At 35.3% G+C, this 107,853-nt stretch overlaps 2 protein-coding genes across 9 annotated transcripts; one reads left to right on the forward strand and one right to left on the reverse strand.

Annotated features, from left to right (window-relative positions):
- Positions 1-1,138: 1,138 nt before the first annotated feature.
- Positions 1,139-87,785, reverse strand: LOC143343081 (rho guanine nucleotide exchange factor 17). 8 transcript variants are annotated; one of them, XM_076767616.1, is made up of 25 exons: positions 86,099-87,785; positions 69,384-69,564; positions 61,757-62,371; positions 60,348-60,584; positions 59,204-59,705; positions 51,231-51,650; positions 48,028-48,331; positions 43,718-44,018; positions 26,801-26,878; positions 20,881-20,958; positions 19,545-19,649; positions 18,959-19,075; positions 18,400-18,686; positions 16,831-16,968; positions 16,437-16,531; positions 15,635-15,857; positions 14,115-14,206; positions 13,778-14,045; positions 12,610-12,717; positions 11,738-11,977; positions 11,581-11,648; positions 10,977-11,303; positions 8,755-8,925; positions 7,793-8,076; positions 1,139-6,058 (listed from the first exon to the last, which is right to left on the reverse strand). In XM_076767616.1, exons 2-24 carry the CDS (start codon positions 69,543-69,545, stop codon positions 7,814-7,816), a joined length of 5,199 nt encoding a protein of 1,732 aa, XP_076623731.1. In that variant the 5' UTR covers positions 69,546-69,564; positions 86,099-87,785; the 3' UTR covers positions 1,139-6,058; positions 7,793-7,813. The 8 variants fall into 8 exon arrangements, with proteins under 8 accessions (XP_076623731.1, XP_076623733.1, XP_076623735.1 ...); XM_076767618.1 differs by lacking the exon at positions 86,099-87,785 and adding an exon at positions 81,993-82,311 and having other exon boundaries at positions 16,437-16,528; XM_076767620.1 differs by lacking the exon at positions 86,099-87,785 and adding an exon at positions 81,993-82,310 and having other exon boundaries at positions 11,738-11,974; positions 12,610-12,675.
- A 5,064-nt stretch (positions 87,786-92,849) lies between these two features.
- Positions 92,850-95,062, forward strand: Pasi1 (septate junction component pasiflora 1). Its single transcript, XM_076766326.1, has 5 exons — positions 92,850-93,046; positions 93,124-93,223; positions 93,293-93,480; positions 93,559-93,609; positions 94,511-95,062. The coding sequence occupies exons 1-5, from the start codon at positions 92,960-92,962 to the stop codon at positions 94,592-94,594; spliced, it is 510 nt and encodes a 169-aa protein (XP_076622441.1). The 5' UTR covers positions 92,850-92,959; the 3' UTR covers positions 94,595-95,062.
- The last annotated feature ends 12,791 nt before the right edge of the window (positions 95,063-107,853 follow it).

Genomic DNA, 107,853 nt, shown 5'->3' on the forward strand with positions numbered 1-107,853 from the left:
GTAACTTTACCACAGCTGCCGGTGTAATTCATAGTCATAAATATTTTACGACCGTTCATTGTATTTGTGTAAAGTACCAATAAATTTTAGATATTTCTTTTTCAAAACAAAACCTGCACTGTTAATGTTTCACAGGGCATGTCATTCATGTTTATTTATTTATTGTCGAAGAATCATCAGAAGACGAATCCAGCATACATAAGAATTACCTTTTTTATGAAGCAATTAACGCCTACAATAATCAATAGGAATTACTAAAACTTCATTGGGCGTATAACGTCAACGTTAACTTCAAAGTAAACATAGAAGACAGGGTTAATTTAATAGTTGATATAATCATCGAATAGAATAAAAGGAGTCCTTTAAAACGAGTGTTCATTCAAGTCGATAGTGTAATTAGTTTCGAAGATATAACGATTTTAGTTTCAAGTCGATCGCGTGGTTAGTTTCGGAGATATAGGGGTTCGAAACGTTTGTTTACTTTTCATTGTTTACGTCATGAGGCTATTGATCGCACGTGCTCGTAGTAAATAGTAGGGGTAGGTCAGCACGATGCACGTGCAAGAGAGAGGTCTGACGCGTTAGACAGAGAAAGAGATAGTGAAATTTAAAAAATTACACGTTTCTTAACACTCCGTATAGTTTTGTAATGAACTTTTAGATTTTACCAAATATATCACAGCAGTGCCTTATCATTTTGTACACCAGTATAGATCGATGTTTCCACTGTAAGTATTATAAATTTTACTAATATCTGTAAGTAAACACGTTATCTACAAAATATCGTTTTTCAATTTGGCATGTACAATTACTCAAAAATATCTATGAAAATATTTTTCTACAGAACTCTAGAAATTTTTCAATCTTTCATTTGTAGACTTCTGTCATGCCTTGGTCAGATGCTTCATCGTACACTAGCAATAGTGCTCAATAAATAACGAGAAAAATTCAAATATCTTTCTATTCTAACGAAAATTAGTCTAATATTACCAATGGTTTTTTAACAAAAAGAAATCATAAAGATCACTTACTTTTAGACTTGTTATACTCGAGTCCCCTCTTAAGGATTTGAAGTTAATTCATCGTCGACACGAGAGTACAGGATAACGAAATAACGAGACCAACTGAAAGGAAGGAATACATATAATACAAATATATTTTTACGTTGTTACGTAACTTGCCTCTAGACACTTATAACATTAATAATAACTTACGGACGCGATCGTTGCTGAATACATGACACCTTTTATTGCACACTAGAAATACCACAGATGCATTCGTACAGTATCAATCGCGATACAGGTGACGTACTTTCACATACCTTATGTACCTACAATAAATAATAGTATTTTTTTTTTTTTGTTTATCCACGTTCATTTCCCGGCCGTTCGTCGACGAAAAATTGCGGGCCTCAGGCGGAGGGTTTCAAGTTCCTATTCGCTAGGTAAACACAGAGACAACCGAAGTGAAAATTTCGCTCAATTAACCGGATCACTTTCTCGCCGCGCTGCCCATCGGACAATTATGCGTTTTCCGGCGCGAAACGCATAATCGCGCGCTCACATCGTAGAGATGGAAAGACTGCCCCTGGATGGAATTGAAATTTAACGATTGGAATTTTTTTTGTAACGATTTCATATCGAACAATCAATTATTATTACCACGAAGTATCATTATGATGAAAAATTTGAATAGATAAATTTCTTTTGGATCATACGCGTCACTCGGGGGCAATCTTTGTTGCTCCATGCAATACGTCTCACACAATTCGATCTCTTCTTCGCACACGCACCGTACAACATATTAACGATATGATTACACGTGTTACGAGTAAACTGACATTTATTTGTGAAAGACAAATGTCGAAGGCAGAGTACGTCGTCGCATACAACTGTTTGTTCGCGAGTATTCTTGTTTCTCCTGTCAGGCAAACGTGAAGTCAACTGCGCGCGCCAAGTTATGCGATTCGTACGATAGCAGAAATCAAACCGATGAACGAAATATAAGTCCCGTGCATGACTGAAAATTTCGCTGATTTTGGACGTTGAATATAACAGTAGAACTCCCATCATTCGATCTAATAGAACATTCTTGATCTTCTCAATTAATCAAATGTGAACTAAAAGATGACAGTTAATAGACTCAGATTTCAAAATTATATCTAGAAACAAATTGTTTAAAGATTGTATTATAGATTTAAAATTATAATTGATAATAGTGATAAAATTAAATTAAGTGATAAAGTGATGATTCTCAAGCAATGCTATAAGTTACATCAAATTGTAAATTTATGTAATAGATATGCAATATATGAGTTTATATTGTATCATTTCAATGCCACTATTATTCTTTTTACATTTTTACAATAATTAATTTTCACCGTCATGTAAAAATATTTCAATAAGGAGATATTCGATCATAGTCTCTTTGGATAATATTCGAATAGTTGAATAATTGCTGAATAATGATTCGTATAATGGAAGTTCTACTGTGTTAAACGTGAAAAGAGTTTCTCTGTAACTGTTCCAGGAGCGAATTAGTCGATCGTTTTTCACTATGAGCCAATCGAATACAAAAACTCAGTGTTGATATTTCGATGACGTGTAGTGACAATTACGAAAGCACGTGATTATATAAAATTAATACATTATGTTTCACGAAACTATCTTTCTATTGCACGGATTTTATTTCTCATTTTAAAATAGACGTTTCTTGGCTATTTATAAATTTATGATTTAATTAATATACCAACCGAACAATAAGTGAATGCAGAGCTATTAAATGCCCTCAGAAGAAAACATAATTAATGCACACATGTCATAAAATTTGTTCAGCGAACGATACAGGATTTATTTAATTGGGTACCTAACTGGGTACATTATGCAATTCAATATTAACAATTCTATCTTGAAGCATGCGGGACATAGCCAGTTCTCTTAATAAAACGATTCGACCATTAATACAATTTGGTTGAACTCTCTGTTCTACCATTGTTCCTGTGTCCTGTAATTAAACAGTGGGTTTGTATAAATTTTCTTCCCCTCTCGTATCGAACAATACTAATTCTCATTTTAAAATACCAAACGCCAGCAAGCGCTTCACAAAAATCGCAAAGTAACAAGCTACTATGGTATTCTAATTGAGAAGAGATTATAGCAGGTAGCCATTTTCTTTTGATTTTTCTTCAGATGCCACGTACAATATTTAGAAAAATATTCAATGTTAAACATTTAGTGTGTTATTTGTGCTCGAATCAAAAATTAATGAGGACAACTAGTGAGGTACCTGCTGTCACTGTTAGGCACCTCCATTTCTCTGTCTCTCTTCTTTCAGCAAATACTATATACTGTAAAGCACTCAATAAGTACTCAGAGTGTCAAAAGTCTCAAATAGAGTTGGGCCAATTTAATTTAAAATGATGGATAGATGATGCAGTAAACAGTAACTTTATTTGTAAACACTCAAATAACAATATTACCTTAAATAATTTATATAGGCGTCCATGATATTGAAAGGTTGTGAGAACATAAAAAAAGACAAATTTAAATAAGAAAATAGGAAATTGTTTGGCCTGGAGAAACCGAAAAATTTGTCCTCTTTAACATGGCATAAACATAAAATTCAGGATATAACACTATATTTTACTTCAAATAAGTTTGTGAGTCCAAGGGTGACTAAAATCGATTATTATTTATTCATATCGAGTACTCAAGGCCGTCTTCCGGGCTGAACTTTTAAGATTGAATATCCTTCTAAATATTAACAATGATAGAAACATTCAAAAATGCGTCACTCTATTTTAACAATTATTTTAAACCAATGAACCACTGCTGTAACCTCTTACTGTAAGATTTTGGCACTTGCTTCGCGAAGGATCATACATCGAAAAGAAGACAAATAAGTAATATCAACATAGATTTCTGAAAAGAAATCTTTGAAGTTGCACAATGTCCTCGATCCTAAGTGGAACGAAACATCGCGATAAAAATCCAAGTTACGATATACTATGATTTTACTCTTTTACTGGGAAACTCAATGGGTGCGAACGGGGTGCATCAGTCGACATCATCGGTATGACGATACTTGGTCTCGTACAGGATTACTTGAACAATCGATATTAATTAATTATTGTCAAATACGCTGTATGTTAATTATATGGTCGATATCTCCGCAAGTAGAAGTTTGTAAAAAAGTAGAATCGCTTAAGGTTTAAGCGAATAAAACGCGCGAAAGGTATAAAGAGCTTAAGACTTATACAAAAGTACCCTGAACAGGGAAAACTATACAAATTGGCCTCTCGAATTTTGTACCATCAATGCAGCCCGAAACAATATAACGATTTCTTCGAGGTAATTATAGCAGTGAAGCTTTAAAGAATTATCCTCGTTCGAATAACAATTTTTCACGACCTTCAACTTACTCTTTCGTCGATTATCTCTTACTTTATAATAACAGTTTTCTCGCAAAAAACGACAGATTGAACAACATCATGAAATACACCGTCACTGGTTCTTCCATACAACAAGTTAAATTCGTGCAATCGTTCTCCCCCCTTTCTTTTTCAAGGAGGGAAATGGGTAAATAAACTACAATTCTCCATTAGCAACTGTAACAACGTCAATAGACAAATTTCAATCGCAAGAGGACGATGTCCGCGTCTCATAATTTATGATACATGCTTGCAATACAAATTTCAATGAATGTCCCATTCCTTTTAACACGAACATGTTCAGTTCTATGTCCCTTAATAAAACGAATAACGAAGTACGTCAGTTCTTGCGCAACGTTGATCGATGGACAATGGTAAATTCGTTTTTTGGCACACTAACTGGATTAAGTCTTTTTTAGCATCTACGTTAACTTAGGCCAGTATCAGTTGTATAATAAGCTCGATTCAACGCTCTTCCAGGTATCGTACTTCATTACGCCTCTCAGATTAACGCCGCTCGAATTTTTTCGGAACAACGCGCGTATTCCTTCTCCCATCTTCTTCATCATCAACTCTTGAAGCACCATCGACTTCGAGAAGACTCGTCTCGTACTATTGCAAACGCGTAGGCGCGCTTCGTCTTTCACTTGATACAATCATGATTCTTAAAATGAACATCGCTCCAGGATTGGCATGTTCATCTTTCCTTCAGCTCGAATCGTTTTTTAAGTATCGTATTTCACGCTCAACTGGCTTCGAAAAAGGATCCTTTCAGTTGGGAGGGATAGAAATGTTCAACTTACGAATCACGTTTAGGGTTCGATTTACGAAACAGCTCGTATCGTTTTTTAAATATCGTCTTTCACGCTGAACTGGTTTTCAAAGGGGAATCCCTTCAGTTGGGAGGAATAGAAATGTTCAACTAACGAATCACGTGTCCATTTTAAGAATCATTGCTGCTTAAATTCTATATAACTCCGGTACCCTTCGCGACAGAATACGGTTGGATGCACAGTACGGACGAGTTCGTTCGAATCGAGTGCACATCGATAATAAATCAAGATCGCGCGAACATCTCAAACGACGCGCGATCCAACGTTGAAAAACCATCGTCGATCCAGTGGAAAAATACAAATCTGCGCGGAAACGATTTACTGAAACCAAGCGCTTCCGAACGACGAACGAGAGTCGTGCGATTGATAAAATTTCGTAATATGATAATATTTAATAGCGTGATCGTTCGTGATTTCGTCCGATTTCAGTAAGTCGTTTCCGCGGTTCCATCTAAAAACGATCCAACGAGTATCGAACGAATCACTCCAACTCGAGGTCTGATCTCGATCAGCGTCAACGAGTAATCGATGAGAACTATTCTTACTCGAATTTCCAGACGCTACGTAAACCGCGTTTCTTGGCACCTTGAAAATAACGAACCTCCCTTATTCTGCTCTTGATCCACTCGGCCAAAACGAGCCAGAGAACCTTCCCGCGTTCCCTGAAAAATCGTTGGGCGAATACGTCCTGAACAGCCACGATCGGACGATGGCGGACCCGACCACGTGTGGCTTGCGCACGTAACAACGATTCCCACGGCGTGTCATGCCGACGTTCGTGAACTGCGACCCTTACCTGAGGAGCAGCAACATGCGAATAATCACGCGTGACGCGTTTCACACGTAGCGCCGTACGGTTAAACAAAAAAGAAAGAAACAAACATGCAGCGTCTGTATAAATAAAATTGTAACTTCATCCGCGATCGTCAAATTTTTAAGCGAATTACCTTTTAGAATTCTTGTATGATTGTTCGAGTGTTTGTTAGTTTGGTTATTTGTTTGATTAGTAATTTGTACAATTTATTTAGTTGTTGCTTTCCAAATTTTCACTCGTTCCTCACTAAATTTTGACCCGGATAAAGTCTGTTCCACCACACTTCACTGAACTAGTCACTTTAATTTTTACGTTTGACTTTGGAGCAGGTATATGTATGCAGAAAAAGGCAAGGTGATGCGACGGCTCACGAGTTTGGCCCAAAGCAAGCGCCGTGGGTAGCCTGGAGAATAAACTAATCCCATTTTCGAGGAGTGGGGGAAAGCAGTATGACGTGAGTTCAAGTAGACGAGTGTTCATCTCGTTTCGTTACTTCTCCCACTAATTTGTACTGAAGTAATGGGGCCCTGCATCATACTACCTCTCTCACTCCTTGAAAATGGGATTTAATTTATATTTCTAACTTCACTGACAAGACACGTCGAGTAGGGACCAACTGCTGGAGTAGAGGAGTAGTGGAGATGCAACATCTTGAAGGTCCTTTTATAGCACAATGGGCCAGACTTGAAATTTAGCGGTTCAAATTAATTAAAAAAATACGAATCGAAAACGTATAAAGTCCATTAATACCTACGAGCCGAGCAATCGTTTTCCATATATTCATTTTATATTGTGCATGTAATAAGACAAAAAGAAGATTCTGTTCTATCACCGATTCTATACATTTTTCGTTATCCATAACATTTGAGTACTTTTCACTTTTCAGCGCATTCAGTCATTGGACATTACATAAAAGATATTCGGCCACCTCTAGGGGAAATTTGAATGGGAGATTCTAGAGACCAAAACAAGATGAAAATGAAGAATACCAATTCGTTGATTGAGGCTTCGTTAAAAAGTTATTAACGTTTAAAGTTCCATACTGACCGGAAAGTTTTTCGGCGAAAAAAAAATTTCGAATCGTTCTGGAAAAATTATTTTCAGTTGTGGGGGTCAATTCCAATCATTTTTTGTGAATAGACATACCTCCGAAATTCTACGCACTTTCGAGAAAAAAATTCGTATAGGTGGAAAAATTTCATTAATAATTTTTGACATTAATTTTGTTAATAACTTTTAAAGGAAACCTCGATCAACAGATTGATATTCTTGATTTTCGTCTTATTTTGGTCTCTAGGATCTCTCGCTAAAATTTTTAACTATTAACTTCACCAAGCAATGGTTTGCATCGCTTACTTGAATCTTCAAAAACTTCGTTAATTGCTTTTTATTTCCAAAAAATTTTAATATCACACCAATTACTAACTTTGAGAATATTCTCTGAACTGTATATATATTTTATACACTAATAATAGTTTTCCAATTTTAAAGCAGAAAGTTAAACTGCATAAATTGAACAAACAAATGTGTTAGTTTAATGCGAGTAAGTCTGTACATAATTGCAGGTGTTCCTTCGCCCTGTTCCAGGTAAGAACAGCGAAGAATGTGTTCTCATGCTTATATGTAATTTGTGCTCGTTTGACTCGATCTGTATGTTAATGCTTGCACGAGCTAATAAAGTAATTGTGAGAATAAAACTTTTTCAAGTGAACTCACCGAGGGTCGTACTAGATCACATCACACTTTCCACAGTAGCAGATGATTGGTCGAATCCTCACGACCAGCCTGCAGCTCGGCGGATGCCTGAGGTCCTCTGAAATCCTCGTAGCCGTCTCCGCCCGATATCACGAGAAGCTTCCCGCGATTGATGTTATTCTGTTGGTTTTTGCTGGATTTCAGAGAATATCTGTTCACCTTCGGACGTGGATCCGGTTTCGGAGGCGTCAACGTTTCCACGCATGTCAGAAAACGTACGTGCCCCGTATGTCCATGGGGAATACCTAAAAAAGATAGTAATAACGATACCAATATATTGTAAAACTATTGCTTCGAATCAAGATATCTAAAGACCAACAGTATCAAATTAAAGAAATAACATATTACAATGTATACAATATTAAAAAATACATTTACACTTTTTCAATGGATTTCGTTGACACGTTTAAAACAAAAAGGTTTCTCGTTCTATTTATACACAGCCGTATTTCCTGTATTTGCAAGCTGCTTAAATGGAAAGTGAAACAAAATTAACTCCGCGTTAATTCTATCTACCGAGTCACGAGCATCAGAATTACATTTTACCAGAATAAGATTCCGAGGATATCCTTAGAAACTCTGGTTTTCGCGGAACGCAGCTAGCCAGGCATCGTAATTAAATTGTACTCGAAGCACGAAAGCTTGTTCGCTCGGGTTCAACGTCAAAGGCGCTATTTCCCGTGATTTATTAGTCCTGGGCTCACAAACATTTTATAAATATCCCCGCGCGGGCACGTTATCGCGCCGGGTATACGCGGATGGATCCAAAAATTTCGCAAATGATTGATCGAGCCTGTATCTCGACAGTCGAAGCGGACGGTTTTTCGAGAAGCACGAGTCCCGGTCGGCGGCCAGCTTCTAATTATATCGGAAGCAATAACGATGCTTGCTTATAGCCGATCGAATCTGACGTCAATACGTACCAGTCACGATCGGCGGTTGAGACATCCTCTGAGTGGATGGCTTTATATGGGGAATTGGCACGGTCAATAGTACACCGGCACTTGTACCGATCCAAAGCAACTCGTTGCAAGCCAAAAGTGCGGTGACCCTGAGACAAGCGGCCTTGTGCTGTCGTATTATGTCATCGCAACCTGCAGCAAGTTTAAAGCTTCCGTTAAAATAAATACCATAGACGGGGGGTAACGTCAACCCTGGCAAGTGTGACTTTTGATATTAAATAATTTTTGTTTGAAAAATTCTGTTATTTTTACGGTTTAAAGGATAATAAAGGTACTATTTTTTACTGGAACACCTTATATAGATACGTTTTAATTTTTTTATTAGAACACCACAACAGTTTTTGAGTTCGAAACAACTCCCATTCTTTGTAACATTTGTCCAAGCCATTCTTCTCTTTTTTATTTTTCATAGGTAAAAGCTCGTCAATACTAAACTTATAATCTCGTTAATAATATACTGGGAAACTGTATCCACACCAAGAAAGTAAGTAAAAGTAGAGTTGGATAAATTTTTCATATTAGAAGATTACCGAAAAGTATTTAAAGGTTTTAAAATTTCGTTTAGAATCTCTAACATGCAATGTTATTTTAGCATCATTTAACTTCACGACTTTTCTTATGGTATGTGTACAATTCATTTTTCAATATTCACTTTTATTCTTATTGCTTGTTTTTTGACAAAAATATGTAGTCTGTCTTGCCTACCTCGATCAGTCATCTAGTCGGTTGAACGATTTCTATTTTTTTTATAAAAAACCGGACAAAATTTGGTACTAAATTCTGGTTAGCTTCCGATGTAAATAGAAAATATATGTGTAACAAAGACGAAAGGAGAAAATCTTCAGTTTCCACTGTCTTAAAACAGTCTAACAACGCGTATTAAAAATAGTTAAACTTTAGACGCGTGCAGTTCCGAAATTATTAGTGTTTTATTAATTAATGAGGCATTGTTAGTAGCGGCAAGGCCTCCCCTTTAAAATGGCTTTTGGTTTTTGTCGATCCGACTTTTCGTTTTGGAGATATCGTAATTTATGTAAAAGGTAATTTTTTTTAATTCGACTGTCTCACTGTCCGACTCGCGTATAATAGCCTATTCACGCGCATTAAAAATAGTAAAAGTTTAGACGCGTGCAGTTCCGAAACTATTAGTGTTTTATTAATTATTGAGCCACTGTTAGCGGCGGTAAACCTTCCTCTTTAAAATGGTTCTTGGTTTTTGTCGATCCGACTTTTCGTTTTCGAGATATCGTAATTTATGTAAAAGGGTATTTTTCTTAATTTGACTATCTCTGTCTCCGTCTGACGCGTCGCGCCGGACCTCTCTTTTTCGTACGTGACTCCTGACTCGTGACTGTCGTGACCTAGTTTCGGGGCGTAGTATTTCCAAGAATTTACTACGCACTGTTTACTATTGTTGCGCGCGCGACTTCATTGATCTCAATGAACGTGACAAACGCTTTGGACCCTTATATCTCCGGAATTAGCCACCGCATCGACTTGAAACTAAAATCACTATATCTCCGGAACTAATAAAGCTATCGACTCGCACAAACGCTTATTTTAAAGGGCATTTCATCCTCTATCTAATGACTATACCAGCTACTATAATTTTTGTTATCTTCTATATTTATTTCGACATTTACTTTGACGCTATATACGCAATGAAGTTTCAGCAATTCCTATTGATTATACGACTGATGTGCGATAAAACTGGATTATAAATTATTTATTTAATTGAAAATGAATTTAGATTTGTATTCAGGATGTTTCAGGATGTAGTCAGCATTTTTTCATAAATAATTGCGTTCTCCGAAATTAACTACGGTACCGACTTGAAACAAAATTCGTTTCCAAGAGGATCTTATCTTCTATCCGACGATAATTAAAAAATTTCGACGTAGTTTGTCAATTTTTTGTATGAAGTTAAAGTACTATTCATACACACTTAGAGTAAAATTATTGCTTTAAGAAAAAATATGTGACATAAAAGAGAAAGATATCTTACGAATAAATTTTAAAACACAACTTTTTATATGAATAATGTAAAAATTAAAAGTACGTTGCCTCGTAAAAGAGTAAAAGAAATACTGATCATTTGACCAGTCTTGGTAGGAATGGGTATATATGAAGTGTTGGTATAATGAATTCGTGTAGTATTTGTTCGCGTTCATATAGAGACTTACTGGTGAGCATTTTGGTTACAGCTGGCGCTATATTGATGTCCGTCAAGCACTCGTAACTTCCGGAATGGAATAGTCGCAGTACGGCGCTGTTGTGCAAGGAAATCCAAACTCCGAGTCCCCCGGAACTCGCCATACAGGAAATCGACAAAGACGTGTCATTGCTTACGGTGAACGTATGCTCGATATCCAACGTATGAGTATTCAGGGCTTTCACAGTATTGTGACAACCGCACCAAAGTTTCCCGGAGACTGGAAGCATTTTCGTGATCGGGGACGCCACTGTACCTACCGATACCGTTGTTGGATCGAGAGTGTTCCAACCACCCACTGGAAAATAAAAATTCTCTTTAAGAGAAATCATTCCCCGAATGAAAATTACACAGGGTGGTCAGAAAATTCAATATCAGTTCCTATATTAATAACGAAAGTACACGTCGATGACAAGACAAATACTTTTATATATTTCTATATAACAAAAATGTACGAATTGATAAGTACTTATGGGATGATCTGATATTTCAATATTCCAGGGCAAGAATCTATACGCATATCTATTCGAATCTATACAAATTTAATATGTTTAATCAACGTGCAAAAAACTTACAGTGATCTCGACTGTAAACAGTGATGTCTCCGTTAGCGAGCGACACGAACACCTTGTTATCCAAGTATCTGAAACGTCAAAGGAGCAAACATACGTTTAAAAGTAAACGAAATAAAGGTTCGACGAGCAGAGGATCTTGAGTCGACAACAATCTTACATGATGCAATACACGCTGCTGTTGTGCTGTATCTTCACTTTGTTCTTTTTCGTCCTGATATTATCGTTGCAGTTGTAGACGTGGACACATCCATCTTCGGTCCCGAGCCACATGGTCGGTTGATTGATGTCTTCCTCCGTTGTAGAATTATCGATACTCGGAACATCGCCGCTCAATGTTTGGCTACCCGTATCTGCACATGGAATGTCGTCCGAGTCCGAGTCATCGGAGCTCGAGCTACTGCAAAACAGTTTTCTCAGATTAACGATGAAACGCGTCGAAGGATGATTCGATTAGCGTATTTCGTAGGGAAAAATGAAATAAAAAGGTTTTAGAAATATCCCGCGCAACACATAGATTACAACTATAATGTATTTATACAGGGTGATTCGCCTAACTCAGTTTTACATCGAAGAATCAGTACAACTTATAAGTCTGAATTTAGAAATTAAATAGATAAGCGTTGCGTTCGATTTTCAACCTCAGATTATTAATTTATATTAAAAAAGAAAGTTTAAAACTTCAGAATTGAAATATCTTGATATATGCTCGATATCACGAACCATTTATCTATAAAATTTGCTTTATAATTGCTAACGAGGAACGTTAAGTTAGATGATTCACCCTGTGTAACAAGGAATCAACCCATGATTGTTATTGAATTTAAATGATTGAAAAAAAATGTAAGAATTCACATTATTGTCAGTACAGAATAATTGGTAGGTTAAGGTAGCAAATACAGAGGAATAATGATTTTTAGAAGATTGTAATTACTGCTTAAGATAACAAGTTGACTCCTTGTTGCGTAACACTGCCTAAACAACAACGCGATTCTATTCATTCCGATTCAAACTGTCAGTTAACAACATTACCTATCTAACTGTATGTTCCCGCCACTGGCATCGACATCCTGGACCGAGATGCTTATGCCGCTCTTACTGTTCGCGAATGAAATGTTGTTAGTCACGCACGAATTTGATCTAAAATATAATACAAGTAAAGTAAAGCCTCTTTCTACTCGCCTACAAAGCATTAGAAAAGAGAAATTATACTTTGAAGATAGATCTGCTTCCTTTCAACTTTAACAATTATCTTTTCTTGCAAGATCATTCATTCCCTTTCCCTTCTCGAGAATCATAAAAAAATCAAACGTCTCTCAAAATTGCAATTCTTACTGTTCGAGGCTCGTGATTGTGGGCTGTGTCCTTTTAGAAAAATCTTGAATTAACTTTAAACAACAGTACCGAGCGTTCTTAGATCATTGAAATAAGTTAATTTGCTAATACTATTATATTCACTTTTAGGGTAATAGTTATTACTATTGAGATTTCAACTGCCTACAAGACTCTTAGTATGTTAATAATGTATAATAAGATACCACCATATAATGTTTATATTATAAAAGAATTATAATACAAGAATTTCCACAATTTTTAAAATAAAAGGAGGATAATGTAGCACGTTTTTAACAAAACTTTATAATCCAGATAATTCTATTCTTACAACTTATAAAAGTAAATGGAACAACAGAGTACTTATTCTATGTTCAAGGAATGAATTCGTGAAAATTGAAAATAGCGTTACACGTATATCTGAAACATGAAATTTGATGTGGACATTGCACTAAATATCGAGAAAATTTAGTATAAAATCTAAATCTTATAGATAGCTACTTCAAATTTTTGTCAATATATGATATCAAGATAGATGATATCAAGACAATAATTCTTATTTCAACTAGGAGAAGAACTTGCCACTAAATACGAGAATTGTGAAAAAAAGGGAAAGGAAGCATACAGGAGGCATTAATAAATCCAAGTAAATTTTCACAGAACTACTAAAATTGATTTAATAGCTTGAGAGTAAAATTAATATGGATTTATGCTATTATCTTGTCGTGGACTAAAGATTACTGTTGGAATATTTTTCTAAAAGGACACCGATCGCACAGCGACTCGAGTAGTAAAAACTGCAAGAACCCAGGCCGTAAAAGCTTCAAGGATAGCGCCTCCGCTATTTTGAAAGAGAAAAGAACCGTACCTGAGCGTGCACGCCGGAATTCCTGCGACGCACAGAATCCTAGCGTTGCAAACGCCGTTGCAGGAGGTGACTTGCGGTGGTTCAGGGGTCAGGCTCAGCACACAGACCTGGCCAACGTAGCCGTCGCTGTTGCAAACCCAAACGTCCCTGGAACCCTGTCCGTTCGCCAATGTGGGGGCGGCGCAGGTGAACTGCAAGCCAGCCCGAGTCTTTCGAATCGGCAGAGGACCCACAAACTCTGGGCAGGGCCTCCTATCAGCGGATAACGCTGTAAGTTGAGACATCGAGAAAGGTCAGACAGACGGTTGCACGTATCGCGGGGCTGAGCGTTACTCACCTAACTTTTGCTTGGCTTCGTTGAAACTCTCCTCCCAGCTAGCCCTTTTGTCTGGCTTCGTGAACATGACAGAGATATTCTCGATCCCAGCCCTGGAAATAAACAACGGTCGTGTCACAAAGCGGTAAGTCACGTTGTTAGTTTACCCAACCGGGGGAGGAAACGCGCACGGTCCTCGGATGTCCGTGATCTCACGCACGTGGCTTGGGAACGTGACAGAGACAATGTACAAAAACGTTATTGTGAGCTGCGTCGGCTTTTTGAACGATTAACAGAATGGAACGTCGGTGTTCGATATTCCGACGTACGGTGTTCTACGTTTTCCTTTACAAATGAAATTCTCTCGGGACGTTTGCTGATTGGTAAACGACACGCGAACCGCGATACGTCCCCGAACATTATTGGAAGACCGAGGGAAATGAAACTGAAACGCGAATATCGTTGACGAACTCGAATCGTGGAGGGCTTTAGGATTCCTGATTAATAGAAGAGCTTTCGAAGTCGATGTGCTAGCGTAACTACCTTATAGAATTAATTTAATTGTTTATTCGTGCGTTAGGGTGATTCGAAAATGTATATTTTATTTTACATGTTCCTATTAAATGATATAAATACTAATATATTGTATACTTTGTCATGTGACATATACATACAGTTACTCCCCACTTGTATTTCTCTATAAATGAAAAGAAAACTTTTGTGTCTTGTGAATTCTTCCCATTTATTCTTACTAAACGTTGTTTATTATAACTGTGTTACTTTTATTTAGTAAGTAGTTTTGTTGCTGTTTTTTTTTAATATTAACGTACAATGGAATTAATTAAATAATTAAAGTATAATACAATAATGCTAACAATATTTTCTATTATTTAGTAACTTTTTACGAATATAAAACCACCATTTAATAATAATTTTAACTTCAGTCTTTCCAAGTGGCCACTCATCCTTGTACTTTTCAAGGAAGAAAATACTAAGAGAACTGGTATTTTCAATGTACCGTGACTGTTAACAAATTTTGTTTTTAATTTATCCAAACAAAAACCTTCAAATATCCCAATATATGGAAAACTGGGCTTATACCAGTTTCAAAAATAATGGCTTAATTCATAAGAAACAAATTTTCTTTCATTTATAGTGTATGAATACAAGTGGGAGTAACTGTATAGTATATCCGGTAAGATTTAGAAATCTTGAGTAGTCTAACCTGTCAAATTCTGCGAACAAATTAATATCAACAGAAAAATGTCAACATTCGAGTGTTCAAAATTTGGAAAAATTGATTGGCATTCTCTGCAGTATGAATTGTAACTTATCAGAACTGATTGTTTGACATACTAAGTTCACTGTTGATGAAACTGACCAGGTTAATTTTGTGCAACAAAGTTTACTCTAGGATTAGAAGCTAGAGACCTATTGACTTTATCAGACAGAAAAAAAAATGATAAAGAACCGACAATTGTCCAGAAATTTGTCGCACGCGTCTACTAGAAGATTTAATAATTCTGCAACACGCAACTCACTGAGTATTAAGCGTTAATTCCAGACAGGCCAATTGCGAGTGTGCCGCGTTTCTCTCGGCTAATTGACGTTGTGCTTGCCCCAGCATGTCTTTGATAAGTTCCTCTAACTGTTGCTTCGCGCCGTGCAACGTTGATGCGAGTTCCTGAAGTTGTGTCAACGTTGCACAGTCTTCTCGAAGGTGGTCTACCTCGCGAGCCATTCGCCTTAAGTTTTCATCTTTGGCTGTCGGGAAAAGCAAGCTTTTTACTCCGAACCCCACTGTGCATTAGGCTAATAAAATAACTGTCTCAGTAATCGGACGGTTAAGGAAAAATAAAACATTGCGCCCCTTAGAAATTATTCAAAAGAATCGTTTTCATCATTGATCTTCGTACATTTATTTTTGCAATACTCAAAATCTATATGAGATTTGTTAAGATAGTATCGTCTCGATTAAAGAAATTATTTTAGGTAGATTGAAGGAGGACATTTTTTAATGATTACAAAGTACATAAAGTAAACTGAATTTTATAAAAAATATTTGACTATTAAATGTAGCTTTTAGAAAAAATAGCTTTATCAAGAAATTACGAAGTGATTAATAATATTACAATTTTATGATAAATATGTTTGGTGTGGCGTTATTAAGCGTAGACTTTATTTTTAAATGCTGACAATTTTAAGAACTTGTTCGAAAAATGAATATTTCCTAAAAGATTGTTAGTTTTGTGAAAAAAATATATCTAAAATTTTATTGACTTTAAAAAAGACATTTCCAGATAAATAGTTTCTACATACGTTATGTTATTTTTATCTAAATACCTTTCATAACTTCTAGGTCGTCCAGTGGTATTCTCATTAACATTTTGTACTTATTTGCTTCCAGTAGGCCGACCAAACTGTTCGGGCAGGAACTTCTATAGAAAAGGACATATGCATAAAAGTTTTGTTACGCAACAATTACAGTTATTCTTTGCACAAAACTTTTATTCGTAATCTGAAAAATGTTAGTTTATGTTTTGATGAAGATCTTTAAACTAGAAATATGTTTAGCACGAACCTAATTATGGGGCAGGATATCAGTCGATTAATACCAAGTTGTTACAAACTCTTAATTATCCAGACAATTAATTTTATTTAGAATTTCGAATAGAACCGTGTTTGAGCAGAGTATAAAAAGATTTAAATATGTTTTAAAGATACGCAGCAAACTCACGTCGACGGTTTTCTAATGGTTCCGCTTCTCCTCTTGATACTGGTGATAACAAGCAGATCGGAGAACAAAAATAGAGCACGCTCCTTTCTTGTTCCTTGATTCGAGGCTATGGTGACCAGATCGTGGCGGACGAAAGCTCTGCAGCAAAAATAGATGCGTCAATTCAGACGAATCTTTTTGTTTTCCTAGCAGTTTCTGCTACGACACGCATCGGTATTGGGAATCGATACAGTGTGCACGCTTAAAGGTTGAATAGTTCATGAAATGGAAAAGCGAGTGCAACGCTTTACACGGACGCAAAGATATCTGATAACCAATCTGTTGTGAGCATAATTTCTTCTGAACGCTCACCCATCTCGCTAGAATGAGCTTTGTGTGCAAGTAAACGGTTGAAAAGTTCGCAAATTAAGTTTGACAAACAGAAGGACATTTCTCAATCATAACATTTACAATAGAAATCTCTCTTGCATCAAACCGTTCTCAGAAATCTCTTCAAAGAATCTAAATGACATATACCAATTCCATTTTGATTGCTATTGAATTACATTCAAAAGTCATGAGAAATATTTAAAAAAAAATTAAAGGTAACATTCGATAATCAGATTGAATATTAAATATAATTAATAATTTCTTAGGGTTAGAATTCAATAAAGTTTATATAGATCATCGTACTGAATTTTTCAAATTTAACGCTATTTTAAAGATATATTTAATACATTATTATATATTAAGTTCACTGATTTTGGATCACGTATCAAATTTGAGTAATTGCATGGTCTGTAAGTAAATTTATATGATAATGCAATTTTGTGTGCTTTATAACTTAATGATGCATAAAATGTGATTGATACCTATATAAATATAATTACAGACTCTAGAGTTATTAAAACTTGGTTATACAACGCAAAATCATACAATATTAATACCTGTATGGAAATAATGATTCCCGAAGAAAATTTTTTGTTTTATTTTATTTCTTCCTTAACTTTACAATAATTATTAAAAAAAAAACTTTTTCTTAAAAAATGATCCTCAGACATACTATAATTCTTCGTCGACAAAAGATAAAGTCATTTTTAAGATTCAATGATATATCTGTCTATAAACATCTACTAACATCAAAATTTACCTCTACTTTACGATAAAATAGCACACCAACCCCAGAGTGACGTTCATTTTGCGAATCATTACTATATATATATATTTTTTTAATCCATTTTAGTTATAATATGGACGATAAAGAAAGAGTTTAAAATAATCTGTTGGTGTTAAAATTCGCCTCCGCTGTGCGAGAAATGAACATATCAACCCCGAAGCGATGTTCATTTTACGAATCATTACTATATCTCGATTGTTATAAGACTTATGACAATACAACCGATATTTATCGCCATAATACCAGTATTTCACAACCGATATAAGTCCCTGAAGCGAAGAAACAATGGCGTAGGTCCGTATCTCTAACTGATACCAGCGACATATGAAAATCCCAGATTCCGGTACGAGATACGAATCCCCCCGTAGAGGGGTTAATCGATACGTCATAGAATTGTTCCCATCGCTACCCACCTGTCGTTCGTCACGATACCAGCGAGTCCTTCAACGAGAGCCTGAACCTCCCTCAACGTAGTTTGCTGCTGCTCCCACTCCAGGGACTCCCTTTCCGTACAATTGATCTTTACAACCAATTCGTGCACTTCCTTCTGGGCGGCTTGCAGCAGCTCGTAGTCCGGATGCGACGCGTCCGTGTGCTTCAACAGTCTCTGGATCAGCAGCTCGTAACGCGGTATCTTCTGCACCGGTTTAATCAGTAACTGATCCAGTCCGAGTTTTCCTTTGTGTTCCCGTTCCATGGTCTGTCGCGTGCAAGGAAAATGATCGAAGAATGTAAACTTACCGGAGAGAGAAAGAGCAATTTAAAGAAGTAAAACGGAATACGCGCCGCGAGAATCACGGACCGCCTGGAAGGGTCCGCGACGAATAGTCTACGAACTGCTATCGAGGAAATTGTGAAGCCCCCGGAAGCGAAAAATTTGTTCGAGAGATTCGCGGAGCGGACGCTTAAAGACACGGACGACAAAAGCGTCAGTTGAAACAAGGAAAATGAAAGAGAATCTTCGCTGAGTACCTCGAGGAATCGCGCGAAAGCCGGTTTCGCTTGACAAGTCGTTTTTATCGCCTTTCTCGCGGACTTCCAATTATCAAGGAAAAGTGTGTACGTCTCCAGGACGACCGGCTTCGTGAACTGTCGAGAAAACAGAAAGATACGTTAGATTCTTTGGCACGTAATGTCTTCGTTATAGTTTCGTGCAAACGATATCGTTACTACAATTAAATAGTTTTGTCGACGTAGTTGGATATCGCTTGCTTCCTATCAATTTTTATTCGCGTTCTTTCTGAAGCGAATTTTGTAAATATTTTCACGGTTATTCCTGAGATTCCTGATACTTGGAATGTTTATTTGATCATTCGATGAAATGATAACAATTTTACAAATTGATATTTACTTTGCACTATAATACAAGAAAAATAAAATTTTCGTATAATAGAACGTATAATAGAGGTTCTACTGTAATTGTGCCTAAAAATAATATTACTTAATATCTTCACAATAACTGTCAGCAAAAAAAAATTGTTCATTTGCTTCACGATAATTATATGAAGAGTTACCAAATTTTAATCGCTAAATACCCAGTTACAAGTGAAAAACGTACCACATCGAGGAAGACATCGCCTATCGTCTGCTTAAGTTCCCAAGTATCCAGTCTTTTGCGCAGTTCCTCCAGAAATACTTCATGATGATTGAGAATAGAGGGAATCTGAAACACGCGAATGTTCACTTTTGACAATGTTACCGTCTCCTCCGATAAAGACGCCATTGTACGTGAAACAATAGATGAGACGACCCGCCATTAACTGTTGAACGCGTTTTAGTTTCCAATTTCTTATTCGAGGTCTGCATTTTGTGCCACGAAGGAAATCGAACGAGTAATGGCAACGAATAATTTCTTATTGTAAAAATATAATATTGGCCGTTTAAAAATATCTGAAATTTTGTAACTATTACAATATTTGAAGATAGGAAAGCAATATTCGAATTACTTAAAAGAGATAAGTTTTGTAATTTCCACTTCCAAATTTTTTTTTTTATATTTTGAAATTTATATCTTAAATATTGGCTCAAGTTGTATTAATAAAGTGTATTATTCAAATTCACAGTTCTCTTTGTTTTCATACTGTGACTAATAAAATTGACGATTAAAGGTAAAGAAGTGTCTAAAGCCGGGTCGATAAATTAATTGGAAAAATGTGGGAAACCGAATATCAAATATGTAAATCGAGTCGAAGGAATTCGGTTAAAGGGATTTCCATTTCGTTTAGCTTTCTTATCGTTTTGTGTTCCCATTCGTACGGATTCCAGGGCATCTGGATTGCACGGAATGTACAGCAAGTAGAGAACTTCGAATATAGTCAGACAAGGGAATATGTAGGTACTACGTGCGACAATCCTCTGTTTTCATACAAAATTTAGTGTGCATTCTCAAATTCCACGATTCTTTACGCATTAAATATGAATGTAATATTCGTATACAAAAATCTACTTGACATCAATGTAGTCTTTACGAGCAAAACAAAGAATAACTCTAATGTTAATGAAAAATAATAAACAGATATGAACAGTGAGAAGTGTAGGTACAATATTTCAGGTTTTTATTAAATTAGTATAAATTCCAATTGCGTGGACAGTGTAAGCAAATTTATACGGAAGAACAGTATTAATAAAATACAAACTAATTGCTGTGTATGGCATTAATATATTAATGCTTTTAAAGTTATTTTTAAATACACTTTTACACTTCGTACACGTGTGTGTGATAATATTTATTTTGTGCAAGGTGAATAATAATAAAATTTAACAGACTATTCTTATGAACCAATGAAAGAACACAAGTTTTACTAGTCCAATTTTCAGTTTCTAGAAGAAGATATATATTTTATATTTAGTGTTTTGTATTTTAGTTCTAAATTGCGAAATAATAAACACTTTACCTGATAAAAGATCTCATCCACTGTCGCTGCATCCACCAAACCAGCATTTTCGGAACTCTTCAATGGTTGTAAGTATTTCTGAAATGTTAAGTTTTGTATTATTTTCCCTTACACCTATATCTTACACTAAAGATTTTTTAATAGTTTTAGAAGCTTTTGAAGTGTCTTCAATTTTACGTTTCTTTTGGAATAGATTATAGTGAATATTAAGTACATATTATTTGACGGTACCATACATTTTTAACGATTTTTCAAAATTTTTAAGAATTTTCTAATGCTTCTTCCAAATCAAATTTACTTTTATAAGTTACATTATAATAAATAATAATAATAAATTATGTAAGTTTAATACAAAACACACAAAGAATTACAGAAGTATGTAATTAATACAGAAGTGCCAACGATTCTCACTGAAATCTTTAACTTTTACAATACTAATTCCTTAATTCATGACGTATAACGCGAACTATAGAAAGAGGAAAATCGAAATGTAACACTGAATTTAAAAAATATCCGACATCTGAATATCAGTAGAGACTGAAGGACCAATAAATATAGACCTCGATGACATAGCACTTCCGAAAAGAACCCACAGAAATATTTGATGAAAGATGTTTCCGAAAAATGGACTCAAGAGTTATTGTACAATCGAAACGTGACTATACTTTCATAAAAACACTAAATTAACTTTAATCTAGAAAAAAAGTTGAACTTCTTTAATAATTTACCTGGAAAGAACAAAATTACTCGAAGTATAATTAAACAGAAGAGTTAATGTAATTAATATTTTCAACACGTTATGCTTTTAAACGTACGACGACGATTAATTTAATGTTTCAAATTACCATATTAATACCCATCGATTTCAAAAATGAAAAATTTAAATATCATTATACAGAATTTAAAATGCAAGTGGATAATTATACGTGACAGTTTATTTGCTTGATTTGCATAACAATTATATTGAATTTTAAGAACGAACTCCAGCGACCATATTAACACCATTAATAATAAATCATTAACACTGATCTTCGCTTCACAGAAACCACATTTTTCGTCTCGGTTTCTCTATCCCCACTGCCAGTGAAATATTCAGGTTAAACGACGGTTTTGTTTCTTTTTCCCGTGATTCATAAATAAGTGCATAGGCCTGTTAATGTGGTCGCAACGCGATTCCTCGAATTCCTCCTCGAGGAAACGAGAAGGCCGATCGTGGAAATACTTTGGGACAGAAAAGAGTGTCGCGACCCGGTATAGAAATAGGCACAAACGTCACCGTGTATAAGTTATTACTTAATGCCGCATGATTTAACGCGAAATAAATTTTTATTCGACGAATCACGCAGCTCGATTGTCAAAGCAGAAGAGGGAATTTCGAGAATACACGCGCAGCGTCCAACAGACGCGTCAGCCATTGTTTTTAAGCGATCAACTCGATAATAAATTTCTCGTTTCTTCGTAAACCGGACTTACGACAAAATTACGATTTCAAAATATTTTGGAAAATTTTACTTAAGCCCTTTATATCAAGCATCGAAGAATCTACGCTTCTACGTTTACCAAGTTAACATCGTTAAGATGTTAGAATCGTTGGGTTATTTTGAGCGAAGGAACTCTCGCTAATATTTAAAATAAATTAATACTTTAAAAAATGTTCCAAGAAAGAAAAAAGCTTTCTACCAAACATCAAAGAATTATTAGCTGCGTTAAAATGTATCGAATCGTGAAAGGTCATTGGCTGGGAAATTGATGGGAAACTTTGAAGAAACCTCGCCACGTACAATAATAATATTCCCATGAATTCTTAATTTTTTAGCGTGTTTATTAAGAGAAGAAAACTGTTGGGAATATTTGTAAATGGTAATTTCTTATCAACAGCCAAATAAAAATGTTAACGACGCATTTTGTTAGATTCGATGCACGTCCAGGAGAATTTATTAGGCATGCAAAGCGAAATGTCGAGTAACGTTTTTCCGAAAATGCCGAGCGTCGTGGCTGGGAATTATTACACGTAGGTTCGCGTAAATAGCGCGGCCATAACTTTTGTACAGGAATCCGAATAAACATCGCGATTAAAATTCCAGCGCGAAAAATCTCCGGATAAACATTTGAAATTTCCATTTTAAAAAAACCGAAGTGTCCGACCTAGACGGGGAAAAATACTCGATTCGCGGGCTACAAAATATTTTCCCATTCGTGACTCGCCGTTCGAGATGTTTGCCTCTCACGGATGGGATTGGAACGACTTCGTGGAACGGGATCGAGACGTTTTATTAACAGGATGTCGCTGTCGTTGGCTTCTGGGGATGAATTAACCCTTCGGGGATGGCGTGACGTTGCGATATTTCGAGGAACGTGCTTCTTCTATTTCGAATAATATAAAAACATCGACGCCGATATAATTCTTTCCGTTCAACCTCCTCGACTCTGAATTTTTTCATTCGAGGCTTTGTTTTCAAAGAAAATAACTTTGAAAATTTATTGAAAAATATTGAATTTTGGGCAAAAGTAAGTAAATAGTACTGTTTGTAATGAAGAGTCAAATAACTATTATAGCATCTGGGCAATTAAAAATGCAAACTTTTACATTGGAAGAAGATCGTAGGAACTTATTGAAAAGGATTGGATTAAGTATGTACCAATATGAGCGACATTTCGAGCAATTTCTTAGGCGATAATGACATGAAAATGAACGTCTTGTATTTTGTGTACGTTGAATACTGAATAAGATTGATCACATTTCTTTATATATGTAATGTACATATAAAGAAATCTGACAAGTTTGGGGAAAATTTTTGAAGTCATTTTTGTTGAAAACAGAACCTCAAATGAAGAAATTTTATTCTACTGTTTCGATTTATTTTTTCATGTAGAAACATCATATTGTATATAACACCACTGTATATACGAGAATTTTAATAATCACAGCAATATTTATTGACAATAATTTTTGTTCAGATTTTTTAAACGTTCAGCTAAATGTAAACTCAAATTTTTTAGATTATGATTGAAAATGGTGGGTGCTCAGAGAAAAGTGTTCCATCTTGAAAGGGTCAACACCGCGATCATCGAGATTCACAAGAAACCGGAAGAGTGGGTTTATTTGTGCTTCTTTGATAAATCCTTTTCTATTATTCTTCTAGGTTGGACCGACATGACAAATCGGCAAGTCCGTCGCCAAATATTCCTTTGGCTTCAATAACAATCACCATAACGCGAGGGTGGCACGATGTTTATTAAATATGACAATCAAACGCGGGGCCTGTCACGCTAGAATCCGAATTCTCGATCATTCGGTGCAAAAATTCTTGCTATTGAAACCACATCTACGAATCTCTTTTAAAGATTAGGAACTTTGAAGTTTAGTTTGAAAAAAACCCTTTCATTATCCTTAAATTTTAAGCAATTATGCATTTGTTCTCTATTATGACACATAGATTTTCTCTTTGAATTTACGTACCAAAAATGTAAAAATAATACTAATTTAACATATGGTAATCTTGCATAGCAGTTTTTCTCAATATCATTTTTTCGAAAGAAAAAATATTATATTTACAGAGATATGCGTTCAAATGTTTTTAAAAATTTTGGTACAGATTAGATTTTTATCTAGCCAAATCAATTCATTGGAGGACAACAGAAAAATTAGGAAAATAATAATAATAGAGCAGTCAAGTCGCGATGGTCTTAAAAACAGTAAAATTCTCGAATTAGTCAGATTTCAGTATTTCCAATCCAAAAATTGTATTACAGCCCAGTTGTTTATCGTTAATCAAATAATCGAAATTGAGAAAAATCACTAAAATACATATTTATCAAAAATACGCCATATAGTATAGAATTATCAATTTTGATTAATGAAATTAATCGTAACTTATTACATTATACTATTGCAACGTTGTAAGTATTTGTTTAAAATTCTATTATCATTGAATTTTACTAAATAGAATTCGAAAGACCATCTTCGCTGCGACTGCAACTCCATTAAAAACGCAGACACCTTCGCGAAAACCATTTACGAGGGCTATTTCTCGAGATCGTGCTCGTAAAAGCTCGTACGCGCCGCGACCGGTATATCGATACGCGTAAATAAATCTGGAAATCACGCCTGTCACGGATCGCAGCCATTAAATCCAGAACACGCGCCATTCGCGCAGGATTGCTGCCGAAGGTTGTGTTCCATTTACGCGTCAATTTTCAACAGTGTTTATGAGAAATCGTCCTTCCGCGATCGTATCGAATCATAGAGGCGGCGCGGTAATTACAAAGGACTAATTACAGGCATTATTTATCGATCGGAAAGCCTTCGATGTGAATACGACGACGAAACCCGAGACACGCACGGGATGAGCTTCTTGAAATGTCAAGCGACTACGGAAGCTGCGTTTTGCTCCGATAGTGCACTTTTCTGTTTTTCGAACCTTCGGAATTTCGAAGATTTGAAATACATACATAAAAATACTGTGTGATTCATAAATATATGTCCATATTTCAAAGGGTAAATTTGTTGAGGCGCAAATGCATTATAAGCATCGTCGTAAAAAAATAATTTAACATGGCACGAACAAAGAAAAACTCAAAAATTTAGGAAAGCTTGGTTTCTCAGCGTCCACTCGTTTTATTTTTATTTGGAGAAAAAAGTATCTACTACGCATAAAGACTTCGATACGAATAATCATTATCGAAATTATAATCTCTTTCTGTTATAAAATACAATTTTTTGTATCGTTAGTACAAGTGCATTTTCTTACAACTCGTACAAATTTAATTAGGCATCTATATTCTTCAGTTTTCGAGTTATAAATGATTAAAGAAAATGTTTGTATACCTTATCAGATGTTTACAAACAATATCACCGATTGTAAGATGCTCTAATATTCCAAATTCTTAATCAATAGCTTAATCACGAGAGTTTAATACAGTTCTAAAATCAGCAAAATGGTCATGTACAGTTTTAGTAAAAATTATCATAGTAGACAAGTTTTTAATATGACAATGGTAAAAATAGAAGCAGAAAAATATACTGTTCGGATAATAAAACATTTGGACAGTAGAACGTATCGAAATTATTTAATTGATTTTTGAAAAAATTTCAAAAAGTTTCTCAGGATACGCTCGCAACACAGACAGTATGTTTAATGAAAACAACAACCCCGAGATGCGAGGCTGCATAACTTAGGAAGGGGAACTTACTGTTCACGAAGTAGATCACTCGAGTGGAATCCTTGTTCGAACGAAGTAAATAAACGAGCAACGAGGTTGTTTACGAGAAACAAGGTCGTAGCTTCGATATTCGAGGAACTTTCGAAAAGCGCATTTCAATCGAGCTACCCGCTGACATTTCCCCGCAAGGAAAAATAACAGAGACTGAGACGCATCGAAATACTATTCTATAACCAATTTAAATAGGACACTTGTAATCGGAAAATACAAATTACTGAAAATTATCCTATTCATATTTGAGGTTACGTTTTATAGTAATATTTTTAACCTACTCGTAACTTCTTACGCTCGTACGTATTCTGAATATTCGCACAAACGCAATAATACCGTCCAATATTAACAATACTATTTGATTTATTCAGAAAATAAACTCACACTAGGAAGATTTCAGCAATTTTGTCATTTTTACTCTTCGATGTTCGAATTTTTGTTATCTTGTTTTGATACCATCATTCATACTAAATTCTTATGGAAGGATATTTCACTAACCTTTTAAAAAATAAACAAACTCTAATGTTCGTTTCTTTTTCTTCTTACATAAAATTAAAACAAGTTTTGAATAAATGTTCGTACTATTCTCAAAAACATTCGTCGTCTAAATTGGCCACTGATTCGAACAGAGACTCGAAATAAAATCGAAGGTCGAATTTTATTACTCTACACAGTGAAATTTATTTGTGTATTAAAATGTACTCACATTGACTAGTATTTGCAGTGCCTCCACGTACGATCGCTCCGTGTCATAAAGTTCCACAACAACGTGTGTTCTGGTGTCCTGGAACAGATGAATAACATTCACACGTGAAATTAGCATTCCACGGACAATTTATCAACGTTTCTGTACATACAACGACAACGAAAGCCGAAATTACGTCGAACAAAATATGTCCTGAAATAACAAATACGCCATCACACATACAGAGTTACTCAACAAAATACGCGAGATTCATTTTTTTGTTTTAAAGTCAAATAAAAGGAGAGAGATTATTAAATGATCATGCAAAGATGGTTATTCAATGTGTAAAAGCTATCTGGAAAGCAAGTATAAAATAGAACCAAAACTGGGCTTGAAAAGAAGAAAAGAAATAATTTCTGTTCCTTCTATTTACAAAAATAAACAATAAATCGTTTCCTTATTAATTCGTTTCAAAAACTAACGAAGAAATATGAGTTAATATCATTTCCCTCAACATTTTACATTCACGTGAATGTAACGACGAAATATTGATAATTACATGTTAACAAAAAAGTAATTCTTACTGTTTGGTATACTTTCTCTATGTACATTTTGTTTTATTTTCTCAATATAAATAAATAAAATGAACAAGAATTATGACTTTCAAAATTAAATTTTAAAAGAAGCACACTTATATTTCAAGAAATATCTGTGAAATAAGAAGGAGAGTTATAAAAATTCCAACAAATTAACATTAGTCTGGTATGAATTTTTGGTAAATATTCCTGCCAAATTCTGAACAAATAACTATTCAAAAATCGATGACATTATTGTGTGCCCACCGTGTTGTTTCGTAATAAAGATTCCACGTGCCCAAGTAATGCGTGAGCACGTGCAGTTAGTCACGTGTTAACCAATATTGTCATAATGCGAACTACGAGAGAAACTCGTCCTGTTACGACATGGTGCGTCTAGACTCGAGTTGAATGTCAATTAAAGCCACGTTCCCACTTATTTTTTCATCCACAAACGACACATATAATGTCCAACGATGGCCTCCAAATACATTTCCTCAAAATTTGGGAAACATTATAATAAGTGACGAAGATTGTTTGAGCTATCAAACAAATGAAGTCAAAAGGAAATAGGGAAACAGAAGAGAAATAGATAGAATGTAGAGCAATCTCCTGGTCCCTTTAACGGAGTCATTACTGTCGAATCTTCGTCTCGCTAGTTCGAGTATCCAGGAATCGATTGCCAGTCATAACGTGCTCCAGAATCAGATTTCAAGCGAAGAAGTACCGCAAAAATGTTTCAAATATAACTGATAAATATAGCTGAAAGCTGGAAAGACGTGAACAGGTATCGAATCATATTTATCTAAGCACAATCGACGTATCAATCAATAAAATTCATAATTACTTCAAGAGATCAACTATTCAGTTTCGTAAAAGTGAAATGGCCCAATTCCCAAACATTAACTAAACAGTCCTTTTAATCACTGATTATTTTTCTGTTACTGAATTTATGTAGATTCATTGTCAAGATTTCGTACTGCATAATGATTAATATCATTCCAATCACGAGAAGGCATTTTCTGAGTGAAAAAGCGAATGTTTTTCGCATTGAAGCAATACTGATCAGACGCCATTTCTATATTATAACTTCGAGCAGTAGAAACGTGGCTTTAGGTGACTCGATTTTGTGCTCGGCTCAAGTCTAGATCCACTCAATTTATAGTAGAATACGTTGTACAATTTTGATTCGTTTATACAATTGTTCACACTGAAGGAAACAATAAAAGGTACCATTATACAATTTTGATTGGTTCGATTGTTTGCAAGGTAATTGTAATGTGTTGGATTTGTTGTACAATATATCGCGTGAAGTAACGTAAACCAAACGATTATCGTCCCAATTCAACGTAAGACCCATTGTGTGATAAATCGTTACGTCAATAGCCCTTATAAGATATAATACAATAATCAATAATGACAGGGTTATTGTATTAAATACGCTAAAACGCCTATTCGAACTATTATTCGACGAATTTTAACGAAACACCAAAATACTTTATCGTAAACTATTTCAACACATTTTTAAAAATTACCTTGTTACATATCTTTCTTTAACATGGTAAAATGTTTATCAACGCCACACATTTCGAAACTTCTGTTTCGAACCTATATAATTCTTTCATCAACTATTAATATAATTTCACTAAAGTGACAATTTTTTGTCTTAAAATTTCGAGGAAATACAACTTAAATTGTTTTATAAAATATGAAAAAGGGTACCCAGGTACTGACATAAGAGTTAAATTACAAAACAGACGATGATTTAGCGTACAAAGTGTACACAGAAAACGACAAAAGTAAATTCCAATTAAATGAAAAATTCATAAAGCAATCATAATATAGTACTATCGGTTTATTTAATTTTCCAAACACAATATCCCAAATAATTTGACCGTTGAATCTCTGCAAACGCAACCGGAAGTAACGCGTTGCGGGGGCGGGTTTGTCGAGGCGCGGTCGATTTTCAAACCGAATTTCCTCGAAATAGAATCACGCGTGAAAAAATTTCGTAATCTGATTTGAATTTGTTCTTCCGTGTTGACGACACCGCGAGTTCTGCTAATTTTCGTGAAATAATAAAATGCAATTTCGTAAAGGCGGAAAGCGTGGTGGGTGGAACGACATACATGGTTTCCGAATCGTGTGTTAACATGGAGGGGGCGTAGAACGTTTGACCGTTGAGTTCTGCTTTCGCGTAGGACAACTAATAAAACGGATACGTGCGAAAAGAAAAAAAGTGTGGCGGTCAGTAACAATAAACACCGTCTTCGATGCGTGTATCAATGCGTGTACGGTACATAAGCATGTAAAGGAGATCTACCCACGCGGTCAGTGCTGACACGCTCGTTATTTTCGCTGTCCACCGACGGCTGGCTGATGAGTTTGCGATCAGCGTTCATCGTCATCCTCTTCCACCACCTTTGCCGATCCTTCGCGACTGTGTACAGTTTTCACTCGCATATCAATCCGGCTCTCCACACCGGAGTCCTACGTCGATCGTTCCGCGATTTTCAGCAACACTGCACGAACGTTCACCAACGATCATAAATTTGTTTCGTTATGGCCATGCTCCTGACACGACAATCTCGAAAACCGATTAGAACAACGATCTTCCCTTTCGAAAAGCATCGAGCTGCTTCCGCGGGAGTCTTACGCGAGGTTAATTTCAAACTAGAGGAAGCGCACCGTATTTGGAATACCAAAGTATTATCTGATTTGTACCGCAGCAAGTAATACGAGATAATTATCTGGTGACCAATGACAGCGACGAACCGTAATTGTAATATTTCTTATTCAATTTGTCGAGGAGTATAAAACGTCTGTAAGTTTTTCATTAAAGCATTTAATCCTATTTGCACACTAATTCTACAGTTTCGTGCCACTTTTACGATCAGCTCGATAATACACGTTGCAACATGAAATTTTTTGTTTTAATCTTGCTGGTTTGGAACAAGAAAATCTACTGAAAAAGGTGCTGCATTTTATGTGTGTAGTGAAATGTTTCACATGGAATTATTTCATATAAATTTAAAAATTATAATTGATATTTTATTACAATGGCAGATATATACTACGAACACTTTCGAACGTTTGATTCTCTTGTTAATATCTTTCATCTTAACATCTTAAAGAAATTGGTATTCCAAATATGCTGCACTTCAACTACATTAAACTTTTTTAGTAGCAAATATAAGTATAAAAATTAGGCCCTTATTTGTTGATTTTGGAAATTTGATGGACGAGACAGATTTTATGTTTTAATTTAATATATTGAATGATTAAGAGGTGAATGTATAAAGTTTTGACAATTATGCAGTACGTATTTACAGTACAAGCATTTGTTGAAATTAATGTGTCATCGATCCACCGTGAGATCATTCTCGAAATATATTTACCTACGATACCCGTGTCACTAAAAATATCCTGAATCATGTAAAAGTTCTATTGCTTTACAAAAGCGAAAGAGTTCAAATATCGGAAAAACTAACGATGTGAGAAAAAGAGATTTCCTTCGATCAGCAGTTCCCCTTATCAACTACAAGCATCATTAATTTTACAACATCACTTTTATGGGTTAACATTTTCTTAACACCGCGAGAAAAAAAAAATTATTAATAACAAAAATTAAATATTGAAAGGGAACATAGTTTTCCTTGACTATATTATAAAAGAGACTGTTAAAGTTAGCAAATTAACGTAATTTCTGAATAATTAGAGAAAATTGTTACGTCAGAATAAAGTACTGTAATATTTGTACTAAAATCTGTAATTTGTCTTATTGATTAATTTTATAAAATATCTATAGTATTGATGGTGTTTGTATTTTATAATGCGATAATATAAACGAGATGGTGTTTTATGGTTCACAATATAGTTGCATCATATTAAAGAAGAACGAGCTTTCTGTAATGCAACACCAGTGCATTAGCTCACGAAAATAATACTCGGTTTGCCATTGAACATATTCTCGTATCGCATATCATTTCGATATTCGTATGATTTTTATTTTCATACTTAGGTTGCGTAATTATATCGAGTAAATAACGAATAGTATATATCAAGTGTTCGGAAAAAATCACGTTAGCGTAAAAAGTGTTCCAGCATTAATTTTGTAAACATGTATAATTAATTTAGAAAACTGTAAATATTTATTTTGAAGAATATCGTTGAAAATAATTTACGTGAAACTGTACCAGACGCAACTTCGCGAACGAATGTTAATTATTCGACTCCCGTTCGTCAATTGGCAAAGATTGGAAAAGTAACGAAGACAGATAAATGGATTCCTCGAGCCGAAAGACGTTCAAAAGTTTGCTACGTCGTTTCTCCAAAGAAACAAACAAAATTCCCCGTTCGAAACAAATCGTATCACGTGATAAATTGAAGAAATGATAGTCGAAAATATCAGTTCTAGATATAGTCATAACGTGTCTTAGAGTCATAAAAAGATTAATAAATTGGAGCAAAAGAAATGCATTAGTGCAGTTCCTAACTTATGGTACGCAAAATCCAAGATTAATTTTTAGGGATCCGCGAATTTGTATAAGGAATTATTAAACACTCATTTTTTTGTATATACTATATTCAAAAATATTAATTTTACCCTTTCATTGCTTTGAAACTATCTATTAGATAAAAATTTTTATTTAGTGGAGTATTTTTGGAGAAATTTCCATAAGTTTCACCAAGTGCCAAATGGTGTCTATAGAAAAGAAAACTTAAGAATTACTGTATTAGTGAACAGGTGAAATATTATTAAATAATACAAAAATAAGGCTAGAAGGTTTTGGTCGAGTAGAATAAACAAAAAATTAGTATTTATTCTCTGAACTTTCATTCATAGATTCTTAAACCAAAAAATCTGATCGATTGATCATTAAAAAAAAATACCAAAAATCGAATGAAAATTATACTGACTATGTAATAGTATAATAGATGATCGATAAGTCGTCATTTCGTTCATTGTGAAATACGTAATTCTGGAATTAAATTTTTCTATTCTTATTTGACGTGTAATGAATCGTTTACCTTTTATTCGTAAGAAATTTCAATCTGGATAAGAATTTTACGCGTTTCCAAAGCATAGGAAATTCTAAGAAAATTGCTCAGCGTCGATTCAATAATTCACGTCGCACGGTGGATACTCGAATCCAGAGATTCTGATCGAGAAATCGCGAACAAAAGCAGCTTCGCGTCCACTCGAGCTTTTCGCTCTTCCAAGCGATTCAGCAGTGCCACTTTAAAAGCTTGAGCCGTACGTCCGGCAAGTTTTGGCGTTTCCACGCAGAGCTTTCACACTTCGAGCTGGATGATCATACGTCGAACACGTCGTACAAGTACCGTTCCACGGCAGGTTATATTTAGCGAAGTGACTCAGGGCCCCCCTTGTGAGCTTACAAGCTCCCCTTTCTATCTTTTTCACCCCACCGCTTTTCCTTCTTTCGTCATGGAGCTCGCCGTTCTGTTCGATTACCGAATTGATTACGTTCGGTCGAACCTTAAGACCTGATTTTCGCCGTTTTCCAGGTCGACCGAACACGCTTCGAGTGTGTTCTAAAACGTTTTTGCTCGTTACAATTAATTTTTGAATAACAAGGACAAACATAACAATTTTGACTACTTTTTTTTTAACACCGTTACACTTCTGCATTCCTTTTCTCGCGTTTCAGTCTCAGAATAAATAATTCACTGAAATACGAACATTTTCAGAAAGTCACTAATGGTAAAGCAACGTCAAGTTCTATTTTAATGTTATTTTTTTACATTCCAATACTTTCCACCTATATTCAAATTAAGAGCAATCTATCCGCTAGACCGTTTAATCTAGACCGTTACGTGAAAACGCTGTTACTTAAAAATACAAGAAAATATTTAATATTAAGAATATTATATTCGAGTCAAATTTTAATACATTACCATGAATACAAATACACATAAAAAAAATTTTGAATGTTTCTTTGTATAGTGCCTTTGCAGCCAAAGGGGGAAAAATAGATTTGAAATAAATATTTATATTTTATCAAGAAGAACATTAATCAGTCCTCGTAACAATTTGTACAGATTTTCTTCAGGCAGTCAGGGTGATGTATCATGATTTTATTTCCGAATGGAACATTTTTTAAAGTGTTTAATTATTTTTTAATCTCCTTATGCAATCGTTCTAACTGTACAGAGTGGTGTACGACTAGCGGTAGTATTAAAAAAGATACGATTTCTTGTAAAAAAGTAAGTCGTAAATTCTAAACGAGTTGAAAAACATTTCTCTGTGATTCATTATTTCAATTCATGTCCATAAAAATTGATGATTACACAGATAAAAGTAGTGCAACAGGATGTTACGGTTTGCTCATCCAAGAATCTAATAATTTACCATTTTATATTATGGTTTGTATAAATTATGAATTAACGAATTAATTGATACTAATATATTTTCAATGTTTAATTCAACAAATAATTCTATGAACTTTATCATTTTCTCGCACTATACTTGTTAAATAATTTTCGTTGGAGATACTATTTTTCATTAAATGGAAACTGACGATTTAACGAAGTTGTAGGTTGGATAGAAAGCAAGCTATGCCACTGTCAGTATTTCCAAACACAGGGAAACAAAATCAGTTACGGAGAGATGGGGAGGTTAATTAAAAGAGTCTATTATATGAATGACCTATGAACTTTAAAGTCTTGCATGAAAATATTTCACTCCCAGTTTCCGACTTATTTCTTCAATTGTACCACGAATCGCGCCTCGTCACTATAGTATATACAATTGACGTATACATACAAAAAGAAACACTTTTTAACATTTCTTTTTATAAATACAAATATAACGAAATGCTACGATTAATTTACGTATCGCAATTAATAAGTCTCGTAATGTAAAAACAATTTTCTCTGATGTATAATATTTATAAAAAAGAAATAAACTATTAAAAAGTATCTGACAAGACAAGTTAAAATTAACGTCTAAAGAGTAACGTTTGAATCAAGATGTATGTAGTACAAATAATTTGCATTAATTATTAATTTTCAGAAATTATAATTTTTCTATACGAATACTATAAAGACTATTTGCACATATTGAATGAAAACAGTACAGTGTTTTGTGAAATTAATTGGAAATTGAATTTCTCAGTATTGTCAATATTTTGAAAACCCATTGTAGAAGTAAACAAAGCTGGAAAACTAGGAATTTGGTCTAGCAACAAGTAATCCACCAGAGATTTAGAATCAAACAGCGTTTTTGCAAGAAATAAAATCGCGCTGAAAACAGATTGATCGATATCAAAGTGACGTTGCGAAGAAATTATCCGTGGTGATGATTATAACTCACGGGAAAACGCATTTTCCCGATGATTAAAATTGGAGAGTCGCAGTATCAGATATTCGTGCAACTAAATCTCATCAAGGGCTGCTACAATTGGATCAATTTATTAACAAAAGAAACTCGATAATAACCTTTCGTTGCGTGGCAAGTGTGATCTATCTAGACACAAGAATGTTATTATGAACAGATATACGCCTTACATTTCATTTACTTCAATTTACCCTTGTCTCCAGCCTTAAGTTTGTTTTACTGATTTAATCAACTTTTATTTTCCAGTCCCTGCCGTCCATAAGTAAGAATTAAAGAAATACAGGGGAATCGAGAACGAAGAAAAACTTCAGAAATAAACAATACACACCTAAAGTGATTTTTGGTTTTTGCACAGATCTGACTCCCATGTGACGTTACAGTGTGACAGATCAAATAGAAAAAAACTTGGAAATAAGGAGATTTCCTAAACGACAGGGAAGCAAAAGTGCACCCATTGACCTTTCGTTATTGCCACACATCCTATTACCGTCGACACACAGAGCAGAATCACTGACCTTACTTGTAACCACTAACATCGTTTCGTGGTTTTCAGAAAAGCACAATCACTTTATAAGAAAGAACTGTTGTAAATTAATATACACAACCATAATGGTCAGGGATGGATAGATTTTTATTCGAATAGATGACGTACAAAACCAACGTACAACAATTTATTCGTGTCGTTTATTCAAACAAACAGTTGAATTTTTATTCATTTGTTGCGAAATATTCCATTCAATAAATTAAACTTTAATTTTCATTCGTTATTCGAAATTTCTATCCAGATCAGAATTTTACATATTCCTGTTTATCGCTCAGAAGGATTTGTAGTCAAGAATACATTTTAAAATGAATAATTAGATTTATATTCTTTTATCAAGTATGCAATACAACAATCAAATACTTTTAAGCTGAAGCGTATACTGGAAATTTAACAGAAATTTATGAAAAGTTCCTTATTCTTTTAACAATAGAAAATACTTTTGGGAATTAATTATATATTTTCTACTTTATCCTGAATGCAGAACACTCATCAGGATGTATAATTAAACAAAGATATAGAACAGAGTACTAAACAGATCAAAAGGAAAGAAAATAATATATCAAATCACAAATCAATTGGTTCTTTCTTAGACAGAAAGCAAAAATGAAAGTAGCAAATTACACGTACTTCTTGAAACAGTGTAATTTTGTCTTATGAAGTTCTTTTATATAACAATAAATAAGGCAGATATTTAAAACATTTTACTCTTTTAATATCAAACTTATGCAAGTTTGAATATAAAATTATGATTTGATATGTTATTGTCTTTCTTTTCGGTTTGTGCATTGCTATTTTCATTATATCTTTTTTAGCTGTATATCCTGACAAGGCTAAACATTAGACGATCGTAAAACAAACGTAAAAAACGTAAATAGAGTAGTACTCCATTTATTAAAACGAAATGTTACTCGTAGCTCGATTAACTAAATTCCTACTAAAAGAATGTGCGATCGAATCCACTTATCTGAATCTGGATTCCGGTTGTTCGAACGAAAAACCAATAAGTAGTGGAGAAAATTTGCAAACTCTTATTATGTGAACTGTTTATCCCTCCCCTTACAATGAACACCTATCCTAAATTTTTCGGAGCCGAATGCTAATCAACAGCAACCATAATCATGAATAACTTGTGTATATTAGAAAGTATAAATGAAAAATGAACAATGAAATTTGAAAAGGGCAAAGCGAGTTTTGCATCACGTTGTATTACGATCATAACTCCTTAAGTAGCTTCTCGTGACAGTTAGTTACTTATTGATACTATCCGCTCGATGGATCCTGGCAACAAAGGTTTATGACAATATGCATTTTAGCATTTCAAAGGAGCCAAGCGGTAATCCTACCTAACCAGCGGTGAAGCCATGGATCGACCTCTGACATTTGCATTGTATCGTTATTACCCATCTAGTACTTATATTATTTCAACCGTACCCCAATTAGAAGGATTAAATACGATTTGTTCACCGACAGAATTTCCTTGCTGTTCATAAATTCCGCGTGACTTTCAATTTTCACCGAACGATAATAGAATAATTCATATCGTTGTGTTTACCGAATAGAATTTAGCGTGCACGATTAATATTATATGGACGCGAATCGCGGTCGAATGATCGAGTGCGTTAATAGTCGTTAGCATAAATCCAAACGTTTTAAATAACGTCAAAACACGTTGGACAGTGGACCGATGTCGCGGATATTAGTCGCCGGGGCGTGCTACTTGTTGCCCCGCGGGCTTATTTTCTCTGTTTCTTAGATTATGACTAGCACAAGTAGTACACGATGATCCGAATAGAATCGAGAATAAATAGAAGGTGGCCGAGCTTGCGTGATGCACTAGCGAATATGCCGTTACTCTGGTCGCGTAATATTAGTTCTAGCTACGACTAACAGTACTATCAGGCATTACAAATTTTCTCAGCAACAACTTTACGATCAGCAGCTGCTTCACGACGTAATAACGCGTACTCGACGCGTAACGTTCGATCTAATCGCACGACGCGGTACTATTGTACTTTTAATCGTGTCATCGAACGCGTTGGACGTCGAACCGTCTCCACGAAGAGTCACCGAAACGTTAACCGTTCGTTCGACTCTATTATCCCCCACTTATCGCGAGCAATAAATTCGTTGTTTTTAATCACTCTGTGATCAGGCTAATCTACCATCCTCCAGGTACCTTTCTGAAAAGACTCAGTCGTGAAGACCCGACGGGTACCGGGAGACCTGTCTTCGAGGGTACCAGAAACTCTCGAACGAAGGATCGTTGCAGTACGCGTCTACTTCCGTTTACGTTCGAGCGGTACTCAATCGTGGGACGCGGAGCGTTTCCGTTTCCTTTCGTTAAGACTCACACGTGACGCGGGAGGAATCCGTCAAGAATCAGGAGCAAGCTCGAGGGTGTCGGAAGCTTTGGCGGAACGACAGCTAGACACGGCGTTACGCCTGAAACTGGCGACCCGTCGCACAACCGCGGCCAAGCTGATCGATGCCCAAGAGAATAGCTGCTGCTGCAGTGGAAGCGAGGCAGATGTTTCGCTTCCAGAACGCCGGCGCACGCTCTCACGTGGATTGCACGCGCGCACGAGTATCCTGACCATCCTGTTCAAGGAGTTTTGCCGCCACGACCTTGTCCCAGGAAGGCAAGCTCCCACCGACCTTGCACTCTGCACCACGCTGCTAAAGAACCCCAATCGCCTGTAACAATCGCGTTCCGCAAACGCGAAAGCTCTATCGACGAGTTCGAGGCATCCGGCGTTCTCCTACACGGAAAAGCGGATACGATTTCTACCAGGGATACTCGAAACCATCATTTTTATGTTCTTCCATTTCTAGTAATCTACCACCATAACGGTGTCTTTTTATTTATTATGTACTGATTACAATATATGATTCTTAAGGGGACCAGGCAGTCAGAAAATCGATTTTTTTTCTAAAGTAATACTATTTAGAAATGAAACGCCCAAGTTTCATGACGTTATGGTGAAAAATAAGGATTTGGGAGATGGAAGTGTCGGAAGAGTTAGTCAATCGGCGGACATAACAAAGGCCCAAAATAATTTGGACAGTTATAAACATAAACCAGCACTTGGTTCAAACATCAAAACATTGCTCTTCGAATGTGCTCCTGAAACAGCTACTTCCAATTGGAATAAAATATCTTTTGAAAATCTACAACTATATACAGGGTGTTCGGCCACCCTTGGGAAAAATTTGAATGGGAGATTCTAGAGGCTAAAATAAGACGAAAATCAAGAATGCCAATTTGTTGATGGAGGCTTCGTTAAAAAGTTAGTAACGTTTAAAGTTCCGCCCGTACTGAATTTTTTTCTCGAAAATGCGCAGGATTTCAGGGGTATGTCTATTCACCAAAAACGATTATAATTGACACCTGCAACCGAAAATAATTTTTTCAGAATGATTTGAAACATTCTGAAATTTCAGGGGAATCGGAATGTCAAGATCAGACATCGCATTTTCGGTAAGGAATTTTTTTCTCGAAAATGCGTAGGATTTCAAAGGTACGTGTATTCACAAAAAATGTTTGTAATTAAACCCTGCAACTAAAAATAATTTTTCCAGAATGATTTGAATTTTTTTTATTTTGCCGAAAAATTTCTCTACTTACCCTCATCGATTTTTCTTTAAAATTTGTCTCTGATTTTTAATAACTTTTTAACAAAGCCTCAATCGAGAAATTGATATTCTTGATTTTCGTCTTATTTGACCTCTAGAATCTCCCATTAAAATTTTTCCCAGGAGTGATTATTCAATAATTCGTATTATCCTCTTCAGGGTTACAACATCAGATTATAACGAACCAAAGCATACACAAAATAGAAAACATATCATAATATATGCGCAAGTCTTTGCAAAAACTGTGTTCGACGACACCGGAAATTCTCACCTGTGCCAAACAGAATTAGCACGCTGCTGTCTAGTATTTTCAAAGCATGTCTACCGAAAATATCCCATTCCTCCGAGCACGGTATTTCCTGTGTCCCATTAATAAGTACCTTCGATGTTGAGACACCACTGACATAGTACGTAATGCAAAAGCGCCAAGTAATTCCTTAAATGGATATTGTGTATTATAAATAGAATTTAAATGCTCTGTAACTCTGAATTGTAACTATTAAACGTTATAAACGATAGAATAAACGTTACAATTTTCGTTGCCAGTAATACAAACATTCTAATATTGGGAAATAGATATAGAGAGTAATAAATATTTCTCTTTAAAGAATTACTTTAAAGGAATTTGCAAAAATACATGTTTCATAGAATCTTTTAAAAGTATAAAATAAAATTTTCTTGAAACATTCATACAGTTTCATACAAATTGTAATGCACTGTTTTATAAAATTTCATGTAACCCAAAAATAGCAACACAAAGGTGAGATTTTATTTTACTTTATTTTCATATATCATTTAAATTTCATACGTCGCAAGGCCTGATTACTTTTCGTTCCTAAGGTTTCATCAAAGGGCACACAAGCAGAAATTTCATTTTACCAAGATGAACAAAATAACGTAAAAAAATTTTGCGCTTTTTCGCGCGACAGTAGGAATTACGTGTGTCCGTAAATTATTTTATATTTTTTTAACGTCTCGTGGCCCATATTTATTTCGACGACGCTTGTTTAGTCTGCGTTGTTACGGCATCTCAACCCCGCAATTTTCGAGCATTCTATTCACGTTTATCGAACACTTTCGATGCAGCTCGCTTTTCATGCATTTCTTTCGCGTGCGCCGTATGAATCGACAAGTTGTTACGAATACCTGCATATAATTAATTATTCTCCGTTAAACGTAATGAACGCCTCTTATTTTTTTTTTTCACAAAATGCTCTTGCGTATAGTACTGTGAAAAATTATAAAATGATATTTATATGTTTCGTAACATTCGAACAAAAGTTGAGGACACTGTTCGTGCGGTTTCATACTGCCATTCAAAAAAGGAAAATGTGGAAAAACATAATATTTTCTGAAATTGTATTTCCGGCTGTAAAAACATATAAAACCAATATTAATTTTAATTGCTTTTCATTTTGTATTAAATGATGTTTCCTTTATGTTTTAAGTTCTGAAATGTTTTTTATTACAGATTTACTACCTACTTTCACTTGTACTATCATACGCTATATATGTAAACAACTACAACTGCAATTTTTATTTATGTTACTTGTGCCAACATGTTTGATTAAAATTGCCTTGGAAGAATTAGTAGTAACAAAAAGATATTTACATATAAAAAGTTGTAATGGTTGCTTGTCAAAAAATGATAAAACGGGACTTAAAAATACGCGTTTTAGAGCAGATTACTCCCCTTAAGTCGATTGTATACAGAACGAAAACTATTTTCCTTTGCCTCGGGGCAATGACGAAGCAAAAATTCGGCTGTGCGAAATTTCGGAGAAAAAAAGTAGATCTCCGATGACTGGGCAACGTCACGAATGATGAAGTGGGAGGACCGCTATAAATTTCCGTGGAACGTACGTGGGAAAACGACGTCACGTTCGCGACCGACGTCACAGCATCCTGAACGTTGTAAAGCTTCGCGACTCATTCATGAAATTCTAGAAATCCACGCAATACCAAGCGAAACCAATGACATCAGAAGATAGATAAAGAGCCGCCTAAAAATATCCCCGTTTATCCGAAGGCCTGCTATTTTCATCCCCGTTGGTTTATATGTTTTCTTAGCGATCTTTCGGCTAGAAATTCTATCCGTCCGCGCGTAATAATGCCGCCTCGTATTTTCACTTGCTCGCGAACAAACGTTATTTTCACGTCGGAATGTCAACCTCTTTTCTTCTTTCCCTGCGAGCATAACGTCTAAAAATTCCGACTCGCCCAGCGCGAGCATTATCGCCCTGAAATATTTTATCCGCGCGTACGTTCGAAATATCCGATACGGGGCCTTTTATCGAAATTTACGCGATATCGTGGCAAACACGTCGCGTCATATTTCCGACGCAACGAGAATCGATATACGCTTTGCATCGACGAACCGTTTAAGGGCTACTCTAGCCTAGTACTCTTCAAAAATCGTCTGCATTTTATAGGCCTCAGAGATACGTTCCTGAAAGATTCGATTAAAATTCCGTACAAATAACAGAGCGCGTTTTATCGCGATAGGGACAAGCACAGTAACGGGGTGTAATTGATTGTACAAAGTGAATGGAAAATTGTAGTACGATCAGCTAGGAAATTCTATGTTAAAAATAATGAGGAAAAAATTTGGTATTCAATTTTTTCATCTGAGGTTTTATTTTTGAGAAAATAGAATAATTTCAAGGGTCTTTTGTTGTATCGTTGTATTACAGCCATAGTTGTTTACATATATGTATATGGCTTTATAGGAAATTTTAATCTTCAGAAAACTACGTAATATATAAGAAATATTTCCAGTAAGATACGAATTATTATATTTAGGGGTTGAGACAACCCTCTGTAAAGCTCCCATGTCATTAATTCTATTAATAAGAACATGAATTTGCATAAAGATCCGCAGTCTAATGACGGTATAGATTGAAGTAGGTAATTTACATTTCTGAACGTAAAAAACCAAATAGGGCTTGCTTGGGAATCTGAAATAAGACTAAATAACTGAATCGATAGTGTTCTTAGCCAGCAATTGCAAGCAACGAAAAATAAAGGATAATTAAACATCTCTGATCGAACTTTGAATAGATGACAGAGCTTTTTTCGTGGTCTCGATGGATGGGAAGTGGCTGACAAGCTGGTATTAGCATCGTGAAAACGTTTAAAAGGTAAATGGCCATGGACACGACGGAAACATCGATTAATGAAAGAACATCGACCGTGGCTCGTTCCCTCGAGACCCTAAAACTGACGTTTGAAGCAGGGTCGTGCTCGTTACTCGCGCGACATGCACACGTTACACGGTTGGTGTCGATGTATCGAGCAAGGTCGGATTGCGTAAAAATGCCTGTGCTAGACGGGCGGATTCTGTTCGCATCGGTAGAGGCCGATCGGTCCCCAGGTATACCTAAGGCCAGGAATATTCTCGTAGACGCCCCCGCCGTGCCAGAATCAAGGGGACACTATGCTAACCTCGAGTGCACTGGCCAAAGCACGAACTCATCCCAGAAATATGGCCGAACATTATTATTAGATTACATTTTCGTCTCTAGACTGGAGTCGTGCGTTTCGAATGACTCGTAGGACGGTTTCTTTCCTCGTTTCTCCGATTCCCAGTTCGGAAACCGTAAACAAGAATCGTCAGAAGCCATCGGAGGGTTGAAACGTCCCGGAGCCGTGATTAACACTAGAGCAACCAAAACAGTCAAAATGACCCATTCGTAATTCCTAATAAAACTTTACTCGACTGAACTTTTGAAAATTTACCGTAATTTTCTATAAGAAAATGAATAAACATCTATTTCCATTGCAGTATATTCGCGTATCTGTCGTTTTAATTTCTTTGGTACAAATAAGTACACTATAATTGTTGGTAGTTCTAGTGTTAATTCGTGAGAAAGTTAGTCAAACCTGATTTGAACTTTGTGCATATTTAATTTTAAATGAATTTTCTTATTGCATCAATTACAATTGCAAGGAATTGTACTTTTCTAGATATTAAGTTAGTTTGTCGCTTTTCAATCACTTCGAGAATGCGTAATGTGTTCAGTTTTCGAGTTACTTTGTGTATTGAAAGTAATCACTGAAATTCTGAATAAATGTTTAGAATTAGAAGATCGATGGATACCATGAATTGTTGTTTATTACGAACGGAAGAACTCGGCCGTGAAGAGGTAAAGAATATTAAGAAATATTAATAACTCGAGAAATTGATGTGTTTCCTCGAATGTGACAGTGTGTTTATGATTTCTGAGAATTTCACCAATATTTCGTCATCCTCAATATCACATGGCTGACACTGGTCTATTTTAAAATTCTTAGTGGGGTGATTTTGCTGCGTAATATAATATTTAACTTAATTTTAAAAATAATTTTATAACAACTGTATGTTTCAAAACACTAACTAAAGCAGAATTCCATTTCTAATTAATATAAGACTCAATAGTGGTCTTTATTGTTGCATATTTGGTAACCTTTAATTTAATGGATGCTACATAACAAATTTAGAGTTCCGTCTAAAGATACATGTTTATTACATTACAATCTTCAAACTTTTTCGTAAATTTTTATTCGAATGTTTTGACCAACCCAATATCGTAGCAGTAAAATTTTTGCAAACTTAAAATTCGTATTGAAAATAAAGATTAATTCTCTCTTTGACACGTGTTTTTAAAAAATTATTCGTGTCAGAAATATATTCGTATTCGCTATAAATTTTCTACGGTTTCGAAAGATTAAATCCACCAACCCCTTATTTTTCTTCCGCCTTTCTCTTCCTCGATATTCCTTTCGTCTTGTATCCCACTCTCCGTCGTTCTCTTACGAACTAATATAATATTAAATTTAGTACTCACGTTCCGATGCACCGGTGCACGCGCCACCCTCTCTGAAGATCCTCGAAGTAGTTCCGCGAGGAGTTCGGGACTTGGTCCCGGAAGACCTTCGAGTTTGCTTGGGCTGGAAGTGGTTCTATGGTGGCAGGGTGTGGGCGGTTCGGAACTGCTGTTATTTGAACTTGTGTTGTACGAGAGATTCGCGGAAACTTTTCTGCGCGGACGAAGACCTTCCTCGAGAGCGATGTCGGTGGTTCGCGGCTTCGCCATTTCAGCCTCGAGCATTTGCCCGTAAGGGCCGCGCAGAGGTCTTTTACTGTATCTGTACAGACGAGAATAAAATCGGTTAACCGTTAAAGTTTCCTTCCAACAATAGAATTTGCTACGCGTATTGTACTATAAAAACAAGTCAAGATAGAATTTTGTAATTTTTGTACGCTTGTGTGAAAATTTAAAACATTATGTGGTGTGCAAAGTCTCGTTTTCTTAAAGTGTAAATAAAAAAATTCTCCATATGGAAGATCCATATAAGGACTTTCGTTGCAACCAATAGCAATTGAAATTGCCGTACAAAACTCCACCTTCGAGGTTTCAGTTTTTTAAAATTTAGGCATTGGATGGAAAAAAGATACATACACCAAAATGTCATTTCGAGAAAATTAATTTCAAAGTTTTAAAATGGCCATGATATCCCAAAATCTACTTGACCAATTGGCTTAAAATTTTAAATGCACCATGAACCATGAGGAGAACCATGAGGTGACAGAATAAATCATTGTATAAATCAAATTTGTAAAAAACAAATTCAACCACATAGGGTACATTAACCTTCGAATAATTTTGAAAAACAAAAATAACTTTTATATTAAAGATAAGCAACTGTATATGTACTGGTGTATATATTTTTTATTGCATTATTTATTGTGGTTCGAACGATAACCACATTTATAGCGAATCAAATGAAATAGTGTTCGTTTATTTCAAATTACTAGGGAGACTGCAATTATTTTGCAACTCATTCAATTTCCTATGAAATGCTTTATGAAATTGTTGTATGGTATCTATTTAAACATGTGTGAATATGTATGCAAAACAAAAGCTTCATAGGTTTATTAGTTTTCTCTTAACTAATTCCCAAATATCACATTGAAAACATGCGGTTATAGTAAAATACCCCCTTAAAGGGTGAATTGTTGGGCTGTGTTTAGAACATTAGTCGATGTTGATCTGGTTGTGTGTATTTGTCTACAATATTTACGTGTTATTACATTTAATAACTTACTCCTGCGGTAAGTGCACGGTTCTATTTCTAAATAAGAAAGACAAATAAACTTAGTACGTGAATGTCTAAACTAAATGGAACGCTTTGCGCTACCGTCTATCGGTTGCAGAAAAGCTAGCATGATGGCGTATTCGCCACCCGGAGTACAGCTGTGCATAGTGACGTTGCTTTTCTCTCTCATTCCCTGAACTTGAACCGTAAACCAGGTGCATATCAGTTATTTCAGTCCGCGTATAACCACGCATTGTGAAATTTCTTGTTCAAACACTGTGAGACGCTAACCGTGCGTAACGGCGCGTAAAAACTAGCATGTGAAATGTTTAATACCATGAACATCAGTGCAAAAATTCCAATAGAGTTTTTCATATTTTTTTTAACAACGCTAAAGCATGCTTCTCGTCAATTTCAGTTAAATATTGAAAATATTCAAAAAATTAACACATGAAATGTTTACTACGGTGAATATCAGCACAGAAATTCCAATAGGGAGGTTTTTATATTTTTTTTAACAACGCTAAAGCGTGCTTTTTATCAGCTTATATTCAATATTGTAAACATCTAAAAAATTAAATAAAAATTGAAATGCAAAGAAAAGGAAATTTTTCCTTCTTCTTTGTCCAAATTTATGAAAAGCATTAAAGTTTTAGTCTTTCTACATGGAACTCCTCTTCAATAATGATATATAAATTAATGGAGCAATTAAAATTCATGCAAGATAGCTAAATACTTGTTAATGTACAAATAATTCAGATTTAATTCCGTGAATAATTATTAAAAGTTTGTTATAAACATACAGGGTGTTCGGCCACCCCTGAGAAAAATTTTAATGGCGGATTTTAGAGGCCAAAATAAGACGAAAATCAAGAATACCAATTTGTTGATGAAGGCTTTGGTAAACAGTTATTAACGTTTAAAGTTCCGACCGTATTGAATTTTTTTCTCGAAAATGCGCAAGATTTCGAGGGTATGTCTATTCACCAAATATGATTATAATTAACCCCCTCAACCGAAAATAATTTTTCCAAAACGATTTGAAATGTTTTTTTTCCGTCGAAAAATTTCACACCTTCTTGAATTTTTTTCTAGAAAGTAGGTAGGATTTTGAGGTATGTCTATTCACCAAAAATGGTTGTAATTGACCCCCGCAACCGAAAATAATTTTTTCAGAATTAATTAAAAATTTTTTTTTTCGTCGAAAAATTTAGGCACCTACCCCCTGTCGATTTTTCTTAAAAATTCCTTTTTCATTTTTAGTAATTTTGTTTAGCGCCCTACAGAAAAATTGTCTAATACTTTTTTGTAGGTACCCATGAGCTCTACTTCAGAAAAAAGTTTCATTGAAATATATTCACAATTGTAGGAGTTATAACTGTTTGAAAATTGGACCATTTTTATGGGGTTTTTCTCATTTTGCGGGGTCAAGGACCAACTTTCCGAATATTTTTGCGATTTGTACATATTCTCCATCAAAATACGCGTAGTTTGCTTTTTTAAACATTAAAATCGTCCAATCCGTTCAGAAGTTATGACGTTTTAAAGATTCGCATGAAAATTCGGGCAGACATTTCTAGCCAGAAATTATATTTTCGATAAGGAATTTTTTTCTCGAAACTGAGTAGGATTTCGGGGATATGTGTTATGACAAAAAATGCTTGTAATTGATCCCTGTAATTAAATATAATTTTTTTAGAATGATTAAAAAATTTTTTTTGTCGTCGAAAAATTTCACATCTTCTCTAATTTTTTTCTAGAAAGTGGGTAGGATTTCGGGGATATGTCTATTCACCAAAAATGATTATAATTGACCCCCGCAACCTAAAATAATTTTTCTAGAACGATTTGAAATTTTTGAATTTAATTGTTAATAAGTTTTTAACGAAGCCTCCATCAACAAATTGGTATTCTTGATATTCGTCTTATTTTGGCCTCTAGAATCCTCTATTAATATTTTCCCCAGGGGTGGCCGAACACCCTGTATGTATGTACATGTTTTCCTGTTCTCAAATATACGAATATTACTTGGTAAAACTGTTATCTCAAACAACCTTGCTCACAGATATTCTTGTTTGAAGTAACAATATTACCAAATAACTTTAGTTCACACATTTAAAAATTGGAAAACGTACGTATCGAGGGTGTTCACGTAGTTACTGTATGCATATATTTTAATCATTTTTGTACTTCAATAATTTTCAGTCACAAACTGACCAGCTACAATTGGTTCAACTGTTTATTTACGATTAATATTTTTAAATATGAAAATTTCAACCTCAAAAAAGAGAATACGTGGCAGTAGGTCGTCTACAACTTATCCAACTATCCATCTGTTAGAAAATCGTTCGTTCGAGAACTGTCTAGCCATTCTGCTGAAATATGACTGTGCATAGTCATGCACAAATCATACTGCGACGTACAACATCTAATGGTACTTCTTCCAATAACTCACGCCATTGATTACCCAAGAAATTGACATAAGATTGACTAGTTAATTTCTCATTAAGGATAACGACGAGTTAAGTGACACGCACACGATCAATAATATTGTAAATACTGACAAGCATTAACCATATTATCGATTATGCGCGGTCAGTTTTCAAGGAAGGACCGACGTTCAGATGGAAGATTGAAGAATTTCTAGATATTTTAAAACCCGTCCTTCGATACTGGTAAGCAGTGAAAATATTGACAATAATGATAGACTATGCATGATGGTAAAGGCAACCATGGTTGAACAACGTTTGCAAATAATTTATGCAAAGTAAGATAAAGATATTAGTGCACTCGAAATGTTAATAGCTTTCATTTGTTGTTATTATTATTAACATTGTACGATTACTTTTGCCCAGATGTAAGATGATTCTGCTAGACACATATGTTTTCTATGTTTCGACTTTTGGACTATAGAACTGTGTTTTTGTATATAAACAAAACATCGTAAAATTGATACAAGCAATTGTTTCGGTTGTTTTGATTATTTCGATCGTTTTCATAGGGAATTGCGTTCCTATACTTTCGTTCACCATTGTATTAGTGTTGGTTCTCGTGTTACCTTCTAGGCGTGTGGCCTTCGCAGTCGGAGAGGTCGCTGGGCGTCGCAGGTGGTTCGTCTCTTTCCTCGCTGCTCTGTGCTGACAACTTGTTCCTGTCCGTCTCTAAGGGTTCTGGCCATTGGGTTATGTACACGCCCTTTCTCCTTTTGCTGGTGTCCCCTCGATACCTTCTCGTTTTACCCGATGGCGAGGACGCCTCCGAAGGTGCCTCGCTAGTTGCTTCGCTGCCCTCGCTCGCCTGGCTCAGCCGTGGTTCTTCCGGCGGGGGTGTTATTATCACCTCGTGCGGCTCTATCCTATTTTCTGTGACAGACGGTAAACCACATTTTACAATTTTAACGCGATAGTATGTTAAATAACCCTCCACCTCTCAACGTGTACCGAATGTTATGTACAATAATGATTCTTAAAATGAACGTCGCTCCGGTGTTGGCAAGTCCATTTCTCGTACAACAGACGCGAATTTCCATACTAAGAGATTATTCTAATTAAAAAAGACAAAAAATATTACAGTAATGATTCTTAAAATGAACATTGCTTAGTATGTTCATTTCTCTTACAGCGGAGACGAATTTCGACACCAACAGGTTACTCTAAATTTTTTCTTTCTCATCCACATTGTAAATAAAATTAAGAAATAAATAGAAAGATTTGTATACGTTCTTTGCAGTTTTAAAATTAAGTGGGAATTAAGGTTGTTGCATTCGTCTTCGGGCAGAATGGGTAGATGGAAGAAGTAAGTATTAATATTATTATTACGGGTTTCGTGTCTAAACTAAATCATTTTTTGATGAAATATAATTCCCAGAAAAATGTAGCAAATTTAGATAAAATTGTATGAACCGTTTTAAGGGGATTAAATTTAAGAAATATAAAACGTAAAATAAAAGATAAACGATTAAGGTTAACTTTACATAAGCACTTAGAAAGAAAACTGTAATTATCAAATGAAAAATTTACTTCAATAATTGCCTTTTTAATGTGTTGAATCATGTTTTCAGAGAATCGTTGAATAAAAATAGGAACATCGCGATGTCGTCGGTGCTGCGTTCTCCTTCGCGCAAAAAACCACTTCGTGGTTTACGAGATAAGTGTAATGTCTTGTATAATGACTTGATAAACAGTTGCAGTTCAGTAATAACAGACGAAGTGTTATTATTAAGTTGCATTCCACGATTTTTCTAGTGAAATTGAAGTCATACGTTTGTTTAGAAATTTTAGACGGATTTGATGCGCAACCGCCTAATGGCGTCGCCAATCGTTAATGATTCGCGGCGCTTTGACGCCATATGGAATCTCCGATCGTTAAAGTCTTAATATAAAGATTAAGTAAGAAATCTAATATAGTTCTTCCGACCGTTTCAAAACGTATACCATTCCGTCAAAGGTTAAAGAAATATTTCATGAGTTATTACACCTATTTATAAATACGATAATAAGTTTAGTACGAACTATAATGTCTCTTCAAACTTAAATACCGGAAAAATAATGACGAACGTTAAGATCCTGTATAACACTCTTAACACCGATCGAGAAATAACGGAAACGAAAACAAGTCGAGTTAACAGTTGCTGTCGTAGGTCAACAGATCACCGTGGGCTAACATTTATTGTAATTAGCGGTCTCTAGCCACGAGCGAACGCGCATGAAGTCATCAATGGAGGCGGCTATAACTCTACGACGTTGAAACTTCTATTTCGTTCTCTGGCACCCACCGTTCTGAAAATAGAACCGCACGAAATATAGCGGAAACTTGGGTGCACCTTTGTGCCTCGTACTCCTGTCGATGCACCGAAAATAGTCCTTTTATCCCTTCCCCTCGGCCGCGGACAGGTGAAATTATTTGGCCGCTGATCCGGTTCGATTCGATGCTAATACATCAACGACTCCGAGCCACTTTCAACGAGCGATTCCTAATCCCTGCCAGTCGATGCTTCGATAAACGTGTCAACGAATATCCGATAATTAAGAGCACAGGTCGTTGAATCTTTCGTGCAGAGCGAAACGACCTATTACGAACCACGATCAGGCACGGAGAACGAACGTCAGGTGCATCGAGTCGGGAAGGGAGAACACGGAAGGTGCGATTCTGGCACGGATAAAGTCATTAAATTAAAATTACAAGCCGCGAGGATGTCGGAGTTCGTAATAATATGTTGCCAATTTCTAGTGACGAAATCAGCCAAATAACAAACTGTTGCTACATACGAAACCAATGTACAAACTCGGTCGTGTCCCGTGTGTTGACGATTTCGTATCTTTGAAAGCCTTCCTCGATTTCGTTCTTGATCTTGTATATGACGAAATTGTTTTTGTAGAAAAAAAATGTTGACCGGTCGAGAACTTTCTTTTGGTATTTAATTTGGAAGACTTGCTTTCGTTACCAAATTGTGTAGAGTGTCATACGAGATTGAATCTGGTCATAGCATTAAAACGATAGGAAGTAGAATGATATTTGATTAGGGAAATTTAAATGAATTTTATGGATTTTTAAATTAAAATGTATTCTTTTTATATTTGACGTTGCTTTACAAGCACTAATGTATCCGGATTTGATATAGAAATTTAAATCTTTGTCATTTTCAATATTCAAAAATGGTACTATGAAATGTAGGTTAATTAGGGGTTCGATATATGGTGATATATTTTAAAAAATTTTTCTCACGTTCATTATAATTGATTGGACTTTGAATAGATTAAATACTTGCCAAACACTGACACTAATAAGTGTGCTGCATGTTATGCGATAAAAGACGAAGGATCGCGAAAATCCATGTACCTAACATATTTTTATAATTTCCACAATCTAAAATTTTGAAATGGAAACATTTTTTAAGTGATATAATTGATATATCTTTGTATGTATGTTTTTTATTTATTTATAAAGTTACTTTAAATATTATAATATAGAAATAATGATTCAAATTGTGAACAAACATTCATAATTAAATTTTCCCAGATATTAATTATTTATATTGAATTTTGAATTACTCTAAACTTCGACGATCAGTGTGTTCGTACAAATGGATGTTTAAGTTATTCACTATGAAATAATGTTATTTATGAAAAAATTGTTTTCTTTATAAATAAATGTACAGTTCCTAATTTTTGGGATACTTTTTGTAATTGAACTAGACTTCGAGTAATTTGTAGAAATCTTTTTTTATCGAGATCAATGCTACTTGAGAGAAGAGAAACGAACCTTTCTGTACGGTTTCTTCGATTGCCGCGTTCTCGACGAGAGGATAGACAGGTTCGGATGCAAGGATCTCAATCGGAAGTGCGTCAGGCTGCACCAAGTCCACTCTTGGTTCGTTGATCTCAGGAACCGGTGGTTCTGGGCTCGTGAGGGCACTGGACGTTGCCAGACTGTCGGAACCATCGCTTCTCGGTCGAATCTCTTCGAGGTTTCCGGTCTGAGGAACGCCCAGGCCTTCCGCGGAACCGACGGCGCTGTCGACGCTGGGCGTCGATGTTCGTGGACTTTGACGACTGGGGCTATTCTGCGGCGTCGAAACGACCGGACTGACATCCCCTCGCCTTCGTGGCAACGTACTGGCACGGACATCTTTGCTCTCGGTACGATTCGACGTGGCTATCGGTTGAGCCTTCTGACGATTGGCTGCAAACAGAAACAGGATGTCACGTATTATTCATTTCTTCCAAATTTTTATTCGACAATTTTCTTCGGTTTTGACACAAACAAGCCCTAACTATCGATCACATTTTAACAAAGTGTCCAAAATACGAAGAACTATCAAATAACAACTAAATTACGAATTACGTGCAAAAAAACATTGCAATTTTTAAAAGAAATAAAAACCGTGAACTTTATATAATACTCCAATCTAATGATTCAATATAAATCTTGTATAGGTATTTCACTATACACTATGGAGTACAAATGAACTATGCAAACGTAGTCGCTGATACCCCAAAAGGTGGCATGCGACATAAAATAAAATAAATAAGAGAAAGAGAAACAAACGTTCGTGAAATTAAATTTAAAATTAAATTATATTTTTAGAGTAGATAGTTTAGTCTTTAATGTACAGTGGGATCTCGATTAAGTGGCTTAGAGGGGCAAACCAGATAGTCGAAGCTCGAAGAAAAATAACTGAAAACATAGTTTAATATTAAATTTAATCTTCTTAATTTTGCACTTTTAACCATTAATAAATTTTGTTTTCAGTGTCTGGTTTTATTGCTCTAAATAATAAAGAGAACGATTTTAATTTGAAACACCCTCTTTATGGCCAATTTTTACCTTTTCTGTACTTTCATCCTCGGACTCAATTGTCAAAAAGTATATGTATAAGCGTTTACTATTTCAAACATTTCAAAACGTTTGTTTTCTGTTAAACTGTTTAAAAGGTTTTTTAATGAACAAAAATCTGTTACTGAAATCGAATATGAAGGATTAAATAAAATCATTTTTACAAAGACTTAATTGCTTCCATTGAAACGAAGTTGCGTGCTCCTTGGTAAAAGAAAGAAAAAAGACCGAGGAGATCGAAAATAAACTTCCATGGAATCCATCCGTTTTCTGACATTCTTCCTAACGCCAAATCATCAATTTTTAATCAAACTGTCTATTATGGAATGCCTCGAAACGCAAAAAGAAAATACACATTCGTAGATCGTGTGTTCCCCGTATTTTTAATAGTACCTCGAGTGTTCTTGTACCGGTAGCTACAAGGCCACCGGGAGTGAGACTACGCGAGAAAGAGAGAGGAAATTCTAATTACCTCCACGAGTGTTAGGTAAGTTTGGCAGCCCTCACGACATGAGGAGGTGGACCATTCCAATAATAACAAGCGGAGTGTACGAGTGGGAACGGGAACGAAAATCTCGGTGACGCTCCAAATCGACAGCACGTCGTCTTGGCCGAATTCCGACAAAGACAGAAACCGATCAAGAAGCGAAATTTATCCCTTTCCTTTTCCTTTCATTACACTCGTAAAATTTTTATTACGCTTTAACACGCATGTAGGCAATCACCAGTGGGCCAGACGCGGACCACGACATTTACAAACAATTTATGCAACGTATAGTGTTCCACGAAAAGACAATTTTATATCATTCGTTATATAATCGTGCCGTAAAATAATTGATGTAATTATCCTAATTCGTATATATTAATTATTTTTATCTCCGTGGAACTCAACTCTGTTATAATACTATAAAACTTTTTTCGCGTATACACCGGTACGGTTGTAAAGCGCTATTGCACTTTTTTTTTAAATGGAACTTACCGATCTTTTAAAGAAATCAATTCTCTTCAATCTGCACATTAAACTAGGGATTTGTTAATTTTCAAAATTTCCTTTTACTTGCGCGTTCTTAAAATGTTAAAGAATCGAGAACAATTAATCTTTCGAAATAAAAATTAAAAACTTTTTTGTTACTTTACGATTCTTTAAAATTGGTATGATTTTATAGTTTCTACAAATTTGTATAGCCTTTTCTCCATTAATTAATTAATCACATTGTACTTAATATGTAATTAAGTATATTTAATTATTTAAATAGTAGTTACAGCCTATTTATAGTGTCGATAAAAATATTTAATTAAATATTAATTATAGTCTGAATTAAGTAATTACTATAAATAATCCTTAAATATATTGCATGTAAATATTAATGAATCTTATAAAGAATTTCAATCGTTGCTTTATATTTTCACTGAAGAATATATTAATAGGTAGGAAGTGTGAATATTTAATTTTTGTCCGATTTTCAGAATCGATTTTTCTTTCAATTCGTGAACCACAGAAAGACACACAAGTTAAATAACAATAATTATGACAGATACCATATATCAAAGCGAACGATTATAAATGAATTTCACGTTACACGAGCCCCGGTGTAATTATCACGGTCATAATTGAACGTCGAATTAACCGCTACGTAAGTACTTCCTTCGCGGTAAAACACACATTCGTTAATTTAGCTGGCTGACTACTGGAAAGGGAACCGCTTCTCATAGGCGTAAATGTAAAAATTACAGACTGCGTAAGTGTGCAATTACAAGCACGGAAAAAGCGTTGTACAGTGATGAACGCGGAGTACTCGTAATCAAGCCACTCTCTGCGACGTCGAGAAAAAAGTTGATCAGTCTAGGCAGAGAACGGATAGCGTCGGCAGAGAAAAGCAAAGAAAATAAACTATGCAATTATCAGTGGTAGAATCTCAGAAATTTATGTATCAGATAATAATTTTTAAAATAACTCCGAATAATAATTCAAGATTAACTCTAAATTATGCTGTTTTTAAAATTTTCTTCTACGGACTTTAATTGGGCTCTTTACTATATAGACTATAAATTCGACTTTCACTTTTAAGATGCGAGAACCGACACGCGAGAAAACGAAGCCTGTTTTTTCAAGACAAATATCACCGGAGGTAAGAAAGAAAGAATTATAGAAATCGTTCAAAAAATTACGACGATACTCCGATAGCGTCGTAAAATCTTATTACGGTTCGGAACAAAAATCACGGCATTTCTATGGTACGCGATACGCATTTTTCATCGTCGTCCACCAGAATCGCAACCAATTTCTCACGACCAGCATTATTACCGTCAACCTCGTGATCGTAATCACTGTCATCGCGAACGAATTTTTTTTCATTCACGACGCGACGATAGTCGGATAAAGGAAAATCTATTATCTCGTCGGCTTTCGCTCGATCTCTTTTTACCCGACGGTCGGCGTTCACCCGCGGTTAATAGTCCAGGATCGTAGCAGCTGTATTTCAGAAGATACCTAGTTACCCGTCCTCGTAAACCGTCTTCCGCGCATAAAAGGTGTCCCGCGAGAGATTTGTTGGCGCGTTAGCGCGAAGCGTTTCCGGCTTGTGCCACGCACGCGATTCGTCGCGTTTCACGCCTCCGGCCTTGTTACACATTGAGAAATCAGCGATCTCATTTTTCGATTTTCTTCCTTTTCCGCGAGTTTGGCCGGCAAGCAAACGGCGAGCTTAAAAAAAATAACACAACGCGAGGCGACTCGTAGAAACTGCCAATGGTATTTCCGTCAACCTTTTGGTGGAATTAACATCATTTTGTTTTCGCAAGATTTAGCGCGCTCCTAAATAAAGCTAGAATACAGGTAGACAAAATATCACGGGCAAAAATAACGCGCGACAAAATATCGCGAACACAGATACAATGAGCGTAGAAAGTGCTCGTACGTTGATCAATTTCAAATATAATCTGGTGAAGCTGTTACTTATTTAATATTTTGATAATTATTTGGAAAATGGGCCATCTCGCCTGTAGTTTCCAAGATTTATTTACGAAAAATTTTGGTAATCGAAGAGAAAGCCCCGGTGACCTTGACCTTGACATATGTTATCAAGGACACACTTTTGAGCAATGTAGGCTAAATTATGAGTCAACATGTTGATGGCAGTTGGTGGAGGATCGCTTGGAGAATTTCTCTTGGTACCCATAATGACGATTTATAGAGGTCATTGTCATTTTCACCATAAAAAAATTTCAAAATAAGAATTTTCACGAGAATTCATACCCCAATATCTCTATTTAAGAATTCTGTAAAATAAAATTATACGACTCAAAGAAAGAAGATTCAGAGGAGGGTAAGTAAATTACATTAAACTGTCTAACATCTTCCCTCGTCAATTTCCATAGAATTTGAAAAAGAGCTGTTGGTTTCAATTCCCAGAATCATTTTATCCATGCTTGTTGAGCAGATTATTAAAAATCCAATCATCTAATCATCAATATAGTGTTTGTTTAGTTGTGGCATAGAAAAAATCATTATTTAGATTCTCATAAAGATTTATTTCGTAAAATTATTATCCTATAAAGATTGTAATGAAGTTTGTAATGAATTGACAATATTATAGGACTTCGAACTGGATTCTTTATATCAGTGGCTCCTAATTATTTTAATTAATGTAAAGGAAGTCTGTAACCAAATTATATACTTAAAAAATAGTAAATAAATACTTCCTACACTTTTTAAAATGGTCCACTTGAATATCTTCACGGTTGTAATAACACAAACAATATTTTGTATGGAATTTGTATGATATCATCTTTTTTTCATTTTTCTAGATCATCAATGCTTATTTTGCATATAAGTGTATATTTTTTCCACTGCATACGATAGCTAATATTCAACGAGGTATAATTCCATAACCCCAAAGTAATCTTGGATTTTCAAAATTAAAATTAAACGTGAAATTTCTTTCTTTCAAGACTAAAACTTAAAATTGTAAGTAAATTTATTCCAGAAGACCTGACTACTATTCATATTATTATTCGAATAAATAAAGTAATAATAATTTGTTACGGATAAATATTTATTAGAAACGATTCTAACAACACCCAACTCCGATACAGAGTTCGAAACTGTCCAACAGTTTTCGCAAAAAGAAATCTTACGTACCACTCGATCATTAGGTTTTCAAGCTAGACCCTCAATAATTACCCAAGTACACAATAAGCTTATTCAGGCCAGGGACACAAATGCATTACCTTTAAGGTCGCAGCAAACAGAGTCTGGTGTCTCTCTTATTTCAAGTCCTTTATTATGAAACCGAATCTGCCACGGTATGTAGTTCAGGGTTAGAGCTATACACCTAGACGAAAGTCAATGTTACGTTGCTACTGAGGTGGAACGAAAAATCCGGATCCCTTAGAGCAATCGTTATTATCCTGCTCGCGTAAACTGGACATTTCTCCCCCCCCCCCTTTCCTCCTTCAAGACAGGGTGAGTCTTAACCACGAAGCGTGCGGATGAAGAAATTTCGCGATGGCCTCCGCGGACGCAAGATAAAGTGCGACAACGAGCTTAGCGTTGATCGACGGTAAGTTTCGCGCGGAAAAGCGAGCACAATTCGGTACCCTCGAAAATTATTGGACTGGAATCCGCGAATAAAATACGGGCCCGGCTTGTCAACGAATTTAGGACGCCATGGCTGTTTAACGCGCGAGAAACTTAGAAAGCAGTCGCGGCGTCCGCGGTGGTAAAGCGAGAAAGAGACGTGGAAAAGAAAGAAAGGAGAGAAAAAAAAAACTTTCCACTCAAGTTTCTCAATAACAAGAGTTTCGCGAGATACTGCCGCTTTCACGGATTTAGATTGTCCCTATCTTAGTTATACAAACCGACACCTACATGAATGTAATAATAGACATAATGGGTAGTGTTTATTTGGCGAACCGCCATGCCGCCGGAGTCTGCATTCCCGCGCGACCCGACCGCTGGCCAATATTTACAAATACACCCGGCCGTATACAAATCATATAATTAATCGACAATGCTTTTCCGTCCAAATTTCCGCGTTCGAACGATTTTTCTTCCCGTGTCGCGAAACGAATTACGACTGCGTTCTCGCCGCCATTACGTAACGTCGATTCAGGGATGAATTAACCGACAAGCGAAACAAGCACGTGCTGAATCCAAACGATGCAGCTGAAGACTCACAAAATTAGTAAAATATTATTTTTTTACTGAAAGTTTAATACTATATTCTTAATATTGAAGGTTAATATACATTGCTTAGACAATTTCCTAAGGTCCAAATTATTCGCATACTTATTCGGTATGTTTAGCTTTTTATAATGCTTTTCTACAAATTTTAGTCGGTTGAAAATTCTTAACGTTTGTATCTAAAATGAAAATATATTGAAATACGTGAATCGTTCAATGAATAAAGAGACAAACACTACAGGTAATATTAAAATGAGAATTATTATTTGGCATCCTTGGCATGAACGACAGCATGTCGATCGATTATCAATTATTTCGTGTCTATGATCTCTTTTATAAGTTTTTTTTTTCATTTACTTGTCATACTTGTTCTAATGTCCGCAAGTCGATTATATAATTTGTTTTCATTATTCACCAACTCTTCTGAATTAGTTCTCCGTATTCGTTGTTTTAAATAAACATTCTTTTTGTGTCTTTAAAAATGACTTGAAAAATTATGATCGAACAAAAGTGAAAATTCATTATATCTAGCAAAGCAATAACACTTGCTGAAGAAGTAAAATAGAACCTTCTACGGGGAATGACTAGCAGAACCAGTTTCCAGCAGGTGAAGACCCGAAAAGATAAACACGGAAACAAAGTACAATGAATGCTTTGGAGTAACTGTTCTTAGGGACGCGCTCCTTGCTCTCGCTGCTACGCCTATTTAAAAGACTCCTACTGTTTCGTTTGCGACTATTCATAGCGACGAATATATGTAAATATCGAGTACTATAATCGTAAACAAAATTAGCAAATAAATCATGGTACAAGATAATGATTAATCTCATTGTTTCGTTACAAATGAAATTGTAATAATATAGATCAAACGACATCTAAGAGTTCGTACAGCCTTGTATGTGTTTTTGATAGTGTTTACAAATATTGAGTATAGTATAACTTCACTATCTATAGACTATATTTAAGAGTGTTAACTAGAACTTAGATCGTGAATGATACTCCACAAATAGGGAAATAAATTATTAATAATTTATATTAATGCCTGAAGAAGACATTCATCGATGAACGAAGAAAAGTTTTAATATCTTACAAAACACATAAACTTTCTTTCTTAACTTTCTGCTCAATTCTAATTTACTAAGAATTAAAATTACCTCTATTTAAGAAAGAAATTTTTATCGTATAAAATTCTATGTAAAGGGAAACAGATGCAGTATTTTGGTTCATAACTACGTCTCTCTTATACTAAAACCATGAACGTGAAAACCTTCATCTTTCGCAGTAAAAGTGAATTTTAAATGTCCTTTTTTGTTCTTAAATTTATACCAAAACTGTAAATGTGTACGATAAATCACAGTGGTAATTATATTCTAAACTCGATTCGTGAATGTGAGTTATTGTCTAGTTTAGCAAAGCTAAAACTTTGAATTCCACAAGTGTCTCTGATAGAAGTGCCTCAAGATTCCTTGCGTATGAATTGCCTAAAATTTGGTTCCCGGAAGCTTGCCATAACAATTCCTTCCACCGAGTAACGTCGATATGCAACAAGTGCGGTAGAATTAATTCATTATTTCAGCCCTCACTATCTAACAAACAACACAGCAGAACATAAATATGTATTGTTTGCACTGAAGTGAAGCTTGATCGTAGTTCAGTAAATAGTAAATCGAAAATTTCGTTGAAACAATGGAGAGATCTTCTATAGCAAAATTACCTTGATTGAAGTCCACCTGACCGAAGGAAGCGCTCCTGAAGGGTGCACCAGCTCTGTGAAACGTAAGAAGGGGTCCTCTGGGTTCCAACCTGGTAACTGCATCTCTTGCCTCGCCCTCGTTACCGCCCCCGGAGGCGGCATTCAGGTTGTCGCACAAATCGTCCACACACGTAGCACTATCCACCACCGAATCACTGTACTGTCTCAGGTGTTTAGGCGCGTCAGCACTAGCGTTTAGCTCGTTTCTTATGTCACTTACGTCACCACTGCTCCTGTCATGCTGCCTTCCCGATCGCGAGGATTTCCGTGAATCAGAACAGGGCTTCCTGCACGCGTCTTTGCTCGACTCACTGTAACACTCGTCACCGACACTCTCACTTCGACCGATCGTCTTCAGGTGATGTTGCTGGGGATGCTGGTTATTCGGACTGTGACCCTCGCTGTGAGCGTAACTTCGACAGGAAGGACGACCGTCGCAACGACCGCATCCTGGGTTGATTGCCTGACAGAAATTCGATTTTTCGTTGAAACAATATCAGCGATTTCAAGATGCAACATAGTTACTAGATGCTACCAGCATAGGGCTCGTTGCAACCATGGTCGACGAATTAATCTTGCAAATGCAGAATATATATTTTTTATAAAAGAACAGAATATGCTTAGAAGGGTAATTGTATTGTAAGAATGTGTTGAACTCAGTAACCTTATAAATATAAGTTAGCACTCTAAATGTTGAAGCTGTATTCTATTTATTGATAGTGTGTCACAAGTATAAGATTTTCCAAATATGTTGTATGTATCTAGTTGTATAATATGTTGCACGTAAAAAGGAAAGTTTGAACGTCCGGCTCGAGAATTGTCATGAGATCCTTGAACATCAATCTGTGACAACTAAGGGATTAAGAGACAGTTTGCGAAGCTCGTTTAAATATAACTGACCCAGAATCTCAGTTCATAATGCTGTTCAGCAATTTACTGATTTCTGAGGTGCTTAGGTTTCCGTGATAAAAGAGACAAATTACAGTATTCCTTCGATGGAACAATAGAGGTTTTGATAAAAATGACAAGGTCGAAGATTTTAACTATTCAGATGAAAGGTCCTACAAAGTTCTTCTTTTGTGATTTCGTTACTTTGAATTCTCACCTGTGGATAGTTCTGTGGGGATGGTTGATATCCAGTTGGGGGTGGAGAGGATGCTTGGACGCGCGAAGGTCTTCTAGGGGGTGGTACCGGTGCTGGTCCCTTGAGTTTTTCGGTGAGCTCTCGAAGGCGCTCGGCCTTTTCGCTCCGGGGGCCGGAAGAGGACTTTTTGCCACTTCCTCCTCCGCCCCCGCTCCACCGGAACCTGTGCAGTCGGTCCACCGCTATCACTGCTGGTTCCTAAACAAACAAATTAAATCTTATTTACTGACAGTCTTCGACGTATACCATATTTGTTAGAAAGTACTCCAGAGAACTGGAATTCAGATTCGATAATCAGGATTTTGAGAAAATTTTATCTTACTATTAATCAAAATCAAACTATTGTTGTTAGAGAAACAGCAGATTTCTTTCAGATTGTAAACATTATTCAGAGGCAACCTTTCTGACTCTATGCATTGTCTTCTCTCAGAATTTAAGATTCCTTCTTCCTAGTTTTCTGGATTCCTACGACTCTGATGCGCTTTTAAGAGTCGTGCACTCGTGACCAGACCAATTTTTGAATCGACCATGCTGCGCAACGTGCGCTGCCTCGTGCCTGCCGCGAGGGAAAAGACAGATGACGACCAAAATAGAATATCGCTCTTCGACTAGACACCTACGTATCGCATGTACGAGTTTCCGATTCTCTAGGCCCACTACCTTTCCACGACCAATTTTTTCACTGCGTGCAGTCTCGTCGAAGTCCTACGGAAGTAAATTAACGACCGATCGGATCTATCGACGAGTCATTCTTATCATTTCAAATTTTAATCGAACTCGACCAGCATCGTGGACAAAAAAAAGAAAACAAAACTTAAATAACATCAAAATTCCATCGGTAACCTGCTAACAAGATAATTGCTACCTAATAGGAGACACATGTAGTTCAGGAATTGGTACACGTATTAAAGACAATGGTGAAAGTATCTAAACTTGTTGTGTTTGCTAATCTAATCCGAGCAAGACAGTATAATCGCGGCAGAGTATTTTTCGATCGACTTTCACGAAACGTTTCTTACCGAGTCCCATCAGCGGCCATTAAAAATACTACATCTTCACCATCACCTTGTAACCCACCTCTCGAGTTTTGACATAAAACGTCCCGGGTCAAAGACACTTCGTCCCAAATTCCAACCAACTAACTCACTCTTACGAAATCACAGCAGTTTTTTCTACATGTTTCGAAAGATTCCTTCATCCACGAATCACCAGAAATATCCTCCGGAAAGAATTCGATCGAGAGATCGTCCAGTTGACAACATACGAGATCCAATTTGTCGATGATAATTTCACGGGCGCACGACGAACGATCGGATCGATTGGGCCACGATCTCGATAATGACGATCGTCGCGAACGATCGATGGAATACCTGCAGCTTCAGCGTCTGATGCTTGGTCCACTGTGCGAGCTGCCGCGGCACCGAGACGGACTGCAGCGTCGGGACGGCAGTGGACGTGCTGAACGACGTCGAGGAGGATGGCGAAGAGGACGACGGTACCGCCGCCGTTAGAGTTGCGGATGATTGTGGTTGATGGTGCTGGCCAGTGCTGTTCCCCACCGATGTTTGCAGCATCCCTCGGTTATTATTAGAGTTCACCAACGGTTGCGCCGACGTCGTTGGCGTCGTCAGCGTCGCCGGCTGTTCCATGCCGGCAGCACGGCTGTTCGAAGACGTGGGAGGCCCAGGAAAAGGAGTCTGTCCACCTACTCCGCCACCGCCACCTCCAGCTCCACCTACACCTCCTCCTCCGCCTGCTCCACACGTCGTCGACGCTGCCGTCGCTGTCGACGGCGGGAACCTCGGCAACGGCAGACGGGAACGCGGTCCGATGCAACAACAATCGGCGATGCTCGAGCTTAAGTCCAGGACAGGATTCTCCGGGGACTTCTCCGTCAGCCTTTCTCTCGAGTCGTTCTCCCGGGAGTTCCTCTTGCGTCTTCTCTCTTGGGATTCCTCCCTCGAATTTGATGGCGGCAGACTTTCCTGCAAACAGAAAATAAATACGATTTTTCTTCGGTTGGTTTAATCTTTCATCTTCCTGCCGGTTGTAGAATATAACAAATAATGCTATCGGTCAATTGACGTCACGATTTTTTCAAATGCTCTGTTATACTCGCGACAGTTAAAAATATATCGGAGGTGTGATGTTGCTATAGGTCAAAATTTGACACCCACGATCTTTTACGTTTGATGATATTTTCAGGTTCCAAAAGATCGGCTATAAAACTCTATATGCGTGTATGTATGTTGGCGTTTGTTTTGTTGCGTATCTCAAAAGTGCAAGCAACCGAAAATAATTTTTCCAGAACGATTTGAAATTTTTTTTTTCGCCAAAAAATTTCACACATACTCGAATTTTTTTCTCGGAAGTGCGTAGGAACTCAAGTGTATGTCTATTCGCCAAAAATGATTGAAATTGATCCCCACAACCGAAAATAATTTTTCCAGAACGATTTTAAATTTTTCAATTTAATTTTTTAATAACTTTTTAACAAAGCCTCAATGAAGAAATTGATATTCTTGATTTTCGTTCTATTTTCGCCTCTAGAATCTCTAAAATTTTTTCCAGGGATGACCGAACACCCTGTATAATAGAAATCTACTAAATACAGTTTTAAAATTGAATTTCTAAAAATATCATTTCGAAGTATAACAAGGAAAAATTTTTAATATTGTCGATCAACCAAATGAAGTTTGACCATCCACCCAGATCCTCCCGTCCCTTCATATCTCTGGTATTAATTTTCTACTCGACTATACAATTTTTTGCAATTGATGTTTGGAATGCAATTCAGCTTCGAAATCGTGGTATCAAAAACAAGTAACTTTTTACAGTCGCTCTTTATATAAAATAATATATACATATATTCAATGATTTATTAAAGTATACTGCCTTCCACTGGCTTCTGGTTGGACAAGTATGTGATAAATGACACTCGATTTTAGATACAAGCTGTTTATCATTTAATAGCGATGAAGTTGTAGCAAGCGACATAACATTAATCAGATTTTCATCTTTCAACTGATTTCTGTGTTTGCCGTTATACATACTCGTAAGGAAGAAGCCTTGTTTATTTTATTTGTATAAATTGTAAAATTATCATTTAAATCATACAATTTATCGATAATTTACATTTATCTTGAATTATAGTAAATTGAAAATTTCTTAAATTAGCTTTGTCTTCAAAGATAAATTACGAAACTTGGATTTAATGTAGCACTTTCAATACTGAAATTAATTAAAAATATCAGATTTGTAAACATTGTTGTAATTCGTGTCATCTGCTGTATCGCTACAATAATATAGTTGGATTTGCAACCATGTATCTACTACCATGCTCTCTTGCTATGAAGTATAAAATTTCATTCGACCGCAGATTGAGAGTTACATTCGTTTTTTAGGTATAGGTGACAATAATTGGAGTTAGGTTTCAATAACAATATTTTTAGCTGCACCTCGTTATTAAAGTATTACCGTATATGAATTTCCTTAAAATTTATGGCATACATAAAGGCGTAGTACTCATCAAAACAAACAGGTCTTGATAATAATCTGTTTCTGAATAATTACACATGTAAAACAATTTTTAAATAATTACACAATTATTTATGGGAATGTCTAAAACATTGAGATTATGATAATAATACTATTGATAGTTTGATAACCTTAAAAATTGAATTATTATTTTATTTGACAAAATTTAGAGTATTTATAAGAATTTTTTAACCAGAAAACCATTTTCAACAAGTTCTTTAAGTATTTAGGCACTTCTAAAATATATATTTCATCATAAATAAAATGTGTTTATATTTTGAATTATTATTTTCTAGACCTCCATTATTTTTAGGAAGAGTAGAATACTCTATCAAAGTGAAACCACTTACTTTGGTTTCAACCTATGTACAATATACATACATATACAAGGTGGACTACTTAAGTGGGGTCACCTAAATATCTTCGTTATTTATGGTCGTATGAACAAACTCCCTGCAACAAAGTTACACTATTTTAAGGGGCACCTGTCAAAAACTGTTCTTCAAGATTATTTACCAATTAAATTTTAATATCATTTACATGATTCATTCAATAATTTAATAAAAACTTTGATGTCAATTAAAATTTGCATAGATAATTTGTTCTTTTTAGAAAAATAGTTTACAACTCGAAAAGAATACGACAAGTTATAAACAGTACTAATTTTCATAGAAACATACACAAAAATTCAAATATTCGTACGTTCTTTAAATGCATTTAACTAATGTGAAAAAAGAAAATCATTGTATCCTGTGACGGTAAATTGACTTGAACGTTGAACAAATTTTGTTTCTAATTTATAGCGTTCGATAAAAAAAACAAGAGACCATTTACGCATCTATATAACAGATCAGTTTGTTGTAAACTTCCTTCTTCGATATAGTACGAATGCACCGAGGAAAAATGAGTTCGTAAAGCCTGTAAAGTGGCTTCATACACGAAGAGGCTCAAACTGCTTCTTGAGGTACCGCATAAAACGAAATGTAGGAAGCAGAACTTGTCTCTACAAGGTAATTTCATCTTGCTCTCGTCACATTGAGAAACAAATTTCCCAATTTAGATCTTTTCATGCAAAAGCTTCATTCTTTTGGGGTTGTGCTTATACAATAAACTTACTGAACAAGTGTGTTTTATAAGTAAAAATGAGAATGGAATGTTATGCTGGGTGAGTCTAGTAACTGGGCCAAGCTACAACTTTGTTTTTATTAAACGTAGAAAAAATTATACAGGAAAATTTTACTTTTTTTGTTATAGTCTATATCAAAAAATGTATCGATGTAGTTGCAATGTAATTGCACTTTTTTGGAAGTTAGTCATTTTTTTATGAGTCGATTCTTTAAGTCATTCTATAAAGTAAGGTCATCGATAATTCAGTACTATATTTCATTTTATTTTTTAATATTACAACGCTATTTAAGCATTTACAACTTCAGAAATTTTCAACTACATATTCCTACAATATTAAAGCATCAAACAATTAATTTCTAAAATTTTTCTATCGAATTAAAATTAAAATTTTTTGATATTCATCGATTCTTTAATTTTATAAGAATGTGTAGTGTAGAATGTGTTACAGGGAAATTTTGAAATACTGCTAAGGAAATACAATTGTTCTTTTGTACAATAATCTTAGATATTACCAACATAAATATATTCATATAGCTCTTGTTGTTTAGAAACTCTTACACAACATTCTTATTTTTTAGAATTTACATATTATGTGAACCTTTATACACAATAGAGCTACACACAATGGTAAAAACGTTTATTAGTGAATAATTTATGCTCGTTTATGCTATTATTAGTTATATTGTTCTTATCGTTAGTTCTCAGTTTGTGTATACTTTCTGCTAATAGTGACTCTCTACCTTTTACACCGAAGAAAGAAAGTTTTTCCGTCAAAACTTTCCGGGATTCTAAAATGTCAGCGACCCACCTTAAATCATTATTCACATCCTTTTATGAGGTTCAACTTGAACGTGTGCAGGAACGATTGCGGTAAAGAGGATCTGAGAGGAGACAATGGCGTTGAGGTAAGGTGACGCCGTATCTTCCCACGAACGGACTGGAGATAAACTCCTCTGAAATAGATCTCTGACTCTTCTGTATGCAACACGATGTAGAGAGGATATGCTGGAAAGTAGAACCATCTAATCTCCTTTCTCGAAATCCTTCTAAGATAGCGAGATACGTACTGAAATGTCTGTTTTGATCTTCGGTCTGACACCGCGTTTTACGCTTCGCGTCTGGGAACACGATACTACGCAGAAATGCATGAAACAGGAAGATAACGAAATACCTGCATCTTGAATCATAATAATTCCGTAAGAATGTATTTATACTACCCAGGAAACTTCAGACTATCGGCCCTCTAACTTCACTAAGTTCCTCGACTTCACCACGCATTAAACACACTTATGCACGAATTGCTTTCGTAAAAACAATTACGTATAAGTTGGTTTAGAATTACTGGTACAAATTAAAATGATCAATTTGGAAAAAGAAATAAATATATTATAATATACATAATAATATTATGGGTATATGTAACATACAAACATACATTAATATTTACATTCTATTCTGTCTGATTTGTGTTCAGCATATATTTCTAGCGTGAGGAACAAGATACGTATGTATGAAAAAATTAAGCACATTTGGAATATCAGTTTGTTTAAAATGAATAATGAATTATACACGATATCACCGGGAAGCTGATAAACTTATATTTCAAACTTTGAGCAATAATGAAAGTCAAAACGTAGAAGTCCTAGTGTAACGCGTGGAAGTTCGAAAGGACAGCTCGTCGTTCCAGTGTTAATAAAAATGTTTTATGAAATCTATAATTTATGACTGCACGAAGATTAAATAGTCCCAATTTCCTGAAAACGGGCATGGAATGCGGAGGGTTGAAAATGAAAAGCGTTCTCGAGGTGGCTAAAATCGGAGTACGAGCGTCGGATCATCAGCTCCTGGTCAGCGGACGGATACGCGGTGATTTGTCGCGATCGAAGGACTTGGCAGTGGTTCACGGGCTCGTCCGTATGTGTCACACGGGATTCACGTAGCGGCTACGTGTGCGTATGATGTCAACGTGGATATTATTCTGGTTGAGCGAGGACGGCCAGTCAGAAAAATAGGAAGAGGAAGAAAGAAGGAAAAAGGGAGATGGCTCAAAATCGGCCCGAGTCACTGACTGGCGGCATTCTATTTGCGCGATCGGCTCTATATTTAGGATTCCCAACGTCTTCATTTTGTTCATGCGAAACTGCTCTGTCGCGAATCCGTCGAAGGCCGTCACGACAGCCAACGGAGTTCGAATTCTTGTTCGGTTTGGACGCCACGTTTTTAACCCAGCAACATTTAGACGCGTTGACATAGGAAGTTACAGTGTCTATAATAACACCATTTTACCATATACCTTCCTTTCGTACGTCACACAATTTGGACAACGCGATCCATTTCGATCCCAAAATACTATACCGGGGGTCCAACGGGCCCCAATTTATTTATATTCAATTTTATATACAGTTATTTCCACTTGTATTCGTGCACTATAATAGTGATTCACTATCAATGGAAAGAAGCTTGTTTTTTATCGATTGAAACTGTTATAAGTACATTTTTTCATACAGTGAGATATTTAAGGATTTGTGTTTGAATAAATTATAAAAGAAACTTGTCAACTGGGTCTCTTTCTATCACTGGTGTTAAGCTACGTTGGGTGCGGTCAAGTTCAGTACTTTGGAATGAGTGACCGCTAAAGAAAACAACGTATTGTTGATATGTTTATTGTTAACAGTGCTTAAGAGCACTGTTAGCACAGCTAGATTTGCTCGTTAATATTAAACAAAAAAAACCTACTTGTAATAAACAACATTTGGTAAGAATAAAATGGAAAGAATTCATAAGAAAAATTTTAAAAAATACTACTTCGTAAATAGAAGGGACACAGTGTAATAAATAACATTTGGTAAAAATAGATGGAAAAAATTCATAAGAAACGATATTTTGAAAAATACTACTTCGTAAATAGAAGTAACAACGCAGTGTAATAAACAATATTTGGTAAAAATAAATGGAAAGAATTCATGAAAAACAAAGTTTCTTTTCATTTATAGTGAATCACCATTACAATGTACGAATAGAAGTGGGAGTAACTGTATGTAAATTTATGTTATAGAACAACATCTCTGCTTTTGTATGAATTTGTAACAGTCATATCTTGTGACACAGTTTCAACGTAAGTCCAATGTATGTTTCGCTTAACACAGTTTTCGATACAAGACGACACGAATTGAACTATGTTGTAAGAGGGTGGTTGACTGTAACAGGAACGTTCGTATAATGGGTGTTCTGATAAGGGAGGATCTACATACTATGCCCCTCTATCAATCGCAGTAAACTAATGTCGATGTTAAGTGTACAGTCACAAAGGAATACATCGATCAGTCAGTCTCAACAACTTTCATGGACGACAAACTACACCAACACCTTTAGTATTCTCAAACTACATTACTTACGCTCAATTGTTATCGCGCAACTATACTAACTTTCCTGTTACAATCATCGTGTACAACAATCTCGGTAAATCACACCTACACATCACCTCTATACATCGAACCTCAACTAGCCGTTGCGGCAGTAATTTATCGTAAGAGCAGCATCCGATCGCGACTCCGTGTCGCAACGCTTGTAGGTGCATTAATAAAGAGGAGACAGGCAAACTTCTAGAAACGTGAATATAAAGGTCTGAGAAAGAATGGATCTGTACAAACTCGGAATAGTTTCTCCATAATGGGAATAATGGAAAATGACTCTTCTGTTTCGTCAGTGTAGCAGCGGACTTGACCAATCGTTCGAGGGCACATTGGCGCTTTAAGTGTTTCGTAATATTTGAATATGAAAGTATATGAAACAAGATTACAGTGTTTTAAAAAGTGTTTATATCTCGGAGAGGAAGAATTTACAGATGCGTACTTAGAAAGAAGAGAATATTCTCTTAAATTGATCATCTATTTCAGTTATACTATGTACAAAGAATAATAATAGTCGATAGCTTATTGAGTAAGTAAACCACCATATAGTAGCTTTAAAATAGTATGGGTTAATGTACAATAAAGAGTATGTCAACAGTAAAGGAACATATGTACGAAGAAAATATGTCATGAAAATTTTAAAAAATTTTAGTTTAGTTTGCTCCTACAATAGAAAGATTTGAAGAAGACGTAATTTTAAATGGGTCTCAATACAATATTAATATTAACGTCGCGATGTAAATTAATAAAATAATATTAGCCTATACTTTGGAGGTCGTGAACTCTCTTGTAAGATTCAGGCTTCCAGGAGGAAGCTATTGTTTACCCAGTCCAGTCTTAAAGTCATACTTAATAGGCTGTGGAGAGATGACGAAAGGGAGAACGGCAGGTTAAATAAATAGAAAAAGGATAAACTCCTTACCTGAGAAAGTCGGAGACCGTATCTGGTGCCACCCAGCACGACGTAACCTCCACCAACAGTTGCCCCAGTCATGGCTCTCGCTGCACCCCCGAGCCATCCTCCGAATCCACTCCCTCCTGCCTTTTCCGGCCCGCCACCCCCGTCTCCACCGACGCGGGGCATTCTTCATCCTCCCTTCACCCTGTACAAAGATACCATAGAAATTACAATCCGTTGCTGAGGAAAAATAAACATAATGCTTCTCTTTCTTTTCTCAGCTCAGCAAGAAAATACTAAAAATCATGTTTCTTTAACCGTTTAACAAGTAATTGAACTTATTTACACATAATACCAGTGGTTTTAGAGACAAAACTATGCATGTTCATACACTTTGTTTCGTTATTGCATTACGTTGCAAACGTTTGGCCACCTATTTCTGAAACAACCTATAGTACTTTCCTGCAGTTATTCGCAAACTTACGTCTTGCGTTCTGACGCAAGGTAAACCTAAATTGTGTTTAGAGTAAATACGCCGTCAGAGCTTTGCTCCCGATTCTTTGATAGACGCAAATATAAATTTTGCGTGAACGATTACACCTGGTGAGTATTTTTTTTTTTGTTTTAGCTGATATAACAATGCACGAAAAATCATTTTACCGTACTTTCCGTTGTGCGTCTATTGAACGAAGTCTTTTGTTTTCAGGTTCATTCATTCACCTGTTGCGTCGACTTGCTGGTACTTGTTCAACGTTGGGAATTGATGGAAAAATAATCACTTAAATTTTGATGGTCGAACCAATAATTGTGAATTATTAAACTTATAGTTTATATTTACTGTCATCATGGAATGCTTATGTTTCTAATCGATAAAAAATTACGATACATTGTTATAGAAACGTAAGGTTCCATTGTAATTATAATATGCATTTAGAAAACACGACCAATGAGAATTAATTACATTTGAGTCGATGCTACACAACTAGTCGAATTTAAAGCGCCATAGTAGTTTCTAATTGTAATTTTCTTGAATTTTATCTTCAAAAATTCTAAAAATACAAAGGAAATGAAGATTATAATTAATGAATTACAATCCATTGAATTGTAAAATACAAAATAACGATCACATCAATAATAAAATATTATTAATATCGTAGATCACTATCTACTGACACTATCTTATTATAGATAGCACAAAAAAGTACTTATTAACAGCTTTGTCGTTTCCTATCACAAGTTATACTGCGCTTCAACGAAACTCAACAATTTAATTTCGAAAATATCAAAATTAAATATCACTTCGATCACAAATCATACACTACGAATGTTTTTTTCCATGTAGATAGAGGCTGGTCTATAAAATTGTCTTAAAGCTTTTAGTGACTTCGCGATGTCCATACGCGATAAATTTTCGACGAACTTTAATGGAACTCTCGCGCGTATTCTCGGTAATTTCATTGACTAACGACAACGCACCGTAAATAAATAAAATCGTTCCCAACAGTTATCAAGGAATGCGCAAACGTCCGCAGGAATTCAAAGAGCAATCGTCGTGCGTGCGTGACTTCGCATAAGCAAGTATTGCAATCAGATTTGTTCCTGTTAATAAAAACTTATGGACACAATTCTGTTTTGCCACCGACAGTTTCAAAGTACAACGGCATATTTATTTTACGTTAACGTCTCCTTCGGCATAATTTTGATCAATATCGTGTCTTGACATAGGTAATAGAAATCAGAAATTTATTTTGATTAATTTCCAGAGTACAATATAAACACCAATTAATATTTAGTTATACATTATACAGGGTATTCGGCCACCCCTAGGAAAAATTTAATGGGAGATTCTAGAGGCCAAAATAAGACGAAAATCAAGGATACTAATTTCTTGATTGAAGCTTCGTTAAAAAGTTATAGTAATTATAAAATAAAAAAACAACCATACAGTATATTTTCAGTAAAGAATTTTTTTCTCGAAAGTACGTAGGAATTCGAAAGTATGTGTATTGACCAAAAATGATTGTAATTGACTCCTGCAACAATAATAATAGATACAGAACATCGTAAAACTGCCAAATGAAATTAATTTTTTGAAGACATTGAAATAATAGAAATAATTTTAATCCAAAACTAAATTTTACAGTTCGACGGTAGGAAGTTTCTGTTCAGACACTAATTACGAAGTTTAAAAGCATCTACTATAATACATATTGAGAGTCAACCGGAAATCAACGTCAACGAACCGTTACATGCGACTTAGGTGTCGCTGATTGAATCTGAGGAAGGAAGGAAAGAAATCAACTCCAAGAAATCAAAGAAGAAAATATGTTCTTAAATAAAACGCTGCAATTAGCGTTATATTTCTGTTTCAGAAAAGGAAGAGAAAATTTCGTTAAATAAAGATCTGGAAAGTGAAAGCCGTGTTCATTCAATCGTTCGAAAAGAGGTAAAAATATGAATGGTGGTGTCAATTTTTTTGGTTATAATGAGCACTAACTTCCAGGCAAAATTAAATTGATTAAATCCAATATTTTTCTTTTAATTAAGAAATTTAGAAATATTACATACCACGAATGCATCGATATCACAATACGTATTAATAATAGAAGACAGGAAATTGTAAACGGCGATTCTGTATGTAATACCTCGTGTATAATTAAGAATTCGTCTCACAATAATCAATTTACAAACAAGATCAGACACTCAAAACTCTGTATTAATTATTTGTCCCAGGTTATCTGAATTCTAAATTCTTCGTAAAATCTAGACGATACATTCATGAGATGGATGAGTATTAATCATTCGTAACTTTCTCACAGGAAACAAAGTAAACAACAGACTGAAAGATGTAAATTCGATGCTTGAAACCAAGCTTCCTTTGTTCCTTTTCCTCGAATCAAGAAAAACGATACTGTCATATTACGATTGTATAATAATTGCATTTTCTATACTTTGATTGCTAAATTGGATAAAAACTGTATTGTGAACATTTGATTTAATATAAACGTATTAGAATGCAAATACTTTAGTTCGTGGTTCGCGCGAACCTTCAAAAACTTAGCTTCCATCTAAACATCATCGCGATGAAGGCTTTATAGTTGCAAATATTGAGAGTTTATAAATACCAGTGTATGTCTTTTCTATTTCCGAATGTTGAAGGCTAACTATATCGGAAGTTAAAGTGGTTCGTGCATCTTCGCAGCAAAGAGGCATTAACGCGAAGAGTCCATCATCGATCCCGAAATAATAATGGAGATTATAAACTTCCGCCGTCGATGCATTCTTTGACGGGAGAATTAACTTCGTCGTACAAAACGGCGCAACATTATTTTCAAAAACTAAATTCAATTTTATTGCTACGATACGAACGAAGACTGCTCCACTGCCTAAATTCTGTTGTATGAACTGTTCGTTACATTGAATTCGATGTAAGGTGCTGATTTATGCGACGATAAAACACATTTCGTTGCATTACTCGCACATAGAAGTTCCGTTTTCGTGTATGCAAATCACTTTCGAACTGGTCGCGTGTGAAATTTATGAACGGTCACGGAGCAGGTTTGGATTCGTACGAAATATTTTGATGTATCGTTCTAGCATACTACAAGAATTTCCTAAATATTTTCTAATGTTAGAAAGTCCTAAAGAAACAGAAAGATACGCTTACCTTGTCTAAAGTAGCGTTTCTTAAACTTCATCTAAAGTAGAATTAAATTATTTATTGTTTGAATACTTTTATTCAATTTAAATGGGTTCCTTTTTCGTTCAAAATAGATATAAAACAAACTTCACTGCTCTCGCAGGTCATCTAGGGATTTATTAATTTCTTTTACTAAATAGAAATAACAAATTTGTATTACTTAGATCTCAGAAAAAACTGTCCATCTACCAATAAAATTTGCTACTTTTAAAACTTAAATTTAACGACTTGAGTTGCTCCTTAAAAATATTTTGACGTTTTTATTTTACAATTAGAAAAGAGAACATTCTTTAGTTGGTATTTTTAGTAAGAATGAAATACTGCAAGAAACACCTTTTTATTTTAGTATCCCGCGAGCCACAGTTGAAAGAATACTGGCCTATGGGGTTTAATGGGTTGAATAATATGCGAACACAAGTTTCCTAAGCATTTACGGCCGTAGCAGAAAGTGTTAGCTACTTCCTTTCCCGACTGTAAATCATTTCAAGCATTAACGTCGTTTATAGGCCATGCTGTAGTCAGATCGAACTCGATTGGACGTTCAAGGCCATTTTCCTACTTATAAATCACATCAGTTATAAGTCCTATTTTAACGCCATGCTTTACTTAAGAGACCAGGCGAATTTTAGGCGAAGAAACAAAAGGACAGGTAAGTGTGAGTATTACTTCAGTATTTTATAGAACTAACAAATATATGAACACCTGAAAATGAATCTCAGATCTTTTTGACATTAAAAATAAATTGTAATTTAACTTCACAAACCCACACTCATTGTCAGTCACACAATCAGTTCCATTTAGCTTTGTATCAGTGCTATCTGGCTTTTAAAAATTTGAATTCTATATTTGAGGAACACTCTTACCCCCAACAAGCAGTAAAATACTTTACACATTGAATATCACATTCTGACATACGCAAGTTTCGAATAAAAGTTGATTTAGTGAAAATCAGCCGTGTGTATGAAAAATGTACGTTCAGCCTTTCATGATACCGTAAATCGTATAAACGCTAGTCGATTTTCATGTAATGTATTTTCTGTCAGATATCTGTGATCGAGTGACATTTAATCTCCAGAGTGATTTATTTCGTCAAACCGCAGCACTGCTGTCCCCGATAATGGACGCTGAACACAATTTAATCGAATTTCGATAAGATTTACAACAAATGAAATTACGGTGCAGTTATTACACCAAATCTAATTTACGTAATAGAAAGAATCTTAAAATAACTTTTAATTTTCCTATCATAACTAATGTTTCACGTTTTAATTTCTAAGTCGTGGACCTTTTAACTGCATAAACGCAATAATGTTCATCAGATGGTCGAGAAAGATTTAACTTATTTCCTTGTTATCAATCAAGTGTTTGATTTTTTAGTAAAAAATAATACAAAATATTCCTTTTCGTAAATCCTATTGCAGCTTATTATTGCTTTAATAAACAATCGAAAGAAACTTTGGATATGTATCTGGGTTAGGTGTGGATTGAGTATATAATGACAAGAGATTAACACTTAAAACGTGCTGAATATGAAATAAGAGTTCTTTTCATTGCAATAAATCAAAATGGCTGCCACCAAACTACTATACTCAACAACTATATCAAGGCATAAGCCATTACTTTAAAAACTAATTCGACTTCCAAATGTAACAAAAAATCATTGACCTCTTCGATACTATAATAATATTAGTAATATTATAGTAAAGCAGGCGACACTGGAAAACCTCTGTGGTGTCTTTTTTCCTTGATGCCCTAAGCACGTGCTTATTTTGCTCACTGAGGTTGATCCAATTCAGCATAACAAATGAAACCTTATTTCTTTTGAGTGGTAGTATTGGATTTGACTCGGATTCGATCATATTGAAGTTAATCCCATCGCTACTCGTTATAAACTCACACACGTCGATACAATTCCTCTCGAGAACATGGTCGATTGGCAGACGGAAAGCGGCGTCTCTTTCAGAATCCCGAGTCCGATAGGCCGGAACGAATTGAACTTGTGCCAGGGTCGCAGCGCGAATAAAGAGAAGATTAAGAAGCCAACGACGCCTGGTGCGCGGTAGGATACTCGAGGGTGTTTTCTTTCGCTTTCTTTTCGTTCCACGAAGCGACACCCGCGATATTCTCGAATTCCGCGACGCAGCGCCCAAGCACACGTCGGATTCTGAGTTTTCATCTTAGTTTATGTCGGCACGTGCCATCGGAATCGCGCGACAGCGGCGAATTAATTAAATTCAGAACGCGACGCCGCGGCGCGGAATTTCGAATATCTTGTACGCGGCTGGGGGTGACTTTCCTTTTTGTTCTCGGCAAAAACCAGATCCGCCTACGCGCGTCGGAATGAAAATTACGACAACACGATCGTTGAAACGTGACAATAACGTAAAAAGAAGGATCCGAAAAGGTCTGCCTAATTTGGAGTCTCGAACATTGAGCGATGTTTGACACTTATTGTTTGAGCAAACTATCGAACACGATAGATTCAATTTTCGTACGTACATATATTAATTTTTTGCCAAGCTATAAGAATTTTTTACAGGCTATCTCGTAAGTAGTCGTACCCACACTGTTTATAAAAGAAATTTGTTTAAATCATGTGCTACGTTTAAGATTTTGCGATAAATTTTTTGCTATAAATGGACGCATGGGTGGAGATAGCTTGTACCGAATTTTAACAAAATTGATTATGCGAGACATAATATCAATCCAGAAAAGTTACGATGCTTTGCGGAGGCAATTTTATTTTATTTACGTTGCCGTTTCACATTGAAGATGACTTTTATAGCTCACATTCTATCGAGGGAGTCTCAACAATCTATTCTCGTTCGAAACCTTGCCCAGATAACATTGATAATTAAAAAAGAGTTGAGAGAAATCAAAATCTACATGTCTATTTAATAGAACAAGTTCTACAAGTAATATATGAATCTTGCGAAAGAAACTTTTTTTTTCTGTTGTCAAATCTAATTATTTCATGACTTCGAATTACATTGTAGGTATTTTATTATTTTTACATAGTTTTTAAATTTGAATTCATACTTGAACTATTTCTACTATTATTGTAATTTCCGCTTTGCTTCTTATTTAGATATTGTTTTTGCTGCCAAAGTTTCTCTCGAATGTTTATAGATTATACAATTATTTTTATTTCGAAGACGACTCGAAACGTATGAGATAAATATCGTAATAAAACTGGTTTTATTTAAGATTGATAATTCTTAATAAACTCGAACCAAAATGAGTTTGACACGAGTGAATTAGAACTTCTCATAAGCAGGTGGAACGTTGGTAGACTCGTTTATTGGCACTTTGCCTGTTATGATTTTCGTTGGGAATCGCTACACCGGATTTAAATGATTCAACGACGATGGGAAAGAGGTTTCGCATCCGCTGAAGTGGTCTGACACACGAAAAATATACGAAGAATTTAAAGAACATTGGCCATCCAAGATTTTGACATTTTCAAAATCGAAAGTATCAATAATCGATAAGTTCTGTAGAATATGATTGCAAAACTTTAAATCTAACATTCGTTTATATTTTTAGATGTGTTCTTTTAATTATTCGCATGCGCGAAAAAAATGTAGCTACTATTGATTTTGAAAAAAAAAAATAATTTGATAACATAAAAAGAAAAATTAATAAATTCAAAAATACATACAACAAATTCTCATAGCTTGTAGTAAATGTCTACTGTAAAAAAGTAATTGTTTCTATTTTTGTACATGCTTTTTTTGATACTCCTATTTAATATTAATTTGTATTTTATGTGGTATAAAGTTATGTTGTGGTCGTAACGTTGTATACAAGGTGTTCGGCCACCCCTGGGAAAAATTTACAAGAGTAATTCTAGAGGCCAAAATAAGACGAAAATCAAGAATACCAATTTGTTGATGGAGGCTTCGTTAAACAGTTATTAACGTTTAAAGTTCCGATCGTACTGAATTTTTTTTCTCGAAAATGCGCAAGATTTCGGAGGTATATCTATTCACCAAAAATTATTGTAATTGACACCCGCAACCGAAAATAATTTTTCCAGAACGATTTGAAATTTTTTTTTTCGCTGAAAAATTTAGGCACCCTACACCCCCCTGTCGATTTTTCTTAAAAATTCCTTTTTCATTTTTAGTAATTTTGATTGGCGCCCTACAGAAAAGTTGTCTAATACTTTTTTGTAGGTACCCATGAGCTCTACTTCAGAAAAAAGTTTCATTGAAATATATTCACAATTGTAGGAGTTATGGCTGTTTGAAAGTTGGACCATTTTTATGGGGTTTTTCTCATTTTGCGGGGTCAAAGACCAACTTTTCGAATATTTTTGCGATTTGTACATATTCTCCAATAAAATACGCGTAGTTTGCTTTTTTAAACATTAAAATCGTCCAATCCGTTCAGAAGTTATGACGTTTTAAAGATTCGCATGAAAATTCGGGCAGACATTTCTGGCCAGAAATTATATTTTCGGTAAGGAATTTTTTTCTCGAAACTGAGTAGGAATTCGGGGGTATGTGTAATGACCAAAAATGCTTGTAATTGATCCCTGTAATTAAATATAATTTTTTTAGAATGATTTGAAAATTTTTTTTGTCGTCGAAAAATTTCACACCTTCTCGAATTTTTTTCTCGAAAGTGGGTAGGATTTCGCGGGTATGTCTATTCACCAAAAATAATTGTAATTAACCCCCACAACCGAAAATAATTTTTCCAGAACGATTTAAAATTCTTAAATTTAATTGTTAATAGCTTTTTAACGAAGCCTCCATCAACAAATTGGTATTCTTAATTTTCGTCTTATTTTGGCCTCTAGAATCCTCTATTAAAATTGTTCCCAGGGGTGGCCGAACACCCTGTATAGTTCTATATAATCGTATTACAATATTTTTAAATTGTTGTTTCATTGCTATTAATGATGTAAATAATTTTCAATATTTCTATATAGATTTTAATATTGATCTAAGATTAAATATATTCATCTATATGCTTCTGCATTTACGTGTTTACCTTATACATTATCAACATTTTTCGAGAGTATAGATGATCGTAATACATAAATACAAAGCTATTAATTGATTTTAATCTGATAATTTTAATTTCTCTTAGGTATTGTGCCCATTTCCACTCTTTATAATTCATGAATTCCATTCAATTTTTCTCGTGTTTACTACATCGCACACATCATTAAACTCTCACAATGTGTCGCCCCACTTTTAGGAAAACGGAACTTCCTTCAATATTTTACGGGTATTCGACGTCTCAGAATATTTATTTCATGATAAAACATTGTGAATAGTTTACATAAAACTATTTATTCATCGTTGACAAATAGTAATTACCAATTGTCGTTAAGAGTTCAGGTAAAATCAGGCAATATTATGGCTGTAATATATGTATAGATTTAAACATCAAACAATAGTACACGGTGGATTGTAAGATTTACATTCTTGAAAAGGGCTGTTATAAAATACAATTAATTTATCGAAATTATTCTCAAGATAAAATTATTCATATTATTCCAATGTATTCATTTATGTTCAACATTTCCATTTAATAATATATATTGTACTACCAATTATCTTTACTTTTAAGGTTTTCGACCTAAAAAGGGCTAGCTACCGCAGTTGAAACGTAGCGCAATAAAATAACGAGCTTTTGTTCTTACAGTCATACAAAATATTATTTTTATTCAAGGATAATGGTTCCACTATATGATAAACAGAAACGTGTACGGAATGAAATACAAACGAAAGAAATACCGTACGATATTAGTTGAAATTCTTTGGAACGTTATCACGAAACCAGACACTACTGGAATCTCTGCTGTGCTTCAGCGAATTTGATGAGAGAAATTATTGCATCAAAATGAAGGCGTTTTCGTGTCCAATTTAAAATCTTGATCTTTTGGAGAACCGTCTTTCTTGGCACATCGTGGCACGATGCGAATAAGGAAAGCGTCGAAGAAAAAGTGGCAACCACATTCCGTTCCGGCGACGTTATTTGCACGGGGACGCAACGAGCCTTGGTGCAAACAACCGATAAACATACGCAATGCTTTGTCATCGTAATGTGGCAGAAGACGTCGTTGGGTTTATTTGCGAAACGATAAGCTGCTGCAACATGCTGAGATGTGTCCACGGCTCTTTCGCTTATTCTCTATGGTCAACACTGACTTGAAAAGTTTTATTTCTATTTTTTTTACACAAACACAATTAATTATTTCAAATTTCTTTCGCGTTGCGTTCAAGTTTCGCGATAGCCTGTTTGGTAGCCGCGAGTTGTGCTAAACTTAGCACACTACGAGCAAAAGGTACAATAGCCTCCACGTAGAAACTTTTGAAATACATTAATTTTTCCATAGGAATAATACAAATGAATGCATTTAATAAAAGAATAAGTGCTAATTTAAGTCAGTTGAGATCAATTTTATAAAAGAATTTGTCGTTAGTATATTTAGTGGACGTAATGCTTTTTAATGTAAATTCATGTGTTGTAATTGTAACTTTTTGTACATACAAGATTTGATATATGTATAGCAATGTATTGAACACTCGTGTGTATAAATGATTTTATATTTGTATAACTTAAATATGATAAAAATAAAAATTAGTTTATCAATTCAAATATAATAATAAATGTAAAACAACTATAATTTGTATTTATATGTTCAATACATTACTATCCATAGCAGTTTCGTAAGTATAGGTAATAAAAATTATAACTCTTGAGTTTACTGAAAAAGGAAAGTATGTCCATTACTCGTATTATACTAATAACAAATTTTTTACTTCATTGATTAACCATTTCGATGTAGTTTTATTATGCACAAATGATCAGAATAAATAAGTGATCAGAAATAATTTATATTTTTTCTCAGTATCTCAGTGCAATTTCAATAAATGAATCTTTATTTTGTCGACCAAGAAATCGATTCAGACAATGAAATCAAATAAAATGTGATGAAATAATTATCACAAGATAATAGATGTCTTTAAACCATAGAAAATTGTCATCCAGTTATTAAATTACCCTATATAATTTATAATTTTCTCTTCTTTAATTTAGATTACCCAGTTCGGCTAATTTCCAAGAATATTTTCAATAACGTTACTGATATTAACTATCTATTTCAACAGTATTTTAAATAAAACCTATAACATACAAATTTCAATATACTTTCTATTATTTCTACGTTCGTATAATTTTGTAAATGCAAACTTTGTACTTTGTTTTAAGGTTAACGTGCTGCAACAATCGCCTCTCGCGGATTTACGCTTCGATCGAATTGATCGTGAATACCACCTTCGCGTTCTTCTATCTAAAAATGCGAAACCTTCCGCACTCTCGAAGCTCTCTTTTCGGGGAAACTGTTCTAAAGATAGAGGGCATGTTGTAACCTTTTAACACCAACACGACCGTCGTTCGCCCCTAGCTCGCTTTATACGGCCCTAATTTGTCGCGACGATTCGAGAATCGGGCAGATTCGCGTCAATCACTTTTAATTGTCGGGAACATCTGCGCGATTGTGCGACTGCACACGTAGCCGGGCAATTGTACTCAATGATAAACAATGAATACGAGCGAGACGAAAGTCTCGCGTGCCTCGGTTAGGCTCATCGATTGTTATCGTCGTTCTCAGAGACATTCATTCCACTTCGATATCGCGAAATGGTAGATTATTTAATGTCAATCAGTGGTGGATTCATGGGGGCCATTCCTCGATCAAAGAATTAGAATATTTAAGAAAATATATTTATTATTCAATTTATATTGAATTTTATAAACGTTGTTAAGTATAGACTTGTATGAAATGAACTTGATTATTTAGGTTACTATCGGATAAAAATATAATAAATAATAATATGAATGAATTAGAAACAAATTCCTAACTGTGCAAAAGAAGATACAAAAAGGCTTCTGGATCCACCCCTGACGTCAACGAACTAAATTTATCCGTAAATGTAAATTATTCTTGATACTATCTATTTGGCCCATAACTTTGATGGAATGTACAATTTTAGTAACTAAATTTGCTAATCATAATTGATACCGACACGAACCAGATGGAATACTTCGATTTATTGGTGATATAAGTAGAAATAAAATGCATAATAAACTTTCATAATATTTACTTGCCTCTGTGCTCGACAAGCGTTTTAACAAATATGATAGGTATAATGCTAGAATAGAAATTCTGGGAAAACTGTCTGTGACCTAGAACCATGGAAAATTGGTGAAAATAAACTTACAACGTTTATATATTTTTAGTAGCATTCCGAATACACAGTATACTTTTATCGAAATCAGATTAATTTTATACTTTGCAAACGTTTTGAAACTTACGAGCGATAGTGTAAGCATCTACAAATAAATACGCTGTAAAATCCTATTACATTATCTTTAACTGTGTCATCATCAGCTTCGCCAGCACAAGCGTAATGAACTACAAATACAGTTAAGCGTGTGCATATCCCACGAAGTATGAAGTACCACTTTTTGGAAAACAGAAACTCCACTCATTTTTTCATTATACCTGGAACGATTCCTATACTTTCTACGGACAGAAATTCTGACAAACCGGTCTCTACCAGGAATGGTTCATAAATTATATATACCTGTTTATCCATTACTCCATACGTTAAAATTAAAATTTCAATCAGAGCACGGAATATTTTCCAAGAGAAAAACATCAAAATTCATCGAAAATAAATTGCTACACGTTGATTGCTTTTGGTTATCTGTTGTTCGAGTAAAATTGAATTCTAGTCTCGACTGTATTGCAACAAAGAAGAAAGGTCAGTCCTGGATTAAAGGGAATGTGGCAGCTCGACTAAAACGTTCGATCCAATAGACGAAATAATTTCTTCTATGGCCAATCATTCTTTCTCTCTGGAGCACGAGTGTTCGACCAATCGTTGAAAAGAAGCTCGTTCGCTTACCGATTAATCGAGACAGCCGCATGCCGTGGCGACGATTCGACTGGACGAGTATCCCCCCGCGACGCCGATGATTCCTGCTCCCCGAGGTTGACGTAGATCTTGATGTCGCACGAGCACCGGTACCGGCGATGTCCTCGAGGCCTCTGGCTCAAGGTCGCGTCGTCGAACGACTGACGAGTCACGAAACAGCAACGTTTGGGTGGCACGGGCGTGGCGTTCGCCAAAAAGTTCTATCGAACACTGGCACCGGCTAGGAGACGAGCGGAGGATCGAAGAAACGCGGTCGGTTCGCGGATCAGGAATATGATGCCACCTTGGTGAAAGCCTTCGCGAAGAAGAGGCTCCCTTGCCGCACCGAGTGCCGCTCCCGCTAAGCGGAAGATTATCTAAATAGACTCCGTGCTACCAGAGAGAGGAGAGAGGGAGAGAACGAGACAGCGGGGAGAGAGGACCCGAAACGAGGTGGTATTTATACGTCGTGTCTTTTGGAAAGCCAGTGGATGCCGCGACCAGGAACATCCCCCTTTTGCGGCTTCGAGGAGGGGAGACAGCCCGAATACCGTGGGTCTTCAATGTTTACTGTCGACTCTTCGGGAGAACTTCTCCGAAGATTTTTAATCGACGAACAGCGGAGTGTTTGCATCGAAAAACTAACCGAAAGTCAACTCTTAAAATTTTGCTTAGCACTGTACAAAATTGTATTGATTTTCCAGCAGACCAAAACTTTGATTTTAGACAAATGGAAACTACGCAATCTAAAATTTGTCTCAGTATTTGGTTTTGTAAGATTTATGGATCTTATGCAAAATTTCCTTTAACACCTAATTTCGAGAATTAATTTTGTTCAGTTTCAGAGGTAGTTAAGAAATCCTAGCTATAGGAAGGAAGTTAAAATTACCATAAAGTAAATAAATTAAATACCACAAAGTCAGCTACGTATTCATAATTCGTAGATCATCGTGTGTTACGTCTGATAAAAAATGATGATGCGAGTGACGCGGGTCTACGATAAATTGATTCTTCACGCACGATTGAACATGATACCGCGCTAATGATCAGTGTGAAATAACTCACTGCAGAAGCACATTTATACTACAATTTCCGTTACTGTAAAGGAAGTTTCCCTTTCTGAAAATGAAGCAGATGCATTCTTCTAATCTGTAATATCTTCGTTAACTATAAGTGCATGAATCATTCTGAGAACGAGAAAATTTACTTCAGCGCCAATAATAGGTCTCGGTTAGCCGGCACCGATAAGGAAAATCTTATTTGAATATTTTCGCACCTGTCTTGATTCAGCTGCCAAAACTGATTGCTTCGTCCGCCATGCGGAATTCCTCTAATAATGACGCGGCAGAGAACACAATTATGGTTTGAAAAATATGACTTGTACCATTTATTAAATCAATAGCAAAGAATTTTTAATGGCACTTTAAACGTATGTAAATGAAACTCAGTTGTGTCGATGTATCATTAATTTATACATATTACTTTATATTATTCTAATAGTATTCTAATAGTAGAATAATATAAAGAATATTACTTTTCCTCGCATCGAGAATACTAAAAAAAAGTGGTCGTGCACACCTAATAGTTAAAATTATCCTATTTTACCGTATGTATAATTTTTTATTTAAGTAGTGTCTCTTCTAAGTCAAACGAAATATTCTTTTCAAACAAAAAATTCATTTCTTCACTTCGACTTCATGCATTCAAAAAATTACTTCAACGTATTACAATGCTTTCCCTCGATTTCCATTGGAATCTAAAAACACAGGCTTGCAAAAGCTGGCTACGAAAATTGCGCATGCACCGAAGCGATTCGCGTACCAGCCACTTTCTCGTCCCTCGTTCCACGCGTTTCTTTATCGTCGCGGGGATCAAGATTCGTCCTCGATTTTCACGCGATTTATATCCCTCGGTGGAGACCATCTATGAAATGGGAATAAAAAAATATCGACACCCGTCACGGTTCGTCGTTTCGGTGCAACGTAATGTGCCATGTTAGAGAGACTTGGCGCGCACTGCGAGGCAACGAGCATTCTTAACACAATGCCGATTTCTTTCCTCCCCGCAACGACCAACGAGGAGCAGCAGGGCTTCCGGCATTGCAGAGATTACCAGCGAACTTCGACTTTCACCGATCGATAAAAAATCAAGATCTTTTCCGCTCGAACAACGGCTCGGAGCTGCGCAGGACGATCGAACATTATATTCATAAATAGCGGACCAACATGCTCCATTGTACTTTCTCATACGGTTATCGAAGCTGCACTCATTCTCCTGGAGGATACGGATCGTGATTCTGTTACACTTTAACTGGGAGACTTCAGCAGGTGGAGTGTACTTTAGACACTGCTGTGATTAATAAGTGATTTGGAACTCGTATCTGCACGATGGGTAATATGGGATCTATGGTTCAAACGTTTTGAATATTAGGACAGAGAATTCTTTTATAACTGTCGTAACTGTTAACAATATTGTAACGATCGTTGTTTTCCTATTATTACCTTGCCATTAAATTCGAATTTTAGATAAGGATCTGTTGCTTTTATGGTTTTAGGTTAAAGTTAGTTAGTTTTGCTCCAATATTACTCAAGCATCATTGAAGTATCTTTTATATGGGTTATCTTGTAGTATGTATGAAAACTAGATTAGATACGAGGAATAGAATATTTTTAGTTCAGCGACGACTGCGTTCAATATGATAATTCACTTTGTACTCATTTTGAAATTATATAGATAAATAGATATACATATATGTCGATAGTGTTCATTCTACACTGTGTTTACTAGTCACATTCCTGTTATAAGTGACTTTGTTATCCCAGTATCTGGTACATACTACCATATTTCTTTTCGTGACAGGAGTTTGTTAGACATTTTTATTTTAGAGGTCCGAGTTCACTTACTGATAACATTAAAGTACTTGACACATTTAGGATATAGATCTTTGTCTGTGTTATGTTATGATGAAAATACACAACCAAACTCGATTATAGTGGATGCAATGAGCAGAAAACCATAATGCACGCTTACATTGGACTTGTTTTGAGTCACATGACAGAGAGCCCGTTTTTCAATGATTGGTGTAGGTGATAAACGATCGCTAAAAGAAGGTACAATTGCTTGTGACGTTCCTTGTACTCCTTGAAAAATTCAGTGTGCAGTAGAAGCTCAAGGGGCACGAGTACGTGATGCAATATATGGTTGCACCAAAGAATTTCCAATTTCGGTCAAGAAATGGCGTCGACGATACTCGTTATTTGTATGCCATGAGGGATACGGAGATGTAAATATGACCAAGGTATTGCAAGCAAAAATAGGTGGTAATCGTTTTGTCGAAAACACCTACACCTCTTTTCATTATACTATAATATTTTGTGACCTCAGATTTTTTGTTTTCTTCTGTCCCTCCTTCATTCCTCGTGCAATATGTGCTCGGTAGAGTTACAAATCGTCCTTTTCTTTGGGATACACGAAATCACAGTGATCTTGAGCTTATGGTCAAAAATAAAATCCAAATAGTAATTTTTCATTGTTGTCATTTAAATGACACACATTTCCATTACTTTACTTCTGCATGGAAATTTCGACGCCGGTCAGTATAAATTTCAAAGTATTTGCATCACAAGCAATTCAAACTTTCATACAGTACTTATGTAGTTTTAATAAAACGTACTACGTAAATAAGCAAGCGACCGCGAAATGGGATAAGTTATTCATCAATTGTAGACTCCGGGATTATATAGCATCTTCACACATTGCATCTATTTATCAAACACGCATAAAAGCTAATTTGTTCCTATTTCTAACATTTCATTCGTACGTGTTTGATTTGGCTTTACTCTTATCGCTCCTGGCTTTGTCTCGCGCTTCGATCATTCGCCTTGAACTCTCACTTACTACAGTATCTACGCATTCAAGTTCATGCTAACTCCTGATATTCAAAGTTACAAATGTCTACTTGTATTCTGAAAGGATTGTACGTCTCATTTATTCTGTTTACATATCATTTTTGTTAATGCAAACTCGAATATTAACTGTACTACTCGATAGTTGCATTTAATAATTTATGATAAGGATCACGTGCAGCGAGTACTTACTCCTGCAAAGGTTCGACAATGCTTCCCTCGATGACATCCACGTAATTCCACTTGAGGAAGTATTCCCGTTCAACAGACACGCAGATATCCATAACAAGAACTTCGTAAAATCGATTGTGTTTCATGCACGACGTAGTATCACCGATGCTGTTTTAGCGATGCGCGAACTACAAAACACGACGTTGGCACGTTGCACATTGAAACCGAAATTTTTCTTATTTTCAAACTCGCCACATCGTGTGTCGTTTCCAGACGATCGTCGATTCGATGTCGTTCAACCGCGAACATTACTCGACAACAGCTCTGCACGGATAACGATAACAAATGTTAGACAAATCTAATACGCTCCACTTCGTTTTGCCCTTTCCTATTTCGTTTCGATTCCAAACGATTCGTGAAATTAACTCGTCGAAAAAAAAAACACGTTGCTCCCTCTGTTCAAACGTAATCAAACATTTATCGAAAATCTTTGTTCGGCGAGATCGAGCGATTCGTATGTGAAATGTCGCTTATTGCGAGCCTTATCGGAGCAAGATAATATTATCATAATGTTGGATTCACAGCGAGTTTGTTCGTAGATCCGCGAATGGTAACCAACAAAAAGAAACTTGTCCACACTTTGGGCTACTTCTCTGCTAGATAATCTTAAAGTCAATGCGACTAGATTAGTAAATCACGAATTCATTTTTCTATCGGAAGTCACGTATCACCGTAGGTATCTTTCAGGATCCTTCGACCGTGCTAGATCACTTCTCTCCGATCTTAATTAATCACGAATGCACTTGGAATTAAACGCACGGAATGCAGCGGCACCGCGACGATACGAAAGCACTTTCACTTGAAAACTTTTTCGCCGCACGATCAATTTTCGTACCTTAATTGATCACGAATCACTTGGGACGCTGATAGCGCGCTGCAACGAGTACCGACGTCGGTCAACAGACGTACATAAATATTTTTATTTCCCAAGAGCACCGTACTTTTATCTTAATCGGCCGTAAGTGCACGTATCGCTTTATCAGTTTACGAGAAACGACACCGCGAACGCTTTGATTTACTCCACGAACTCCGTGCCCCGGTTGCAATGGAAACATTAATCTCCTCGAGTTATACGTGGAATTATATTCCGTAACAGTAGCATATTAAAGATGATAATGCGAACCACTTAAACCAGTTCCGGCGAGAAAATCACCCGTCACCTCCGTTCCTCCGAACGATTAATTGATTAATTATAGAATAGAGTACCTCGAAACATTTGCTTTCTCCGTGACAAACGTTCGACCTTCCTTTCCCCAAAAAAGCTTCCAATCTTTAGAACGTATCATTCGACTCGCTTAACCTCTCAATTCCCGTGGCCGCGTTAACAAGCAAACACTCAGTACCATCATCTACGCGAAAACCAGCACAACACCGACGAACCACCAAATCCAACGAGCTTACGGGATACGGGTGTCAACGAGACGTTCCACTGAGTTTTCTGCTCAAACTTCGATCGATAAATCCTGTCCTCGACGAAGGATCGCTGTGTCCAGGACCCGGCGGGGGCAGGAAAAAAGCGTCGATGGTCCTGGGATCGTCAATCACCGAGGGCGAATCGGGTTCAGCGGCGGTCCAGCGGGCTCAGCAGATTCGATCAGCAGCGCGATCGGCGGATGAACCGTAGCCGCGCGCGCGATAAAATGCAGGCTGCATCGGCGACGAGCAAGTGCGCTCTACGGGATCCAGCGTTGGGACCGCTCGGCGACGCTCAACCGTTCTGGTGTAATCGAAGCGATACACACGGCCGATGCGGTTTCACGGCAGAGAGAAGGGGGTTACATCAGATCACCGAGACACGCTGCTCGTTTCCACAGCGAGACGACAGACCGATCGAGAACGGATATCTGGTGTTCGGTTGGGCCGCGCGTACGCCGACGACGAGGAGTTCAAGAACGACAAATGGGCGTCCGGATCCAGCTGGGCACCACGAAGCTGGCCCGATTCGACACGAGAGACCATGGCGTATGTGCACGAGCCGAGCCGGACCCGACGGCACGAACCGGTGCGAAGGAAACCTTCGACGTCGCGAGAGAGTGTGCGAGAGAGACCCGAACGGGGCCCAATCTCACTAGAGGGGACCCCTATATCGCCTTTCTCTTAACTCCGACCCGTTGGACGTGTGCGTGGAACTGGGAGAATTTCTTCGCTCGCAGTGTCTCGAAATTACATCGCGTCCGTTCGCTCCGTTTCCTCGTCCAAAATTGTGCGGTCACGTTACAGCGATAAGAATTTATTTCAAACGATCGCGACTGGATTTTATGATCGAGCTCTCGTTGGATCGTTACGGACTCGTGCAAGTTCAGCGACGTAAATCGAACCTTTTTCTGAATTCATCGTGCCCCCGATTTGGTATTTTCGTTTTGGCGGGAAAAATGTATGATTCGAATATCGTTCGTCTTGGCAGTGTGCTGGATGATTTTGTGGTAGTTCGCTAAAGCATTTTTAGGCTCTTTTTAACGTTATAATTGTACGATTTATGAACCAACCGTGGATTTCCATCGTGTTAAGAATAGGAGAAGATAGCACAGAAGCGCAAGCTAACGCGAAGTCGTTGGCACAAAAGAAGTCGAGTATATCGTGTTTCAGATAACTCTGATACCTTGGTGCACGAGCGACTCTGACGAGCAATGTAAATTTTCTTTTATTTCTAAAATAGTCTTCTTAACAAAAATGTTTATTTCTATAACAAAACGGGAAACGTTTGAATACAGGTCGAAAGTAGTATCGAAAATTTATATCCCTTTGGATATAAAACGTAAAATTTATTTCAAAATTACAAATCTTCGATCCCAAAATTGATGCAATCGCGTGAGTTTAATTTGAAGTTAGCTATACGGTATCGCATAGTTGTTCTCCGTGCGCTTTCAACGTGAAATGTGAAGTTGTTCCAACAACTTTTTGTGAACCAATTCCCTGTCCGCAACACACGCTGTGTTAACTCGCTTGAAAAGCGAAATGCCAACGGACAAGTTTAATTACACTTCAGTGATTTATTCAGCACATCTTAAAATTTATAGCTAACGACGTGAACATTTTATGTAAAAGTCTTTTTTCCAATCAACTCATTTGCTGTGGATGATATTCGTTCCTCAAGTTTCAGTGAATTCATGATGTCATCGTGATTAGTACGGAGTAAAACATTTTATGGAACAATTAAAAATATTTCTCACATAATTGTCTTTGGTAAGGCGATATACATATTTGAATCGATTTGAATTTTACTCGAGTCGTGAAATCATACATTAATATCATACGATGGAACCATTACATCCTATTAAACGTTACTTAATGACATTCAGTAATCTCTTCTTTTCGATTAAATACCATTACTTCGACATTTTTTCTTTTTATATAGTTTCCTTTTATGATAAAATTTGTAACGATGTTTCCGGTAACTGTCGAAGGTTTACTCCAAATTCGTACGTAGGTAATATCTTATTTTCGGGTGTACGTGAGAAAACTTCAGTCTCTAATTACAGATAATCCACGCTCGAACAATTTAAAATCCTGACAAGCTTCGTTTTCCTTTTGAATTTTTAATAGGTCCGAAAACTCCGAAACAATTTCATTTCCGACTTTTATATTCACAATTAACTTCTATTAATTACGTGCATACTGTGCGTTATTATCCTTCATTTTAAACGAATAGTACGTTCAAAAATTACTCAAAATTAACTTAACGAGTTGTGCAAATTACATTCTTCCGAGACGTTTAACCTTTTCCCGGTTGTAATGAGATAATGCATTAACTAATTACGCTCGGTTCATCTATTTTGCGTAAGCATAGGCAAAGTCACGTGCCAGCTGTTCATTGAAAATCTATTGGTGTTGCCCTTACTAACTACGTAACGGCAACGCCACGAGACTTACCATTCACGAGGCCGAGATATGCCTTCAAGAATGGAAACGGCGGCAACGTTGTACGCGATGCTTTCAACCAACACCTAAATTGAGAGCCAGTTTAAGGCTAATTCACACTTAGTACGTGGACGTGAAATGAATTGCAGTATTATAATCTGCACCGCAGACATTATTCTCCTTCCTCGTGGTTCGCTATCCAAGACAGTGAGTCTAATGATTTCTTAATAATAATACGGTATAAATCATTCTAGTTTCTTTCAGCTTGTACTTTATCAAAGGAAATTATATTTTATTGTAGTTAATAATATTCTACGTATAAACAAATTTTTGTGTTAAATGTACTGTATAGAATACAATATAAATTCGATATGTCATATTAGAAACGTACACACACGCTTTTGTTTTGTTCAAACACCAAACATTCTCCAAGTGTGAATCACACTTTATAATCACCCTCTAGAATTGCTAACATGGTGGCCAACTATCTTAGAAAACGATAGAGAAGAATCGTGCGAGAGAGTAAGACAGAGAATTTTGATGGTCCGAGGCATTGAGAGGAGTTCCACGCATTCATGCTTATATATTTATAGCTTTCGGACAGCATCGCGAGACTACGAAACGCATCTGTTGCTCTAAGATTGGCGCGCTACTACGCAAAGTATCCGTGCTTTCTTACTGTAACATCTGCGGCAACGTAGCGCTCCTCTCCCCTTGAAAGAGTAACAATGAATGTAATATCCGCAATTCCTTTAATATTAGATACGTCTAGAGTAACGAGTACTTTCGTGTTGCTGTAGATTAAGTGCAATCAAGTTTGATATAAATTTCTCTAGTTGTAATAGCTTGGTTCGAAGATGTAACTGCCACGTTACTCTGTCAACTAGTTTAGTTCTAAATATGTTCTTTCCCTTTGCATATGATTTTCTAGCATATGTTACAATTACACTTCAACGATTTCTTCATAGGGGTATGTTAAACAGTCTAAATACTCCCACAATGCAAAGTATAAATGTATTATGACGACATCTTGATACCATGCGATTTTGTTAACTTAGAGAATACTTTGTCTATTACATACTAGGCTATTCTGTTCGATGACTATAGGAATTTAAAATCCTCGCATGGGTTACACACCGTGCCATTGAATTGTGGACCTTCTGACATTCCATTATTAACGTTCGATCTAGGAATTTAGTAAGTACATAACGTTGTAACAACAATACATTGTTGTTTCCAATTAGATCGTTTAAAACGGTTTGTTATGAATCTCGATAAGGTATTTTCTACGTTCTTGACTAAGATTCTTGTTGCTATTTAGAAAGGATAACAGATTATTCTGTCAACGCGATTGTCGTGCTTATAACTTCATTGTTTCACGAGTTCCGTTATTGACACTATCAGCGAGTATGCAATCAGATAAGAGATTCCTATCATTATATTTACGTAAGTTTACGTGACTTAACATCCAGTACAGTCAACGGGGGTCTGTTTTGTTTTATTACTGCATTATCAGTCGCAGATCTTATCTGGTTTCAAGCGGTTTATTTTCTTTTGCGGTACCAAAATGGCTGCTCACCGCGGAAACCACAAGCTGGTAATTCGAAACCATTGAACTACATTTTCTACGGGTTAATCACCGACTGCTGCTTGGCTCTTGGCAATATACATATATTAATTGTAATATTTATAACTTTACGTTGTCAAGATGCGTTATCAATGCAAAACATTCAAGATGCATCCAAGTGACAGGTTGTCTTTTTCTTCAAACTATAACTAGTTCACTAAATCATGCCATCGTTTTATATATGCAATTAACGGTAAATATAGTGCCCTTCGAAGTCTTTATTTGTGTTCACTTTATATTTCGACGACTCATTAATGAATATAATTTGTACTACTTATAATCAGTAAATGAAACTAAAACTTTCTTACGAAATACACTTGTCACTTATAACTGAAAAATCTATGTCGCAATTTTGTTTTATACAAGGTATTAGCAATTAGAAATAATTTTTACGAGAAGCTTCATGTTACACTGTACTACAATTATACTATGTATAACTACACTGTGAATAAATTCATTTCTAACACTTAATGACTAAACTCAATACTACAATTAAATCATTTATATACTTAACGTATTTCATCTTTTTTTTTACCAACATGGAAGTTCACGTTTTCATTGCCTTTCAATAGAATAAATTCTGGAAGTTAAGATGGACGCTCTGTAAATTGAAACAGCCGGCATCGTGACCCGCTTACCAAGTGGAGGGGATCTAAACTTCAACGCGGCGTCATTAAGAATATGCCTACAGAAGCATGCATGAAACTGTTTTCTAGTTGAAAAATATTTTCTGAACAGTTAAAAAGCTCGAATATTAGTGACCGGTGTCCTAAGATATTACAGAAGGAAATTAACTGGAAAAAATTAATTTCCTTTGAGACTTATAAGTAAACTGTGAATAAAGATTGATAACTATATCTTGTGAATTATTGAATTGTTGCCTATAAATTAATAGTGCATAAGACATCTTGATACATACAATATCTCTTTTACCCCATTGTGCAAAGTATTTACGTTAATTATACTTTTACCCGCAATTAGTCCCTAAATGAAGTATCCTCATTATTATACATCTTTCTGGACAAGTTTTTTTCGTCCATAACTACGGTATTTAATATTACCACTCTCTAATAAGATTGATCTTATATATTATAAACTATATACAAATGAACATAATGTAACTTAGAATAAAAAATTACACCAGGACACAAATTAACAAATGCACGTAGGTATTTTTGGTTTGTAGTGTTCGTGGTTGGTAGACCTGGTGCGTGTTGACGCCCAGACTCAATGAACTAATAACAACAAGTGGGTGGAGATTACTAGATCATTTGTATTTAGTGGATTGATAAGTGAAACAAAATTCGTTGCATATAAATATTTCTTTTAACAAAAAAATGGCAATTTTGAAGTCCTGTTGGTCACCATTTGTTTGGACAAATGATATTAGGGCAGGATCCAAAGCTATTGCTTTTTATACAATTGTCTGTATTTCTGTATTAGCGTAATTTATTGTGTACCCACTTTGATTATTTTTTAATACAACCTTTTCACATTTCAGGCAATTAGTATAATACATGTTACACTAATCTGTTACCAATTAAGTGGAGGAGATTCAACGCAGTTGTATAATCCTCTATTTGAAGCTGATGTCAGAGGATGTAAGTTGTAATGCGTATTAATAAAAATAAATATCATTGCATTCGTATATTATACTTATAATTTTCCAGCTATGCAAGTTTTTGGAGGTCTCTTCATATTCTACTTTATTCTCTTAACCATGTCAGCATTATTAATGGTGTATGGAATAAAAGAGGGAATACGAGGATGGCTACTTCCTTGGCTTATATTATGGTTTATTGCATGTTTGTTCCAAATGGTTTTTGGACTATGGCTCGTAGGAGGTTACTATATCTATGTAAGTCCTTAGCTGTTCTGCAAATGCTCTATTATAAAATATTCATTAATCTTTGATCTCATGATATTTTGTTTTCAGCTTGATGCAACGTTTGCAGCATTGTGTATATGGTTTTGGATGTCATATAATGTAAGTATTCAATAATCTAAAAGCAGTAGCCACAATTCATCCGATTGTAACATCGTAGCAACATCATAATTTTGATACTGTGTCTGCATCATCTATTGTAAAATGTTCTTTCTTGAAACAGGTATTGAAAGTTGTTCCTTTTGCATTTTTAACTATTTTTGTATCTCTCTTTCCAAATTTTTGAGCACTTATAATCTACTCTGCAATGGCAATTATTTTTTGTTATGTGCAGTTTTCGTTTATTTTTTTTATATGTCTTGTTCACTAGTGATGAATAAATACACGTCGTTCAATCGAATATGTGTCCACTAACGACTCGGATTAATTTCCAATAAGTACAGGCTCGAAAACGGTTGATTCTAACCTAATCGCTATTATTTTTGCACTTCTAACCTTTCATCTCGTATATACAGGATATTCTATGGTAATCTAGAGGTCAGAAGGGGGAAGAAGTGTGCAAAATTTTGAATAAATGCTTTGTTTTAGAATTAGAAACAACGTTATAACACTCGATTTTTATAAAGCAACAAATTCAATTGTTTATCTATGTTAAACTTACATCCAATCAAATCTTGAAAGTAGTACAAAATGGAATATAGTTTACAGTTTACAGTTTATAGTTTATAGTTTACAGGTGATAAAAGACATGTAACTATGCAAATCAGATGAACAAATCGATTTTCTATGTGGTGTGACGAAAAATGCGTTACTTAATTTATTCATGTAATATTTGTTTCTAATTTTAAAACAAAGCGTTTTTGGCATGACGATATGCGTCAATGACACAAGCGGTATCGACCTTTAATGTTGATACAATGTTATGATTGAGTGGATCGCGATTACTGCTTTTGTATTAAATCTTTCTATCTATGCATTTATGTATGTTTATATGTTTTTACAGATATATTGTTGGTTAGTTGTTCTGTCAATGTACAAAGTATTTGAAAAATTGCAATCTCCAAACATAGAATTACTATGGCCATAAGCACTCGTAAAACTCTATTTACATGACATATAGTACATTGATTGACACCAAAGTAAGATACAGTGTATTTATAGATGGATTTACTATATTTTATTTTGTATATTTCTGCACAAAACTAGATGAAGAGTATTATTTACAATAGCTAATAATTAACCCAGCAAAAACGCCATTGTGTGTTATATTTAATTTGATTATTATTATTTATTTTATAAATATTTAATACTAGCAACATTCTAATCGCATAAGTACCATACTTCAGTGTCATTAATGTACAATTAGTTCAAAGTTTTCAAAGTGTAGAACTTTTATATTATAAGGGAAGACTGATATTGGTCTAAGAAAATATCCGTCCAAATTTCAGAGATCTTTATACAGTTGCCAATAAATTTATGTAATAGAACTTTGTACCTGGTTGCTTTACACAATCAGAAACATATAAGCTTTTAATAAATTTTTGTATGAAACAGATTTTTAGTATTTCGTAATATATGTAAACAGCTTTTATGATTGATACAAGTTAAGAATGTTAGTCCAATTTATATTTAGAATTAATATATTTTACTACCACAACGATAGTTGCTAGTTATTAATAGTTGTAAGTATTCGAAATTCAAGTGAAATTCTTTACTGTATTGTAATGAAAAAATTTTTAATTTTATATTTGATATCCATTCCTTTTTCCCTCCCTTCAATCCTAAATTTCATGACGATTAGTCACGGGTGCTATTAAATAATGTATAACGCTACCTATAATGATCCAGCGCAGTTATCTCAACCTGTGAAGAATCACGGCTTGTCCAACTAACTCAGCAACTTCATGATTTCTGATCACTACACTGAAAAACAAAAATGCGTATTAAATAATGCACAGCGGCAATTATGCTGATGAGTACAGACGATCCAGGTTGCTTCGTGATGCTGGAGCAAGTATCATTTTGAGCATTTTTATACATATAACGCAACGCTACATAAAAACAAACGCGATCAGTGAATATTCCCATCGCTACTCCAAAAACAAACGCGAAACATATAACTGATTGCAACTCTAAAAGTAATCAAAAACGGTTCATAATATTTGCAACGCGATTAATATTTCTATTTCGCAACGCTAATGCAAACCGAGATGTTTACACGCAACACTACTCTGAAAGAAAACGCGAAAAATTCTCATCGTTCGCAACTCTAAAGCTAACTATAAAACTAATCATTTGCATAAATAACTAGACAAACAACGCGATTAACATTCATTTCTCGCAACTCTAATAGAAACCGCGGTCAGTATTTACTCGCGACACTATTCTGAAAGCAAACGCGAAAATATTCAGTTCGCAACGCTAGCTTGAGGGTAAACGCGATCATTTATATTACGCAACACTAATGTAAATCGCGAGTTGCTCAAAAATACTGGTCGTTGTGGTACAAATACCATCTGAAAAATTACTACTACTACAACTACAAGCGAGAACAGTAACTAAGTAGTAACAAAGAATGACTTTCCATCCTAATCCGAAGATGAAGATGAAGAGCCATTTGTTGCAGCCCATTCTTGCGACAATTTGTCAGGGCCTCTTCTTTCTTCGGACGGTCCTGCCCAGGTCTGAAACTTAAGACTAAGCTCGAGATTCCGTGCAATACGCAGTCCTCTAACAATTCTAGGAATCGTTATCGGAACAAGTCTGTGGAAACTCGAGCAGGACGAGCGTTTCGAGGGGGGCTAACCACGACCACGAGCGCGAAGAGCGACTCTAAAGTCGCGCGATTTTAAGAATCGAAAGTACAACCAAAACAAACAGTATAATCTGCTTGGATCGGCTAACCATTCGACCCTACAAATCGAACTACAGGCACAGGACTGCCACTCGAAAACGCGCCTGCCCGAAAAGAGAATGTGACAGCCCTACCCTGACCCTACCTACTTAGATCTAATACACACACACACCAGAAAATAAGTTACCTACCTACCTAACCCTATATTTAAAAAATAGCAAAACACATTCTCGCAAACAAACACTCCACGGTTCTCACGCATAATGTTCGGGCGCGGCCTAAACTAGGGAGGAAGCCCCGAGGTTCCTCCGACACCCGAACATTTCACACAACATTCACACTCTAAGGTACGTACCATTTCCTGAAATCGACTAACAAACGCTAGTGACCATTGCGTATTTCTATTATATATTAAACATTTACATATAACGTGTTGATGTAACATAGTCTTTGATAAATATATTCTATATACAATAATCGTTTTTGTTTTGCGTAATTCTGTTATGTAAGATTCATTTTTCGTCAAGTATTTTGTATTATATCTTTCTTATATGCAAAAAATATAAAGTTTGTTTTTCGTAGGAATGCAATGTTACGAAATGGAAATTTATTTGTAATTATAATAAATTTTTTAAACGACGCAATTCCACATCCTAACCACAAACACACACAAGTGGAAATTACGTCGTGCACGATACACTAGCGCAATGTCAATCGCCCACGATTAGTTTATTATAAATTTTACGAACTATGTCGTCGTGCCTCGTTGCATTCGCTTATGCAAGTAACACCTGGGCACGTGCATGAGTTCATGCAACGGACACGGAAAGATTATTCTGAAAATCCTGACTAAAAAAAGTGGTTAATAAATAATACAGTATAACTAAACGGTATTTCTAATTTAATTTTTAGTCAAAATAACTCAGCAAAATATATTAATTTTGAAAAATATTATCATTAAAAAAAATTATTGTGATTTACTAAATTATTATTTAAAATATTAAACGAATCAATTAGTGAAATTTATTAAATTATTATTTAAAATATTCAATTATATCTTTGGTTGATTTTGTCGTTAAAGTAAATTTTTTGGAAGATGGAAATAGTATACAATACATGTTACTTTAATTAGAAAATCAACCAGTCGCGAAACGTCTTCTGGTACGTAAAATATATTATGTGATATATTAATTAAGGAAATGATCCTCATAAATAAAAGACTCCTATTTTTGATTGATATTGTAAAAATTATTGTATAATGTCATTGTAAATGACATTCATGTTCTACTGAATTACATAATTAATATGATGTTAATGAAAATATTTATTTTATAAATATTTAATGTATTTTATAAAAATTAGTCGTCATGCTGTGAAGTATTTATTTGTTACATCAAAAAACTCGACTACCAGAAGACCCTAACCTAAACTAAAAAACTATAATATTAAATGTTGTTACTACTCACGGGTATGAAAAATACCCGTGGTCACTGAACTCGCCAAAAATACTAAATATACAACTGGTCACCCGTGTCATTTCGGATCTTTCATCCTATGACATGATTGGGGACCAGAGAAACAAAAATGCATGCAACTCACTCAATCGAAGAATACAAACACTCGGATGGCGATGTTGTCTAGTCGAAGTCATCAACGACGTCAGCAGCGTGGTCATCGAAGAGTTTCTTTGGTTTCAGAAGTACGGCGATGATCTTGTAAAAAGAAACGCCAAATATAACACTCTATATTTTAAATTACAGAAATTGTACTTTTAATAAAAAGACTCTAACTATAACTCTAACTCTAAAGACAGATTCTACCGACCGCATTGCGCGCGGTCGTCAAAATTTCTGGCAGAAAAATTGGGATTAGGTTAGAAATAGAAAGAATTAAGTAAGCACATGGATCTGTCTATATATCGATTTAATACTACATTTAACACTAAATAGTTAAAAGGACAAAAATTTATAGTATGTATAGGTACATACTCACTTGTTATAATATATTGGATTTTACCAAAATTCAATTTTAAATTCCTTCGATTCGATATTTCTATGCATTATGACGTCGATTGCAAGGCGGTAGCGTTGCCGGCGTTTCTTCCAGTCGAATTGTAGCAACCGTAGTCTGTGACAGAAATAAAACGATCAAATATGATAAAATTAATGTACCTGTATCTTAATTAAGCATCAACTGAATACGATATATGTTCTACAAGGTAGTAATTACGTTTAGAGATTTGATAATTGATGTCGATTAGATATAGAAAAAAAGGCGCTAAACTGATTTAACTTTTTCCGCGATTTAGACTGAATTTATACTAAACACGTGTTAATATTAAGTGAAAGCACTAACAGAGAATGATAAAGAATACTAATAGCGATTAGAAACGTTTAGATGATAATAAGTAAAAAGTACGTACATCATTAGATGCGAATCGGTCAACACGCCCCACTCCATCAGTTTCCACAGAACAACTGGCGACCCCAAAGAATTAACCGATGAGCATTAATGGCGGGAGTGGGGCGAAGACCAACGTTTCGATTCTCGGTGTGCATTTCTGAAGAAAAGGTTAAATCTAATATCTAGAATAATTGAAAATAAATTAAATAAATGCAATAAATACAAAAAGATACCTGGATAAACAATTAATTATTTAATGATATATTATCATTATGGTCCTGTGACGTCACAATGCGAAGCAGCCAATCATTGACACTGCTTAAACATTGAATATCGATCTATTATGCGATACATAAGTAACTAGATCGATTGAAATATATTAATGCTAACCATAGAAACATTAAATGTGTAAATATTAAATTTGAATTTCCATTTCAACGTTTCTCATGTAAATATCCTTTTTTTACATAGTTTATTTTCTAAAATTATTTGTTTTAATTCTCACTAGATTTACATAAAAATCTATCTAGATTCTGTGTCAATAACATTGGGCTTGATACAATAATAATATAAAATACGAACTATATGCAATTCAAACTATTATGCTATAATACGGGCATAGACGAAATATGGGGTAGATGTCGCAAGCAATACTTTTTTCTGTAACACACGGGTTAAGGGCACGGACAATGTGTAGTGTAGACGTGTAAAGCTATAGTTTTTCGTGTCACGTGGACCAGGAATTCATGAGTCCGTCGTCAAGGTGAAGTCGACAGGCCGGCGGTTGAGTATGTGAACACAGACAGAGCGAGCTTTCAAAACACAACAAATGGATCAGATTACTGTCCCTGGCTCAAGAATGCTAGCAATGGTAAGAATAATATTACTTTTACAAAATATTTCTAGAATACACAAGAAATGCGTTCAGACGAGGAATAGACTAGAACAGTCGTTTAGTGAGAGTCAGAGTCCTATGACACTAAAGTACAAATATCGTGAAAAATTAACATTTTGTTTATTCTATACATATCTTGTATCTGCTGTTTTTGCATTTGCGTAATTCATATAATCAACTTTGAAATTTAGATAAAAAGTTAATATTTACGCGTTATATTTCTATGTTTGGAATTAATATATTTCAATCGATCTAGTTACTTATGTATCGCATAACAGATCGATATTCAACGTTCAAACAGTGTCAATGATTGGCTGCTTCGTATTGTGACGTCACAAGAGTATAACGATTATAAATTATTAAGTAATTAATTGTTTGTTCAGGTATCTTTCTGTATTTATTGTATTTATTTTCTTTATTTTCAATTATTCTAGATTAAGGTTAACCTATCCGAGAATCGAGACGTTGGATTCACCTCACCCCTCTCCCCACCCGTTACTTCACCACGGTTAACGGCTACTGTGTTTTGGGTTCGTCATTCGTTGTCTGGTAATTGGTTTGGTTAGGTGCGTGGTCAGCTTCGCGTCTACTAAGGTAAATACGTACTCTTAACCTAACGATATCTAAAACCTTTTAATTATTACTCTCGCTGTTCGTTACTCTCTATCGTTGCCCTTATTTAATATTAATACACGTATATTATAAATTTACTCGGCAACGTGAAAGAAGGTTAAATCGGTTTCCCGGCTTTTTTTCGACGACTAACCGATGTCAATTGTTATTAGATTTCTTAATTGAAGTCTTTTACGACATATTACGTGTTTAATTGTTATTTCATTGTTATGTAGGTACATTTATTTTATTACATTGGATCGTAATTTATGTTGTATTTCTATTGCAGTCTCTAATTGCGAGTCAAATTCAAGGTTAGACGCTGTGATGGATGCCGGATGTTAGAAAATATCGATCGACAGAATTTCATACGCATTATTGGTGAGAACAAATCTATTGTTACAAGAGACATATACATTCATATTTATATATTCTTGTCTTTTGGTCGAATTATTAGTTGTACGTACGATGTATAATTGCATGTATAACAGGTTAGTGTTACGATTGAAAAAGAAAATGTTTGATCGAACTCTTTCTTATTTCGATGTATAACAAGTAATGTCGATTGTGTGACAATTCAAAATGGCGTTGTTAGATTGGAATCATGCGTATCTTCCTGCATTTTGATCGTGATCACATATTTACGGGTATCGAATATTTAAGTAATTTTCATCAAATTAATGCTCAAAACAATTTAATAACAAAAATAATCTAATAACAAAAATTTGTTGAACGGGAGTTTATTTTCTAATTGCATTTATGAATACTTTTTTAGAACTGAAATTTATATTTGTTGAAAATATTTAACATTTATTTATTTATTTAACATTGTTTGTTTCAAATTTTCAAAATAAGCAGTAATTTTTTTATTAAAAGTACAATTTCTGTAATTTAAAATATAGAGTGTTATATTTGGCGTTTCTTTTTACAAGATCATCGCCGTACTTCTGAAACCAAAGAAACTCTTCGATGACCACGCTGCTGACGTCGTTGATGACTTCGACTAGACAACATCGCCATCCGAGTGTTTGTATTCTTCGATTGAGTGAGTTGCATGCATTTTTGTTTCTCTGGTCCCCAATCATGTCATAGGATGAAAGATCCGAAATGACACGGGTGACCAGTTGTATATTTAGTATTTTTGGCGAGTTCAGTGACCACGGGTATTTTTCATACCCGTGAGTAGTAACAACATTTAATATTATAGTTTTTTAGTTTAGGTTAGGGTCTTCTGGTAGTCGAGTTTTTTGATGTAACAAATAAATACTTCACAGCATGACGACTAATTTTTATAAAATACATTAAATATTTATAAAATAAATATTTTCATTAACATCATATTAATTATGTAATTCAGTAGAACATGAATGTCATTTACAATGACATTATACAATAATTTTTACAATATCAATCAAAAATAGGAGTCTTTTATTTATGAGGATCATTTCCTTAATTAATATATCACATAATATATTTTACGTACCAGAAGACGTTTCGCGACTGGTTGATTTTCTAATTAAAGTAACATGTATTGTATACTATTTCCATCTTCCAAAAAATTTACTTTAACGACAAAATCAACCAAAGATATAATTGAATATTTTAAATAATAATTTAATAAATTTCACTAATTGATTCGTTTAATATTTTAAATAATAATTTAGTAAATCACAATAATTTTTTTTAATGATAATATTTTTCAAAATTAATATATTTTGCTGAGTTATTTTGACTAAAAATTAAATTAGAAATACCGTTTAGTTATACTGTATTATTTATTAACCACTTTTTTTAGTCAGGATTTTCAGAATAATCTTTCCGTGTCCGTTGCATGAACTCATGCACGTGCCCAGGTGTTACTTGCATAAGCGAATGCAACGAGGCACGACGACATAGTTCGTAAAATTTATAATAAACTAATCGTGGGCGATTGACATTGCGCTAGTGTATCGTGCACGACGTAATTTCCACTTGTGTGTGTTTGTGGTTAGGATGTGGAATTGCGTCGTTTAAAAAATTTATTATAATTACAAATAAATTTCCATTTCGTAACATTGCATTCCTACGAAAAACAAACTTTATATTTTTTGCATATAAGAAAGATATAATACAAAATACTTGACGAAAAATGAATCTTACATAACAGAATTACGCAAAACAAAAACGATTATTGTATATAGAATATATTTATCAAAGACTATGTTACATCAACACGTTATATGTAAATGTTTAATATATAATAGAAATACGCAATGGTCACTAGCGTTTGTTAGTCGATTTCAGGAAATGGTACGTACCTTAGAGTGTGAATGTTGTGTGAAATGTTCGGGTGTCGGAGGAACCTCGGGGCTTCCTCCCTAGTTTAGGCCGCGCCCGAACATTATGCGTGAGAACCGTGGAGTGTTTGTTTGCGAGAATGTGTTTTGCTATTTTTTAAATATAGGGTTAGGTAGGTAGGTAACTTATTTTCTGGTGTGTGTGTGTATTAGATCTAAGTAGGTAGGGTCAGGGTAGGGCTGTCACATTCTCTTTTCGGGCAGGCGCGTTTTCGAGTGGCAGTCCTGTGCCTGTAGTTCGATTTGTAGGGTCGAATGGTTAGCCGATCCAAGCAGATTATACTGTTTGTTTTGGTTGTACTTTCGATTCTTAAAATCGCGCGACTTTAGAGTCGCTCTTCGCGCTCGTGGTCGTGGTTAGCCCCCCTCGAAACGCTCGTCCCGTTCGGGTTTCCTCACACCTGTTCCGATAACGATTCCTAGAATTGTTGGAGGACTGCGTATTGCACGGAATCTCGAGCCTAGTCTTATGTTTCAGGCTTGGGCAGGACCGCCCGAAGAAAGAAGAGGCCCTGACAAATTGTCGCAAGAGTGGGCTGCAACAAATGGCTCTTCATCTTCATCTTCGGATTAGGATGGAAAGTCATTCTTTGTTACTACTTAGTTACTGTTCTCGCCTGTAGTTGTAGTAGTAGTAATTTTTCAGATGGTATTTGTACCACAACGACCAGTATTTTTGAGCAACTCGCGATTTGCATTAGTGTTGCGTAATATAAATGATCGCGTTTGCTCTCAAGCTAGCGTTGCGAATATTGTAAACTTATCACGATTCCGTTTAGCGTTGCGAACTGAATATTTTCGCGTTTTCTTTCAGAGTAGTGTCGCGAGTAAACACTGACCGTGGTTTCCATTAGAGTTGCGAGAAATGAATGTTATTCGCGTTGCTTGTCTAGTTATTTATGCAAATGATTAGTTTTATAATTAGCTTTAGAGTTGCGAACGATGAGAATTTTTCGCGTTTTCTTTCAGAGTAGTGTTGCGTGTAAATATCTCGGTTTGCATTAGCGTTGCAAAAGAGAAATATTAATCGCGTTGCAAATATTATGAACCGTTTTTGATTACTTTTAGAGTTGCAATCAGTTATATGTTTCGCGTTTGTTTTTGGAGTAGCGATGGGAATATTCACTGATCGCGTTTGTTTTTATGTAGCGTTGCGTTATATGTATAAAAATGCTCAAAATGATACTTGCTCCAGCATCACGAAGCAGCCTGGAACATCTGTACTCGTCAGCAAAATTAGCATACTCGTAGAGTTGCGAACGATGAATACTTTTCGCGGTTTCTTCCAGAGTAGTGTAGCGAATAAGAACTTATATCGGTTTGTTATTAGTGTTGCGATGTTCAAATTGTCCGCGTTTCTTTGTCAAGTTAAATTTGCAAATAATTTGCATTAATTGTATAGTTCCATTTAGAGTTGCGAACGGTAAGAATTTTTCGCGTTTGCTTTTCCAGTGTAGAGTCGCGTGGAAACATTTTAATCTCGGTTTGCAGTAGCGTTGCGAAATACGAATACTAATCGCGCTGCAAGTTGGAAATAATATGAATTTTTTCACGATTGTTTTTAACGTTGCGATTATTTTTTCGCATTTGATTTCCAGGGTAGCGTCCGGAAATCACAAGACAGCTGAATTAGCTGCATCACCTGCGATTTTCGTAGCCTAACGCGGCTATTAATCACGATTTACTTCTGACGACTAAATTGTCAATCGCATGCATTGATCGATTGATTAATCCAATAAAATTAATCGATTGATGCTGAACTCAGGACCGTATAGCTTGCATTCTATTAATTAACAAAAGAATTCGTATAATTTCATTTCCTACCATAATAAGCGCTATGATCGCTTTCTGTGACCCGTTGGTAATGTTGCGAGTGCAATCGACATGATAGTGGGATTCTAGAGTCCTAAAGAAGTGGGCTGAAGAAATACATTGGTTGTAACCTCTACTTGTATACCTTTTCTGTAGTATAGAATAAATTTTGCATGCAATGCTTTTTTCTATCAGACCATTGATCACGTAAGCCTCAATATTATTTTCATATCACTTCCAACGTTATCGGTTCACGCTGGAATTCGAATTTAGCACTCCTAGGGTTTGGAATTAAGACTAAATATTGGGAGAATTTAATTATTTCTGAAGTAATTAAGATTAGATTTCAAGAGCAGTTCTGAACAGAGCAGGACACGTAGGACATGTATCGATTTCGAAATTTATTTGTTTATTCTTGTTCAAAATTCGAATAGCAAGCAGAGGAATTCATATAAGGTGTAATTACGTAGTCATTAGTAATAATTATTCTAAATTTTTTATTCGTTTTTCGTATTCAAGCATCCTTAGCTATAGACAACTCGATATTCATGTTTATCGTACCTCGTTTGTGAAGATGTTCTGATTCGTGCTAAAAGTCAGGCATTTTAATAGTTGTATTTCGGAAATGAAGAACAAGCAATAATTACTTTGTATACTATAACACTTAAAAACGTGCTCCATTCAACATATTTAAAAACTGTTGAAATTATCAGGTCATAACTTTTATAAATAATTATCAAAAAATGTTCCTCTGGGTGTCATCTATGTATCTATAAATTTTGATCATTAAATTTTATTAACACTCTGTAGAACTTTTAGATATAACTTGCATATGTTCGTATTTTAAAACTTCAAACGCTTCGAACACTTTAATTGAAGTATACCTTCATAGATGGCACAACGATGCAGTAATATCATCTCAAAGGATCAGTGCTTGTGGTCCACTGACGTAAAGGGGATCGTAAATATGTAAATAGAAAGACCGTAGAATATTTAAAATTTAAACTTCAAAAAAAGCTTGGTTCTATTCAAGTTACATTATTTGAAATTCATAACTTGAACTTTTTCAAGTTATCCAATCCTCGAGCCAATAGTAACAATTATTATTTAGCGATCAGACGTATTAAAGTTTATTCTCTTTCTTTTCTTCATGTAGCAACAATTGTGTTCTGATATTCTCTTGTTTCAGACTTATAGATTTAAAAGAAGTTTAAATCAGTAATTTTTAATAACTTGCAAGCTAGTACACTGTCCAAACATTAAACCAACGCAAGTTGTTTAAATAAATTAATATTTTCATTTAAATTTCTAAAATAATCAAGATTATTTTTCACTTTATTCAAGTTTATCCAAACAAAATTAAATTAAAGTGTAATATGATCAGGTTTGCTTGGATAATTAAGTTTAATTGGATAATTAACTTTACTTGAACATTCAAGTACTTGATTTGGTTCAAACGATTCTAATTAAGTTAGTAAGACACTAGTTCAAGTCACAGGTGGTTTTGAAGTATAAATTTCTTTACAAATGTACTTGAACTTGTGATTCAATCACGTTTTCATGTCGCATTAAACTATTCAAAGTTCTTTGCGCTCTTACATTTTAAGAAATTTTTCTATGTTACGATAATACAGTTATCCTTACCTCTTAAGGAACTATTCTAAGTTCACAGCCAATTAACTGGGTATTACCATAAGGAGGTTGCTACTAGCATAGACCCAAAGAGAGATAGATGAAACGCATGAGTAACCATACACCATATCCTATTTCAACTAGCACTGATGATATTAAAATACAACCACGTCGTACCATTTGATTTATAATATTAATTTATCACGAGAACAATTTTATATAGCTGCGGTATACTATAACAAATTGGTTTCTCCATTTTATATTCATAGTCCTCGTACGAATACAAAGGAATGTTAACAAAAATTAAATAAATATCTGATCATCATATTTTATTTGTTTATATAGAACAATGTACAATGAAAATTGTTCTCCTCGGACTTTAAATAGAACGATTTGTCAACTATAATTAATTGAAGTAAATGGGTTTTAAAATGATAAAATGATACAATATGTGAGAAGATTATCCATCGTACTTATTAAAAAAAGAGCATTCGTGATTAGACAAAGATAGACAAAAGTGTATTGAAATAATAGATGGTGAATGAAAGCATCGTATTTACAATTATCCAAGTAAATTTTGTTTGTTTAACTTGAAATATATTTTCACTTCATAATTGAAATGGTAGCTTTAACAAAATAAGTACTATGCATCAAAAGTTCGTTTTTTATTCGTATATAAATTTTGCTTATTTTTGTTACGAGTCATTAAGATATTACGCATTTGATAACAGGATGTAACGACTTGATTTATCCGTGAAATTATGGTTATGGCACGTTTCAAGCGTATAGCGAAAGAATTGGTGGAATCGCGATTCCACGATCGTAGGTGCAGCGTTAGCAAAAGAAACTTAAGCGCTTTCTAAGTCTCTCTTAAGTTGTCCTGTTCCTGATACGGTGATTAATGGCTACTCGGGAAATCCTCCCTCGTGGACCACCGTGTTCGCGTCTGTCGATGTCGATATTAATGAACTGGTACTAGTGAAATGTTTCGTATCTTGCATGTAATTAGCAACTTCGCTTCTCTTCGGGAAGAGAGAGCGTGGACTTGACAAATTTTCACGAAGCGACGCTCCCCGCCCATGGGAATTAAGATAACGATCAGTGATTGTAACGTAAAACGTATTGAGAAAGTTTTATTTATTACTTCTATCAATAATATTATCCAACGGGATGGGATAGTGACGAAATAAAATTAAAATCGTTATTCGTCTAATAATGAGTTAGTCCCCACGATTTTTCAGCCATTTCTGTATAATTTATATTTGAGTAGCAAGAAACTAAATTAAAATGTGCCTTTCGACTTAATTAAAATGTTATAATAATTAATTGATAACTTTCTGTCAATTCAAGGTCGTTAAATTTGTATCAAGGTTGTCTGCAATACTACAAAATCAAAAATACATGGTTCTGTTTAAAAATATCATGGTAACTATAATTTTCTGTTGAAGATAAACATTTTTTGCTCTTTTTAAGATTTTTTGTTGGTTAAATATTGATTAATTTTCATAGTAAACATCTTTTTGTCAGACTAGAGCAGCCTGTATAGTTGACATATGGAAAGTCGTATATTTTTATTTGTAAATTTGTAAAAAATTTTCTCATAGACTTTTATGGAACGTTACTTTCGAATGGATGATTAACAGAATATAAATATCTCTGTATGAGCGAAAAATGGAGAACGCCAAAGAGTTATGGAACGAACAAAATTTATAATCGTTTCGCAAAAGATGGTAGACATAATAACGTACAGTCTTTATTGTCACGACGATACTTTCACTTCGTGGTCGACCACGCCCGAGGCG

The sequence above is a fragment of the Colletes latitarsis genome, chromosome 6 (assembly GCF_051014445.1).
Source record: "Colletes latitarsis isolate SP2378_abdomen chromosome 6, iyColLati1, whole genome shotgun sequence".
Lineage (NCBI taxonomy): Eukaryota > Metazoa > Arthropoda > Insecta > Hymenoptera > Colletidae > Colletes > Colletes latitarsis.

Bases quoted from the DNA above. Each gene is read 5' to 3' on its own strand.
- LOC143343081 (XM_076767616.1), bottom strand. From the start codon at position 69,545: ATGCCCCGCGTCGGTGGAGACGGGGGTGGCGGGCCGGAAAAGGCAGGA. The intron at 16,969-18,399 runs GTGGGTAGCGAT...TTTTTGCTGCAG, and splicing joins GGTATCGTGACGAACGACAG to AGCTTTCGTCCGCCACGATC. The intron at 11,304-11,580 runs GTAAGTTTTTTG...TTTATTTTCCAG, and splicing joins TGTTTACAGTCGAGATCACT to TGGGTGGTTGGAACACTCTC.
- Pasi1 (XM_076766326.1), top strand. From the start codon at position 92,960: ATGGCAATTTTGAAGTCCTGTTGGTCACCATTTGTTTGGACAAATGAT. The intron at 93,047-93,123 runs GTCTGTATTTCT...TTCACATTTCAG, and splicing joins CTATTGCTTTTTATACAATT to GCAATTAGTATAATACATGT. The intron at 93,481-93,558 runs GTAAGTCCTTAG...TTTTGTTTTCAG, and splicing joins TAGGAGGTTACTATATCTAT to CTTGATGCAACGTTTGCAGC.